Raw genomic sequence first — 144,179 nt, 5'->3', positions numbered from 1 at the left:
GGCAAAACCCAAATGGCAACAGCCAATCAGCCAAGTGGGGAAAATTCCTGCCGTGCCCCTGTCCCAACGACAGACGGCACATGACGGCATAGTAAGGTCAAGCACAAAGCCCTAAAAGTAGGGAGAGGTGGGCGGGTGTTCCGAATGCACACGCCGAAAGAGGAAGCTCTGGGTCATGTTCATGGGCATAAATAGGCACTCGAACCGTTTGGACTGTGTCCCATTGGCCTGATTGAACCCTGCATCAAGGGACCTACCAGGTGTTGTGGCTGACCAGTAGTACCCACCCACAACACAGGGTGTCAGTTTTCCAGGTCTCACCGCAATACGTACCCTCTTTAAGGGAGGACCCAATTTAGTCTTCAAGACATGTATGCTGATATCAGGGTCCATTAATCAGCCTGTCCCTTTGCAGCACAAAAGTTGGGTGCACACACATACCCTCAGATTGTTCAGCATTTGATAACTGGAGGCTAGCTCGGTGTGTGTGAACTAATTCCCTAGAGAAGTATTGCATTTGCAGTGACACCAGACACTTCCTCCTCCCAATACATTGTAAAACTCCATCATTCAGAGCTAACTTCTTATTGACTCCTCACGTGTGTGTTTTTCTCCTCCTGGTGCTCCCACTGTACACCAACACTGTGCAAAGGAGAGGAAAATATATTATTTTCCCTCTCTCCCATTGTTCTTCCATGTCTGTAGAAGATGATTAGGTTTCATGTAAAAATATATAAAGAACTTTTCATTAAAAAGGATAAGCAAGTTAAGTGGAACCAGATGGAAAATGATGCTTTTGGCCACGAATTGTCAGAGTTGCAAAGGATTTGGGCTTCTTTATAGTTTTAATCTTGCCTCTGCTGAGACCTCAACATATTTTGCTGCGGTTATGCAAGCTACCACAAATATTTGTATGAGCTTTTGGCTGTAGGTGTGAATAAGGCATTCGGCAATGAAATTATTTTTGATAGTGAAAGATATGTGGAGAACAAGGTTTTGTTTTTAAGCAGCTATGATGCCAAAGGCAGAAATGCACTAAATTTTTGAAGCCATAAGGAATGCATTACACACACCCAGTGGAATACTTGTGACATCAATGAATTAACACATTATTGAAGATGGCAGTTACTAGTTCAAGCTCAGGTAAACTCAGTGGCCTACCAGAACAGTCCAGTAAGTTGTGTGGAGGTACCTACTGGCATTCTGCTTACAAAGGGGCTCAGATCTTAAAAGAGGCCACCTGTGCACAAATCCTGTCTTCTTCTAGTATCCTGCCCTAAAGAATGTGTTTGTGTCGTGAGAATGGCTGTTTGTATCAAACTGTGGGAAGTTCAGTGTGAACCAGACCCATATACCATTGCCACCAGCATGGCCAGTGAAACCCAAACCATGCCAACTCTGTAGGGCTCACCAAGGAGTTTTCTTCATGCCTTAAGCTTTGTCTTGTTCTCGTTATCTTTCCAAGTCTGCATTCCACCTGGCTTAAAATGGTAGCATCCCTTACACAAAGCAAAACAAGTCCTAACCCAGGCATAGGCAAACTCGAACCTCCAGATGTTTTGGGACTACAACTCCCATCATCCCTAGCTAACAGGACCAGTGGTCAGGGAAGATGGGAATTGTAGTCTCAAAACTGCTGGAGGGCGGAGTTTGCCTATGCCTGTCCTAACCTTAGCTCACCCTCCCAATCTTTTCAAGACTAACCAGGAAGATCATCTGATATGGAGCTCCAATAAAATTTTACATTTAAAATTAGTTTTAAATCTGAATGCCAAATGGCATTATTTCTGCATGTCCACCAAGGTCTACAACTGTCTGCAAAATATGAAACTTGATCATTAGCTGTTTGATATGTGCAACATGCTTGAAATGAACCCATGTGCCAAGCATGCCAATATTCTATGCATATAACCTTTTGATGTTATTTCTTTAACATCTGGCTATGTGAGGCGATGACAAGCAGGTCTCTCAACAGACAAATCTGCCAATTGCTCGACCTCAGATGGAAAACCACTTTAATTAAAATACATTACGTGTATACTTCAAAAGAAGAACTTTCCTTAGCTGTTTGAAAGATCAAAAGGAGCTTGACTTATTTCAACAGGCCAGACCCACGGCAAAGCAGGTTGAAGGTTGCAGCTGCCTTGCAGGGGGTAACCCACAGACACCCAGAAAATGAATGAACGCTAAATAGACCTGCCTTTTAAACTGAACCAGCGTCTAATAACATATGGGGGGGGGGGAATTGGAGGAAAATAGCCTCAGGTGAGGATATTTGTACAATTGTTGTGAACTCTGTTGTATGAAATGGATTGACTTGTGTCTCTTGAACTGATTGGTGAATCCAAGAGATTTCTCACTTCTTCAAATGTTTTGATAAAGTTCTCAGTGGTATAACCCTAAAAGGATGGCGGTGCCTGAGAGCATCCCAGAGCCTTCCAGAACTGAACCATTGAGCCGGCCTCACCCTGAAAGCAAAGTGGGGCGTTAAAAGCTCTTTTCACCCTGGGAAAACCCAGGCAGACCTGAAGCAAAAACAGGTTTTAAGCTCTTTGCCCTACTCGGGACTCGACATTCTCAATTTCAACCAGCTCTCCTTCAACCACATATGTTGAAATAATGCAAGTCAAATGTGTGTAAAATGAGGGATTGTTCTACTGCTTCAGATACGTGGAGAACTGAACTTAAAATGGAAAAGACGGTTTTATTTTTTCCCCCAGCATTTGCTCAACTCATCGTATATACGTCTTGCACAGTATGGGTTTCCCTCTTCCACCCTGGGTGATTCAGAGACAAAAATCTTCAATCTATATCATATGTACCACAGCTGTGAAGCTTTTCCCAAATGCTTATCATGCTTTAGTTCTAAACGCACTGTTTTTCTTGTTTAAATACAAGCTTCTCCTGCTTTTTTCTTAGTACTTCTATTTGAATATATACAAACATAACTGATTGCACCATCTGGGTTCTCCCTGTCTAGCATTTTTTAAAAGCCACTGCATATGCATGCAGCATACGGTTCAAATTGCCCCGCTACTGACTTTATTTTATACACTTTTTTTTTGGTGCAGTCTTGTCTAAATGGAATAATGCAATAGGTTTTTTATTTCAGCATCTGTCTGCCTAACATGCTTCAATAAAGGTTTACAGACTCTTTGCAAAAGAAAGATCTATATAACTCCTGTTTTACTGCCTAGTATACATGCACTTTCTTTCCTGCCTCCCTTTGCCCTTCAAAATGCAGTAAGATCTTGGAAAGAGAGTGCAAAATTGAAACTAGAAGAAAGCATAACTCGGGCAGAACATGCAGGTGGGGCATAAGAGGTAGGTTCTGTTGAATTTATGCTCAGCCACAAAACTGCACGTATTTTCTAGGTATAAGGCAAAAAAGTGTGTATGAGGTAGCTTAATGGGAAGTTTAACTCACAATAGTAACGATAATGATAATTATATTATTTATACCCCGCCCATCTGGCTGGGTTGCCCCAGCTACTCTGGGTGGCTTCCAACACATATAAACACATAATAAAACATTAAATATTAAATATTTTTATTCAAGAATTTTTTCCATATAAACATAACATACATAAACATACAAAGACATAAACAAAACAAAAAACATGTACCATTTCATATCCTAATTTCTTATACCTTTCTTCCCCGACTTCCTCATGCCTCCCTTTTCTGTATTCCAAATTCTTATCAATTACTCAGCAAATCTTCCCTTATTTTAATTTAGATTTAAACTAATCTTCCTTATTCTCCTTGTCTTAACCATTGCTAATAGTAACCATTTACTTTCCAATCCAACATCATTCTAACTTTCGTTAACTTTGTGATATTTCTTTAAATAGTCCTTGAATTTTTTCCATTCTTCTTGCGCTGCTTCTCTTCCCTGGTTTCGGATTCTGCTCGTCATTTCTGCCAAGCCCATGTAGTCTATCACCTTCATCTGCCATTCTTCCAGTGTAGGTAGCTCTTGCGTCTTCCAGTACTTCGCAATGAGTATTCTAGCTGCTGTTGTAGCATACATAAAGAAAGTTATATCCGTCTTTAACACCCCTTGGCCGACAATACCCAAGAGAAAGGCCTCTGGTTTCTTGGAGAAAGTATATTTAAATACCTTTTAAAGTTCATTATAGATCATTTCCCAGAATGCCTTAATCTTCGGGCAAGTCCACCAAAGATGAAAAAATGTACCTTCAGTTTCTTTACATTTCCAACATTTATTATCAGGCAAATGGTAAATCTTTGCAAGCTTGACTGGGGTTATGTACCACCTATATATCATTTTCATAATATTTTCTCTTAAGGCATTACATGCCGTAAATTTCATCCCGGTGGTCCACAACTTTTCCCAATCAGCAAACAAAATATTATGACCAATGTCCTGAGCCCATTTAATCATGGCTGATTTAACCGTTTCATCTTGTGTATTCCATTTCAGCAGCAAATTGTACATTTTTGACAAATTCTTAGTACTGGGTTCTAACAGTTCTGTCTCCAATTTTGATTTTTCCACCTGGAAGCCAATTTTACTGTCTAGTTTAAACGCTTCATGCCTTCTTATAGCAACAGTCCTTAGCCGGTTCCTTTTCTCCGGCAGTCCGATCCCAGGTAAAAGAGCAGCGGTACTTAATTCGATTCTTTTAAATTGGCAGGGAAACACTTTAAAATCTTCTTTCCCCCCCTCCTGCCTTCGGGGAGGGAGTTCTTTGCTTTGGTGGTGGATTTCTTAATTCCCACAAATTTCCTCTCAAGCAGTTACAGCTAGAGTGCCTTTCGCTTTGATCTTGCTACAGAACGGAAAGCAGACTTCCTTTTTAGTGCTTGTCCGTCTCGGTGCCCAATTTCTTTATTTTTAGAGTCCAATTATATTTTAGCGGTCAATCCTACTCACGGATAGTTGTTCTTTTAATCCAATTTCACCGGAAGAAATCAGCGCTCTCCGCTAATGGCGACGCGGCTTCGCTTCGCAGGCTGGGTGAAGACGACTCTCAGCACCGCTCCAAAACCCCTCCGCTGCTCCGCAGCCTTTAAAAAGGCTATTTCGCAGCGGCGGGGGGGCGCAAAGGTGCCCGCCGAGTCTCCGGTTCACAGGCAACGCGCCTGTGATTTTTGAGGGTCCCCGCTTCGCCGTAGCTGACAGGACCCGAACCCACGAAGCAGATCTCTCCCGGAGCTCCGGGTGAGATCCGCCATTAAGCGCTGGCGCTAACCGGAAGTCCCCAAAACATTAAATATTAAAAACTCCCCTATATAAGGTTGCCTTCAGATGTCTTATAAAAGTTGTATAGTTTTTTACAGTGTTTTCTTCTGGGGGGGATACAGGGGTACACATACATTTTGTGAATCTATGTTTAGCCTCATGGAGGGGCAGTATTTTAATATGAATAAGAAAATGAGAGTACGCCTTAAAATTTTCTTAAAGAAAAAAGCACTGTTTTTTTTATCTCCTTGACATCTGGTGGGAGAGCGTTCCACAGGGTGGGTGCCACTACCGAGAAGGCCCTCTGCCTGGTTCCTTGTAACTTCACTTCTCATAGTGAAGGAATTGCCAGAAGGCCCTCAGGTCTGGACCTCAGTGTCCAGGCTGAACAGTGGGGGTGGAAATGCTCCTTCAGGTATACAGGGCTGAGGGAAGCCAGTTAACCCCTTTAGACAAAAATATTTGGCCTTGGTGCAAACCATGCATGGGTGATGTTAAGCAACCATCTCCCTTAAGCACCTCTCCCACATCCAGAGATTTGGCTGCTACAGCTGTGGCTGTGGAAAAGAAAGGCTTCAGAAGGCAAAGGGGATGTGCATTTCAAGCCAGCAAAAGGAACAGCAAAAAGTCAAGTCCCTGCCCAGCATCTCCCAAAGCCTAGTGTTAGGTTTAGCAAAGAAACAAGTTGGTTAGGATCTCTATCCATATTCATAGAGAAGGAAGGGCTGTAACTCAAAGGTAGAGCATCAGCCTTCCATGAAGAAACCCCCAGGTTCAATGCTCCATTCAGCTGTCCTGAGGGCGAGGCTTGCCAAACAGGGAAGCTTTCCACAACCAAATCCCTGAATCCCTGTATTCACCCCAGCAGAGCAGATGGGGCATTTTTCTACAGAGTCCATTAGAGATGCAGCTAGGGCATTCATATGTCTCTTTCTGCATGATGGCTCTAGAATGATTGTATTGCCTTATAGCGGAATGGTTGCAGTTCAGTTTTGATAAGAATGTGATCTTGTTATTTTTAATATCACGCATGAAAACAGTAATAATAATAATTTTATTATTTATACCTGGCCCATCTGGCTGGGTTTCCCCAGCCACTCTGGGCGGCTTCCAACAAAATACAGTAATGTATCAAACATTAAAAGCTTCCCTAAGCAGGGCTGCCATCAGATGTCTTCTAAAAGTCTGGTAGTTGTTCTCTTTGACATCTGGTGGGAGGGTGTTCCACAGGGCGGGCACCACTACCAAGAAGAGTCTCTGCCTGGTTCCCTGTAACTTCGCTTCTCGCAGTGAGGGAACCACCAGAAGGCCCTCGGTGCTGTACCTCAGTGTCCAGGCTGAATGATGGGGGTGGAGACACTCCATCAGATATACTGGACCGAGGCCATTTAGGGCTTTAAAGGTCAGCACCAACACTTTGAATTGTGCTCAGAAACAGTGCCATTAAATAGTGAAAAAATTGTGCATGAAAACAGTGCCATTAGCTTTCAAATAGTTTAGATTAAATGAGCAACAAAAACCTCCCTTTAGAACCAGGTTTTCATCAGTTTGACCTTGTCCTGAAAAACTGCCATTCTTGCAAAAATATATAAAAAAATAGATATGTCATTTTCTCCCCACTTGCACAACAGAAACACACTTGCAGGGAATATGTCTCAGGATGTGAGTCAGCAAGTAATGAATCGGCAAGTAATTAGTCCCTAAAGTGCACACAGATTTTCCCATGTCTTGAAAATGACATTCTAATCACTTTCAAAATGTGGAGCTCAAAATAAAAAGACGCCTTCCTCATTAAATATCTGGTGGAGAGCATTCCCTCAGCCTATGAGGTAAGAAAAATTAAAACATTTAGATAACTTATTGCAAAGTTTTGTTCGCTTTCTGCTAGAATTAAAATCAGTGCCAGCTGGTGGTTGCATTACACTAAGTTTCTCTCCGGCCCAATCTTGAAATGGAGAACGTTTCACCAGGGACTATTAGCCCTGGTAACAAACATTTGTTAACATCCGTGTGCTTGCTTCTGTCTTCCCTAGAAGGAGAAATCCTCTATAAAACCCAACACAAAAGCTTTTCAGATGAAAGTAGAACCCAGCATAATAGAATGTAATTTCTTTTTGTTAGAATGAAATGATTTGAAGCATAATAGTAGTATTTTGGCTTTGAAGCAACATTTGAGGGAGCACTTGGCAAACCTTTGGCCAAAGGTGCCAAAAAAGAGGACACACATCACCCAGAAACAGAGGGCATAGATTTGCATAAAATTTGTATATGCTGATTTATATGTATACATGAATATTTAGAAATCATTACTATAATTTAAATAGAAATACATATCACATAGCAAGTACTGTGGGACAAGACAGCAAGTATTGTGGAATACCCTCCCATACTGGGTTTTTGGTTAATTTTGTAATTCTGAAACCAAAATCCTGCAGTGTCTTTTTTTGAGGTGAAAATATTCTAAGTGAGGCCATGCAAGAGATTTCTATAACAGCATTAATATATTGTGACAGTTTTATTTTTGATTCCTCTCCTAATGTTCTCTCCAAATGGAATTCATGTACAGCTATCATGTACTGGATCAACTTTTCATCAAGGCATCCACTTCATTGCCAGTAAATCACTGCCAGTTCAGACTCCATAAAGTTTTATATATGCAAAGTTGGGGTTCTTTGCCCCCAAATGCACCACTTTACACTGGCTTGCATTGAACTGTACCTGCCATTTGAATTCCCATTCACCCAGTTTGGAGAGATCCTCTGGAAGCTCCTCAGAATTCCCTTTTGCCCCCATGCTCAGGAAGAGGACTCGCAAGACAAGAAATGGGATGATGGTTGCGTGTATATAAAAATTATCCAAATTATCCAAATCCAGGTAGTATGGGCAGCTGAAATGTTTAACTAACGATGTTAGGGAAGCATCCCTCTAGACCTCTGCACACATGATGCGGCCATCAGCCATGTCTTCCCAGCTAAAAATAGGGAGGAAATATTCTTTCCTTGCTAGACAGGCCTGAGGGACTTCATTGACACCTTTCTGAAAGTCTAAAAACAGAATGTCTGCTGGATCACCACTCTCAAAGAACATTAAAAAGGTTGGCTATACAAGACTTGTGGAAGCAAAGAGCTTCTGATAGAAGTTAGAATTGTAAAGTGAGAGTACATTGAAGAAACTAATATAAGAAAGATATTTAACCTCCCAACTTTTGCCTGACACTCCATTTTGATTCCCACTGCTAGCTGTGTTTTTCTCCCTACTATGCTTTTGACAGTAAGGAGAGCAATTTGACATGTTCACTTAGTCTTAGAGGCTGGATCTTAAAGCTCAGTTTCGCCCATGCTAACCTTCCACTGACATCTGCGTCAGGAGAACAATGGCCAGTGCTCCCTTATGGGCAGAATTACAAGTTTTTCCTTACATCTGAATCTCCGGCAGAGCCATTTGTCTTGCGCAAACCCCTCCATTTTGACACCCTTGCATTCGGGACTGGGCATGTGTCTGTTTAGAATTAGGCACAAAAGCTTCTTTTTGAAGCACACTCTCACTTCATTTTTCTAATGTTCTCTTTCAGAATTTCTAAAGCCTCAGGCTGCTCAGCCATTTTTAATCCACATGAATAAGGCATCACACAAGTATGCCTGCACACACACACACACACACACACACACACCCCTAGACTGTCTGCCCATATTAAACTTCTGCATGAATTTTGAAAGAAGTTGAGGCCTACCCACAGAGTAGTCTTTGAGTATGTAAAATATGGATTTCTCTTCAGGGAACAGTCCTACAAAAACACCACAGAGAAAATAATTCCACAAGAAATTTCATCTAATTTTGTCTCTGTGTTGTCCACTGAGGCTTTTGTTATGCAGAATACATTTTCCTGTAACCTTTTCTCGGGATCCAAATTTCATTTTCTTAACATGAAAAATTAATTCTTTGAACTCAATAAAATATGATTATATTATGAAGAACATTTCTGTTCTTGAATCCTGTGCATTAAAAACATTGCCAAACACTCACATATATTGAACATGACAGCAACCATTTAAAGCCATTAAAGTGTGACCCAAATATTAAAAACTTAATCACTGCTGTTTGCAAGCTTGTAGTTGCAATTACTATAGTCCTTTTTATGAAAGGATCAAAGGCAACTCATGGTGTGGAATAATAATAATTTGTGCCTTCACGTATTAAAACCCCACCCTCAAATATTTCTGTAAATGTTTATGGGGAAGGCCCATTCTAAGAAGGGGATCAATGAAGCTGATGGAAGCTTTAAACATCTATTATAATGATGACAACGTTCTTCAGTAACCATCCTCAAATCAAATCTAAGATGTAGTATAAAGTGCAGGCAGGTTCCCATGAGGCAAGACACAGGGATAACAGCAAGAACCTTTATTGAACCAACAGAACTTGACCACAGGGGCAAAGCAACTGCTTATATACATTTCTGAAGGCCTGGGCCACCATCACTCCCAATGTGATTGGCTGTCTAAACTTCCAAGCTGCGAATCATAACTCAGTGTTGAAGAGCCAATGACTGAGGCCCAAATCCTGAAATGTTCTGTGACTGGATATCATGTATCAAATCAGAACACAGGAGCTCAGAATCCTTAGTCCAGACTCAAGCTCAGGCAAACACAGACCACTGAACACATAACACAGTAGTCACACATTTTGGCTACAGCTTGTTTTATTGACAGTAATGGCTTTTTTTAGTTTAGATGTCTTTATTTTATATTGCTTACTAAATTCCCTTTCATTTCCACTACCTCTAGCTGGCATGAATGTGAGGCTTGGCAGTATGGACTCTAAGCTTTGCTGATCCTCATCACTGACAGCCCCAGTACCAGGACAGGCGCATTTCACCAGATTTATACCTGAAGCTGTCCCAAACAGCTCTTTTCCGTTTTTTCAGTTTCCCTCAGGATCTAACAGTCTCTGTTAAGCAACACCAAATATAGGCCATCCGCACTTAGTGAACATCTTTACCTTGTTTGGATGCTCAAATCTTCCACAAGTGAGGAACAGCAGAGATGAGGACACCAGATCCATCTTGGGTCTGATCTTACTATGTTCTTAGTCCTTTGGGGGAAAGCCATGACATACAAACTGGTTGAAAATGGCTTAATCTTGCAAATTTGGCTTATGCTGCCTAAGCAAAAGCTAACTTTATTGCTAGTGGTTTTAAAGACAGGAAATACCACTTCCACCTGAGTAAACATTATTTAGGTGCCTACTTGCATATTATTTCCTGTAACTCATCTCCCCCCCCCCGTCCCCCCCAAAATATTTGCAACAAGTTGAAAATTTCATTTTTCTCTTCCCACAAATATTCTGCCACATTGTCAGCTAAGCACTCTGAAAATCCCTGAAAGTAGGTCTCTGTTCATTTATTATCAATACAAAAGCAGAACAGAGAAGAAGACATAATTTGTTCACATTTAGAGTATTGATTACTTCCAAGTAGACACAAATAGAATTATGTAATTTTCCTATTCATATTCAGACCGTTTTTTGCATTTCTGGAGCCTGTGGTTTGATCTTTGGTCTGGGTTCAAGACTTATGATTCAGATAAGCTCCATGATTATCATTTTGAAGGTCCCCATAGGATCTTCACCACCCCAAGAGGACCTCTGAAGCGGACAGTTACCTCTTCTTCAGCAGCATCTGTAGGACCAGGGAACTTGAAATCTTTGGCCTAATTTTATGCAGCACCAAGTTCATGAAGTCCACAGAGATGGGTTGGCACACAAAGATAACTACTGAATCTTGCAAGTGCCACCCATTTTTGGCTCCAGATCTACTTGCTCTCAATTGTGGCTGTGTCAGTGATTGGCTGTGGCTCCCATTTTCTAAAAGTCAGTGGCCCATAGACAAGTTTGACTTGACTTAATCATCCAGGGGTCCTTTACCTTTACCTGACAGTGACACAGGAACTAAATTCCTGAATTGCTGGCATACAGGGAATCCCCTACTTGTCAATGGGTTCTGAGCACTGGTGTTTGGGTTTTTTAACCATGTGTGTGTAACCACAGATTAAGGGAAATGAATAACTACTGTAGTTATTTATATCAATTATTTAAACATAATTATATTTCATATCAAAATATGTTGAGATATGTTCTTTAATAGATGCATGCAACCAGCTTTCCAGTAAGCCTCTCCCTCTTGAACTTAAGCTTTATATCTTCTTTATTTTTTTGCTGCAGTGATCATTCAGGTGCAATTTGTTGCTGGAGAAAAGCTTGACCAAAACTCTTATTTTCAACTCTATCCATGTAAACACCAATATAATTGCATTGCAGAAAGCACTTTGGGAATTCAATCTGTTTGTAAGTGGAGTAAAAACAACAACAACAACAACAAACTTGTAAGGTGTAGGTGATTAGTGTGGAAATTGTAATTATAATGCAAATATATACATATATCTGAATCAAAACTCTGCACTGGGATATTTGGGGGATAATTTTGTTCTTGTCTTCTAGGCTTTGGTGGGGTTGACCCCAATCAGTTTCCGACTTATGCCTGTCCCCCCTTCACCCTCTTTTGAAATCTTAGTCTTGATGTGATTATTTCAGCAGTGCTGGAAGAACTGTATCTGGTACTTGCAACACATTTATAGAACAAATCTTTTCACCCCAAGGCTGTGTGCACATGGAGTTCTGTGTGCATGCTATGAACACCTGGATCGTAGCAATAGTCTTCAGAGTTTTTAAATCTTCTAATGTACTTGGCCAAAAAAAGAGAGACAAAAATACCGCAGAGTGGCAAGTTCTCTTGTAAATCTCTATCTATTCATGATGCCCATAAAATATAGATGAAAGTGACAATTGTGATTAACATAATTCGGAGATGGATAGCTTTACTCTGGGAATTGGCTATGGAGAGCTTTAGAGTGTTGCTTGTATGAAGTGTCGTTTAGAGGAGACACTCTAGAAGCAACTTCCATAACATTATTTGTTAACATCAATTGGCTACATACCCAGAAAAAACAGTTGTTAATTAATATAATCAAAGCAATTACTAATTTGAAGGAGGGGGATACAATTATCTTGGAAGTGAATTCAGGGGGGACAGGCATTCTATCAAGCACTAGCCTTGCATTAAAGGAGAGTTGGTAGACCTGAGTGTTGAGATTGACTTTGGAAGATGTTATCAGCAGAGCACGTGGAGCCTTCAGCAGTGCATTGTTGTGGGGAGGGGAATAAAGGTAAAGGTAAAGGGACCCCTGACCATTAGGTCCAGTCATGACTGACTCTGGGGTTGCAGCGCTCATCTCGCCTTATTGGCTGAGGGAGTCATGTGGCCAGCATGACTAAGCTGCTTCTGGGTCATGTGGCCAGCATGACTAAGCCGCTTCTGGTGAACCAGAGGAGTGCACGGAAACGCTGTTTACCTTCCCGCCAGAGCGGTACCTATTTATCTACTTTCACTTTGACGTGCTTTCAAACTGCTAGGTTGGCAGGAGCAGGGACTGAGCAACGGGAGCTCACCCCGTCGCGGGGATTCGAACCGCCGACCTTCTGATCAGCAAGTCCTAGGCTCTGTGGTTTAACCCACAGCGCCACCAACATCCCTTGGGGAGGGGAATAGTTCCAGCTAATATATTCAAGGGAAAACTACATGCTATGCTACTGAATAGAGAGGTGCTGTGCCACCTAGTTCTACTCCCAGTATTGGAAGCTTGCACCTCAGTCCACCTGATGTCCATATTTTTAGCACACACACCTGCAAAGTGTCACCAATGCATGAGGAATACATGATTCTGCAGGGGTCCCAATTATCTGGAGCAGGGCTGATGGTACAGGGCTCCTGACTCCCCACACATAGTTATTCCACCCTGTTGGGAGCCCTGCTAGCACAGAGCACCTACAGGTGAGTAGCTGCTCACAAACAGAAACACCTCTCAAGTTGTCTGTACTCAGTGGTTGGATGTCAGGGGAAAGGAGCACGTGTAGAGGAGCATCTGGATACAGCAACAGTGAATACAGTTATCTAAATCACACCCTTTGGTCCAGGCGAGGTGCAGCTTTACAGTGTGGCAAGAGCAAACTTGAAGAGGGGTATTCGACAGGCAAAACGGGATTATAGGCTGAGGATTGAGGATAATTTAAGGAGCAACAACACAAGACAGATGTGGCAGGGGATTCAGCACATTACCAACTACAAACCTAACCTTGGTGCTGTCGACGGTGACCCTTTGCTGGCGGAGGAGCTTAACCTCTTCTTTGCTCGCTTCGAGAAGGAGCCACCTGAGACGCCGGTATTACAGCCACCAGCCCTTAGGGGCCCCTCATTCACGGTAGAGGAGCATGAGGTGAGAAAGGTATTGAGGATGGTGAATCCGAGGAAGGCGGCTGGACCTGATGGCATCACTGGAAAGGTGTTGAAGGGCTGTGCGGATCAGCTGGCGAGGGTCTTTACTAAGATCTTCAACAAGTCCTTACACCAGTCTATTGTCCCACCCTGCCTGAAGTCGTCAACTATTGTCCCTCTGCCCAAAAAATCCACAATCAGTAGTTTGAACGACTACAGACCAGTTGCACTGACTCCAATCATCATGAAGTGTTTTGAGAAACTGGTGCGCCGTCATATTATTTCCTGTCTTCCATCAACTTTTGACAACTACCAGTTTGCATACAGGGCAAATAGATCCACAGAGGACGCTATCACCACCACTCTCCATGCTGCTCTGTCCCATCTGGAGCAGCCGGGGAGTTATGTGAGGCTGCTGTTTGTGGATTTTAGCTCAGCTTTTAACACTATTCTCCCCCATAGACTGGTGTCCAAGCTAGAGGCGATTGGACTCTCCAACTCCACCTGTCTCTGGGTTTTGGATTTTTTGTCAGAACGTTCTCAGAGGGTTAGAGTAGGGTCACATATGTCCACAGCCCTTAGCCTTAACACCGGCTCACCACAGGGTTGTGTGTTGAGTCCCCTGCTCTATGCTCTCTATACGTATGACTGTACAGCCATCTATTCCAGCAACAAAATCATCAAGTTTGCTGATGACACTACGGTGGTAGGGCTCATTTCAGGAGGGGATGAGTCCGCCTATCGGGACGAGGTGGAGCGGCTCTGTGTTTGGTGTGGAGAGAACAATCTGGCTCTTAATACGGCTAAGACCAAGGAATTAGTGGTGGATTACAGGAAAAAAAAGGCGGACATTCAGCCCTTGCATATCAATGGGGAACGGGTGGAGAGGGTGGCGGAATTCAGGTTTTTGGGAGTAACTATCGATCAGGGCATGACTTGGAGCGCAAATACCACTGCTCTGGTGAAGAAGGCCCAGCAGAGAATTTATTTCCTCAGACTTTTAAAGAAGAACAATCTGAGTGAGAGACTGCTGGTGTCCTTCTACCGAGGCTCCATAGAGAGCATTCTTACATACTGTATTTGTGCTTGGTTCTCCAGTTGCACAGCTAGGGAGAGGAAGGTGCTCCAGAAGGTCATAACCACAGCACAAAGGATTATTGGTCAACCTCTCCCATCCTTGGAAGAATTGTACGGTTCCCGTTGTCTTAGGAAAGCAAACAACATCCTGCAGGATTCATCTCACCCGGGATACAGTCTGTTTGCACTACTGCCGTCTGGCAGGAGATATAGAAACATCAAGTCAAGGACAAATAGACTGAAAAACAGTTTCTACCCGAGAGCTGTGGCCCTTTTGAATGCTGTAACTCGATAGTGTGACTTGGGAGATTGATGGGTGTGGGTGTGGGTGTGGCTGGAATGTGGTTTGTGGGTTGTTGTTGTTGTTTTGCTTTTGTTGTTTTTAAGGGATGGCATCCAATTTCGTTGCACTTGTGCAATGTTGCACGTGTGTAATGACAATAAAGAATCTATCTATCTATCTATCTATCTATCTATCTTAAACTGTCATGACAGCTCATTGTGCAGTCTGATATCTATCTTGGCTTCTCTTCTAACTGACTACCAAAAACATTTTGCAAAATCAGTTTTGGCCCTTCTGTACTTCCAAGCACTGGTGTTTTCAGGAGGCTCTGGTGCACAATACAGTCTGCTGTTCTCAGCGTCGCCATTCCTGTAAATTGTGAAGTAGTCCACATAAAATGTAATTGCTGGATTTCTTTCAAGCATCTTTCCATTTCTGTGTCTTGGCTCTGGAAAAACATTTACAGTGCTGAAACTCAAATCTATGCCTTTTGTTCTAGTCATACGATCCATTGTCTGAGCCCCATTCTTTCCTCTCAATACAGAAAGAGATAGAAGCAGAGTGGAGGTTGGGGAGAACCTCCTAGAGATTATTCAAGCAGTCATTTCAAGACATTTATCTCCAGATTCACTTTTTCCAAGGCTATATAGAAAAAGGAGTTCAATTAACGTCTGTCGCAAGCCTGTATTTAACCTAATGGGCTTTTATTTAAAAGAGACTGTAATTTCAATTTCCATTTGGAAAATGAATTGAGCAATGTTGTTTTATGTACATCTGGCCCGGCAGGGGTTATTTCGTATCTGAAAACCAACAAACACTTTCCTCCTTAGCATATGGTATGTTATTTAATAACAGAAGAAGAAAACAATGCAACAGTCCTCAAGGACAAAAAACTGCTGAAAATGGCTCTGTGCGCTCATGACTTTTTTGGAAAGGGCTGCAGGAACTTCAGCTCAATCCTATATGTCTGCCAATATATCAACATATATACCTAAATAGATATATTATCATTACCATTACTATTGTTATTTATTCAATTTCTATGCCCCTTTTTTCTAAAGATCCTAGGGCAGTGTACAACATTAAAAACATAAATTTCATAGTATAATAATAAATAAATAATAATAAAAGAATCACATTTAAAAATCTTAACAGCAGTCCCTCCAAACAGCAGCTTCAGGTAAATAAATGTTTGGCAAGGGGGTGGCAGAGAGAGAAAGAGTTACACTGAGGTTTTTGGGGCAGCTGATATTTGTATTCCCCCAAGAGAGGCTTAACCCCCAAAACAAACCACAGTAAGAAGATTCACTGTTGCATTATCAGTTGGGCCATAGTGGCTTGGGATCACATCCAAAAACCTTCATAATTCCATTGCTATTGTAGTCACACACAAGTATTAAGTGATACTTCCAGGATGAAAGAAAAAAAAGCTTGCCACAGTATCAAGATTCTCTCATCTTCTTGATCACAGTGTAAAATCAGCCACTCCAAATAAAAAGCAAACAAAGCAAAGCAGCTTCTTTTTGTAATAAATGAAACCATTATCTGTTTCTGGTGGTTTTTTATCTTTCTTTTTTAAAATAAAAGTCAATAGCTTTCATTTACTCTAGATGAATATATAATACAGCCTGAAATGGGAATTTCCTCCTATCATTTTCTGCCACTTTATATATCTAGCAATATTAGTCACACCGAAATGTACATCTGCGCACTGGTCACAAATTAAAGGATTTATCAACTTGAACACCAGTTTCAGTAGTTATGATGAACTATTGATTTTGAGCTTCCATATCATTCGACAAAAAGCAAGGACATTGTGTTCGTATTATAAGAAATAAACAGTTATATCTATGATCATTGTTGGGGGCCAAAGAGCTACTTTGGTGCAGTCCAGACTTTCCAGTGTGCACTCAATGGCTATTCCATTGCTTGCACCACACCATACCTTTAACTCCTTTTGAAACTCCCTGTTTTTCCTGTTTCATTGTCTGCTTTGGCAGGTGCCATTCAGGAGTGCAAGTCTAAAACTCTGCAATATGCAGAGCTAGCTGAGCAATTGCTGGCATCTGTCTGTCTTGGAAAACAGTAGAGGAGTGCACCTCTGGGGCTGAAGTGAAACTGTTGAAAGGTAACACAGCATGCTTTGACTGTGGAGACCGATACAGGAGAGACATGTTTCAATGCAGCTGGGGAATATGAAGACATTTGGTTGTGCTGCTGCAGGTAGCGCATAACTGCTTCCACCTGTGTTGTTTTTGCTGTGTTTACAGCACCAAAGTGGGCTTGGAGAGCAGTTCCTCCAACCCTCCCTGTCACCATCACTGTGCTCTGAACCTTGGCACTCCTTGATCACTCAGGGTTTGACATCACACAGGGAGCTTCTACACACACAGAGCAGACTCCTGCGTGTTATGACAAACAGAATGATGGTGGGGGCAGAAGGAGCTGTATGGCTTTGGGGGTGGAGTTAAAATAAATGCAGGCCCTGTGATCACACTTCCATGCTTACACTTCATGTGAGTAGCATCTCAAGAAAGCTTATGTAGAACAGGTTTGTGTGATTTGGTAACAATGTAGAACAACCACTCCTTCTTAAACTATTTGGTGCTGTTGCTCCAACATTGCACTTTTCCTCAAATGTGTTGACCCACACATTAATGACCCACACATTGCTTTTGAGCTGTGAATTTTGAAGCATGAACTGCGACCAGATCCTGCATAGCCTAGTCATGTCCATCCTCAAGGAGATCATGGCAACAAGTATGAATCTTAACCATTTTATCATCAAAATAATCCAGTCAGGTCATTTAGGATGAGTGAGTTTCATGTCCAAGTGCAGATACCAGAATCAAAGTCTTTTTGGTCCTAGTCTAACATACTTACCACTATGCCACATTCGCTCCCTACCTTAGTTTTTAGTTCACCTTTAATATGGCTCCTGAAAGGCATATTTGATTCTGGTACAATTCTTGATCACCTGTTGATCTTAAAAGGAGTAGATTTTACCTTCCTTAGCATCTGCATTGCTGGATCTTTTGGGGGGTCCTTGGCCGATAGCTTCCTAAGCTTTCTTCCGGTAAGAAATGGAGAACAATTTGCTCTTTAGCTTTGAGAATATATTACTGTAAACCTATTTATTTGATTTATTTGATTTCGTTTATGAATTGCTTCCCATAAAATATCTTGAAGTGATTTCACAGTAAAAACAATTCCATATGTGAAAAGAATTTCAAATCCAGAACACATAGTGACTGTTATAATTAAACATCTTGTTGAAAAAGGAAGGTCTTCCATAGTTGCTGAAATGGCAACAGAGACAGCTCCTGTCTGATATGTAACAGGAAGGAGTTTCAAAGTAGCACCACGCTAAAGGCCCGATTCCTATATTGTATAGAATGGACTCTTGCTGAGATTGTATCTGCAGGAGACCCTCTCTTGCAGTGCTGTGATCAGTTAGGTATATAATGGATGAGACAATATTTTAGGAATTCTGGTCACAAGCTGAATGTAGGCATTTAGAAACAAGGTTCAGGTCTTATAATGTAATATGCATTACAATCGTGAAAATAATGGCTGGCGTGTGGTAGGCACTATGCGGCTTCCATCTAGGAATCAGAAATCACCATCAGCACAGAGCAAGAAGCACTTCATTGCTATGAATTTCAACATACTGAGCTCTGAACAGCTGTGTGCCAGATTGTGGCCCAAAAGTGTAGTAGGCTGTCTTGCAGACTACCAGCCTTAACTAGCCAAAGAGGAATCTCACAAAACAAAATACTTGCTAGAAGAACTCAAGGTTATTTGACATCCAAGCCATAATGCATACATGAGCGACAGCCTCATTTTGACATCTCCATTGTGGTCAATCCTTAACTGACGAATAAAAGACACTAAACAAATAGGACCTGCAATGAAATGCTGGAAGGTGAAAAGTTGCTCTGTCCCATTCCATTCTTCTCTTCCCCAGTTTTCTATTTCCATACCTCAGCATAACATTTAGTGAGCTTCATGTGGTCAGTGAGCATGTTCAGTCCTCACTGGGCTGTTAGGGGGATTCCCCTCCTTTTGGGTTTCTTTCCAAAGATTGTTGCAGGTTCTGCAAACCTTGGGATTTTCCTTGATATACAGGGCCTGCCCTACCATTAGGTAGAATGGGGTAGCTGCCCCTAGGAGCAGATTTTGGGTACCATGTGAAAGCGCAGCAAATTATTATTTTAATTATTATTGTTGTATTTTTTTACTGGAAGGGAAGGAGGATAGCGCTTGTGAGGTTTTCTGTCTCAAATGTAAAATTAACCAGCCTTGGGTACTCTGCACCTTGATTTGGTGTGGGGAAACCATTTGCTTCAGGCCGCTACATGTCTTGGGCCAGCGCTGCTGATTCCTCCCTCTCTTTAATGTGGGTCATACCTTTTTGAATACATAAGCAGTGGAACTAACATTCTGAACTTTGGAATTGGAGAGGATGATAATAGACAATAGAATATTGGCAGGTGAATAGCAGAGGTGTAGGCCAGAACACATTAGGCAACAACTTTCTAGACTTCATGAACAAATAGCAAGTTATTCCCAGCAGTGAGCACTATTTGCCACAAAAGAATGAACTATAGGCTTATCGCTGGATACAGAGAAGCCAGATAAAATAAAATATTTATGTGGATCTCTCTGTTAGGGACCTCAATGGAACAAATCAATGCTATCATTCAGTGCTGCACCGGAAATGTGGAATTTGGGTTTCCTCCTATGGAATAAAGTCAATGGGTAATTTAATCAATCCAGAATATATCTTTTCCCATACCATTACATAAGGCCTGTGCATGTTAAATGTATTTAAAATACACACACAAGGAAAAAATTCAATTCCAAGAGAGGATAGGGCCATTCCCAATCTCTTCTATTCCCTTTCCACTTTTCACAAGGAATTAAAATTTAATGCAGGCAGCTATTACCCTGAATAATGTTTCTACAACCCATCTCTCCACATCATACTCTAAAATGCATACTAAATCTGGCCTCTTTAAACATCGGATGGCAATGGGGAACTCTCCCCCGCCCGCTGCCCCCGCAAAACAGTCTTAAAGTTCCCATATAAATTTGCGAGCTATCGTATGGTCACAGGGAGACATTCCGCTTTAATTTAGGCCACACAACTTACCGACTTGTAATTAAAGGACACCGAGGGAAAACAGGGGGGAGAACTGCAGCCTACGGTAATAGAAAACAGACAGTAAAGCTTATTTACAGAAGTGGCTTGGCAGATGGGGCAGAGCCACTGCTTTAGCTTCACAGGAGGTGGGTTCCTGTTGCTTAATGGGAGGGATGAAGTAGTAGGAAGGTCAATGTACTATGTACTACAAACCTAGCAGCAGGACCACCACACTGACTCTGCCAATTCATTTGCTATGTATCACTACCTTGCCCCTCTCTCATCTGGTAAGCAACCACAACCTGCCTGCTGGGAAGCTTCCACAGCAGTTCTTCCCCACCCACCAAGCCGCTTCTCCTTATTTGGTGTAGCAGGGGAAGGATGAATGGGGTGGCATCCTCTGCAAAGGGTGAGGACCAGCACAGCAGTCATGTATGAGGTTGGCATTTGGGTCAAAGCCATGAGAGATGGCTGTGGAAGAGATGTAAAGTGTCTCATTACACATACTAATGATTGTTAAGGGCCCAGGGTTGCCAAATCTTGTGCAACAGTGCACACATTCATGTGAACATGCATGCACCCAGTTATAGGGGGGAAAACTTGCCAGGAGGAATTTACAAGAATTTGGAAAGGGACTTCCATGAAATTCCAAGCTGGACATGAATGTTAATACATAACAAAGGACAAGGTTATGAGTTTTCATGGGTTATCCTGAGCCATGCAGGTTAAGATTCCTGCTATGGCATTAAACGTTATGTCACAAGTGATTCTCCATCAGTGTGGCGATCACACAGGGTCTCTGGATGTTTCACCATCTATTGATCCCTGTGCCACCACTTTATTTCTCACGGCCACCACCCAGGCCCTACCTGGGACAATACTGAGTCCAGTCAGGGTTAAATTGAAACATAAACTTTTGTTTATTTATTGCAGTTTAACAAGCGTGTGGTTTCATAAACAGTATCAGCCAATTACATTCATGGGGTGCCTATCCAGAGCTATAACTTTCACTACCTGCTCTCACTCACTAAACCACCTCTCAAATATTTACTTGTCTGCCTAGCCCCTAACTGTTCCTGACTCATCCTATTTCGCTACACTAACTCAACCTACCCACAAACTCTATCCCAATTCACTCCCACTCCAACCAACCACCCAACTCCTCACGAACACCACCCTTTGCCCCTCCCAGAGCTGGTTTTATAGTCCCTCTGACTCCACCCCCTGGGTTCTGATAGGGTAACCTGTTTAACTATTTCACCTCCAGCACTCTCATATGGTAACATCACAATCAGTCGTATTCTAGATCAATGAGGTGATTCTGACCTTGTAGGGTTGAATCCATTCATTTGTAAGGACCAACTACAGGTGTTGTCTTAAATAGGCATGGTGCTGAATTTGATTATGCAGATTTGATTATGCTTACACAACCAATTCCTGTTTGTGGCTGGCACTGATTGGAATCAGGGATGGCTTCGCCATAAAAAGAGGCATTTTAACTCTCTGTTCCCACAATAGCGCCTGCACTCACTGCTCAGAAGGGAGCCAAATCATACATATCGTCTCAGGGCATGTACAGAATTCCCGATGAACCGAGCTGCTTTGTAACAACACCCAAAAAGTGAAGCGGGGGATGTAACGAATACACTTGCAAATCTTTGTATAACATACAGCTAGCATCATGGAGTCTCAACTGGCTGCAGCAGGGATTACAAAGCCTTTGGGGCCTGTGGTCACATTTGCAAACTAGAGAGATTGCTGTGAGCACCAACACACCACAACCCATTGTATTTGCTATAACAGAATGCATAATTCAAGCTTAATTCCTGCAGGGTGGAGAAGACCCAGTGAGCCCTAGGGAAGGCTTCTGTCGGTGCCCATGTGCCCATGAGTGCCGTGTTGGTGAATCCTGGGCCACAACTACCTAATAATCATACACTTACTGGCAAAACTGGCTTTGCCTACGAGTGCTTTGTGAATTGCTGTTGGATTGTGATTGGAGTTGGTTTAGCTGCCACCATGAGAATGCCTGTCTGTCCACATGCTATTTAAGTATTTGGCTTGTATTAAGGGCTCTTTGATCCAGCAGGGGCGCTTCAAATGGAAGTGGTAGGGAGGCCAAGCTGTCCCTGTGGAGAAGATTCAAAAGGATGCTGTGGGCTGCAGAGGAAAGTAGTAATCAGGGAAAATCATTCTTTCTCCCTGCTCTCTTTCTTCATTCATGAAAGCCTCCACAGGATCAATGAATGGAAGGACACCATTGAATACAACTCCTTCCTTTTAGGCTTCACGTTACATGTGCTGGAATTTTGAAAACAACCCCCTGGTGTATAGTTAACTCAACGTAAAAAATACTATTAACATCATATATATGAGATGCAAATAAATGCCGAACATAAAATGTATGGCAAATTACAGTTTCAACATTTTAATGCCAGTGCTAATTGGTATTTAATGTGAGGAATAATAATGTTGCAATAATAACCTTACAATAGTATTTTCTTTTTCGTTATACTGCGTATGATTTTTTTAAAGGAGAAAAAGAGTCACATTTCACAACAGGAAGTTATTTTATAGGTTTTCAAAGCAAACCTTATTAAAAGACTGACTTCCTACAGGAAATGATGCACTTGATTGTTTCAGTGGATGTTGCAGGCAAAAGAAAAGACACCATCTTATCAGTAGATCACCTCCTATCTCTTCCATTTTTGGAACTCTGAACTATTACATGTGTGATCCTTATTTACATTCCCCCCCCCCCCATTCATGTATTTTAAAATACATTTTGGCAACGTTTTCTCCTGATTAAAATCAAATGGAGATCTCAAAACTCAGGGCCACAATGAAGGTATGACTTACACATGCAACTGAATGTGGTGATGCTTGTGTTTCAATAGCTTGTGTTTCTGCCGTTGAATACAGCAAACCATGTTTTAAAACCAAGGATTTAAAACATGTGGTGTGATTCAGCCCAAGTTAAGCATATACAGATTCAGTGGGGTATATTTAAGCATGTGAAGATTCACTCTCTTTCATATGTGCTTAAACGTGATTGGACAGAGACCCACAGTTTGTTTGTGAGGTGGAGGAAGGATGAGAGGTGCTGGAGCTTATGAAATGCACTGCCAAGTCTCATAATCCTGAAGATTTGCTGTGGTTTCAGGGCCTCCAATGTGCTGAGGACTCCCACCTTCCCTGAAAGTGAGACAACTCCATGCAAACTTCCCCTTGGGTGTACATGTTTAATATGTAAGGCTTATATTTAATAAACTATGCACTTATTATTTTGCCCTTTTGAGACAGCTGATGTTAATGTTTTGCAAAAACAGTGCACATAAATCTATGATGCCCTTGAATCATTCAGAAGCATTGTCAGTTGTGCTTCATTAACCTACCACATTAATTATGTTCCTATTTAGAAATGCTTGTGCACCTTTTGCAGCAGCTTTTGTAACAGCTGCATGAGAAATCAGTTTATTTGTCCTTGAGGAGTTAAAAATACATTCCTACCTAGACATTAGTAGTTCACAGTGGTAAGCTGTGTAAACAATGAATCTTCTTTTAAACAAAATGTTGTTTAAATGCAATGATGTCTTCAATTTGTTTCACTTTATCAACAGAATTGCAAAGCTCATGAAGAATGCATTTTGGCAGGGGAGCATTTTTTAAAAATGATATGACAAATGGAATGTACACTGTTTCTCCTTCATGATTAAATTAAGACTGCAATCCTAACTGTACCAAGACCTGTTTCCTTGGAAGCCACTGTTCATGCCAATTGTGAGCAGCTGATGAGCCAAGGTTGTCCTGTGATGACCAACACCTTTATTTATTTCTAATATTGTATACCCTGTCCTTTAGTGGCTAATTGGCATTACTAGGGCAGCCTACCAAAGAATTATTATTATATAATTGTTTCATATATATATGAAACAATATATATCCCTGATATATATATCCCTGATATATATATCCCTGATATATATATCAGGGACGGAGGTGGCGCTGTGGGTTAAACCACAGAGCCTAGGACTTGCTGATCAGAAGGTCGGCGGTTCGGATCCCCACAACAGGGTGAGCTCCCATTGCTCTGTCCCTGCTCCTGCCAACCTAGCAGTTTGAAAGCACATCATGTGCAAGTAGATAAATAGGTACCGCTCCGGCGGGAAGGTAAAAGGCATTTCCGTGTGCTGCTCTGGTTCGCCAGAAGTGGCTTAGTCATGCTGGCCACACGACCTGGAAGCTGTACGCCGGCTCCCTCAGCCTATAGAGCGAGATGAGCGCGCAACCCCAGAGTCGGGCACGACTGGACCTAATGGTCAGGGTTCCCTTTACCTTTATATATATATTGCAGGACAAATAGACTAAAATTACACAACACAGGATGAAAACTTCTGTCAATAAAAACTCACAGCAACTTAAAAGAGTTAGCAAATCCTAGGACCATACAAAGGTCTTAACCTGGCCCAAATATTAGAGGAAACTTGGCAAGGGGAGGGCATTCCAGAGAAGGGGCACGGCCACTGAAAAGGAAATCTCCATCATGGTTTAGAGCCATCTCAGCAGATGGATGGATTGATATGGGAGAAGACTGTTGAGAAAATACGTGGGTTGTGGAGGACTTCCAAGGTAAACACCAACACTTTGAATTGGGCCAAAAGTGAAGTAGTTTCAAAACAGGTGTGATGTGAATTCACTTCCTGTTCCCTATTAGCAGTTTAGCTAGCAGTGTAGCTGAGTTCTGAACTAGCTGGAGTTTTCTGATTGTCTTCAAAGGCAGCTCCACACAGAGTGCATTGCAGTCATCTAACCTGGAAGTTACCAGAAGATGGATAACTGCCATGTTGTAGTCCTGGGGAGGAACTGACAGGGCATGGTTGGGCAAGGCAGGTCGGTCAGCACCAAGGAGAGCTCCTATTAAGCAACTTCCTCCACAGTTCAAAGGTAGAGTCAACTCTTTATTTGCAAAAGCACGAGCTCCACAGTTTTGGATGAGCAGAGCAGCTCATTCCTCATGGTCTTCCTCCATGAAAATCAGTTACCAAGACTGAAAGTCCCCACCTACTCAGGGCTTTTTCAAAGCAATAAGATACTGGGGTCAGCATGCGGCCAACCTCTTTTTCACACTTTTCATGCTTCTTGTGGTTCTGGGAGACAACAGGGGAGGAAAGCTTGTCACAACAGGAGGGAGAGACACCTGTGACTCTTCACCAGCCCGACTCATCTCTGCCTCTTGACTTCCTTCCTGCTTCAGCTTCTGCCTCTGATTCTACACTGCTCTCTGCTACAGACTCTCCCAGCTTACTAAGTCCTGTTACCTCTTCAGCTTCCAACACCTCCTCTTCCCACTCTTCTCCCTCTTTTTCCTCTGACCACTCATTGTTGTCCCACCACCACTTCCTGGGCTCTGAGGCTACTTCCCTTGATGGTTCCTCAACTGGTTCCTCCTTCCATTCCACTGCATCCAGCCAGCCCATGACATCTTCTGACAACATCTGGGACCAGACTGGAGGTCTTAAAGAGACAGTCCTCTGGCCACTATATCATCTGTCCAGGAGCTCTGGCTGAGCATACTTGCTGTGTTGGTGCACCACCTGGTCTGTGCAGCATGAGACCCTTGGAGACAAATACTCTGGCAATTTGCTGGATTGGGGGCTGCAGATTCTGATCCAAGCTCATGGGTCTCTGTATCTTCATCCTGAAAGTCACTGGCATCTTTTGCTTGGTGGTGGAAGGTCCCTGGTTCACTGATGGTGCTCAGGCCTATTGGTCCCTCAGCCTCTTATTCTGTGTCCAGATCATCCTCTGGGGTAATGCCAATAAACTAGGAGTAGGCTATCTCTACCCAGGAACATTTACATTTTATATATCAGCTTTAAAGTACTCTGCATGTATTCACTCCTAGTTGGATAATTAAGGGTCGTCTTCACCACTGTTTAAATTAAATAGCCTTTGTGGTTACTGTAGAATAAAATACAATCTTTCAGTGACATTTGATAATCCATCTTTCCCATTGCCACATGCTTACGCATACTTTGGTATAATTTCTATCTTCCTGCACACCACAGGCTAAATTATTACTTTGCTTCCCCCCACAAATTATGCACAATGCTTGTTCTTTTCAGAGCCAGTCATATGTAAAATTGATTTTTCACCGTTCATGATTGACATATGTAAAATAATGTATTCTTTTCTTCAAACAGGTCAATGTGGCTGCATAAAAGCTATGATTTATTTAAAATGTATGTACTTTGGTGTTATTGTACTGCTAAAATTGCATTGACAGTCAAATTATATGTAAGCACTGCTTCAGTCCATCATTCCTTGGTTACCGTAGATTTGCTGATGCGGCATCAAAACCCCATTTGCAATCGTATTTCCCACTTTTTAATTACTCAAGGAGATGAGAGCACAGTGATTCATTTGATATTAACTGAGCTCTCCTAAAAGTATGGTAAGCTCTGCCTACCTAACACAATTGAAAATTCATTTGCATTGGGCACTATCTCCATTTCTTTTTAATGCAATATTAATGAAAATAATTGTTTTGCTTTGGGTGTATCTGAAAATTGTGAGTAAAGTTATTCCCCTGCTCCCTCTTCTCCCCCAAATATGAAGAGAATATGAAACTAAGCCCTTCATTTGCCATTAAAACCTCCTTTTAATATTCACAACAGGCAGAAAGCCCTTGATGGATTGGGATGAGGTTTCTGAATTGTTGGAGAAAGCTGGCTGTCAGAATGCTAATGAATTCTCATTTGAATGCAGAGTGTTGGGACAGAGACCACAGAACTCGGCACTCTTGGTTCGTGAAAATGGATATGATAGGAGTGATTTATGCCGATTCCTTGTTGAAATGCCTAAAGATCTGCTTTGTAGGATGTGAGAACCCTCTGGAACAGTTTGGGAAGGGTACAAGGGTAATTGTTGTTGTTGTTTAGTCGTTTAGTCGTGTCCGACTCTTCGTGACCCCATGGACCAGAGCACGCCAGGCACTTCTGTCCTCCACTGCCTCATTGGGGGTTGGGTTAATACCACACCTCTTCCATTCCATTTCCAAAACCCCACTCTAGATATAAGTTTCTTTCCCAAACAGAAGGGCCTGTTCTGCAAATGGGAGGATAGCTCTACATGACCCAACCCAGTGCTCAAAGTATTATGTTTGCCGTGCACCAAAGCTCTGCAGCAAAATGTAGAATGGATGGCTGTTGCAGCTAGCATCTCATGGAGCTGCTTCACCATATGTGCAAGAACATTGCTTGATTTCTCACTATTCAGTGACGTTAAAAGTTTGTGACTGGCAGTTGAATATATGAATTTAACCAATCAAAAAGCATTGCAGTTTAGCTGATGTAAGGCAATACAGTCGTACCTTGGTTCTGGAACGCCTTGCGACTTGAACGTTTTGGCTCCTGAATGCTGCAAACCTGGAAGTGAGTGTTCTGGTTTGCAAACATTTTTTGGAAGCCAGATGTCTGATGTGATTTCAGTGGCTTCTGATTGGCTGCATGAAGCTCCTGCAGCCAATCAGAAGTCACGCCTTGGTTTTCAAACGTTTTTGGGAGTCGAACGGACTTCCAGAACGGATTCTGTTCGAGAACCAAGGTACAACTGTATGAGGATTCAATCTGTGTTATTAGCTCACTTCCCAAGCACAGATGAAGTCATCATATGGTAAACATACATGTGTGTAGCAATGGACAAAGTTGTCAATTTTTGTTTCTTTCAGTTTCTCTCTCTCTTTTTAACTAGTTCAGTTCTGTATTTGCTTGAGCCCCATTTTAATTCCTGGATTAAATTCCTAGAATAGCCAGGCTAGCTTCCTGGTGAAGTAATGGCCTTCTAAGCATAGGACATTAAGGTAGCAAAGGAAGGCGTTCTGTGCCACACAGAAAATGTGTGGGGACCACTCCCTTAACTCACTGGTAGTTAGCAAGACAAAGGCCAGCGTGGAGAGTTGAAAAGTTATGTGAACTAGAAGGTGGCAGGCTGCAGGAGGGACAGCTGGGAGACAGAGCCATGCCTGATTTCTGTTGGAATCCAAGGTTGTGACTATTGGAGAAGCGAGTCCCTCTTGGGTTGTGTTATGTATTAAGATTAAGTTGCAGTTCTCACTCAGGGCCACCAGTATGTAAATGAAGGATTGAAAACTGTCGCTCCTGATTGGTTAGCTAGTTGTGAGTTGTTACTGTTTCAAGTTACTTAGTATTATATAAAGCAGCCAGCTAGGCTGCAGTCAGTCTGATTCCAGGAGCAGTTCTAACTGCTGCAATAAAGAGCTGTGTCCTTCATCCATCTCTTCCACTATTCAACAGGTTGTTAATGCTGTGAACCCCTCCATCATAGGCTCAGGTTGTATATATGTGTAAATAAACCATATACCATAAAGACATCACAGTCTCACTGTCCCTCGTTCAGAAGGAAACCAAACCCTGGGTAAGCAGATAGAACCCCTGGAATCTTGCACCACTTGGAGACTGGTGTGTGTGTGTGTGTGTGTGTGTGTGTGTGTGTGTGTTTAAGAGTCTTCATGAAAAGCCATCACCATTTCAGTGTCTGCATGTGGTTTTACCTAATATACACATTTTTGCAGAGCAACTTCCCCTAATATAATGTATTTTTATATCCAGTTTTCACCAGTATATGCATTTATAGGCAAACATTTCCCAAGTATATGCATTTTTGTACACATTACTTGGATGGAGAATGGCACTGCAAAATTTTCAAGGAACGGTTGTGTTTCAGTTCAGATATTGTTTCAGAAAGCAAAAATTAGGTATTTTCATCTCTAAGTGTGAACCTTTGAATGCAAACTGAAATAATTTTCTCCCCCACCTCTACATTCACCTGTGGTGAATTCCTGGGTTTTGACATTCTTAAGTACTATTTTTTTAAAAGCTAATAAATTACAATGAACAATATGTTCCTGTAAAAACAAACAGCAGTTTGGAGAAGAACCAATATTGCCTGCGCTAATTCCAACAATGCAATCTTTAACTTGAAGTCCCTTGTTTAGTTTTGTTTTGTAGTTTTAATTTTGATTTGCTGTCAGGCTGCCATGCTGTTGCAATGAGAACCAGTCAAAACAAATGAAGAGGAAATTAACAATGGATCTTGACAGGAACCCAAAGTCTAAAAAATTGTGCTTCAGAAGGCAAATGCTTCTCAACTTCCCCCACCTTCCATGAGCCATTTTAACAGGTGGGTGGAGCTTCTCACCTATCAATTACATGACATCACAATGAGGCCAGGTGACTCAAAGTATACTCTGTGTGTGTGTGTGTGTGTGTGTGTGTGTGTGTGTGTGTGTGTGTGGCTGTGGATCTAGAGGCAGAGGGAAGGAAGATAGTGGTCCCTGCTGTTGCTTCATTTCTGAGACCGGCTTGGGAGAAGTTCAATGGGATCTCTACAACCAACATTTCCTGAGAGCAATTCTTTTTCAATTTACCTCATCAGATTGTTGATTTGTTTGTCTTAATGCTAGGACCAGCTCTACCATTGACTTTATTACTACTGGTACTATGATTAAATACCTGCCCTTCACCCTAGGGTCCCAGTGAAGGCTACAACAATTAAAACACAGTATTAACATTAAAAGACATTATATAATATTAAAAACAGTTAAAAACAACTTAAAATTACAGAAATAAAGTGGGCCCTGCAAATATACATCTCAAGTATCAAAAGCCGGGGTAAAAAGGTGCGTCTTCAGTATTCACTGCAAATTGTATAATGAAAGAGTTGAAGGCACCACTGTGGGAAGAATGTTCCACAACTTAGGGCTGCCGCAGAGAATGCCCTCTCTTGGGCTACCAGATGGTGGGGATCCCATCTTGCCCTTCATTTCGGGCAACAAAACGCCTTGAGCCAGTCTTCCCTAATGCAGAATTCTTCTCTTTCCATTTGGTGCAAACCAATTTTGCTGGCATAGTTAATATCCAAGTGTGAACTCTTGAGGCAGCTTTCTGGCAGAGCACAGCAATGTGCTACCTGCAGGGCAGAGCTTTCATACTTATTCTGAGGACAACCTGCCTCCAGGGCAGGCTGCGCTTCTGGGGTCATTCCAAACATTTGGGTGACGCAATACAGAGAGCTCTCTCCAGTGCTGCCTCGAGGGCAAAATTCCTAGTGTTGCTGTGATTTAACTTATGCTTTAGAACTGAGCAAGGAATCTTTCATCCTGTTAACAACTGAAGGACTGACACCTGGGAAAGTTGGGTTTCCCATGCAGCTGAGTTATTAATTATCCTCTGTTGTCTCTTTCTTTCCTGGTAATTATATCAAAGCAGATGTTTTATAGATTTAATATGGCACAGCACTGTTATAAATTTACTCGGTGCACAGGATGTCTTGAAACAGGCAACAGTCAGAGTGAAATTAATATTTACTGCTGTGGAGTATTCCATCTTTAGAGGGGGAGAAATGGACAATGGAGAAAAGTCTGTTTGATGGAGGAAGATGTTTGATTAATATCGTCCAGTGTCTGCACCGCAGCACAGCAGCCACTCCAGCTTCTAGCAGGATGGTGCAAGTTTCTGAGGCATTTTCCTTCCCTGGCTAACAGATATTCAGCAGACCTTGTAGGAAACCGGCTTGTAAAAGAGCACGCCACAGAATTGAACCACCTGCTCTCAGTTGGGAGTTGAGGAAAGAAGATACAATATCTTCCTCCTCCTCCCCACTGTATACCTAATCCATTTTTTTTTTAAAAAAAAAACCTAATTAAACATTAGCCCCACTCCTGAACTACTTAAGGACTGGATCTGGATGGTGGTGGGTGGCTCCCAGGTTGGGTCAACCTGATATGGGACCCCTGGATTGGAGCCATGAGGTGGATGGGGAGGGTGTGCCCATCTTTACACTCCTTCCTGTTCAGAAAAATCCAATGCTCAGCTTCTTCAGCTTCTTCATTGAGAATGCTGTGGTCTAAACCACTGAGCCTAGGGCTTGCCGATCAGAAGGTCAGAGGTTCGAATCCCAGTGATGGAGTGAGCTCCCGTTGCTCGGTCCCAGCTCCTGCCAACTTGGCAGTTCAAAAGCATGTCAAAGTGCAAGTAGATAAATAGGTACCGCTCCGGCGGGAAGGTAAACAGCGTTTCTGTGTGCTGCTCTGGTTTCGCCAGAAGCAGCTTAATCATGCTGGCCATATGACCCAGAAAAACTTTCTGCGGACAAACGCCGGCTCCCTTGGCCTGTAAAGCGAGAAGAGCGTACAACCCTAGAGTTGTCCGCAACTGGACCTAACGGTCAGGGGTCCCTTTACCTTTACCTTTACAGTTCAGTGCAGTTCACCACACAGGGAAGCCACACACAGACCACAGCAACCTCTGTAAGGTTCTGTGAAAAGTGTGTCAATATGCACATGTGTGGATGTTAGTTCAACTCTTTCAAAAACCCAATCCAGTGTAGATCTTCCCATAAGATGGCTGAAAAATTCATCCTAGAAAAACAAGAATAGAAAACAAGACTGTACCAGAGCAGAAGATTTTGCACTTGAGTTTTGGCATCTTTTCTTTACTATAGGGAAGCTTGTTTTAAGTTAACAACAGATCGATAGGTTTCTTTATTCTTTCTCCATTTATCTCAGCCAAACGTCGACAGTGCCAATACATCACCTATAAATCTTTCTTCCACTTCCTCATCAATACTTTTAAATTGGTGATTTCTACACCAGACTGCTAATTCATTACTCTTTGCTGTTTCCTATCACAGTCAATTATTTCATCAAACATGGTTTACTTAGATGAGCACTAGTACAGCTATATAGCTGTGACAGTGAGGATAGAGTTTTACCATTGTAAAGCCTGAGAATTCTGATATTTTCAAAACCACAGCTTAGGGGAGTTGGAGGCCAACGATGGGGGCCACAGGTACCTCCACCCCTTCTGTGCCTGTTTAGCCATAAATATGCGGGTTCCCGTTTTCTTTCCCTTTCTGGCATGCATAGGGATGTAAAAAGACATTGTTTTCCATTTCACTCTACATTCACTATATGCAGCAATGTTCCTGTTCTGCTGCAGTTCGTCTTCTGACAAAAACAATGTTTTATTCACCCTGCAGTCCACTGTGGTGCAACTGCATAACTTATGTAATTAATTACATAAATTACATTGTCATTACATTATGCCACTCAGTTTATTTCAATGCAAAGGGGAAATGGTAAAAATGGGGGGGGGGGAGAGAGATTAATCAATTATGAAAGCAACAACAGTGAATATTGATTGTATATGGTTTGTTTTGGACATGAGAAGAATAGACAAAGGTCAATGTATTCCACTCTCATTTCTGTTCTCATTGGAATTCTCTAGAATTCCTACTTGTGTACCATCACGGCATGATGATGTAAATACTAACCCTGATGTCTGCCTGTCCTAAGTTTGTGTCTTTCTGCATTCTCCATCTAACAATCTTGCTCTCCTCCTTGTTAGACATGGACTAAGGAGGTCTGTGAGCTCAGTTTTGTGAAACAGATACATACTTCATTCTCATAGTGTTTGATCCATCTGTAAAAGAGGAAGAGGAGCACATTTGGAAGTAGAGATAAAAAAGTAGCACTAAGAAAAATCTATATCACCTTAGATCAATTTTAAACAAGCTCCAGGAAGATAGTTTGACCTGAAGATTTATATACAGTATAAGAGGGGAGAAATGTGAATGATGGTGAGTAATTATAGCCCTGTTAGAAGTACTTTTTTTAAAAAAAGGAATCTCCATAAATTTTAAATACCAAGCCTGCAATGAAAGTGAAAATGGTTTTTAAGCGCCGACTATAAAAATAAACCTGTCAAAATAATAGTCTTCTACTCATCCAGTTGCTACGGTTCCTTGATGTAGCAGGGTTGGAAATAATTTTCTAACTTAAAAAGCTGTTAATGGAAATGAAGTGTTTTATCACAGCCATGTTGTTAAATATGGTATTTAGAATATCAGGCAAAACAAATTAATGAGTCCACCAGGCAGTTTTTATGCAGCAAACAGTAGAGAAAAAACACCCTCTCTACAGGACATCTACCTACTAAAACACTGTTATTACATATTTATTTTGAGACCCATTGAAATGAATGGGCATGACAAATTTAAGTTTATTCTGAGAAAAACTTACTTGGACTTTTTAAAGTCCCAGCAGATCCTAGCAAACAAATATAAACATTCCATCCATCAGATTCCTGAAGGCATATAACTCTTTCACCCACCACCATTACAGTTCTCTCCAGGTAAAGTTCCGCTCACTTTAGGAACCCTATATTAGTAGCAATAATGGTTATCCTAAATGACTCTTCCTTGAAGAAAATGGTATTAATAATGGGCAGAGCAATGGGCAGCTCATGTCCAGTGACTGGGGAGGAGATCCACCGGTGGAGCAAACACCACCTTCATTGCCCTGTTTTTCACTGTGGACAAGGCAGGAGGTGGGGTAAACAAATGTCTTCAACCCTCCCGTGGTAGCCACTGGAAGGGAATTAAATACATCCAACCCAGACTAGCATGGATTATGCCAGTTCCTGGGGTGTGTGAGAGAAAACAAAGGAACTTAGGGTGTGATCAGCATGTTCCTGGTCTGCCTGTTTCTCATGCTCCACTGGCAGAAGATTGCTAGTAGAAGGTAAGGTAAAGGTAAAGGACCCCTGGACAGTTAAGTCCAGTCAAAGATTGACTCTGAGGTTGAGGTCCTCATCTCACTTTCAGGCTGAGGGAGCCGGCGTTTGTCCACAGACAGCTTTCCGGGTCATGTGGCCATGACTAAATCACTTCTGGTGCAACACAACACCTTGACGGAAACCAGAGTGCATGGAAATGCCATTTACCGTCCCGTCACAGCAGTACCTATTCATCTACTCACACTGGCGTGCTTTTGAACTGCTAGGTTGGCAGGAACTGGGATAGAACAGCTCACCCCATCGCTGGGATTCGAACTGCCAACCTTCTGATCAGCAAGCCCAAGAGGCTCAGTGGTTTAGACCACAGCGCCACCCGCTAGTAGAACACCTACCCCAGCAGAACTTTCTGTGGGCAGGCTGAAGAACTTTGATGGAGCAACTGTTGTCCTACCAGCAGAACAACACCACTACCTGAGGCCCCTCGCTGGCTTTGGCCTGCTCTGCATGAGAGATACTTTCAATATTAATTAATTTACTAGTGGGGAACCTCAGGCCCAGGGGCTTCATGCACTCCTTCACACCCCTCAATTTGGCCATGGTACTCTACCTAGAAGGGACGCAGGTGGCACTGTGGGTTAAACCACAGAGCCTAGGACTTGCCGATCAGAAGGTCGGCGGTTCAAATCCCTGTGACGGGGTGAGCTCCTGTTGCTCGGTCCCAGCTCCTGCCAACCTAGCAGTTCGAAAGCACATCAAAGTGCAAGTAGATAAATAGGTACCACTCTGGCAGGAAGGTAAATTGCATTTCCGTGCACTGCTCTGGTTTGCGAGAAGCGGCTTAGTCATGCTGGCCACATGACCCAGAAGCGGTACGCCGGCTCCCTTGGCCAATAAAGCGAGATGAGCGCCGCAACCCCAGAGTAGGTCACAACTGGACCTAATGGTCAGGGGTCCCTTTACCTTTACCTTACTCTACCTAGGCCACATTGCATCTCCCCATAGGACATGCCTCATCAGCTCTGATACACATTCCCCTGGTGAGTTTTTGCCTGGCTCAAATGTATCTGTGAACTGCAATAATATCTCTTGTATGACTGGGTGGGGAGTTGTGTGTGTGTGTCTGTGAGCGCTCGCACAGAAGTCTCTGGCTTTTGAGTGTAGGAAATGGAGCATACGGTAGAAAGGGCAAGAATCGCATCCCTTCCTGTGCCTACTTTTACCTCTGACATTGCCTACCACTTGCATGGGTGGAATGAAGCCCCCAGGTCAAAAAAGTTGCCCACCCCTGAATTAAATAACAGAATATTAATTAAATCAAACAACGGAATGCGTGTTTTTAATTTTAAAAAAGCAAAAAAAAAAAGAAATGTAATGAATGAACATATATCATTTTCATCAGTAATTTGTTTTTCAGCCAGTTTTTTTTCAAATTCCAACATTTCATCCTTTTTATTGGTTTGCATTCCCCCCCCCCCCTTTAGTGTTTGCTATTGAAATTTGTTCAGCTCTGGCAAGGAACAGTATTTTTGCAATTATTCTTTTTACATCTCAGAACTGACCTCAGTTCAGTTACCTTTCACTGTCAACAGTCACCTTATTTTTCTAGGTAGTGGAACTAGAAATCAAGTGCACCTCTAAGAGGCACTGTATGCTTTGTTGTGTGAAAATACATTTTGGTTCTGCACCAGCAGACGTACTACTTGTCAGTCTGAAATATATCTTCAAAATAGGTCAGGCATCATTATCTTCAAGATGGACAGATATCAGTATGTACATATTAATTTATGAATGCCACTAAGTGGCTGAGAGGGCTGTCTGACACAGAGGCCTGCAACAAGAACAGTGTGTCTTGGTTAAGGAAAATTCCCCATCCCAGCTAATGGCTCACCACTCACTATTCCACCATGCAGCACAAAATCGCCAGATAAAAACCTGCAAGCCAAAGGCCTATATTGCCAAGCAGACTTCTACAAAAATAACAAACCCATATTGACACAAGAAATACAAAACAAACTAGGGGACACCCAAATACCCTGGCTAACACACCACCAACTGCACACCACAACTAAACAATCCAGTAGTAAAATCAACAGCCACCTTTGAAAACCTTTTCCTAACAACAATGGGACACGGCAAGGGGATGGTATCCACAATATGCAAAACACTGCTCCAAAGCCCCACAACCCACCTTGACACAATCAAAAAACAATGGGAAGATGGCATAGGCTATGAAATTAACTCCACCCAATGGACTAGAATGTTGTCTAAACCTCCCTTTAATTCCATATCAGCAAAAAGAAAAGAACTCACTCTGAAACTCACTTACAGATGCTACCTAACACCACAGTGCTGATACGCCCAGGAACCTCACCAAAATGCTGGACAGGCTGCACCTCCACAGGTACATACCTCCACATGTGGTGGGAATACCCCAAAACGCAACTCTTCTGGACAACAGTCATACAAGAAATAAGCAAAATAACTAAACAGGTACTAGAAGTCACCCCAGAACTGGCCCTACTGATCACAATGGCCACTCACACTATAAAGAGCTCATAACCCACCTACTCTCAGCAGCCAGAAACATCATAGCCAGACACTGGGGGCACCTGTCAGGAATAAACATGGAACACTGGTATCAATTAGTATGGGAAACTTCCTTGCTAGAAAAGCTAACCAATAGACTGAAACTGACATGGGGACAAATAGAAGAGGATGCCTTCACTCCAGTATGGCTCCCCTTTATCACATACACAGCCCAACAAGACAACAACACGGCCCACTGACAGCATATGATTCAATATGGCTAACTTAACCCAACAATCCCCCACTCACAAATGCATAAACAAATCCCACTGCAGCCAACCAAAGACAATCAACCACACCCTAGGCCATCCAACCTCTCTCACCACCAAGGAAACATAACAAGTGAATAGAAAGAGAACCTACCCAAGTGATGGTGACACAAAAACCCTACACATACACTAAGTAAAAGAACATAAGCTTTACAACCCCCTCTGCCACACCCACCCTCTTTTCTTCCCAACCCTCTTCTACATTTAACACCAATGTCTCACAACAAATGTAACTGATCTGTAGAAAACACAACCTGAAGTAAAGAAGGAAAATCTTTAATAAAAAAAATTATTATTATTATTTTTAATGAAAATTCAGAAAGACACCACTTGTTCTTAGAGGAAGGGAAATGCCAGTTGCAATTATTTTTAATATGAATTTTCTGCTTAAGTGAAATGGTCAGGAAGATTATTTGATGTCTAGAGTTCTTAACCAAATCATAACCAGAAATGTGTGTTTTATTAATTTTAAATTTATTTTTGTTCTATTAAAACCCATTTAAAAAGATCACCACTTTAGATCATCCTCAGCCCCATGATCTTTTCTAATGGGTTTTTATGGAACAGAATTACAGTACAGTGGTATCTCAGGTTGAGAACTTCGTTCTGGAGGTCCGTTCTTAACCTGAAACTGTTCTTAACCAGAGGTACCACTTTAGCTAATGGGGCTTCCTGCTGTTGCCGCTGCACAATTTCTGTTCTCATCCTGAAGCAAAGTTCTTAACCCGAGGTACTATTTCTGGGTTAGCGGAGTCTGTAACCTGAAGCGTCTGTAACCCGAGGTACCACTGTAAGTAAAAAAATAAATAAATTAAGACAACACAGTGAGGCTAAAATATGGAGAAAAGTGGGGAGAACCATGTATGCCACCTTAAGCTCTTTGTAATCACACAAATGTAATAAATAAACAACAACAGCAAAGAAGCAGGCCACGATGAGTTCGGAGAGGCTTGTTCTCTCTTGCATAGGGTGTTCACCCATCAAGAAAGCACACTGGCAAGTGAATCAGTCCTAATGAACTTAATAGGACTTGCTTCCGAGTACGTAAGCATGTATAGGATCAGGCAGTGTGGCACATTTCAGAGAAAAGGGGTCCCATCTTTCCAAGCGTTTCTGCTGCAGCTGCTGCTACCACCTTGAGCAGCCTGTTTAACAATAGCTCCACACCAGACAGCTTAGCAGAGATGTCGACACCCTCCCTTTTACACCTGGCTAAAACAGTCTGATGGATTCTCTGTGAAAGAGGAAAGCAAAGTGAACAGGCGAGCAAATAGGTATAGCCACATGTTTCCTGTTACCTGAGGGACTTGCTTGCTAGACTATGAATCTCTGGCAAGCCGCTTACTCAGCTCTTCAGGGAGATGACATGGGTTTTCAGAATAAGTAACACCAGTTGTTCAATTACAGAATCCCAGGGAAAGAGAGAGAAAGAGAGAGAAAGAATAACATTTGATAGCTTGAAGCCTCACAAGCCTACTGAAATGAACCCATTGCTTATTGCCCTCCAGGGTTACCTTCTTTCAGAATCACCTTTTATGAATTATGGCAAAAATCAGATATGCCTCTCAGTCATCATGCATGAACAAGAATGTCACTTTCTGCAATTTACACACCTTCGTCCGCCTTCTTCAAATAACTGACAACACCATAAACTCACATTCAACAAGATTTATGCCCCAGCCATCCTTTTTGAACATTCTTCACTGCAATTAAGGCAGCCAAGCTGAAGTCACCTGATGTACCAATGCGGTTTAATGACGGCGTAAGATAAACCATTCCAACAGCCCAAATATTTTGTACATGGTATAGAGTCTGCACAGCCAGGTCAGAAGACTCTGTTGCCCAGCAGTTTGGTTCCTGCTTGGAGTATAATTTGTGGTTTAATCATATGAGGCCCTAGTGAGATTTTATCCAGGATGAGTGAGGCCCCATCCTGTAAACCACATTCCAGTTCCAAGTACAAAAGAATGAAAGGATGGGTTACATGAATGTGGCCTCATCCGCACTGCGCATCTAAAGCTCTATTGTACCACTTTGAACAGTCAAGGCTTTTCCCTAAGAATCCTGGCATGTTAAGAAGATATGTTAAGGGTGCTGGGGGGTGTCAGGAGACCCTTATTTACCTCACAGAGTTAAATTCCTAAAGTTTATGGAAAGAAGGATTGACTGTTAAGCCGCTCTGGGAATTGCAGCTCTGTGAAGGAATCAACAATGTTTCATCGACCATTGGAAGAACACAATTCAGTCTTCTGTAATTAATGATTGTATGCAGAGTTGGCCCAAGGGTGTGGCACCCCAGATAGCACCCCCACAGGCGCTCCTCCTGCCCTGTTTCCACCACCAGGTGTGGAGAAGCACCACCGCCATCACCATCGATTTAGGGAAAGATTGTGTCCATTTTGTTTGAAATCTCACCGCAAATCAGCACAATCTAGCCTGAAATCAGGGACACAGGTGGCACTGTGGGTTAAACCACAGAGCATAGGGCTTGCTGATTAGAAGGTCGACAGTTCGAATCCCTGCAACGGGGTGAGCTCCCATTGCTCAGTCCCTGCTCCTGCCAACCTAGCAGTTTGAAAGCACCTCAAAGTGCAAGTAGATAAATAGGTAACGGTCCGGCGGGAAGGTAAATGGCGTTTCCGTGCGCTGCTCTGGTTCTCCAGAAGCGGCTTAGTTATGCTGGCCACATGACCCGGAAGCTGTATGCCGGCTCCCTTGGCCAATAAAGCGAGATGAGCGCCTCAACCCCAGAGTCGGTCACGACTGGACCTAATGGTCAGGGGTCCCCTTTACCTTTACCTTAGCCTGAAATCAGCTCTGATGGTAATGCCTTCTCCACCAGTGGGAGATGTGGCATGACACATGGCAGTCGCAAAGCAGGTGGCAGTGGAAGGAGTAGGTAGATGTTGGTGGCAGCCAAGCAGAGCAGCACTTTCTGTTTCACCACAATCAGCAAAACAGCATGTGCCATGCCTGGTTGTGTGTCTGATTTGTTTTGGACAAATAATGTTCTTTCTAAAAAAAAATTGGTTACGTATGACCCTCTGCCTGCATTCTGAAATGGCACAGTCCTTCTGTGACTGTACCACATGCTATTTCTGCCTGGCTTAATGATTCCTAGAATCCTGGTTTGAAATCACATTTGATGTTGGACGTTTAAAACCTGTCCTTTTATTTCCACAAATATTTCTGCCTTCCTACCTGCTGGCATCAAGAGCCAGGATACTCATCAACAAATGTGGGCATGCTGTTTTCAAATATGAAGCTGAATCTCCATTACACACCTCTAGATGAAGAACCTGAATCTGCATTACACATGTGGATAATGTACTGTTATACAAAGTTCACTTAACCGTGCATCAGCCTGTCCCTCCAATCATCTCATTTCTTTTCTCTGCCAATACATCTGGCAATAATACTCTCAAGCCTTCTTACTGTTGGGATTTTTATTTGCAACAGCAGCTATGTAGTATTCCTGCTGGAAGGGGGGGGGGGCGGCAGGAATCATGGATATTTGCAGCATCCATAAGGACAAGTGCTGCATATTTCTCTCAAGAAACAAAAACTTGGATTTGATTTGCAACTCTGAAAAGAGCCCTTTGTTCACACGATATCCCTTTCCCCATTTCAGATTAGCTATTATATGTTCCCCTTGGTATTTTATTCCAAAGGAACCTTGCATATTATAAGCACTCAGGGGAAGAGAAGCACACTTGAAACAGTTCTCTTTCCCACTACTCCGAGGATACCAATAAACACTTTTACAGTTATTTTGTAATGTTTACTAATGGTTCAAGGCTGACAGATTTTTTTAAAAAAACCTTTCTGTGATGCTGCTGTTTATGCAGTTGCTAGCATATGCAGGAGGCTAGCATATGAAACAGCAATTATTGTTCCTTTTTCCTGCCAACAAAGAAACACATATATCCCAGACTAGATTTCCAATATGCCTTAAGTGCTTCCCAAATTTCTTCTAAGCGGTGGCGGGTGCAGGGGGGTATGCTCCCCCCCCCAAAGGTGTTGTCTTAAGGGTGTGTGTTGAATTGACCAGCCTGCAGCCAGGTAAATAACTTTGCCATGCTGGCACATTCTATTTCCCAATGTCAATCCCTCTTAGCAACACACAACAGAGACAAAGCTACTCCCAACTGCAAAGTTCAAGAAGCTTTCAATAATATTCAGTTCATTAATTAGCAGAGTCATTAGAAGTGTTTGAGTAAGCATCTCGCTAGAAGTTTCAGGTAGGGCATTTGATTGGCAAACAAGTCCTGCAAACAGCTTCTGTCTGAAATATACATGTGGCTTTCCTGGCTTAATGTGCAACCAGCACTGGCCCACTGCAGTTAAGAAATGAGGGATTTTAAGGGCTATTAAACCCTCTGCAAATTGATCAGCATAAAGCTATTCAGCACAGGTGTTCTTGCAATTAGGCTACGTTGGAGAAAAACACTGTGCAATGATCCTATGCCTCTGCTCTTCCTCTTGTTTGTAGAGAAGCACAATCTATCCACAGCGAATCAGGCCCAACCTTCACTTGCATTCAAGCTTAGAACATTGTTACTTATGCCTTATAAACTCATAGTGCTCTTTGTTACAGCTTCCAAGGACATAGCTGTGCAGCTAGTTCATGACAGGCACAAATCCCAACCAAATGCAAACCCACCCCACCCCCAGCCCAATGCAAAAGGGGTTTGGAATGCCACATTTGTATGACCATCCAATAGCATAAATTATTTCGATTGCATTGCCCAGAAAAATTAATATTAAATATTAAAAATGCAATGCAGAACAATTAAAAAATCATGAATATTTGTTCTTTCTGGGAAAAAGTAACAGAACAACTAATTGCATGGATGTACAATAGAACCCAAAAGTTGCTAAAAAGTCCTGATTAAAAAAGGTTTTATCTGGTGCTGAAAAGACCATAAGGTAAGCATTTCTACAGAAGCCGTTCTATAACTAGGGTGCTGCCACCACCGAGAAGGCCCCACTCCAAAGGTTACACACCTTAGGGGCACTTGGGATAGGGCTTCTGATAAGGATATTAAGTACCCGGTAGGTATATATGGGAAAATACAATTGTTCAAGAAATATGGTCACATGCTGTTAAGGGCTTTAAATGTTAAAGTGATTGTTTTGCTGGTCAGGGTTTACCTGCCCACCCCCATGTTTTATTCAAGTTGGCACTACAGTTGGGGGCCGATCCAGATGATGGGAAAATCTGACTCCTTACACCAATAATAATGCAGCAGTAATAATTATTAGCCACATTTTAAAAAGTTGTCCTTAAATTAGGGCTAGGATTATGCAAACAGAAAAAGGGTTGATTCTCAGTAGCTGCAATCACCCTAGGGTTGCCATATTCCCAAAAGTGAAAATCTGGACAGAGGTGTTGAACTTGCCATATGTCTGGGTTTTCCCAGACATTTTGCGGATTCAGCAAAAATCCGCTGAGCCACCATTTCTCTGAGCAATTCCCGAATGTGTGGCAGCCCTAGGTTTCCCTCTTTCCTTTCTCCTTTATACAGTGGTACCTCAGGTTAAGTACTTAATTCGTTCCGGAGGTCTATTCTTAACCTGAAACTGTTCTTAACCTGAAGCACTACTTTAGCTAATGGGGCCTCCCGCTGCCACTGCGCCACTGCCACATGATTTCTGTTCTCATCCTGAAGCAAAGTTCTTAACCTGAGGTACTATTTCTAGGTTAGTGGAGTCTGTAACCTGAAGCGTATGTAACCTGAAGCGTATGTAACCCGAGGTACCACTGTAAGCAAATAACTACCATTCACTAAAGTAAAGAACAACACAGTTCTGCAATTTGGGATGCTGTTGCAAAAGGGGGTGGATGCATAGCTGTCAACTTTTCCCTTTTCTTGCGAGGAATCCTATTCGGAATAAGGGAATTTCCCTTTAAAAAAGGGAAATGTTGACAGCTATGGGTGAATGCTTCTCTCTGCCAGTGACATCCAGTAGCCCAGCACTTCTTGAACATGTTTCTGCAATGGGATTACCCCTACACCCCCCAGGGATCCTTGCACTACAGTATGTGTTCATTCTCCAATATGCTCCATCCGTGCTGTAGTGGCATGCCTTTAAATAGTCAAAGGATAATTGCAAGAAAGTCTGCAGATGTTCGGAGCAATCCTGAATGTATTTACTCAGCTATAAGTCCCACTGAGTTCAACGGGATTTACTCCCCTCTTGTGGCTAGGATTGCTGCCTCAGGCATGCAACTGGATCTCGCGTATTTTCGCCCAATATGAAAATCTAAATTGTTTAGCAAAGAAGAAATCAAGGGGAAAATTGTTTTACGCAGCTTAAGGGCAGTTAAACAGCGAGATATAAATCACCCTGGAGTAAGATTATGAGCATTGATAGTGATATAGGAAGCAATCTGCAGTTCTGCACCTGGTCTCTGGTCTCCGTTTCGCAAACATCAGAAAGTAGGAACATGTGGTTTCCTGCAAAATACCTGCAAAAGGGAGCCCACTCGTTTAGCGTTTCATTTCTCAAATACTTTGCCGAGATCTGATGACTCACATTATTTATTATCCCACAGTAACAGACCTTCATAAAATAGTCTCATAAAAGCTTTGTGTGGCAGCACACAAAACGTTTAATATATGTAGTTCGTATCTTTAAGTTTTTTTTAGTGTCTTTTTATTCTAACAGAGTTTTGTTTATTATGAGATGATGGGGTAAGGGGAGGGGGTGGGAGAAAGGAATAGAAAAGCTTTTAAAAATATATATGCTCTCTCCAATTATGGGGTGTCTGGGGAGTAAAAAAGAAGTATCACTGAATATATGAGGATAAAGAAAAGCATCTAAAAATGAAACTCAGTGACGTCAAATGGTTCTTTTGCTCAGCTTCCCACCTGAGTGACCCATTCTCAGTGCAAAACCATTGTGATACAGGGCAGAAGGTTGCTTAAGGCAGTGTTTTCCAACCCAGGTTCTCCATATGTTGTTGGACTACAGCAGGGATGAAGAACTTGTGGCCCTCCAGATGTTGCTGGACTACAGCTCCCATCATCCCTCACTATTGCTCATGCTGGCTGTGGTTGATGGACTCAGAGGCAGACAATAGCCCTGGACTACAAGTTCCATAAAGGGACGCGGGTGGCGCTGTGGGTTAAACCACAGAGCCTAGGACTTGCCGATCAGAAGGTCGGCAGTTCGAATCCTCGCGACGGGGTGAGCTCCCATTGCTCAGTCCCTGCTCCTGCCAACCTAGCAGTTCGAAAGCACGTCAAACTGCAAGTAGATAAATAGGTACCGCTCCGGCGGGAAGGTAAACGGCATTTCCGTGCACTGCTCTGGTTCGCCAGAAGCACCTTAGTCATGCTGGCCACATGACCCGGAAGCTGTGCGCCGGCTCCCTCAGCCAATAAAGCAAGATGAGCACCGCAACCCCAGAGTTGGTCACGACTGGGGTCCCTTTACCTTTACCTTTTACAAGTTTCATCTCCCTGACCATTGTAATGCCTATCTGTGAAGGATATGCATACAGGCAGTGACTGTTTTAGGCATGTCCAATATGTGTGCAACTACGTATATGCACATCGAGCCAATCCCATAAGCAAACGTTTAAATTTGCTGTAAATCAGGGTTCTTGGAGATTGTGGGGTGCAGCATCCTTCCTTACCTTGAAAGGCAACTGAAGGGGTCAGAGCCAGGACCGGCAAAGGGAGTAGTCACAAAAACATCACTAAAAGGGGTAGAACAAAACAGGGCAGGGATGGAACATTTGCAGGCTTTCTCAGTGGTGTTTCAATGGTGCTTGCAGGCTTTTCCAATGGTGTTTCAAATATACCTAATATACTTAAACCCATTTAAATTGGGAGTTCCCTATGCTGAAGGATCTGCCAATTCTCTGGATCAACTTTTCAGGGCACAACATGATTCGCAGATTCACATTCGCTCACAGGAACTTTGGTTCCATCCAAGTCACAGTCTCTGCTGCCATGATGGTTAATAACAACTGATAGGCTTATCTTCCCCACTCAATGTTGTAGATAACCCCAGCGCATAGCGGGTGTCAGGTATGCTAACCAGTTGTAGAAAGCAGCTTCATTCTGCTTCCTATTCTGGAGACAGATAAAACGAGTTTTCAAAGGAAAGTATAAAGTACCAATTCAGAAGTCAATGATCATTTTTATTCTTCTTAGAAGGGAATTGCAATTACATGCCATTTGGCTTCATTCGGCACATCAGCGCAAACTGAACACATTGTTGGACTTAATTCCACAGCTCATCGTGATTGGAATGCCCAAAGTTCATATATTATATTGGCATGGAGAGAGCAAAGCAAGACAAAATTGTGTGTTTATTTATATTTTTCAAAGCAGAAGAGCCTTATCATCAAATGAATACCAAACTGTATTCCATAATACTCCATTCACTAACAGTGCAATTTGTTGCTCCCTTTTGCACACCCACAATGTGCATCTACTTCAGCTAAAACCCTCTTTGTTAGTCACATGCAGAACTCAAGCATGTTGAAAGGGGGCTTGGGGCCACTTGTTTAGCCCCACCCTCAAAGCCCCACTGCTCTTCCAGCCCCCACCTATGCAGTCATTGTGTTCAAGATAAGTCTTCCACCCATGCAATTTGACTTCCCTTCCTCTCCACTCCTCACACACTTCCGAAACATTTTCCAAACCCTTTGGAGCAAATTTTGACAGCGTGTATGTGTGTGTGTGTCTGGAGGGGTGCTTCAAGGGAGAAGAGAGGTAAGTTCCATTGTGCACACAGAGGCCTGTTGGGTGGAGCAGCAACACTGGATACAACCCATGTCTTCAGAGGACAGCTTCCTCTAGGCTGAAGGCTCCCCACATGAGTTGGAACCCTGGATGATTAGGCTACTAAGCCTCATCACACAAGAGATTCCCTTCTGCAGTTATTATCTTGAGCATGGTGATGGCAAAGGTGGAGGAAGGAAGACAAAGGTGACTGGAGCAGAGCTAAATGCATATTATCCTAGAGCCCTATTTCCATGCAGTTGACCTCTACCTGTGAGCATTGGATGAAGAGGGCTTCAGTTGAGCTCTATATGTTATACAGTATATATGTGTATAAGGGACATGGGTGGCGCTGTGGTCTAAACCACTGAGCCTCTTGGCCTTGCTGATCAGGTCGACTCTTTGAATCCCCGCGATGGGGTGAGCTCCCATTGCTCTGTCCCAGCTCCTGCCAACCTAGCAGTTCGAAAGGACACCATTGCAAGTAGATAAAGGGATACCGCTGTGGTGGGAAGGTAAACAGCGTTTCCATGTGCTCTGGTTTCCATCACAGTGTTCTGTTGCACCAGAAGCGGTTTAGTCATGACCCAGAAAGCTGTCTGTGGACAAACACTGGCTCCCTTGGCCTGAAAGCGAGATGAGGGCTGCAACCCCATAGTCGCCTTTGACTGGACTTAACTGTCCAGGGGTCCTTTACCTTTTTTAACCTATATATGTGTTTAAAGGAGCAACGAATATGACTGTTAGAGTGGAGCAGTGTGGAATACAGTTAGACCTGACATGGCCACACTTGGCCCTCCAGCTCTTTTGGGACTACAACTCCCATCATCCCTAGCTAACAGGACCAGTGATCAGGGATGATGGGAATTGTAGTCCCAAAAGAGCTGGAGGGCCAAGTTTGGCCATGCCTGAGTTAGACATTCATTTGCTGGAAGGTGTTAAGGCTCTTCTGCACTGACAAATGCTAAGCAAGTAATGGCCGCTTACCCAGTCTGGGGTTGGCGGCGGTTGCAGCCCATCGCGTTGGGTGTCATGACCCCAGGAACAATATGCTACTAGTGGCCAGCCATAGAAAGATCCCAGGATCGGCAGGGATGACTGCTGGGAGTTCTCACCAAAACCTCAATTTGAATTCGGGGCCAATACAGCTAGCCCTGGGGTGGAGTGGGGTGTGAGAGTGGACCGGAGAGCAGCAGTCTGATCCGTTCTCACCCCATAAAAAGATTCCCACACCTACCTTGGAATACAGTTAGACGTTCATTCGCTGGAAAGTGATATGGCACTTCTGCACTGTCAAATGTTTAGCAAGTAATGAGTGAAGGCAGCTTAAGCATCCGCCTATTCAGCACAGGTGAAAGCTGAGATATTTCTCAGTCTGATCAAAGTGGATGTAGGGAAGGTCTATGGGGCAGAACCCTGCTCAGCACAATATAGGCCTCCAAATAATAATATTTATTATGAAAGAAGTGAAGCAATACATATTGCCAGTGCTTTTTTTCTGGGGGTACGCAGGGGTATGTATACCCCTAAACATTTTGTGAATCTTCGTAGTTTTGTCCATTTACTGTATTTATTTATTTGAACTATTAAATGGTTATTTTCTTGAGTCAAAATGAGAGTACCCCTAAACATTTTTTTAAGAACAAAAGAACTGCTTACAGCCATCTCTGGGAAGAGGGTTGGACTAAGGATAGATAAATCCATCAGTTTTGATCTCTGTCAGTTTCTTATTTTTCCAGTCATAAATTGAACTCTCCGTGTCTCTGCAGCAATTTATAATTTTAAGGGGAATTCCTCATTAAAATCCATCAGCATTTTAGGGTGAATTTATCTTAACCCATTTTTGTCTGCAGTTTTTACTAATATACACATTTTTGCATGCAATTCTCCTTAATAGAATGCATTTAATATATTCAGTTTACTAATACAGACAATTTTAAGCAAACAAACCCCTGGTATAAGCATTTTAATACATATTGTTTGGAAAAATGTATCACAAAAATTAGAGAAGTGTGAATTTTGAAGGATAGATCTATTTTGGTTCATGTCTAAGGCGCGAATTGGCGCAAATTGTGTCATTTCTCATTAAAATGCAAACAGAATTGAAATCCCCCACCCCTGGCTTCAGCATGGATACGATTAAGCCCAGAGTTTAAAATTACTTAACTGCATCACAAAGTGGATGCAAACAGCCACCTGAGAACTGAGAGAGTGTATATGGAAGACGCAGCCAAGCAGAGTTCATTGTTTCTACATTTGGCTCAAGTCCTTAACAGTCACCTGCAGAAGTGTCGTACAAATCAATTATAATAGGGTAGTAACTTAATGGAACATTTTTATCTGTCTTCCTTTGGAAGAGCTCTGATGTGACAGTCAATAAATACCGTAATGATTGTGGCTTATTAGGTGAATGAAAATTCCAGGCTCCGTGAGCAAAGTTCAGTGTTCTGAATCTTCCATTAAGAAAACGTAAGAGAGCTGTTTGAATTGATATCACCACACCTCTAAGAAATGAGCACAGCTCCCTCCAATTACACTCCGCTGCAAAACAAATAAATAAACGTAATCCATATTAGGGCAAAAGAATAAATATAATCCATATTAGGGCAATACCTTTATTAGGCTCACTGAAACTCTAAAATCCGCAAGTTTAACAAAGCAGAAAGCCGGAGCTCTTCAGGCAACATAGTAGATAGATTCGCTTCTTGCAAAGCCCATGGACAAAGAAAAACATAGAAATCTAGGAATTACATTTGGCAAAACTGCATGCAAAAATGGACACATTCGGCTTAATTTTCATATGAAAATGTGTATGTTAGGTGAAACGCACATTAAAATGCTGGCAATTTTTCAGAAGGTCTTTTTTTTTTTAAGAACAAAAAGAATTGCAAACTGATCCAAAAACATGGAGAAATTTATTTAAGAGTTGAAATATGAAAAACTGACAGAATTTAGAGCTTACAAATTTATTCATTCCCTATTGTTGCAGACATTATTCTCAACATAAGGATGGCAATGGAGAGGTCAGAAGGTGGGACACAACTTTGGGGAAGGAGCAAAATGCATGACACTGCTTTTCACATGCACCAGGTTCTGCCCTACTCTGGGAGGAGAGCTGATGTATGCATGTGACATCACATGTGTGGTGTGCATGTGACGTCACATCGTGGAAGGAGGCCTGATGGGGCCTGTCATGGCTTTGGGAAGGCTCAACGAGGACTGCCTGGCAGCAGAATATTGACGGGGCCAGGCCCTGTCCTTGAAAAGATTGGGGGGCCTCACTCCTGACCCCTCTAGATGGTCGCCCTGTTGCTTTCAACACATGCTTGCCATCTACACATGACTAATCTATGAAAAGGACTTGAGTAAGATGTCAGTGCCTTATACAATTAGCTGAGGGTAAGTCAAACTGAACACCATGTGACTTACTGTGGAAAAGACTCTGATGTTGGGAAAGTTGGAGGGCACAAGGAGAAGGGGACGACAGAGGACGAGATGGTTGGACAGTGTTCTCGAAGCTACCACCATGAGTTTGACCAAACTGCGGGAGGCAGTGGAAGACAGGAGTGCCTGGCGTGCTCTGGTCCATGGGGTCACGAAGAGTCAGACACAACTAAACGACTAAACAGCAACAACAGACATGCATGTGATTGTGCTATCAGTGAGCAAACAAGTGAATCATCTGCCCATACATGAAATAAGCAAATATTTCTCGTCCTCTCTCTCTTTCTTTCTGTAGTATCCAAGTCAACTTCACATAAACATCAGACTGTTCCATCTGTAGTTTCTCTCCACCACTATTGCATTTTAATGTTTAGAGTCCTGTGACCTTTGATATTTTTTTTAATGTCAAATAGTTCTCAGATAATTCATCCACCTACCGTTTGTTATTCATAACATGTTCCTCTGTTGCTTCTGAAGAAAACAAAGAAAAAATTGTTACGGCGCGGAAGTAATCATTTCAGACTTCTCTTATTAATAGAAAACATACCTTAAGAGACCCTTGAATGGAACCTGTCTGAGAAACTGATAGCTCTAGAAAACACCCTGATTTGGGCAGCACAGAGTGCAGATTACCAAAGGTGACCTACAAAGAGTATTTCTTTTTCAGAGAGAGAGAGAGAGAGAGAGAAGAAACCCATTAAAGTGCCTGTTTTTCTGAAGGCTGAATTATCATGGCCATCAAAGACTGTGTTTTCACAAGAGTATAGCAGGACAACAACTAGGATTTGAGAGTTTTCACAGTTCCCAAATCAAAGCCCCAGGGAACACTCACATGGGACTTTGCCTGAGCTTTAACTTAGATTTCAGGCCTTGATCAAAGAAGCTCAAAGATTGCTCCCAAAGGCCACATTTCCCCTGAGCTGAGCCCAGTGGAGCTAGCTAAGGGACTGTTTCTTAAAAAGTAACCATTGGAGACTTGTCTGAGTTGTATTCAGTAACCAGCACATAGATAAAAAGCAGAGGAACATTTTCCCTTTTCATACAAATTCAAACCCAAGCCACAGTCACCAAAACTGCCTTCCTCGGCCACTGCGATATAATTCCCAAAAAGCTCAGTGAGAAAAATTAAAGGGCTGTCACACACTGAAGAGCCAAGACTTCCTGCTGACCTAGCACCACCACCTACACATCAAGGCCAGTGAACATATTTTGATTTTTGAGAAAGTGCTGTGATCACCAGTCACAAAATGGCTGCTGTGGCATATCACATAGTACAAAATGGGTGCCACATCCCAAGCAGTAGAAAAACAGACAAGGACAGAAAATCATACCCTCCAACATCTCTCTGATGAAAATAGGGCCATCCTATTCAATAATAATAATAATAATAATAATAATAATAATAATAATAATAATATTTATACCTTGCCCAACAGACTGGGTTCCCCCCCAACCACTCTAGGCAGCGTCCAACTTATATAAAAACATTAAAGATTAAAAAAACTTCCCTATACAGGGCGCCTTCAGATGTCTTCTAAACATTGTATAGTTGCTTACCTCCTTGGCTCGGGGGTTGCGTAACCCTCCAACATTTCTCTGATTAAAATAGGGACGTCCTCACAAAAAGCCAGACTTTCCAGGATGAAATCAGAAACCAGGATGGCTTCTGTAAATCCAGGACTGTCCCTGGAAAATAGGGACACTTGGAGGATCTAGAAATTGTGCAGCCATCAGCAATACCATCAATGAGGAAAAGGCACCTACATCAGCCACTTGCTCTCAGATAGCAATCTTTGGCCCACCTGCCCTGTTCAGAATGGATGGGAGGATAGATCACTAATCCGAGCATGAAATGTGGGCATATGTTCAAAGTAGGAGAGACCCAGCCAGTACAAACAGGAACTGAGCAGAAAGAGCAAACAGACTCTTGTTTGATGCAGATTTTTGGGGAGATATTTATTTACTGAGATCTTTCATGAGCACTATAGAAAGCGTTGGCAGGCATATTGATGCCCGAACATTTAAGGAGCATCGATTTTGGTTAAACACCAGGAAAAATTTGTTGATGTTCAACAAGCTGAGCAACAATGGAACCAATTTCCTGGAGGGGTAGTGGTATTCAGACAGAGGCCAGATAGACATCCATTAGGAATGGTTAAGCTCTGGTTTCCTCCATCCAGCAGAATAGACTAGCTGAACTACAACCCCCTCTATCATTGTGTAAAGTGAATGCATCTCTGAAAGGAAGCACAAATAATGATCCAAAACCTTTGCTATAAAACAAGTGTGGAATGGGGGAGGCATGGTGCTTGGTTCAGTATATGTCCATGGATTGTGAGCTGGGCAAATTCTTGCTGTGAATCATCACCACATTGTACAATTTCTTATTAATGCCTCTTTGGTGGGGCAGAGTCAAAAGTCATCGTGGGAATCTAATTAGGACTTACAGATTGAGCAATGCAATGGTCTTTGTCAGTTCAAAACTAGTTGGTCCATGGCTGGTACCTTACAAAATGGCAGCTCTCCCTTATGCATCCTTCAATGTGTTGGAGAGGCTGCTGCATCGTTGGTACTGATTCTTTGGGGTTTGGCAAATTGCTCTCCTTAAAAAGATATCTCATAAACTAAAAGTTTCCATAGATCAGGGCTGAGTTTTTGTTTTTTTGCTATTTGTTATTTCTTACTTGAATGTTGAGGCACATGGTCCCTCAGTGTCACCAGTATATGCAATTGTCTGGTTCATTTAAGACTTTTATATAACCTTTATTCTCAATAATTATGAAGCTCACAGGTGGAGAATATTTTTATTTCTATGTATCATTGTTATTTGTAAAGGGATTCTTTGTATGAGTCAATATTTTATTATGCCTTTGGAGATGTGGTGTACATTTGTACTTTTCTCCTTTCGGGCTGTGATGCTTTATGGTTCACATTTTTTATCCATTGTTTTCTTTCTTTTTGTTACATTTGCACTTCTTAACAAAATCAATAAAATATTAAATTGGGGGGGGGGGTGAATCATCACCATGCCGAAATTCAGTAGCATATTGAATCTCCTGTTTTCCCAGGAGCTTCTCCTCATTAATTCCCTGTCCTTGCCTTACAACAAAAAGTGATAGTTCTTAAAAGGATGGCAGTCAACTTGTCTGTCATGATTTTGCTCACAATATTTGCCATGAGGAAAAAGTTAGAATGAGTCACTCACTCGTGTGGCAGGTGGAAAACGTGGAAAAGACTGGTTTGGGGGAGGGGAATCAGAATGAAAGCAATTGGACCCCAGTCAAGCTAGCTAAGATATATCACCTGTCTGATAACAAATGTTGGAAATGTAAGGAGGCAGAAGGGACATTTTTTCATCTCTGGTGGACCTGCCCAAAAGTGAAGGCCTTCTGGGAAATGATTTACAATGAACTGAAAAAGGTATTTAAGTATACCTTTCCCAAGAAACCAGAGGCCTTCCTGCTGGGCATGGTAGACCAGAAAGTGTCAAAGAAAGATAGAACTTTGTTTATGTATGCTACCACAGCAGCAAGAATACTCATCGCAAAGAATTGGAAGACACAAGATTTACCCACGTTGGAGGAATGGCAGACGCAGTTGATGGACTATATGGAACTAGCTGAAATGACCGGCAGAATCCGAGATTTGGATGAAGAATCAGTCGAGGCGGATTGGAAAAAATTTAAAGACTATTTGCAAAAATACTATAAGCTGTATGAACTTTAAGACAGTGCATGTTTTTGGAAAGGTTACGCTTTAGCAAATATGATTAAGCAAATGGTAAAATTAATGACAAATGAGAAAAGAAGTCAATGTGAATCAAACATTTTATGTTTATTTTAAAAGGTAACAAAGTTAAGATACAATATACTGAATATGGGTACATAATAATGGAAAGTTCCAACAAGGTTTGAAATAAGGTAACAAATTGCTGATATTGCTACTACAAAGAACGCAGATCTGGAAGGTGTGGGGAAGTCCAATGGTTTTCTTTTTTGTTAAAAAAATCAAAAATTGTTTCTTGTATTTGGGTTTTTCTGTATTGTATTGAATTGTCAAAATTATGAAAAGAAACGTAATAAAAATTATTTAAAAAAAAAAACAGAATGAAAGCAATTGGGGGAAGAAGCAGGTACTGAAAACAAGCAATTTCACAGTACTGGAAAACAGTTGAATTGTTGCATTTTTGGCACTAAAAAGAAAATGTATCTGAAGTGTTCATCGCTAACTGCTTTGCAGGCACCTTACTAAACAAGATCTAAAATGGGCTCTTGCATAGAATGAATGCAAAATAGGGCAAGTACAAAGAAGCCTCTCTTGTCTTCTAATGCATCTGCTGGTTTGGAGTTGCTCCTGGATCCATCTTTGTCACTGGAGACTCAGATAGCTTCAGTGGCTAGGAGTGCCTTTTACCAATCATGGCTGGTATAGCCAGTGCTTTTTTCTGGAGGGGGTGCAGGGGTACGCATACCACTAAACATTTTGTAAATCTAATGGGAAAAGAAACTATATATTTTTTATTTTAAAAAATAGTTTCTTCTCTAGCATGGTGAATCGTCAGTTCCATTGCTACACCCGATGCGGCCTCATTTCCTGTCACAGTGTTTCCTGAGTCTCAGACGGAAGCGAGCATTTAATGTGTGAAGCAGTGTGGACTGTGGATGTGTGGTGTTTTACTGATAAAAGTTTGGCCTCATTGAGGGGCAGTATTTCCATATGAGCAATGTATGTTCTTTGTACTTTTCTCCATTTACTGTATTCCCAATTTGAACTATAAAATGGTAATTTTCTTGAGTCAAATGAGAGTAACCCTAAATGTTTTGGTTTTTTAGAAAGAAAAGCACTGGGTATACCAACTATGGCCATTCTTGGACAGGGATAGTTTGACACTCATGCATTGGTAACCTCAAGACTTGATTACTGCAATGTGCTCTGTGTGCGGCTACCTTCGGGCCTAGTCCACAAGCTCCAGCTGGTGCAAAACACTGCAACTAGACTGTTGATGGGGCGGGGGAATTATCACCAGCACATAAATCTGGTGCTCAAATGTTTACACTGGCTGCCCATACACTGCTGGGCCAGGGTTTAAGGTTCTTGAATTAATTTATTGCATTATTTTACAAGGCCCTTATCAACTTGGGTATGTTTAGGAATGCAACCTTACAATACACTGTATTCATGTTTATTAAGAAGTAAGTCCAACCAGGACAGTCCCAGGTAAATATGTATAGGATTGCAGATTTAGGCTTACCTGGAAGTAAGTCTCTTTGAAGTCTGTGGGGTTTATTTCTGAGTATAGACTTGCATTCAGTCATCCAAACAAACCCCCATTAGCAGTCTAATCCTTTGCTTGTTTATTCAGAAGTAAGCTCTACAAACTTCAATGAGACTTACATGCAAGTAAATGGGCACGGGATTGCCTTGAGAGCTGCATTTTGCTTCTCTAAAACACAAAATTACTATTCATTATCCATTTTCTGACAAAGAGTCGAGAACTTCCTATGAGCAGGTGGGCCATGCAAACAGCAGCTCCACCCACTGTTACGAAAAAGGAGCAATGCTGCTGAGTGCTCCAGATGGCTGGAAAGCCAAACAGGATGTTGATGTTTTGGGACTGTACCGTGGGAACAAGGGACAGTCTATTCTGTGCACTGAGCACCGGATGTTAGCTCAGAGTGCCACATGACCCTGTACTGGAAGTACATGGGAGGAGTTATTCTCTCTCTGCTGTTGATGAAAAGAGAGTGCAGACACGTTTTCTCTGCACTGCTGGAAAGACAGAAATAAAGGCATGTAAATACATTTCTGTCTGTCTCTCTCCCCTCCCTGGGGATGGCAGGGGGAGTGGTTGTGTTCTTCTCACGTTTGAGAAGGATCGGCCGATAGAGATCTGGCCTTGTCTTGCCGGGAGCCGAGACAGGGGAGATCAACAAGGAACTCAAGCCGGGCACCTGGAGAGTGGCCAATTCCTCTGACTAAGGCTTGATTCCGACACCCACAGTACACAGCCTAAAGGTTCCCCAAAGAAAACATGAACCAAACATGTCAGGATTCCTTTCTGACTTGTTGATTCATGCTCTGCTCATGAACTGTTGTGGTTTTGACCCCCCCACTCCCCCATCAGTCCAGTAACATGCCCATATCCTGCTCCCCAGGTAGAATGCTTTGGAGGTGGGCAGATCAAATATTTCTAAGGTAAATCAGAGTATCTCTTTGAATTGCTGACAACTTTAAATAGGGTTGAAGAAGAAGAAGAAGAAGAAGAAGAAGAAGAAGAAGAAGAAGAAGAAGAAGGCTTGAGAAGACTGTATCAGAAAGTAATCTGAAATGCTACCATGGAGAAGGTTGTCTTGTAAAATTTACAGCGCTGTTGATTCTATAAACTGAAGCAAACCTTTCTGCATACCGAGCAGGTCCCAGATGCATTTACATTGAAAATGAACAGGAAGCCAACAAATGGAAAAGCTGTTATGAACAGCGGCTTTACCCAAAATAAAAACAAAAACAACTGCGTAGAATTGAATCCTCTGCCTAAGATTGGAGATGCTGAACTCAGCATTTCAGGAGGATGGAGTTTTGTCTTTCTTTTGAAACATTAAAAACTAATTTGGTTCTTGCTTTTACTGCAGTAAGACATTGCCAAGGTGGGCCAGAAATTAGTCTTATTAACTATGGACCCTGAAATTTACCTGATATTACATCCATGGACACTGGTCCATTAAATGGGACCCTGCCCTGCTGACCACATTCTGCCCTCATCTTGCCCCAATCTGCCTGCCTTCTTACCTGACACTGACTCCGAACGTTGTTCGTCTCCCTGCCTTCTGCCCTACCAATTCCAGGGGAACCAGCCACCATTGAATGGCATGAAAATAAAGAAGTCTTAGGTGGAATCTACACAAATATAAAAACCATTTTGAAAATGCTTTTTTAAAAGGGTTTTAAAAAATACATTGAATTTTCCATAAGGTTCACCACACCATCTAGTGTCATGTTGTATATTGCACTTAAAACATACTTAAAACATTTTATTTGCAGCTGTATAGCTGAATCCTTACTGAAACAGGAGCACAGGTGTAAAACAGAACCTCTACAAAGGCCACACTGAAGCTAAGGAGAAGTAAGCTATCATTTGCTGCCTGCCTATTTGTAACTTGCTGCGTAACCATCATGCACATACTCTTATCTTTTTGTTTCCTGTGTCTAAAAACAACAACCCCTTTTTCTACTTCCTGGTTTGCAAAGTTCTTTACTGGGCATGAGGGTAAAGGTTTAACACACATTGTAAATAGAAGAATGTCCTGACTCCATGGAAAACACTACATTCCTCTCAGTCGTGTATGTTGGATTCCTACACATGATGAAGAAATGCATGTGAGTTCAGACATACAGTACAAGTCTGCCCACTCTACTAGGGGAAAATATACATTAAAATGATTATATATTACTGAAAATAACATTAAATGCATCATATGAGGGGACGTTATTTGCAAAAAAAAATATGTATGTGTTAGGCAGAAATGCATACAAATGTGTATTTTCAAAGAAATGTGCACTAAAATTCTAACGATTTTTTATGATGACTTAAAAACAATGAATTGATGCCGAAACTGGACTGGATATTGGAATCATGAGAAACTGAGTGAAACTATTAGCTACAAATTATCAGCTCCAACCATCCTTGTCCTCTAAATTCAGCCTCAATATAGGATCAAAAAGAACAAAATTTGCCTCCTTCAGATTATAAGAGGATAAAATTTGCACTGAAGCATCATGCTTACATTGTTGACTTCCTTGTGTTTCCTTGATCCTGGAGGAGTTGCATAATCTGGTCCCCATAGCAAGGCCAGATGTTTTATAATGCAGTTTACAGCTGGTCTCCACTCTACATGAATTCTGAGGAGCAAATGTGACAATCGCAGCTTTCTTGGACTGACTCCAAAAGCTTTCTATATTCACTGACCTCCTTTTTACAATGTAGAAAAGACTAGGGGTCTATGAAAATTGCAATTTTTAAATAGAGAAAGAACTGGAGGTAATGCTTCTTATTAGCTGAATACTAAAACTGCAATTGCTAGATGCATTTATTAGGGAGTAAATCCCTTTGAGCAGAGTCGGACTTACTTTAGAGTAAACATGTGTATAATAGCTTGATTTGCTGCTGTTTAGGAAATAAATTTCCAGAAACAAATAAAAGATTGTGCGCCCTGGTGACCAATGACTAGTGTGGGCTGTGCAGGATTGTAGAGGACCCTCAGGAGTGGCCATGTTGATAGCTCTCCTCATCTCACCATCCAATAGTAAGGTCAGGGCCTGGACAGCATCGCCAGTTCTATCCAGTGGGAAACCCCCCAGATCATTCAGGAACCTATCTAGTTCCATTAGTCTCCAGAGTTGGACTATCAGCTCTGAAGTCACCAATGACATCAAAGGAGACTGTACAGACTTCATACTTCCTTATAAGGTGTGTTAGGCCCTTGATGAGCAAAGGAGTCTTATTGAGTGTTTGTATGTGGGGTGAAGACAGAATCCATGGTGAAGCACATGCTACATCCAAACCCTTCCAGTTAGCAGCAGCCAGGGAGCAGCTTTCCCTATTTGTCCTCCCCCCTTCCATTTCCCTCTCCCCCTTCCCCACTTTCCCCACAGACCATAACAGGAGGGAATTAACTATCCAGGGCTGACACAGTTTTTAGGAACATGTTGGGAGAATGAGAGGACCAAGGTAAATAACTGAACTTCTCTGACACACCACCAGAATACACTGTTTTTGGCCTCCAATTCTGGCAGAACATCACAGTTGAGACACATCTGTGAAGCTTCCTGCAGATGTGCCCGGGAGACTCCAGTGGCCCATGTCCTGTCCAGTTACTGGGCTTCCCTCACTGCCAATGGAGTGGCACTCACACTGATTTTTATTTTATTATTCCAGCCAGCCAAATGGCAGCTGCAGAATTACATCCTTGGCGCAATTTTCCATAGACTGTTTTGCTGATGCGAACGAAAGGTGTTTGAGAAATTCATATGCAAAGTGATGCGTGTCTGTTTTGACAGAACGGCGAGTGAGGTTCAGACATATCTGCATAAAAAGCTTATTTAAATATTCTAAAAATGAGCGCCTGAACTAAACAAACACTGTGCTTTCCTAATAAATGCTTTGTCAAGTGTATCATCATCAACTTCAACTTGACCACTAATGACTCATAACTCTTATTAGACATATTTTAAACTGCCGGTGATAACTTGGCCATAAATGTAAACATGATATATTACCCTTTCCCAACATTATCAATTAGCTACAAATCTTTGCCCCAATAATTTTAAACGTAGTATCTGAAGTCAATTATCTCCAGGGCTTCCTGTTGATTGTCTTGTTACTGGATCAATATTAATAAAAGACTTTCATATAAAATATTAAAATATTTTGGTCCTTTCTTTCTGCCTGATAACTGGCCTCCAAGTCAACACACAGTAAGTGAAAATTAATACATAATAAACAGAATACAGTGATGAAAGGGAAACAGTGATATTTCAGAAAGTTTTTCTCTCTATTGTGTGTAATTTTGTCTAACGCATACATTTTCCCCCAAAGATTTTCCTCATATATAATGCATTTCTGCATGCTATTTTTACTAATGTGGACATTTTAACACACACTGAATCCTAACACAAGCATTTTATTCATTTTGTTTGGTTGGAGAAATGTGTTGCAAAATTCAGAGTACTGCCAATTTTAAGGGAGAGTTGTGTTTTGGCTTACATACACATATTAATATATATGAATATTTATGAACACTTTCCCCTGATAAATACATTTATAGATTATACATTAGAGGATGGCATTGCAAAATTTAGAACAGTGAGAGTTTCAAAGGTAATTGTGTTTCGGTGTTCATGTTGTTTCAAGAAGTGTGAATTAGGTGTATTCTCATTAAAATGCAACCGGAATTAAATTTCTCCTTAGCTGTGTGGGACATTCAGGAAATGTGAAGGCCAGTAGCTAACTAAGCTCCAATCCACATACAATTCCAGGAGTTGCAGAACAAGTCAGTTCATATTGGAATTCACAAACACCAGATTCCTCAAGCATCTTTACATATAAAAAAAGTCCACTCACAGATTTTTTATGTTATGCTGGTGCTGCTGTAGCTATTCCAACTGAGTAGAGTTCAGTGATGCTGGAAAACACACTCTGGAGATCACCTAACAAAGTTAGCTGTGTGTTCAGGCCAGAGTTACTCTGTTTGCTAAAGGATCAGTGTACATCACCAATTTGAGCCTATAAAAATCCAATTTCATACTAAAGAGTGTACCATGCTAGGAAAAACACCATTTCATTTCCTCCTGCATAAACCAACATGGACTAAGGATTACTATTTCAATCTCATTTAGAGTTAGATAACAACTCAACCCATACACACAGCTCAGAATGATCTGCAATTTGGATCGTAAATTTACAAATGTCAGTTCTGTGAATTAGACTTGAAGGGAAATGTTGAGAAGAGAAGTGCAGAAGCTGCATGTAAAACACACAAGACAATTTGTACAGGAAAGAGGATGATTGCTTCTCTGATACTGTTAAAAACACACAGAGAGAAAAAGACAAGCTAGAAATGGTAAGGTGAAATGGATTAAAATGCTCCAGTGATTTTTGTTAACCTATTAATTCCTAGACTTAAAAATTCAGGATGATTCATTGCAACATCATTATCAAGGAAATCATCATCATAATATAATTCAATTTTTATCCCACCCAAAGGAAACAAGGGAAGGAGAGACCAAAACGTTAAAGCAAAATATCAGTCTTCTTCCTGCTGTTCCACTTATACTTTTGAAACTATTATGCAGCACCAAGTGGAGAAATTGTTTTGCTAAATTATGTAATAGATAGCAAAATGGTTAATTAACTATTTTCTGATTTCTACTCCCTATGTCACTGGAATAATGTTACTCTTGTATGCCTACTACAAAAGGGATCTCAAATTCCAGTGGTGCGCTGTGTGGTGCCAGAATTTGGTGTCCCTACTTCTCTTACACCATTCTAAATCATAGTTGTGGCATCCCCTGTGGCACCCGCGAGGCCCTGCACCCACTGTGACCGAACAATTTGGGTTCCCATGAAGAGGGAGCAATTCAACTCACACTTCCTGAAACAACGCTGAGAGCAAAACACAAATTTCCTTCAAAAATTGCACTTCTCTGAATTTTGTGAGGCACTTATCTAAACAAAAAATGTGTAGGTGGGGAAGTGTATATATCAAGGAAAATGTGTATAAGAATGCATTTAAGAGTGGACATTGCAAATGAAAAGCACCTTATATATGGGGAAATGGCAAAAATTTAGAAAGTGCAATACAATGTTGGTGAATCTTTGTGAATAATGAAATTGCTGTTGAAATGGGGTGAACCAAATTCAGGATAGGAGAAATGAGTAACTGAAAGAAACTGATATGGATTGATTTACCCTAGCATTGGGTCCTTCCTGATCTTTCTACAACATACAAAATGGATACTGTATAGAATACATTAAGACAGTGAGAGTTGGCTGGTGACCTGTTGATAGCACCTATGAAGCCTCTACCCCTTCCTCCACAAAGTGAAAGTTCACCCCAAAGACTTGTCCACCACAATATGTAGGACATGGCCTTGTCTCTACAAGCCAACATCCCTTGCCCCATCGCAGGTTTAAGGAATGACACTTAAGCAGGGAGCAGATCTGGGGTTATTATTTTAGTTTTGCTCATCAGAAACACTTTTAATGATTTATCCTATCAGCAACTAAAAACAATTAGTCACTTAACCTGCAAAAATGGCCATTAATTGATCTCCATTTGCATACTCAGGTACTGATCATGACTGCATTTCCTTGCTGTTTTAACTAGTTATTTTGTGTGTGTTTTTATATCCTTCGTTGTTCTTCCTTTGTTGTTCCCGCTTGTAGTACACCTCAGACCCTGAAGACGCTACTATCAATAATACAACTGAGCTGCCATCAATTCCTCTTTCTGCATCAGTTTGCTTGGTAACACATTCCATTATTCTTAATAAACAAGAAGATAATGGACTGCGAGCAGTGCTAATTTTAGACCCACCCACCTCTGCCATCAGCTAACTCAAAGTGCATTAGAGTTAAAATAACAACATCAAGTGCATTGTGTGTCAATGCCAGTAAGGGGTGTTGTAGTCGTATGATACTGTAAGAAACATTCTGGTTAGAGGAGGTGTAAAGTAATGGAAACCTTTAAAATTACCGCAAAACATGAGCTCTTTATGGCTCCTAATTGAGCCCCTCTAATGAAACACAAGAAAAAGAGTATGTTTGTTTTTGTTTTGACTACAGAGAATATCTCATACTAGAATGCCTGAGCATCTTCATTCTTCCAGCTGAATTCAAGCACTGGCCAAGTTCCAGATTTAACAGCCCGTCAAAATAATATGGCAACAGATATAAACCATTCAATGGGCTTGTGCAGCTTGCTCTCCCTGCCAGCATTTAGACTTTGATTTACAAACATAATACCCTTCACTCAAAAGAGGTAGGCATAAAAGAGCCTCTGTATACATTTAATCTGCTTAGCCTTATCGAACACATGACGGTACCAGAAGAAGAAGAAGAAAAAGAAAGCACACCTCTTTTAAATATCCCCTGAAGAAAGAGCACTGGTGCCATTTCCTGAAAAAGGATGCTTCCCTTTTGCTCTTCAGATACTTCTCCTTTGTGCTGCTGTGCCTCTGCCAAGAATGTGTGGCTAGAGATTTTGCTGTGACGATGACAATCAAGGAAGGGCACAAATAGTATCCAGGGAACAAGGTATACACTGCAAAATGTCCATTGTGGAAAAAAAATCCTTTGAGGGGAGCGGGGAGATATTTTTGGAGTTCTTAGATGGTCATTTGTCAATCAACGGCAAAGCAGGAACCCAAAAGCTCTAAGCATGCTCTCATCAGCCAAACTTGTACAAAAGTCCATGGGATAAACACAATTGTAATGATTTCGGTCTTTTGTCATCTGAGAGGTTTCCAGCTGATTATTTTTAGTACGGTGGCAAGAGGAAGAAAGTTGCTAATTGCATTTTGCCTGCATTGGCCAAAACCAATTCATCAGTCTATCTCGATAGCAGACAAATGAAAGGAACTGTGCCCATGAGACCACCATTGTTTCCATCTTCTCTTACATGTGTCCATTAGAAATGAAAGGTTGGGGTTCTAGTGGGATAACCTTACTGAAGTCTGTTTCAAGTGTGATAGAAAACAAGATACAGAAGCAGATGTTGGAAGTTGGATCCTCCTAACTGAGGGTCCATGTTGTGCACAGCCCCGGGACACCCCCAACCGGCCATGCCACTGGCTCTTAGCCAATTGCTGTGGTGGGGTGATCTGGGCTTTAGTACTTAAATGGCAGCGCGGTGTGGGGAACCCCTCTTGCTTTGGACTGCCGAACACCCACCCACCCACCCTCCCTGTTGTTAGGATTGTGTCTGGCCTTGCTTTGGACTTTGGTTGATTGCCTGTTTTGGAAGGGTGGCCAGGTAAGAACTTTTCCCAATGTGGCAGATTGGCAGTGGCCACTTGGTTTTTGCCTACCTCTTAGCAATTGTCATAACTTTGTAAGGTTTGGCGGTTAGGCATTGGTTTAGGGTAATGTGGGGAGGGGAGGCCATCACCTGCTCCTCCATTTGATAGGGTATTCCGTTAAAGGAATCCGGGGGTCTGGATCTTGTCTGAAGCCTGGGGAGGGGTTAGGGCCATGCCAGGACCCCCGGGAACCCCAGGGATGAGCACCTGTCAATAGCCATTGTTGGAGCTCCCTCTGCTGGTAGTTTACCCTTTGCAGGCTTCCTGCTGGGTGGGCAGGAGCCAGTTATAGTCATTAGATACCTCCTAAGCCAATATCAGTCACACTTGTATATTCAATAAAGTTGTGGCCTAAGTTTGCCCATTAACCTTTAAATTAAATTCTGTGTCCATTGTGTCTTTATTCCATGGGGACAGGTTTTGGGGCTTGACGCGCAAATAGCTTTATATTTACAATACTACCAATTATTGCCCAGTCCCTCAATGTCATGGGAATTCCTCTTTGGTTTTTTTTCTATTAACTCTCATTAGCATGTCCCACATGCCATACTAGGCCAACAGGAAAACTTGGGTACAGCATTTTGGTGGAGGACAGAGCAACTCAGCACTAGGGTGTCTCTGATCCAACGTAAGAATGTGATCTGACAAATGTGAAACCCTAACCTGAATCACCCCAATTTGCCTCATAATTTGGGAAGCACATGCTACCCACAACCCCCTCCTAATTTTCAGCCTGCTCTTCAGCTGAAAAGGCTCCAAGAATAGCTTGCAGATCATTAATAGCAAGATAATCCTTCCCTTTGGCTGACAATCTAAGAGACACAACACAAAATAAAAAAAGTGATAGGGTGGGGTGATACCAGAACTTAAAGTTGCTGCATTCTTAAATGGACCAGTTGGGAAGGAAACAGTTTCAGGAGCCAAGGATCTGATTTCTAAGCCAAATGGCTAGAGTGGTTCTTCTCTGCTCAATGTGATGGAATTGTTACTGTGTCAGTTGGGGGAGATGAAGAGATAAAGAGTCAAAGGCAGCTGATTTGCCAGCAGAGCTCTTGGAGTGGCCTTATTTCCTTTCTTCTGGAAATGTTTTCTTCTTCCCAGTGAAATCTATGGATACTGCCTTAACAGGTATCAATATGTATCTCACTTTGGTGCCTTCTCTTTCTTTTCCTCACACAACTCATGTTCATGGGTTTCACAGAGAAGGACTCCTATAGACCACAACCCTTGTAACTAACCATCTCACCCCCTGTGAGATCCTACACAATCCTTCAACTCCTTGTTCTCTGATATTCCACCTACTGAAATACATGCATTAATACTCTCTCCCAGTTTATGCAATGTGCAGTCACAACACACAGTACCTACCAATTACAACAAACCTCCAATTATTTAATATTATGATTAACTCTGTTGCTTCTGTTCAGCCATCAGAAATATTTTCATGCATGCCGTGGGATGCCTGCACAGGGAATATAGTTGTAGTGAGTCACAAAGTCGGACAATGTATTATTATTCCATAAAACAAACTCGGGACCTTATGAATTATATGCCTTTATATAATTGCATCTTGAGATTCTAATGACAACATAAAGCACTCAAACTCTGCCCTTATGGTTTATGAAGCTAGCAGAACACCTTCGTAGAAATTGAACCTCATAATTCACAATTGTCTATTATACAAATGAATAATGGCAAAAAGTGCTTAAACAAGAGAACCAGAAAATAAGTAAGCAGTTGCTCATTCTTTTGTTGCCTGGGGAATATAAGAAATACGCTAACATAATCCCAGTTCATCTCATTAGTTTCCTGCCTCCAAAATTGTCACTGCTCAATGATAGCTGAGCCAAATTCTCTATGACAGGAGATACAAATACAAAACCTGGGATGTCTGCACCTAAAACCTATTTTACATAGTGATTTTTACCTGGTTATGTGGTGAAGATACTATCAACTGGTTGTTGTTGGTTTTTTTACATAGAAGCTTTACTTGTCATTTGGAATTGAATTTTAAATGATTGATTTGATTTGATTTATTATATTTCTTTGACACTTTTCATTCAAACTAATCTCAAAGTGGCTTACAAACAATAAATGACAATAACATATTAAAACACTAGAACATGACAGATACAACATAACTCATATGAAAGAATTAACAAATCAACAACAATGCAATTGCAATCAATAAAACACTACTAAGAAAACAACACCTAAAAATAAGCTAACCATCACAATGGCAGTAAAGTAATATTATATTATTAGCAAATCAATATGGCATTTATAATTATAAAACAATATTAACAACATTAATAAAATAGTAACTAAAAAAACTTAAGTTATGCCCACACTATCCACACCCCTATGACTCAAAAACTTCCACTATTCAGTCCACATTGTCCTTAGAGGTGGGGCTAGCCAACATGACCCTGAAATCCCCCCCCACCATGTTTATAATGTGTGTGTGGCGGGGGTGTTGCGTGAAACCTCATGATAACCATTCAGAAATACTGCATATTCATTATGACTGACCAAATACTTAATGTATGTGTCAACAGGCTACTCCTATTCAAGTCACTGGATGAAATGCTTGACTAAGAAAGATTTTGAAACTGTTTTGTGCCATTTTTGGGGGGTGTTGGATTTGGGGGGTGTTGCACTGATAACTAAGAAGTAAGGACAGTTGGGTAACCTTTCAGTCCTATTCCATCCCTAACTGAAACATTGTCTGCTGAAAGTCTTCTGAGCTTTCAACTGGGCACTAAACCACCCCAGCCATTTGTTACACTGTGGTTTGAAAGCTGCTTAATGAGGATTTGGTGTTCCTTCTTCATCCACCTTTAATCGGCTTTCTCCCGTTCTACAGCTATCTATTGCTTAATCTCCAGACAGGAACTACCAGCTGGCAAATGGCAGATGATGTCTGAGTCTGAGCAGTTTTAGTGAGGACTTTGGTGGATGTTTATAGGGCTTAAGCTAATTGGAAATAAGATTTACAATGTTTCTTTTAAGCAACACTATTCTAGATTTGGAGGAGGGAATCACAGAAGACCTTGCGAAAACTGTAATCTAATTTGTCCACAAGTGCAACTCTTCAGCGTATACACAAAATTGTCACTGTTAATCCAGGTAAAAGAGCACAGTTGATCCTTTGACTTTGGCTCAACACAGTAATGTACTGCAAGAGCCTCTCTCATAACCAATCGAAATTACAGCAATATATCAAGGTCATTCTTGAGCTTCTCCGGATATTGAAATTCATACACAGATTATTATTTTGCTATAATGATATTGTCCTTGACTTTTCTAGGAGGAAAAAAATATATTTCCATTTGTGCATTTCCTAAGGAAATCTAAAGGCCTCGATCATAAATCTTACTCGTGCTATCAGTAGCCTCTCAGTAAGGATTTTTTTCTTTTTACAGGCAAAGCTGCAGGTTTATTGAGAATCTAATTATTTGCTCCCAGTAATGTAAATCACTGAAGTCAATAGCTCTGTATTTTTGCACAGGGGTTTCAGGAAGGAACTGCAAGCTTTGCAGAAAACTCTTGGGGCAAACAGCACAATTTGAGTGGTGCAGGGTTGCCACCAGAATAGCATCCTCATGTTGAGTTGTCCCTGATGATATGCTAAGATCATTCATCCCATGTTGTTATTGCAATGTGCATTACTCCCTCCCTCACCCCGTTAATGATATTGTCTGCTGGGACAGATGTCTAACATGAAGGCATTGCAACATAGGGTATGGATCCTACACATTATAGTGGAAAGTAGGAGAAATTAACAATGGGATGTAATTTTTTGATGGCAGCCCATGTTGCACATTGCCTATCATTAATGGCAACTTTCTGATTTCAATCCTGGCTCCAGAAAGAGATCACAGGGAGATGAATGGGGTCTTGATTTCTTGCTACTGCCTTGCCCTGCTCTGCCTTCTTACCAATACTGTGAGGTTCCAGCCTAGAAGATGATGTTTGGTGAGTCTCTAGTTGATGAATAACTCAGTTTACTGTTCTCTCCCCACAGTTAGCTGCCCATTCCGTACACCAGCTTTAAATAAACTAAGATGCTGGGAGGGCAGATCCATCTTGAAATTTATTTATAAGGGAGAGGCTACATAAGAATACTAGGCTTTGTGGAGAAATTGAAATGCAAAAAAGAGTGGTAGATTGCATGAGGGGAGGCTGAGGAGCAGAGAAAGGGAACTTGTGCCTCTCTGAACACTGGTGGACTACAGCTCCCATCAGCCCCAGCCAGAGTGGTCAGTGGCCAGGGATGATAGGAGTTGGAGTCTAGCAAGACCTGGAGGCTTCCTAGACCCAGTATAAGGAGATGGGAACAGAAAACTAAAGCAAATGAAATGACGGTGAGTGGATCAGGATGAATGGAGTGCAGAAAGTAGTAAAGTTTGACTTTCCCCAGAATGGGATGTCCCAGTTTCATCACTCTAGGACATCCCATGGGAGAAAAGGCAGCAACTTTGGGGGCTATCATTTCCCCCAAGAATGTCCTGGAATGGCACAACACCCAGGGCATTCCAAGAATAGAAAATGGCAGCCACCAGGAGAGGTCCCCAAAATTCATTTTCCTTGTCACTGCAAGTGGGGTGTGTGTGAAAAATAAAGAAAATCAAAGAACCATGACAAATGTGAGGAACAAAACAAATGCAATCATAACAAATGAATAATGAAATGAATTCAATTTTCACAAACAGATCATAAAAACCAACAATTAAAGTGAAGGAAATAGGAGGCAGATCTTGAAAGTTAATGGGGAAAGTAAGAGGAAAGCAGTGTAGTAGAGAACTGGGGAAATGATAGCTGAATTCAAAAGAGACTTTACAAAATTACCAAAGAGTGGAGAAAGTAGTAAGCCTATTGCCACAGCAGGGCCTCCTTCTCCTAAGATTCTGCAGATCTTTCTGTGTATTAGTAAGTCTAAAGTTTTTATAGCACAGAGACATTATGTTATTTTATCACTCTAGTTCTTTTATCTCACATTGAAAGATTCCCCTACCCCCCCCCCAATAAGATAGTAGAAAACATTAAGTCTTTTAATATGATCTGACACGTCTTTTTCTTGAAAAAAGTCAGCTGGCCAGCCTAAATCCATAGTAGCTCAATCGAATAGTGTGTCATTACCATCTGTTTCTTTCCCTTGCTTTTGCAATTTCAAATGGGTATTGATTCATGTCTAGGAAGAAAAAGTGACATGGACAGATGAAAAGTAACAGAATGTAATTTTATTAATATTAAAGGTACGAGTTGACACCATCCTCAAATAATCAGACGTTGACTGGCTTCTAGGCAGGATTGAATGGATGCAGGCCATCAGCAAAAGGAAGAACATTTTTCCTGCACTTGCAGTCACGATTCATCCCCACTTCTCTGTCCCAAAACAATAACAAGAGCACATTAAGGTCAAAGGAAGAAGAGGAAGCCTCAGTTTGTTTTGAACACAATCTAAACGGAGGGCAAGGTAAAAATTGCAATATTTTTTTTATTGTGCTCAGCAGTGACATCGGAGGCAAAAAGAGAAAAAATCTTAAGAGCTCTGTTGGATCAGACCAGTACAGTGGTACCTCGGGTTACAAACACTTCAGGTTACAAACACTTTGGGTTACAAACCCCGCTAACCTGGAAGTAGTACCTCGGGTTGAGAACTTTGCCCCAGGATGAGAACGGAAATCGCGCGGCGGTGGTGTGGCAGCAGTGGGAGGCCCCATTAGCGAAAGCGAGCCTCAGGTTAAGAACAGTTTCGGGTTAAGAACGGACCTCCGGAACGAATTAATTTCGTAACCCGAGGTACCACTGTAGTGGTCCATCTAGTCTAGTATTCTGTTTCCAACCGTGGACAGCCATGTCTCCTATAAGTTCAGAAGCTGAACATGGGAGTGATGGCGTCACCCTGCTTGACCTCAACATTTGATATTCAGAGATCTACTGCCCCCAAATTCACAGCTGCTGTCTAGCCATCAATTGCACCCTCTCTTCATTTTCAGCAGTCTGCAGTGATTTCACAGTCACCTGTTGAGTGAAGTGAGAGGAACTGATCATTCCAGTGCATGTGCAGAGTGTCAGTTGAACCAAGCTCCTCGATAACAGGCATGCTGTGAGATCACACCCTGATTCATTTAGTTTGGAGAACACTCAGGGTGGGGCCATCTCAGTAGTGGCCCCTTAATGGCACTTCCTCCCAAGAGATGTGTGGTTGGCATCTTCAGTTGCAGTACTTTAAAAATATTGTTTCAAATTGCTTCTGATGTGCTTTATTGGCCACCTCTATGGCTGTGGATTTGGAAAATGGGTTAAATTATATTTTAACCCATAGCTCTATTTCTCTCCCCCCCCCCCCCACATACACACTTTTAATTTTGAAGTTTTATCATAAAATTGCATGGCTTTTATCTTATGCTCCTGTTTGGTTTGCCCCGTTGGCTTGACAGTGGTGTATAAATATTGAAATAGACAAAATAAATAAGCAAACATAGACTTCAGTCAATCCTGTGGTTTTGAAGCGCCTGGTCATTAAACATTTTAAATCGGGAGCCTAGAGCACAGCCCCCACGGAGCATTTTTAATTACAAAGCTGGGTAAGCATGGTTTGGTGATAATGGCTACATTGCAGCTGCAAATAGGAATGTCTAACCTTGATACTTTATATTAATTACCTCTTTGAGAAGCTGAGGTGGTCCAGTGGGGCATCTTGTGAAATCTTCATTGTTAAATGATGTGGTGTTCTTTCTTCTTCCAATCAATTTAAGTCTCAGCAAATTGCTAAACTGCCTATCTTCTTCATTCCTGGGGCTTGGGAGTGGTGGGCAGAGAACAATGCTAATTTGCAACCCGGGTTAATTTCCTTAGAATTTATTGTTGGTTAACACAGGTAGCAATTGGCAGTATATTTCCCCGATCAAATGAAGTGAGCAATCTCAATGCTGCATTCTGGACATAATAATAATAATAATAATAATAATAATAATAATAATAATAATAATAATTTGCATACTGCCCTATACCCATAGGTCTCAGGATGGCTCACAACACAAAGTTACAATATAAAAGTACAAAATAAAAATACTAATATATACAAACTTATACAAAATACACTCCCCAACAAAAGCCTCTAAGCATTTCCCTAGCCCACAATTACAAATAATAAAAAAAAAATCCAAATTAACACATAACATTTAAATTCTACTGAGCTGCCAGGTCACATGACTGAGCTGAAAGAGGGTTGTAAAAGGTGTATGTGTTTCCTTGCCATATCCTGCCCCTACCATACACCCAGGAATTTACTTCAGCATTGCCTGCCATGTTGGGGGTCTTCCCTTGGACCTGGAGGACTCTACATTTTCTTGTTGGACTGGCCAATAATAGTTCCAACTGCACTCACTGGCTTAAAAAACTAAATGGTGGGAGGAGGATGGATCTTCTCTCACAAAGCCATTGCTTTGAAGCATGCCTGAACATTTTGCTTCCTAACTTTCACTCTACAAGACACATCAACAGAACAGACCAAAGCTCAGAGTCTCTGTCTGCTGGTGGACATGGGCCCAGTACATTATACCTCCTGTGCCCTCCTTTCAGCAACCCTGGAAGGATAAAAAAGTAAGCCCCGCAGGGGTTGATGGTGTTACTTTCAAGTAATTACAGAGAGGGTTGCTGTTGTTGTTAAACAGGATAATGTTCTGGAAAGGAAGAGGAAGTAATTCCTTTCTTACTTAAGAGTGCCAGGCATATTTGGACTTCCGGTCAGCGCCAGCAACTGTAATGGCGGATTTCCTCCGATCTCCGGAGGAAATCTGCTTCGTGGAGCCAGGGTTCTACCGCTATGGCGAAGCGGGGACCCGAAAAAAATCACAGGCGGGGAAGCCTGTGAACTGAAGGCTCGGCGGGCTCCATTTGCGTCCCCCCCCCCCCCGCTGCAAAGGAGCCTTTTTAAAGGCTCCGGAACATACCGGGGGTGAGCGGCGCGGAGCTGAGAGCTGTCTACCCGTCTCCGCGAAGTGAAGCCGCATGCCATGGTTGGAGAGCGCTGACTTCTTCCTTTGAAATTTGGACTAAAAGTAACAACCCGTGAGTATTATGGAAATTGGATATTAAAAATCACCTTTTTTGATTCGGCACGAGTGGGGAAGGCGCAAAGAGGAAGTCCGTCTCCCCCTTTTGTAAACATCTTAAAGCAAGGACTAGATAACTAAGGTTGAAAAGAACATCTTCTTCGTGGGAAGTCAAAAGTAACTAATTTCACGTTTTGGCAGTATAAGTGAATGTGCTGGAGGATAAGAATTAATTCTGAAAGTGGATTGTTACCCCTCCCCCAGGACCCGGGAGCGATCCGCGAGGGAGCCTGTTGGAGAGATTTAAAAGGCTTTGACAGCTGTCAAATTAGCTGTCAAAGCTGAGAGGGGAAAAAAAGAGAGAGAACTTTGTTTCTATTGCCTCGGCTGGTCATATTTGTTACATTTAGGTAACAAATTGTCGAAAATCAAGGAAAATAAAGGACTTTTGGATTTACAACTGGAAGGAATACTAAGTAACCAGTACTCCCCTAGAGGGGGCTCTGGGACATTACAGAATGGCTGTAAGTGGAAAAATACAGACGGCACTTGAGAAGATCTTTCGTAGCCTGGGAAAACTTCATGAACAAAGCATTATTTTGTCTAAAAATGTCATAATATTGAATGAAAAAGCAAACAAACCTGTGGAAATTGGAAGGGACTTGACTCAAGTCTCTGTACCAGAACAAAAAGATTGTGCCCTTGAACTAAAAACTCTTGCAGCTGAACAAGAAAAGGAATTTGAGAAATTTGAAGAAGCTACATATGACAACTTAGAGGGAAAGGAAGGAGGAGCTATAATGCAGCAGAGGATTGAAGAAAGAAGCAAATAACAAGATCTGGATTACAATTATAAATATGGAGACCTGGCAGGCCAGAGGCCTGTAAAGATGGACTTAAAGGGAAAGACAAATTTTACCAAAGTGGAAGCAGGAGTTTCTGGGACATTTGGACTTAAAAGAAGTAAAAAACAAGATTTGGATTACAATTTTAAATATGGTGGCCTGGCAGGAAGAAGTATGGACCTTATGGGGACAGAGCTTCTCCGAGATCTGGCGTTTAACACAAAGGACTATCAAAAAAACCGGCAGAGAGGAAAGGAGAGAGACTTAAGGGCCTCGGATGTGAGATCACCAGGCTGATACCAGATGGACTGATGGACAATGGTTGGAGATTGAAACCGGGAAAAGCGGGGAGTGGGGTTTTGGCTATCCAAAGGCGGTATAAATATATTCTTTTTTTTTCTTTCTTGTAAATAATCTGTTTTGCTATTTTAGATTAAAATGGGGAAATCGTGAAATGGAATTGGGGTTGACTTTAGAAAAAGGTATTAAGAATAAGATTTGATGTATTAAGATTGAGATTTATGTTAAAATTGGTTAAACAAAAAGGATTTAAATATAATAAGGTAAAATTTGGGGACAGGAACTTGTTGAACTAAAAATTGAATTGGAATACAAGAAGAGGAGATGTGGGGAAGTCAAGGAAAAATGTTATTGAAAGGTATATGTTTGTTTTGGGTTTTTTTCTTTTTTTGTGTGTGTTTTGTTTTTTCTTAAACTTTTTGAAAACTTCAATAAATATTTTATAAAAAAAAAAAAGAGTGCCAGGCATATTTATAGCAGAAAATAAGGGAAGGAAGAAACTCTGATGGGACAGGGCCACATAAAATTAGCTCATTAGGTAGGTACATTGCCTACCTCTCACTTGGGAACACAGGTCATGTATTGATTTATTGTTAAACGTAAGTGTGCCATCATTACATCCTACATTATTTTCCCTTAGGGAAGGGCTGCAATGTACAATGGTAGAATACACCATGCAAAAGGTCTCAGGTTTAGTCATTAGCACCTGCATGCAAGGCTGGGAAGGGCTAAAAGGTTTCCATCTGAAATTCCAGAGAGCCACTGCCAATCAGTTGAGCAAATGCTGATCTGGATAAACCAATGCTCTGATTTGGTATAAGAAAATTTCCTGTGTTTTGTTCCCCCATGTCAGGCTTCGGAGAATGGCTTCCTCTCTCTCCCTCCCAGCCGAGCAGCAGCAGAACAAAACAATTAGAGTCCCTTACCAGTTAAAGTGTTTAATGATCACAGCAAAAGAACAACGCAGCCATTCTCAGAGCGAAGGTGCTCCCAATTAAGTTTTCCTCCTCCTCCCGAGTCATCGTCACTTCCCCTTCTTGTAACCTGATCTCGCAAACACTAAGCCTTCTGCATAGCAACCTTATCAGGTCTCCTTGGCTTGGGAGAGATAGGCTGGACACTCTCAAGCGAAGGGGAGTCCATTATCTCTCTCTCTCTTCCAGTTCTGCTTCTTCTAGCTTTTCCCCACTCAGCTCTGCTCAGCTGTTGTTTTCTGAACTGTGTCCCTCTGCAAACCAGTTCTCTAAATCTATGCTGCTCCACTGTTCCTGAGCAGCTTCAGGCTCCTGGTCAGGAGCAGGGGGATGGGGAGGTTCCCACCATCCTTCTTCAGAGCTGTAATTCTCAGTCTGGTCTCTGACACCCCACCCTCAGTGTGGAGAATGGTATAATTTGAGGGATGGAGGAGGAATTGTTCCAGTCCATCTCTGAAAGTGCACCAACACCCAATTTACAGATTGGAACAATGCTATCAATCAGTTTGCACACACCCACCCTGAATTTTGCAATGCATTTTTGGTTAAAAATGTGAACAATGCTTATTTGGGCGGGGGGTGTACAAAATGTGCAGAATTTAAAAGTGGTGTGTGTGTGTGTGTGTGTGTGTGTGTGTGTGTTATCTCTGCAAAACAAACTTAACACTTCTTTCACAAAAAAGAGGTTGATCCATCTGTTCTAGATAAAAATTAATAAGTAAGGGATGCTGACATACATATTTTTTTAATTGTAACAGCATTAGAAGAAACTAACACATGAATTGCAGTCACTTCACAACAAACTAACTGCATGACTATCTTATCACTTCACATCAAAATAAATAATAACTTGCTATAGATTTTAAATTTGTTCAGTCTATTACTGTTGTTATTATTTCTCAGTTGCATTTACATAGCTTGTTACATTCCATTTAGCACAAAAAAAGAACTTGTGGGGTTTTAGCAATTACCATGTTTTCATACTTCATTTACAACTCAAAGCCAACTTGCAATGAGTCCGTCTCACATAGATGGGTGCCTTGTACGTTGTTGGTTGTGGGTTTTTTAAAATTAAATACTCAGTCTTCAATAATAGAGAATAACTTCATCCTCTTCTAGTATGATATTTCATTTCTGCTGGGAAAACATCTTGCCAATGCATTTAGTTCTCGTTACAGAAAGATGCACATGAAATTATCTACACTGTACATTCTACAGCTTGAATATTTAAAAAATCTTAATGGTGTATATCTGCATATACCTTAAACCAATTACCTGGGTCATTATAATCATGCATTACTATATATACCTTCATGTCAATGATGCTGAATGTTTGAGTTAAGTCCAAAATGGAATTTGACTGGATACTGTTTCCAAAAATAATTTCACCACAATAGGGAGTGATAGGAGGCCAGGATTTAATCATCCTAATGGCAAAAAGGATGCAGGGTTCACTACTTCCTGTGCTGGATTTAATTCAGTTTCACCCCACCCAAAATGAGAGTAGAATAGAATTTTCAAGATAAGAGCCACCTTCTTCAGAAACCGGCATCCTTTCTGATTAATGGAATGGAAGAGCAAACACAAGTCTTACTTGCTGTTCTTCCCTCTCCTCCCATCCAGACCTCCCATCCAGACCACTCCTCCCATCTTGATGAACAGAGGTGCATCTTGCAGTATGTTCAAAATCACCCATAGAGAGGCCCAGTTCTTTCTGTTCTATAAAGGTCTTGGTAAAATTGAAGCCAGATGTTTCAGGCAGACTGCGCTTCGTAAGGGCAAAAAGGGAGGCATTTCGGGGGGGGGTGTTCCCTTTTTGTACCTTCACCAAAATACTGTTGATATGGCAAATGAGACTTTGTGGCAAATTGAATATGGCCTGATGGAGTTTCATGGCTGTCACTGGTGCGCAGCCATAAAGCCACCACAAGGGAATAAGTTAGCCACCCTTGAACTTTAGTCCTCATTAACAGAATTTTTAAAAGGAGAAACGGGATCCTCTTGGTCCTTCTGTTTTGATGATGGGAGGAGAGTAAAACACACATTTCCCCTCCCTGAAAGCAGTCCTAAGAACTGGTCAGTGAAATGGGCTCAAACACTTGCTGCATCTCTATAGGAAGAGTATATGGATGGGTCATCTCATTCAGAATGGGAGGGGTGCTCAAAAGGGGAATTGGGGCTATTCAGGTACAAGTTCAGTGACTCCTTAGTTGAGCTGTTCTTCCCCACTCCTCACAAGCTGCAGAAATACAGGCTGTTTTGGCAGTACTGGCAAAGGAATCCCAGCATTACCCCAGCAGTTTACACCAATTCTGAATGCATGGAATGAGCAACAGCGGGGTGTCTACCGGCATGGAAAGCTAGAGGAATGGTTACAGTTTACAGTGGAACTTTTGCTCTGAGTCTAGAAATTAGGGACAAGCTGGTGACAATAACACGGTGTGTAAGGTAGGGTACAGATGAAGATATACCAACTTTTTCTGTGAAGTAAAGGAAGGAGGATTTGGAAATTGCCGCTTACCCAGCTCCGGAGGTGGGAGGTGGTTGTGGCCCACTGAGGTTTCCCCCCTTTCCCCAGGGGCAAAAAGCCTCCACATTATGGTCAGCTGTTGGGTCCTCCTCAGCCACAGAGGATGGCAGGATAGTCTGCCAAGAGCATAATTTGAATTTCTCAATCATGGAAATCCCAAGGGGAGAATCCTTGGCAGCAGACCTGAGTCCAGACGTCTTCACTCGGGTCTGCCATTTGTAAATAAAGCCTGGTTGTGATCTAAACTCACAGCACATTTGGCTAAAGAGCAACCCACCTCCATCACACCAACCTCAAGGAAGTGTGTTCTCAGGGTAGACCCCAGTAGAGGGGTCTAAATGGATGTCTCTGTCCAGAAGACAAGTGTGGGGTAGACAGGCCATAGAGCTTCCAGCAGCAGCTGGGGATGAGCCACCTTAGATGATCTGCATTTTGGCGTGGTCCATATCCCAGGCATGACCCTGTTCAAACTTCAAACTTCCTCTGGAAGTGCCTGAGCAAAGCCTACCTACATGAGTAAAGTTGTGGCCAATTTTCAATCCCAGAGGGTTGTCCTGTTGAGTTTGTTCCACCCGCAATTGCTTTTGGCTTCACCCACACGGAATGGAGGTGTTGCAAGTGGGTCTTCAACTAACTTTAATCCAATATACACACACCCAAATGCTTTAACTTCTCCAGAGACATAACTTCCCCCCTATCCTTATTCATCTTAATTTAAGCCAGGCTTTTGAAATGTTCACAAAGATTGCATCAGGCAATGACAGCGTCTCGAAAGAACAACTCATGCTAATTAGCACCCTCAGCTCTTGTTATACAAGTCAGTGTGACAAGGTTTAATTAAGTCTAATTATTTCTGAAAAAATATTGATGTATATTAATTCCACGATGAAGCTAACTGTTTCCTAACAGGGAATTAGAGAGTGTAGTATTAATTTAACTCGGTGCAGTCACTCATGACACTTGATTTCCCCTGCCCACTTTATTAGCACAAGCTTTAAACACCAGTTTGTAAATGGGAATGAAGAAATGCTCCAAAAGAAGAAGTTTTTGCAAAGTTGAGAGTGACAGGAGATCAGTAGCAGAAACCCGGATCATTGATCTTCTTTGACAGACTGGGGCATGGGTACGCTAAACAAAGCTGTTTTAGGCATGTGTGGTCTGGACTATGCCACTTTAGACTATACCACATGGGGAAATCACATGATTGCATAGTCCTCATACAGACTTCTTTAACATAACAGACACAAAACAAAAGGAATTGGAAGAGGAAATTCAGGTACCATTTTTTAAAGTTACATAAAACAGAGAAAGATAATTGGTCTCATAATGACTAGCTGGAATGACCACTGAAGGCCATGATTCTGGGATACAGGTTGATCCAAGCTGAGCTGGTGGAATTGGCTTTGCTGTCTGCTCACTCACAGGAACACAGAAAGCTGCATTATATAGCAAAGCTAGTTCAATACTGCCTGCACTGACTGACAATGAATTTCCAGTTTTATAGTCCAGGGTCTCTCACAGACATCAGGGCTTGAACCTGGGACACTTTGCATGCAAAGTATGTGTTCTGCCAGTAATCTACAGCCCTTCCTTTATTCATAGCAACTGTGATATTTTGAAATTCCCTCCATAAAAAATCTTGAGAAAGATTGTTATGGGTAGTGTTCAGAGGATGCTGTAAAATCTTCCTACTGAGAAAGTAGGAAATGGTTTCGGATCCGAGGACAGAAATTTGCTTTCTATTGCTGTAACACAATGACAGCCAACATGATGCCCTCCAGATATTTTGGATTGCAACTCCCATCATCCCCTGCTATTGACCATGCTTTTGAAGATGATGGGGGCCAAAGTCAAAAACTGAACTAGACGGGCCTTTGACCTGATTCAGGCTCTTCTTATGTTTCCTATGTCCTTTGTATGGCTACCCATCTTAGATACCAGAAAATACTCCAACTGACCACAGGTTTGCATGTTTCTCTTTTGCTGGGAGCAAAGCTGTCATTTCATTGGCTCTGAACTCCCAAGCACTTTGTCTTTTAATTAAACTAGAATGCTGCTGAGGAATATTTTCTGAGCAGACAGTATATCTTCCCAGCTACAACAGTTGCCTTAAAGCTTTTTCATTTGCTGTTTTTAACATGATATGACACCGAGAGGGTAGAAGGATGCGTTTTGACGTGGGGAAGAGAATATGTCTACTTTGCTTCTGGGTTGTTGCTATCAGCTGTGCATGTGGATTCCCAGACTTCTGGTATGAAATAAAGTATGCCACCACTGCCAGTCAAAATGCTCTTTCAATGAGCCATGCATGCAGCTTAGGCAAGAGTTGCTATGCTATGGGCACCTTCAGCAGACAGCTGGGCTTCGGAAATGTGACAATGACACAGCAGTAGTATTTGATTCATTAGTCTTCCAGCTTGTTAGTGTTATAAAGATAATGAGAAGCAGAGGAAGATAATTATGGTACATAAAAGGATAATCTAAATTCATCTCCAGTGCATAACCTTTCATTTGCAGATATTGCACAGTTACCCTTGGGGCCTCAAGATCCAGTGTTCTTGCCTCACAAGAGAGGCAGATTTAAGCCCTGTCCAGAATAGCAATTTTTAAAATAATAATAATAGTAGTGGTATATCAATTTGTTATGCAGACATTTTCACTCTATTGCTTTAGAGGCATCTCATTTGCCTAGCTCTAGATACTCTACATTTTTGCATGTAGGAAACAAAATTATGTCTCTAAATTGCTATATCCATTGCTTGGACACTAAGGCCACATTCACACCATACATTTAAAGCATTATAGTATCACTAAACAATCCTGGCTTCCACCAAATAATTTTGGGACCTGTGGTTTGTTAGTGGCGCTAAGAATTGTTTGATGTTCCATATTCCCGTCACAGAGCTACAATTCCCAGAATAGTTTAACAATCAACTGCTGTTCACAGGGAACTCTAGAAATTGTAGGTTTGTGAGGGATATCATAGTCTCTGCGCCCTTAACAAACTTAAAGAAATCTTTCTTTAAAATAGATTATTTAATTAACAGTTAAGTGCTTATTCAGTGAAGCATGCTGGCCTTGTTACTGTCCATAAAATGTCACAGAACAAAGTATATGCCATTAGTTTTCAATTGGAAATATAGATCAGAAGGTTTTAATTAGGAAAAAAACACATTACTGAAATGTTGGTGCCCAGAAATGTGTTTTTTCCTCAATCAATTATTTAATTAGCAATATAGCACTCTTTCCTTCCACTGATATGGTGCAAATATTCATTTTTTCCCCTAAAACATACCTATCATCTATCATCTATCTATCTATCTATCGATCGATCGATCGATCTCTATCTATCTATCTATCTATCTATCTATCGATCTATCGATCTATCGATCTATCGTGATAAAATGGCAGCCATCAGAAAGTTTGCTTTTTATTTATTTTAATACATTGGCATTCTGCCTTTCTTCCATTATGGAACTCAAGGTGGGCTAGAAAGGGGTTCCTAGGTGGTCTCACATCCAGGTGGAAACCAGACCCAGATCTGTATAGCTTTAGCAACAAAGCTGCATCAGCATTTCCCGGACAGTACCTACCAAGTTGCAATAGGCTCTTCTGTCTAATACATCACTGCACAAAAGCAGGGCTAAGAATGAGTCACACCTGTGGAAATTATACTTCTCTTCCATTTCTCCCCTCCCAAATGTTGGATTTGGTATGGTCTGAGAAAAGATGGAAGAATCACCAGGAAAACACTAGAGGACCATGGCCTGATGAAGACATTGTGTGGATGCCCCATAAAAAGTGAATGAGCAAAGTGTGGCAGTTGTGTACTAAGCACCTAGTGTGAAGAAGTGAAGGCTCAGTGAAGGAGTGAAGTGGAGGATGTTTTGAACTTGAACTCAATTTTATTATTTTGGTCACAGACCAATTCCAGCCCACATACAATATCAAGGAAGTAATAAAACACGATAGGGGTACATTTGAATTTGCAATTAGGTATAACAGGGACAATGCAGATATAGCAACAGTTAATATATATATATATAAATTAAAACTTAGTCGATGTTTTGAACGGAAAGAGAAGCTGTGCTAAGATGAAGGGGACCTGGAAAAAGACAAGTTGAGCTGAATTTTCTTTGGCTGTTTATGTATGTCTTTGGTTCCATTTATGAATCACTTCCCCTAAATATCTCAAAGCTATTTCAAAGCAAAAACATCAACAATAATGATGGTTCTAAACAAGCCCGTAGATACAGTTAAAAACAATGCCATATGTATAAGCAATTACACATCCAATATGGATACAGGCTGAGATGAAGATCTCCATTTAAAAGGCTTGGTGGAAAGGAGAGGTCTTCCTTAGGCACCCAAAAGACAATAAAGATGGCGCTGGTCTGATGTGTGATGGGCGGCAACTCCAAAGGGTAGGTGCCACCACACTAATAGGGTTGCCATATTTCACGTTGAGCGTGAAACCACCCTTCACATTAATGGCCTGATTCCTATATTATATGGAATGGAGCTCCTCCTGATAAGATAGATGGTATCTGCAGGAGGCTTTCTCCTGTTAAGTGATTAGGTGAGATGATCTTTTAGGTATCCAGGTCCCAAGTTATATAAAAGGTCTTCTACACCAGAACCAACACCTTGGACTTTCCTCAGTAGCTAAATGGTAGCCACTGCAATTCGTACAGTACTGTAGTGGCATAACATGGTGGCAAAATAGACTGCCCCAGTGAGCACTTGAACAACCGCATCCTGGACTGGGTCAACCTCAAAGGCAGCCCCACATAAACTGCATTGCAACAATCCAACCTGGAGGTTACTGGCTCTATAGAGAGGAAGAGCAGTTCAGAGGACAGTCCGTGTTCCTGCCATTCCACCGCAAGCTTCTCAATGTGTGTGCAAGAAACCAGGACAGCGGAATCCAGAGCAACTGAGCAGAAATCAGTCTGAAGGCATTTCAGCACTGTGACCCACGGCGTGTTATTTCACTTGACCTGCTGCAGTATGTAGCAATTTTCCCAGCAGTGCCATCTCTCAGTGCTCTGCCTGCTTCTTTAATCTGTCTTTTCCCTCCTCTCCCCTCTCCATCGCTCTCAGGGGGAAGTTATTGCCAGAGTCAGTTGACAGCAGAGATTCTGCCGTCATTTGCAGCGAAGAACTTGGAAATGATGTATGTTGCTTCCACTCGTGATATTTCTGCAGTTAACGGAAGAAACTATTAGCATTTAAATGGAGATGTTGTTAAATTCTGTCACACAGAAAATAATGAGAACTATTAGAGGGGAAATATGCAAAATTTGTATTTTATCAAGAGTTGCTCCAGAAAAAGCCAGCTCCATCTTTCATACTGAAAACCAAGTTAAATGAAATTGATTTTCATACTTTTTTTTCTGCATTGCAGAAATGAAATAGTGTTGCTTTTTGAGAACTTTATTACACATTTCAAAATTTGCAGTTTGCTTCTTTTTAAAGCAAGATTACTTTTTCTGTGGCATCACCTTTCTGCTATTCCAGCAGAACACCATTAGCTGTTCCAATGAATTAAGTTTGGGACATTGCTGGGCAATAACAGCTAACCTGACAGTTGTGTGGTATTAAGTCCTGTGTTCCCAGTTATGGCTTGGTGATTGATCCGGCTTAAATAACTTGTGAACCATCTAGCCAGATGGGGCCCAAAAGTTTTCACTGGAGCCTTCCAAATGCTTAAATGCTTAAAGTCAGGAAGTAAAACCAGAGGCCATTCATGTTTTGGACTCATCTACTCACCATGGGTGCAGCCAAGATTTATTTCAGTGGGGGCACTGCTAAAACAATCTTTACTAGGCTATGAGTGATCACCAAACAAGAAGAAGAAGAAGAAGAAGAAGAAGAAGAAGAAGAAGAAGAAGAAGAGGTGACAGCCAAGATTTATTTTATGGGGTGGGGGGTAGACTTTATGTTGGGGGCAGAACTGAGTTATCTGTGATGCGATTGGTCAGCTAGTTAAGCATTTTTATTTATTTACTTGATTTAGGGAGGCAGCTGTCTCCCCTGCACCCCTGGCTAAGCCCATGCTACTCACAGGTGCAGTTAGTGGTCAATCTAAGCAGGGACTGTTTCTATGACCTCCAGAGGGGCAAGGCTGATGTATGAATAGTTCCCTTACAGTAGGAAATTTGAAACTCAAAGTAGCACACACACTCATTTTAATGTATATAATTATAAATTAATTATAAATTATATAAATATCAGAAACTTTGGGTAGCTTTTTAGTGACTCTAGTCCACATGTTTTAGGAACTAACCTGTCACTGAATACTTTGGGAAATATGGCATTGCTAGACTTAATTTAGTCTTGTCCTTGAAATCTGATTTCTCATTTATCCAACTCATTCTGAGATGCATCCCTATGGTTTTGGCATGTGCAAAATTTGCTATATTTAGGTTGCAGAGCACATGACTGCACAGTTTTGGAAGTCCCAAACTGCATCTATAAGTAATTGATAACTGGATTGAAGACCTTCTAAATTTTGCTCATTAGGAAACTCATTATGTACCACGGAGGAATTCAACTGAAATTTGGAAACAATCTCGAGAAAAACTCTATCTCTAAACATCAGTCTGGTTTTCTTCTGAGCCATGCACAAAAGGGTGCTTTATGCTTGTTCTTCATTCTTCTACTTGACTGCAGTGTATTTATTATCTCCTCATTTTGTTTAAAAAAGAACTTTAAGAATTGTTTTCAGTTGGTGGTGTTGACTGGATAAAGGGGTTTGGGACAGTCTGTCCTAGCTCAAGAAATATCAAAACTGTTTTGCCTCCTCTTCTTCTACTTGCCAAGCTAAAACACAGATTTAAAAACTGAGAAGACCAGAGTATATGAGCATTCTAAAAGACCTTTCTAATAGAAAATACTTATTTAGGTAAAGGTAAAGGGACCCCTGACCATTAGGTCCAGTCGTGACTGACTCTGGGGTTGTGGCGCTCATCTCGCTTTATTGGCCGGGGGAGCCAGCGTACAGATTCCAGGGCATGTGGCCAGCATGACTAAGCCGCTTCTGGCAAACCAGAGCAGCGCACGGAAACTCCGTTTACCTTCCCGCTGGAGCGTTACCTATTTATCTACATGCACTTTGACGTGCTTTCGAACTGCTAGGTTGGCAGGAGCAGGGATCGAGCAGCGGGAGCTCTCCCCATCACGGGAATTTGAACCGCCGACCTCCTGATCGGCAAGTCCTAGGCTCTGTGGTTTAACCCACAGCGCCACCCGCGTCCCTCAAATACTTCTTTACCTGACACCAAATACTTCTCAAATACTTCTTTACCTGACACCAAAAAGCCCACACAGTATCCTGCAAACCTCTAAGGACATCAGAACATAAGACGGATCTGCTACAACAGGCCAATGGCCCATCTCATCTAGCATCCTGTTCTCACAGTGACCAACCAGAGACCTTTGTGAAGCCTGTGGGCTGGAGCGCTTTGTCCACCTCTGGGAAATCACTGGAATATGACCTCTCAAAATAACATTCAACCACATATATTATTTTGATTGATCTCCATCTGACGTGCATTGCTGCTGTTGGAAACTTCCACTGGAAATTACCGGTATAATGAATTGAAAAAAATGTTTAAAATAACTTTTGTAAAAACAAACAAACCCAGAAGCCTTTTATTAGGAATTGTACGTACCGACATTCCAAAGGAACAGAAAAGACTTTTCATGTATGTGACAACAGCAATGTGGATGCTACTAGCTCAGAGATGGAAAGAAGACAAAGTCCCTACCAGAGAGGAGTGGCAAACCAAGCTGTTGGACTATGCCGAAATGACAAAACTGACCGGAAGGCTCAGGAACCAAGAAGACCAATGATGGCTGAGGAGGAGGAGCTATTTTGGCAGCAGAATCTTGTTGCCAATTGGTCTGGAAAAAGTCAACAAGACTGCCTGGTCTGTTCTGGACAACCTTTGAGATCAGGATTATAGGCAGTATTTAGCGGAATAAGTTCATGAGCAGAGCAACTTCCACTTCTGCAATGGGACTTTCCTTCCTCTCTTGCAACCCTGCACTGTCCCCGAATCTGGGTTTGGGGGAACCAGTACAAAGCACAGATCCACATGGATCCTCAGGATTTTTGCATTGGGCTACCCCAAACTCACTGTCCAATGACATATCATGTCTGTGGCCACAGCATGAACCACAAAAATCATACATCCACTGTTTCATTCAGAATATTCCCCCCCTTTTTTTTCCTCCTCTAAAAACTAGGTGCATCTTATGGTCAGGTGCGTCCTATGGAGCGAAAGATATGGTGTATGTTTGGGCTTTTTTCTGATTTTTTTATTATTATTACTAAAAGATAAATAAAACAATAGTAGCAGTAACAGCATCCGTCCAGATTCCTAAAACATTAAACACGGGACTGACTATTACAGAGGTTTCACACTGCCCCTGTAAAGACGGCAAGCAAATTTTTATTAGTCGCATTTGATTTTTCTGCGGTGGAAGAGGAAATGAAAACTGCTGTAGTCTAGATAAAATTGTGCTCCTTTGCTGTCTCCTGAGAAGGCCGTTTTAATGCGTTTTCCATGTTTCCCTCTTGAAGTTGACATTCAATATTCAGCATTTTTCCTTCTTCCCTGTAGAGCCAGACCTCACTTCCTCCACCGCTTGCAGCAGTACACACAACTGAAAGCTATACACACATTTGACACTGATTTTGTGTGCAATATCAAATCCATGTTCAATTAGTCAAAATCATAATTGAGGATTTCTTTCTTGTCAAAACAGAAAAATTGAAAGAAAGCTGAGCTGGCATTGTGTGAAGAGGAATGGAACAGAATATGCCCCACAGAAAGGCTTAGATGAAGGGCTTTTGACACTGAATAGCCAAGAATAAAATCTCTGGACTAAAGGTGAAGATCAAAGATTTCTTCCTTCAATATGTTACGTGCCAAATAAAAGGTAAAGACAGGTCTGAAATACGAGTCAGAGTCCAAGAGAAAAAAGCCAGGATCTGGCAGGCCTCTGGGATGTCTCAAGGTTTCAAAAACTAGTCAATTACAGATTTTTGTGGTATTTTGCAAAAAAAGAGAGAAAAGTACTATATGTATAGAGACTATTTTAGTAGCACATCCCAGTGTGAGTTCTGCAGTCTCCACAGAAAGAGAAATCACACACACACACACACACACACACACACACACACACGGAAATGCAAAACCCAACCTACAAAGGTAGACTTAGCACAAAATCAGATACACAAATATGTAATTGCCACTAAAATGTATAAAAAATAAAATTCAACTTTAATCTTCCAAAAAAGGTATGAATATACATTAAAGATACGAATTAAAAGTCTAAAATACAATGATTATGACCTCAGCAATATAGAATGATGCCTTAACATCAAGCTAATGTGAGAGACAATGATAAATTAACGCTAAAGTCTAAGACCACATTCAAACTATGCATTTATAGTGACACGATACTACTTCAGACAGTTGTGGCTTCCCCCAAATAATTCTGGGGGCTGTGCTTTGTCAGGGGTGTTGAAAGTTCTTAGTACAGTTGTACCTTGGTTGATGAATGCCTTAGCAGTTTTAGCTCCCAAACACCGCAAACCCGGAAGCTCCTGCGTCAATCGGAAGCCAGGCCTTGGAAGCTGAACATTTTGGAAGTCGAACGGACTTCTGTAACGGATTCCGTTCGGCTCCCAAGGTACAACTGTATCTCTCACCTGTCAGTTACCATCCACCTTGTTGTACGTTAGCTTTACGAAGTGGGACAACTGGGATGGGGCAGAGTTGATCCTATTATTGATAACTTCAACAAGAGTGACACCACACCTAGCTGTCACTTGGAGATCACATAGATGCTGGCTGGGAGCTTACTGTGGTCCTAAGCACCCAGGAAATTGTTATATGTAGTCTCTCTCTCTCTCTCTCTCTCTCTCTCTCTCTCTCACACACACACACACACACACACACACACAGTGTCATTTATTTACAGATGTCTCATTACAGTATAATTTTATTCATACGAAATCCCTTTAAGGGCCTGGCTTGATGAAACAAGCCTCACAACTACACCACAGACCTAGGTAAGGACTTGCTCCTTGTGCTCACCTTGTTTGCACCTGTTAAACAGTTGCCTGACTCCAGCTATAAATACGAAGCTTCTCTTCAACAGCTCGTTCAAGCAGCTGAAATCTTATTTGCTACATGATTGAGCAGATAGTCATTATGATCACAGAGCAGCCATTATTGAATGCATGTACAATAATATTGAAGAAGGGGGCAATCCTTCATTCTACCCAAAGAACCATGAAAAAGGGAACCACTTAGGATTGTTATCAATAAAGCAAGTGCCCAGCACTCTGGCATCATTCACTGCCTGATCCTGGATATATGTATTAGAACACCTGCTGCAGTAATGTTGTCACAGTTCAACATATTGTGATAGTGTGCTGCCACAGCAGGTGATAGACTTGATTTCAATTCAGAGATGAGGAACCTGCAGCCCTTCAGATGTTCTTGGACAACAACTTCCACCTTGTTGTTTAGTCGTTTAGTCGTGTCCGACTCTTCGTGACCCCATGGACCAGAGCACGCCAGGCCCTCCTGTCTTCCACTGCCTCCCGCAGTTTGGTCAGACCCATGTCTGTAGCTTCGAGAACACTGTCCAACCATCTCGTCCTCTGTCGTCCCCTTCTCCTTGTGCCCTCCATCTTTCCCAACATCAGGGTCTTTTCCAGGGAGTCTTCTCTTCTCATGACGTGGCCAAAGTATTGGAGCCTCAGCTTCACAATCTGTCCTTCCAGTGAGCACTCAGGGCTGATTTCCTTCAGAATGGATACGTTTGATCTTCTTGCAGTCCATGGGACTCTCAAAGAAGAAGGCTGATAAAGAAGGCTGATCACCGAAGAACTTCCACCTATAAAGCCCTAAATGGCTTAAGTCCAAGCTACCTGAAAGACTGTATTCCCTCATACAAATCAGCAGCCTAGGTTTTGAAATCTCCAGGGGAGGCCATTTTCTTGGCCCCGCCACCCTCATGGGCAAGCTTGGTGGGGATGCAGGAGAGGGCCTTCTCAGTGGCTGCTCCCAGACTTTGGAATGCCCTCCTTAGAGAAGCCAGACTGGCTTCCTCCTTGCTGTCCTTCTGCTGGCAAGTGAAGATGTTCTTGTTCCGCAGGGCTTTTGAAAATTGACCGCTTTTAATTAAAGGGCTGATGCTGGGTTGTTTATTTTGAAATTACTGGTGTCTTTTAAACATATGTGGTATATGTGCATAGTTTTAATTTTATACAGCGGTACCTCTGGTTACAGACGCGTCAGGTTACAGACTCCCCTAACCCAGAAATAGTACCTCAGGTTAAGAACTTTGCTTCAGGATGAGAAAAGAAATTGTGCGGCAGCAGTGGGAGGCCCCATTAGCTAAAGTGGTACCTCAGGTTAAGAACAGTTTCAGGTTAAGAACGGACCTCCGGAACGAATTAAGTTCTTAACCCGAGGTACCACTGTACTATCAATGTTTATTGTATTTTAATTATTTTTCTATGTTTTTAGCAGTTCTTTTTTTTTTATCTGTAAGTCATCCTGAGTCCCATCAAGGGAAAAAGTGGAGTATAAATAAATATTTAATAATAATAATAATAATAATCCCTAATCATTAGTTAAGCTGCCTGGGTCTAACGACACCTGGAGAGGCACTGTTTCCCAGTGTGCATTTTAAGTAATTATTTGCTGCCCCTGTAGATTTTGGGATTAGCCTGTTGGTCAAGTATCCTTACTCATTCCTTTTAGGATGAAAAATATATGGTTAAACTGAGAGCAAAGATCAGTCCATCTGTGGAACGCTCACCATGTCATGTGTGCATGCACCCTGCATCTTTGACAATAATGCTTTTGAAGACTATTTAGAAACTATGATGAGGGCAATATGCAGCCACCTTGTGGGCAGGCTCAAGGTGAGCTGATCATATAACACCCATCCTGGCACAGCTGCACTTGCTCAATGTTATTCTCCAAAGGCTTCCTCAGCACAGCTACCTTTGCTCCTTTAAAGGAGGAGCCTAGGAACTGAACCTCTGATTTTGTGGAGGCAAAGCATGGGCTTGACCACAGAGCTCTGGGTTCTTCCTGTTTTGTTTTGTTGTGTTTCATTGTTGTTAGCAAAGTCAGTTAAATAACACAGATTGAGTCCAGAGGGAAAGCCCAAATAACTCTTTTCTGGGCAAACAGAAACAATGTATAACTAGAAATGAAAGGAACAGAGAGGTTTTGCCTTTCTTACTTCATGCCTTGTACATAGGTGGGATACATGCAATGACACATACAGAGGAAAAACTCTCCCAGAACATCACAGCCAATCAGGGCCTATGCTACTTCAGCAAACATCCTGCCACTCTGTCTGGTTGCTAAGCAACCCCTCCACTACCATCCCCATGTTACAATTCCCGCTCCGTGATTGCAGTCATGGGATTGTTGTATATGTGTTGACTCCACAGAGTGGGAAATGACGGAGACAGGTGGGCAAATCCCCCGGGCTGGATGGACTGACTTCTAAATATTATAAAGTTTTGAAGGAAGGACTGATACAGCCTTTGAAGGAAGTCTGTAATGAGATTATGGAGGGGAAAAGGGCACCTGATACGTGGAGTGAGGCCTATATCACACTTATACCAAAGACAGAGACTGAAAAGACCCAACTTAAAAACTACCGACCCATCTCGTTATTGAATGTGGATTATAAAATCTTTGCTGATATTTTAGCAAAGAGGCTGAAAAGAGTTTTGATGGAGGAGATTCATGGGGACCAAGCGGGCTTTCTCCCGAAAAGGCATTTGTCGGACAATGTAAGGAATATAATTGACATTTTGGAAAAGTTGGAAGTGAATATAAATACCAAGGCGGTTTAGATTTTTGTGGATGCCGAGAAAGCCTTTGATAACATTTCTTGGAGTTTTATGTTGAAGAACCTCCGGGGGATGGGGGTAGGCCAAGGGTTTGAGAATGGTATAGGTGCAATATACTCTGAACAGAAAGCGAAACTAATTGTAAATAATGTGGTTACAGAAGAGTTCAAGATTGAAAAAGGGACACGTCAGGGGTGCCCTATCTCCCCACTACTTTTTATATCGGTCCTGGAGGTTTTGCTTAATATGATTAGGAGGGACCAGTTGGTTAAAGGGATTCAGGTCGGAGCTAAACAATATAAACTGAGAGCATTTGCAGATGATTTAGTACTTACATTGCAAGAGCCAGAAGCTAGCACGAAAAGAGTTTTGGAAACAATTCAAGAGTTTGGTCAAATGGCAGGATTTAAATTGAATAAGTCTAAGACAAAGGTTTTGGAGAAAAATTTGACACAGATAGAAAAAGAAAGGTTTCAGAACGAGACAGGGTTGACTGTGGTTAAAAAAGTGAAATATTTGGGTATAAATATGACAGCTAAAAATGTGAATTTGTTTAAAGATAATTATGAAAAAACTTGGAGAGAAGTGAAAAAAGATTTGGAGATTTGGTCCAACTTAAAGCTTTCCTTGTTAGGCCGAATTGCAGTTATAAAAATGAATGTATTGCCAAGAATGTTGTTTTTGTTCCAAGCATTGCAAATAATTGATAAAATGGATTGTTTCAAGAAGTGGCAAAAAGACATATCTAAATTTGTCTGGCAGGGCAAAAAGCCCAGAATTAAATTTAAGATATTAACGGATTCAAAGGAAAGAGGGGGGTTTGCCCTGCCAGACTTTAAATTGTACTATGAAGCGGCAGCTTTCTGCTGGCTGAAAGAATGGCTGCTTCTTGAAAACACAGACATTTTGGATTTGGAAGGTTTTAACAATATTTTTGGGTGGCATGCATATTTGTGGTATGACAAGGTTAAAGCACATAAAAGTTTTAAAAATCATATTGTCAGAAAAGCACTATTAAATGTCTGGGTTAGATATAAAGACTTGCTGGAAAATAAAACTCCAAGGTGACTGTCGCCAATGGAAGCTAAGGCAGTTAAAAAGTTAAATATGGAGTCCAAGTGGCCAAGATACTGGGAAATTTTGGAAAAGGAAGGGGACAAACTGAGATTGCAGAGTTTTGAGAAATTAAAAGGGAAGGTGAGAGACTGGTTGCATTATCATCAAATAAATGAAGCGTTTAAACTGGACAGTAAAATTGGCTTCCAGGTGGAAAAATCAAAATTGGAGACAGAACTGTTAGAACCCAGTACTAAGAATTTGTCAAAAATGTACAATTTGCTGCTGAAATGGAATACACAAGATGAAACGGTTAAATCGGCCATGATTAAATGGGCTCAGGACATTGGTCATAATATTTTGTTTGCTGATTGGGAAAAGTTGTGGACCACCGGGATGAAATTTACGGCATGTAATGCCTTAAGAGAAAATATTATGAAAATGATATACAGGTGGTACATAACCCCAGTCAAGCTTGCAAAGATTTACCATTTGCCTGATAATAAATGTTGGAAATGTAAAGAAACTGAAGGTACATTTTTTCATCTTTGGTGGACTTGCCCGAAGATTAAGGCATTCTGGGAAATGATCTATAATGAACTTAAAAAGGTATTTAAATATACTTTCCCCAAGAAACCAGAGGCCTTTCTCTTGGGTATTGTCGGCCAAGGGGTGTTAAAGACGGATATAACTTTCTTTATGTATGCTACAACAGCAGCTAGAATACTCATTGCGAAGTACTGGAAGACGCAAGAGCTACCCACACTGGAAGAATGGCAGATGAAGGTGATAGACTACATGGGCTTGGCAGAAATGACGAGCAGAATCCGAAACCAGGGAAGAGAAGCAGCGCAAGAAGAATGGAAAAAATTTAAAGACTATTTAAAGAAATATTACAAAATTAATGAAAGTTAGAATGATGTTGGACTGGAAAGTAAATGGTTACTATTAGCTATGGTTAAGACAAGGAGAATAAGGAAGACTAGTCTAAATTTAAATTAAAATAAGGGAAGATTTGCTGAACAATCGATAAGAATTTGGAATACAGAAAAGGGAGGCATGAGGAAGTCGGGGAAGAAAGGTATAAGAAATTAGGATATGAAATGATACATGTTTTTTGTTCTGTTTTTGTCTTTGTATGTTTATGTATGTTGTGTTTATATGGAAAAAATAAAAATATTATTAAAAAAAAAGGAAATGACGGAGACAGGATGCTTGTGTTACTGTGTTCCATGAAGTGGGACCATTGTCCTTTGTTTTTCCTCTTTGCTGTCAGATGCTAGAGAGCGAGGGAGCCATGTTGCAGTGCTCCGTGTGTGTTTATATGTAAATAAAGTAGATTAGCCAAAATGCTGAGTTGCTGAGGTCTGTCACGCAAGCTACGAAGACTCTGCAGATCCCTAAGTGTGCCAGTGTCTGTTGGCATCGGTCGTTGTGCTGTTCAGGCTGAAGAAAGCTTTTGAAGCTCCCGAAGGATCGACCAGGAGGGAGGGAACATGCCAGTTGGACATGTGTCTCTCCCAGTGTCCTACCTGAGTGTAGGACAAGCTCCTGACACCCTGTCCTCTTGGTTAGCTAGCTTACTGATAACAGAATTAACCTGGAATGCTCTCTTCTGTCACACTTTGAACAGCTGCAACCTCACAGCTAAGCACTATCCCCATGCAAGGCAACATGAGGTTTCAGTCAAGAAACTCTTAGATAGGAATGCTAACGGCATCTGAGATAAACCTGGACGTTGGACTTGTGATGGATCTAGAAAATTTCCTTCGTTAACACAGAATGTGTTGCCTTATACTACATACTTAACATTTTTAGTGCATCATATATTCTGCTCAGAAGCTTAGTCTCAATGGAGAGCACTTAGGAGGCAATCTAAATAGTTTTTTTAGTGGCACCATATCTCTTGATTAGATGAAAATACTTAGTGACATCTCAGCTTTTTTAATATCCATACACTTCCACTTGAAGTTCAACTTTACTGCCTGAATATCAATATAGATTCATCTTCCAGCATGTATATTATGGATATAATATTATACCATTAACATTTAGCATCAACTGCCTGGCAATTGAAGGCATTGATTTTGCCAGCTGTACAACCTTCTATTCTGAAAGCTACTAGCATGCAGTAAGTTAGGGTGGAAATGTCTCATAGCTGCGTTTTCCGTATGGATTTGTTACATATGGCATGCCAGAAATTCCTGAGCAAAATTCTGATGTAGAGATTTATAGTCAATAAAATCTCAACAAACTGCTTGCGCTATCCTACCATAAAGAAATATGAGAAAGCAAGTCACTTTAAGGGAAAAAAAGTTTGACAGCCATTCCTATCCTTTCAAATATCAGCTTTATGAAAACAATATTTTAAGAAGAGCCCTTTTGGATCAGATCAAAGGTCCATGTAGTTCAGCATCCTGTTCTCACAGTGGTCAGAAGGCCCTGAAAAGCCTGCAGCAGGACATAAGCGTAACAGCACCCTTGTGTTCCTCTGCAATTGGTATTCCACCTCTGATACAAAAGGCAGACAGTGCACAGTCATCCTGACTAGCAGCCGCTGATAAACTTACTTCTATCTACCATATTTTTTGCTCTATAAGACTCACTTTTTCTGTCCCAAAAAGTAAGGGGAAATGTGTGTGTGTCTTATGGAGCGAATACAGGCTGCACAGCTATCCCAGAAGCCAAAACAGCAAGAGGGATTGCTGTGCAGTGATCCCTCTTGCTGTTCTGGCTTCTGAGATTCAGCATATTATTTTTTCTTGTTTTCCTCCTCCAAAAACTGGGTGCATCTTATGGTCCGGTGCGTCTTATAGAGCGAAAAATACGGTAAATTTGTTGAATCTCCTTTTAAGACTGTTCAGGTTGGTGGCCATCAGTACACCAAATTCCATAGTTTAACCATGTGCTGAGTGGATTCTTTTTTCTGCCCTAACTCACTAATATTCAGTTTCTCTGGATAACCCTGGGTTCTAGTTTTATGAGAGAGGGCCACTTTCTCTGCATCGTGCATAATCTTATGCAGTTCTGTCATTTCTCCACCCTTACTCACCTTTAGTCCAAACTAAAATAGCCCCAGCAGATGTAATCTTTCCTCATAGTGGAGTTGTTCCACCACCTTGACCATTTTAGTTACCCTTTCCAGGTTTACAGTATCCTTTTTTGAAAGGTAGGGTGGTCAGAACTTTACACAGTAGTTCAAGTTCGGCAGAAATGACCACAAAGAACCATCTTGAATGGCCCTGTGAAGGGAACAGGAAGTTCTAAGGGAATAAAATGGTGTGGCAAGTACGAAAATCTGAGCAGGCTGAGTCCTGCCTTTTAAACTATCTGGGTGGACCTGAATGAAGCCAGGTCCACCATCATGTCCATACCCCTTTCTCACTCCCATTGGCCCATTCAAAAGGGCTTTCATGACTTACCAGATGACCTCCAGGGGAGACTCCCATGTTCCCCAATGGTCATGTCATGACACATTGGCCTGAGACCAGGCCATTGCCATGCCAGGCTGTAAATTGTGCTTCTTTGGAATCCCAGGTAAGTGGCCTTTTCCTCCATACAGGGCAAAAACTAATTGTCAACTTGAATAATTATGGTACAGTTAATTTAATTGGCAACATCTTGAGCATCTTGCACATCAAGATGCCAAGTTTTTATTCCTGACAAATCCAGTAATGGTATTCAAAAGCCTTTTGTTTCTTTGGGAAACAGCTGCAACAGAAAACACGGAGCAGAACAACAGGGATGTGTTTGTGTCCCCCCCCCCCGGTCAATGATCTATTGGTTTCATTGGCACAAATTAATGGTTTAGCACAGGGGTCAGCAAACTTTTTCAGCAGGGGGCTGGTCCACTGTCCCTCAGACCTTGTGGGGGGCTGGACTATATTTTTTGGGGGGGATGAATGAATTCCTATGCCCCACAAATAACCCAGAGATGCGTTTTAAATAAAAGCACACATTCTACTCACGTAAAAACACGTTGATTCCCGGACCGTCCACGGGCCGGATTTAGAAGGCGATTGGGCCAGATCCAGCCTCCGGGCCTTAGTTTAGCACCATGGGTGCCTGGGGGTGATATTAAAATTATGGCTTGCTCACAATCACCTCAGTGGTATAAAACACACGTTTACAGGAATGTGAACCTGAGAGAAAGATTAACTTATTGAGTGACCCACAAAATACTGAATCAAAATTGTTATAAAAGCAGGCTCTCTCATGCTATTGCTTGTACCTGTTCAAAGAACTGGGGCTTGGCTCTGATTGCAATCAAGCCTTATTATACCTCTGTGTCCAATAATTTTCATGAATGTTTCACAACTCAAATGCAACACTTAACATGAATGTGTGCAAATGGATAGATTAAACCAGTTCAAAAGCCTATCAGCTCAAAGAGCAATGTACGTTGCAACTTAAATTTTGACAGTTTATCAGAAACAACATCTAAATTGCAAAAGTACAAACTGCTCTCAGTTGCAGCTTTATGTCAGCTTAAAAAAAATGTGGGATTCGAGAGTGACAGCATGAATGTGCAAAATGTTACAAGGTGCTGTCCAACATCAGTCATAAAAATTGATACACAGATGGACTTCAATGAAGTCTAAATCGTACTTACTGAAATTAGCAACATTCAAATGTTAGAAAATAATTGTACCCACAAAACTGGATAAGTTGCTAAAACTAAAGGGCGAAGTCATTTGCGAGCTATTGGAGATAATATTGAGAATCACACTGGGGAATGACCGCCCCCCACATCAAATGGTGTGGTCGCACGCAGCCCCCCGGATCCCAGTGCGGCTCCTGGTAGTTCGGGCTGGCTTCATCCTCCCCAGGCTCGATACCTGGAGGTCTCCACCTACCTCAGCCAATCACCCAATCCCACCTGGGGAGGCGTTGCCAGGGGATCGGCCAGGTAAGGGGAGGGACCACCCTGCTCACACAACAGAAGGTGAATCCTACCTGCGAAGCGTCAGTCGGCTCCAGAGCTTCTCCCACCCTGCCCTCCCTCAGTTAAGTCTTCTTTTGCAGGTTAACCTCTTCTCCACAGGTACACAGGCACTGCTACGTCAGGGTCGCTGTTGAAGGGCCAGGAAGGAATTTTACTGTATTGTCAGGTTTTGCCTTTCCTCTAGCAAAATGTCACAACTTTGGCAGTTTCAGGCCTTGGGCGGAATCCTTTAGTCTATCTTCCTAAATGGGGGGTGGGCGTGAAGCGGTGACCCCCCTTGCAGTGGTGATCCCAAGGTTCCCCATTAAAGGGGTCTTGAGGGGAGGCATTGGCCATACGCCGAGAGGTTGTATTGCTCTGCCCTCCAACGACAGAGAAACGGGAGGCGGGCTCTCTGCTTGAACATATGTTCTCCAGAGCCAGCCCAATCCCCACACATTCTGGATAACCCTGATGTCTCCCAGATCCCTGGCTAGGAACTGGGAAGGATAAACGCCCAATGCCCGAGCCAAGGTCTCCCTACATCTGAAATTTAATAAAGTTGTGGCCAATTTTAATCCCATAGCACATTGTCTTGAGTCATTATTCTGCTCCTGGGTTGCCTGGGGTTGGGGGGACTCTGCCTATCCACGCAAAAAACAGAGGCATATGGATGAAATACCCACTCCCTAAAATTCTGCATATCATATGCTTTATATAATTGGAATGTAGAGGCAATATAATATTTGAGGCACCACCCTCAAGAACAGCTTCAGGAGTCAGCATTTGTCAAGGCGACATCCATCGACTTTGTCTAAGGACCCCCTAGAACTTCAAATCAACACTTAATGACCAGCCCTGATTAATATAATGAAAGCATCCTAATCAAGGAATGCCAAATCATTATCCCCACATTTTTCACAAACACAGCATATGAATTAACACAAGAATTAGGGAAACAGCAAAGCATTTGTTTTCCCCTTTCTTACCTCCACCCAACTTTTTATTTCTTTGATCTGCCTCAAAAACACTTGGTAAAAAAGATGGTCCAATTGCTCATTTATTGTATTTCTCCATGAATTTAAAATACAATGATTTAAATCATTTTTTCACCTTTCATTTCCCCCTTTAAAAAAACCAAAAACCACCCCAGTCTGGCCCGAGATTAGTCATTCATGTATCATTTGCATAAATGCAAGAGCATGTGCATAATTCTCCTGTTCACACTGATGGGATTTAACTTTGGCTGGATTACACCATTATAACTTGTGATTTTTATAGTCAATCAGCTGTGACTAATATTATATATGCTACCAAACATTTCTTCCGGTTGTAATGCTTGACCATTTATCATTTTCTAATTTAAATTTCTAAAAAAAATGAGAAACATTAAAGGGATGAATTTGTGTTTCAGGTTGTTTACCAAGAGATAGATGCTGATTCCTAGTCCCACCTATTAAGTTTTGACACATAAAGTGGCTTCTGAAAATAGCAGCAGTATACAAACAGCACCGTGAAATGGTTAGGATGTCAGGCTAGGACTGGCAAGACCAGATTCAAATCCCAACTCAGTCACGTAGGTCGTCGGATGACCTTGAGATGAGATGAAGATAAAAATGAGCGGGTGAACCAGCGACACTGCCTTGAGCTCTTGGAGAAACGTTGGGATGTACACCGAATACATAAATAAAATGGAAGTATTTTTTAAAGAAAAGTATAAATATCAATGACTACCCCAAAACATTTTTCCCATTTAAAATGGATGCATTTTAAAGAAAAGTACAAATATCAATGACTACTGCAAAACATCTCCCCCCCCCCCATCTAATTCAGCCAAAAGCTCAATTCTGGAAACAGCATAATACCAAGCCATAAAAGTAAAACATCTTCTTGATGTTTCTGTACAGCTATCAGCAAGGGCTGGTTTGTTATAAGTCTTCTCTTTGGGAATTAAGAGGCTTCCTAAGACACAATTCCTAAGGCCACAATTCTTTTAAAAATGTAAATTCTAAAACCTTGTTTGGCTTCCTCTGGCAAGGCAAAAGTTGAGGAAGGACTGCTCCCCTCCTTGTTTTCCTCTTTCACTTTGTAGGGGTTTTCCCCCTTTAAATTTACCCTCACTTTGACCCCAATAAGGGGGGAAATAATTATGCCAATTCCAGGGCTGGGTACACCTCCATCCACTGCCAATTCCAGGGATGTATTGAGGGAATGAAATCCATGAGGATATCTGCCTCCAACGCTCTTCCGGGAGCACTTCCATTCTGCCCTTAAAACCATCAGAATATTGACAGCACAGACCGCCGTGGAACATTCTGCAGCTTCTAGGAAAGATGCCTCCATAGGTGGACCTCCTGTTCCATCTGCAAATCTCCCTATCTGCCCATGTAAGGGGAATTTGAATCTTATTTATTTATATTTTTCATTTATGAATCACTTCCCTTGTGGCATCCCAAAGTGATTTACAATGCAATAAAAACTTATCAAGTACAACTGCATGTATAAAAACAGTGAAAACATGTGTGTGTATAAAAACACCTGATGAGAAGAGAAGACTCCCTCGAAAAGACCCTGATGTTGGGAAAGATGGAGGGCACAGAAGGGGACAACAGAGGACGAGATGGTTGGACAGTGTTCTCGAAGCTACAAACATGAGTTTGACCAGACTGCGGGAGGCAGTGGAAGACAGGAGTGCCTGGCATGCTTTGGTCCATGGGGCCATGAAGAGTCGGACACGACTGAACGACTAAACAACAACAACAACAGAACAGTTTCAGGTTAAGAACAGTTTCAGGTTAAGAACGAACCTCCAGAACAAATTAAGTTCTTAACCCGAGGTACCACTGAATATGTATATATGTACAAAAATGACACAGTGCAAATGAAATCCTGCAAAAATATGAGCTGCAGTTCACCTGTCAGCTTTTCAGATTGAGGGGTGAATGCATTTTTTAAACCCCAGGGGCCAGTTTTGAAATCATGGCTTTCCTGAAGGCAACTGGGTCTGCAGCATGATCTGTATGATCCCAACTTAGGCCATTCTCTATACTATATAATAATAATTTATTACTTATACCCCGCCCATCTGGCTGGATTTCTCCAGCCACTCTGGGCAGCTTCCAACAGGAGATTAAAAATACATTAAATACTGACTGGCAGCAGTTTGCAAGGGTTTCAAGAGGCCAGGAATACAGCCTCTGACCTTTTGCATACAAAGGTTGCAGCCCTTCCGTTTGTCCATAGTAACCCATTATTTTAAAATACCTCCTAAAAGAATCCCACAGGAGATTGTTGTGAGAGGTGTGGGCTGTAAAATCCTCCTACTGAGATAGGCTTGCAGTGATTTTATATAACTGTAGATTCTATAAAAATCTTTATATAAATTTCTCTGAGAGTAACATGCTGGTGAAGTGGACCCTAGCATAGCTGTCAAGTGTCCCTTATTTGAAGGGACAGTCCCTTATTCCAGCGCCATGTCCCGCTGCTGTCCCTTATTGTTGGATGTCCCTTAAATGTCCCTTAAATGATGTCCCTTAAATTTCAAAGGAAGCAGCTCCTCTCCCTCCCTCCCTGCCGGCCAGGGAGGAGGGAGGCTCCAACTGTGTTGCTTGGCTGTGTTGCTCACCCAATAAGAAGTCTAAGAATGACTGGGGGGTGGAGCTTGCATGCCTTGTGTGTGGCTAGTTAATGCAAGCTGGGGGGGGGGGTTGAATGCTGGACGCCATTTTGTTGCACGTGCTGCTGCAAACTTTGCAGTGCAAAGCCAGGCTGGGGAGCCATCTTAAGTTGAGGCTGCATAGGCCTTGTGGTGCATGTGATTCAGATTCTATTCAGTTGAACCTCTGGTTACAAAGTTGGTTGGACAGTGTTCTCGAAGCTACCAGCATGAGTTTGACCAGACTGCAGGAGGACAGGAAGACTGGAGTGCCTGGAACAGGTGAGGCTGCAGGTCCCTTATTTTGGCTGCTGGTCCCTTATTTTCAAGGCTGCTGGTCCCTTATTTTCAAATCCGTAAGTTGACAGCTATGAACCCTAGTGGTTAGCAAGATGCATTCTCTGCTCACCAGCAGATGTCCCGCCTTTTCCAAATGTTGACTAATACCCACACATCGATCTCAGGAACCACTACACCAAACTGGGCAACGATATCTTCAGAGGCATCCAAATCAGTGCAGTTTGGAACGATTCAGTCCACCATCTGGATTCAAAACGGCATTACACACCATCCAAAAACATGCCCAAGCTTGCTTTTGGGATCCATTGGATGACAGTATCTCCAGAGCCATCCAAATCGTTGTAGTCTGGAAGGTTTTGGTCCCCCATCTTGATTCAAAATAGCCTCCAGCAGCATCCAAACATAGATAAAAACTGACTCCTCCACCTGGGGAACTGTCATGCCAAATTGGGTGACAATATCTCAAGAGGTGTAAAAACCCACGAAGTACAGACAAGGCTATGGAGAACAGAAAAAGAGAAAGATGCTGGAATGTAGTTGCTGGAACAAATCTTGGGTTGGGGAAACAGGGTAAAATATGTTTTTTTAAATGTACATTTCTAATTTTGGTTCCTCTTTTTTGTTTTTGTTAGGTTGGTGTTTGTTAAATTTTTAGTTGGAGTTAGCAGTTACTTTAAATTAGGTATAACTGCAAGCTGTTTACTATTACTACTACTACTACTGTTGTTGTTGGTGGTGGTGGTTTCTATTGATTTATTGGTTTGTTTGTTGCTTGTTTAGGATATTTTGTTTTTTAAATGTGTGATGGTTTGTTGTGTTTTTATTTATGTTGTAAGCTGCCCAGAGCGGCTGGGGAAATCCAGCCAGATGGGCAGGATATAAATTTTATTTTTATTATTATACTAATAATGCAGTCCAAAATTATTGATTTATTACTGTATTCTGTTAATTGTTATTAGCCTTCTTGGTGGGGGGGACACAACTATTTATTTATATATTTTATATTTTGAAAGTCAAATAAATACTTCTGTTAACATAACCTGGCAGGGCTACATTTTGTCTGTATTGTCTTGAGGATCAGGTAATAATGTGGCAGGTTAATCCCTCTAAAACACTCCTTTCCTCTTCAGAACCATGTATTTGTATATTACAGCCTTGTTAAAGTGATCGTTTCAAATAAATGAAAACATTGTGCATACTTGTTTAATTTAGGATCTGTGTATAGGGGAACGTAAATTTAGAACAAATCTTTCTAGGACAAGTGACATATTTATCTGTCAAATCATGCGCTGGGTTTCTTAACCATAAGCACTTGTCTTCAAAGAAAAAGTGTCTCTTTTCCAGTCCCATTGCCCTGGCATAATTTAAAAAAGGAAGTAGCGATCGCTGTAGTATACTGCTGGATGAAAGAACTCAAGGGCTTTCCGAAAGATATATTTTCCACTAGATAGGAACCCAACAACAGACAACTGTGAAGAGGTGATCCGATGACATTATTCAATGGAATTGAGTCAGAGCACCTATTCAGGCATGAAAAAGAGACGTGTGTTCGAACGTACCTGTTCTGTCGTAGGGCTATCAAAGAAAATATGAGGCTGTTGACAATGCATGCTGCTTTAAAGCCTTCGGTAATGAAAGCCTGAGCTCCTTTATACTGTTTTTATAAGCAACGTCTGTAGAACAGAGCATGAGAGGGAGTCATAAAGTACAGCTGGTTGCACAGGCAGTTTGAATGGGCACAGAATCATATACTCGCAAGGCTGGGATGGAACTGAAGCAATCTGTACTGGAGGGATTGCTTTCAACAGGATATAGTTTAGGGTTGCCATATGGAAAGCGTCCAGGTGGAAAGTGCTGAAATATCTGGGAAAATGCGAACATATGGCAACCCATGTCAGTTCAATATAATAATAATAATAATAATAATAATAATAATAATAATAATAATAATAATAATTTATTTATACCCCGCCCATCTGGCTGGGCCTCCCCAGCCACTCTGGGCGGCTTCCATAGAAACCAAAAATACAGTAAAATATCACACGTTAAAAACTTCCCTGAACAGGGCTGCCTTAAGATGTCTTCTGAATGTCAGGTAGTTGTTTATCGCTTTGACATCTGCTGGAAGGGTGTTCCACAGGGCGGGTGCCACTACCGAGAAGGCCCTCTGCCTGGTTCCCTATAGCTTTGCTTCTCGCAATGAGGGAACCGCCAGAAGGCCCTTGGCGCTGGACCTCAGTGTCCGGGCAGAATGATGGGGGTGGAGACGCTCCTTCAGGTATATTGGACCGAGGCCGTTTAGGGCTTTAAAGGTCAGCACCAACACTTTGAATTGTGCTCGGAAACGTACTGGGAGCCAATGTTAGATTTTGTGTCTGGATTTTCACTTTTTGAAATATGGCGACCCATATATGTCTACACACAGAGAGAGAATGTTTTTCTGGGGGGACGCAGGGGTACGCATACCCCTAAACATTTTGTGAATCTAAGTTTGGCCTCATTGAGGGGCAGTATTTCAATATGAGTAGGAAAAATGCACTGCATACACACACACACACAGAGAGAGAGAGAGAGAGAGAAAGAGAGAGAGAGGAATGCACATCCCCCCAAAATTACATAGACTGTCCATTATGTAGGCAGGACATGTGCTTATATTTTTAACTGTGTTCCACGAATAAGTAGATGTGAGTGGCAGATGGGCTTGCATGGAGTCTCTGATCAGGTATATTTCAAAGAAGACTGTGTTGTTGGATGATATGCACATGTGTTTCTCCAAAGGTGGTGTATGCTATCTCCAGTTTCTAGAAATAGTTGTCTTTTTTATTATTTTAAAAACCCCGCTGCTTGGCTAATCACTTTTTAATCACTTTTTAGCTGATCAGAAGGTTTTTAATTCCTCAATCAAATTCATAATTGGGTAGACATAGCAGCCCTAATTTTAAATACCAGATTGAATCTCCTCTGTAAATTCACAAAGGAAAACAAACAAATGCATATTGCCCCAGATAAGTGGAAAGCCCACAAAGTGCTAATAAATTAACTGGCTGCTTTTGATGACATCTCCAGGATTTCTGAAATGCTGACTTCAAAAGATATATAATATCCCTGAATGTCATATGGGAGCTCTTTTTAGATTTATGTACTATAAAGCGTCTGTCAGCTTATAACTCACGGGAAGAATGCTAATTCTGGCAGAGGAGACTATTTGCTGGGTTGTGTGGCTGTAAAATGCTGTTACATTCAAGTATAAAGTAGGGATGTGGGTGAAACCCTTTTTGTTGTTGTTTTGGTATTTTCATTTTTAAACCATTTGTTTTTGTTAGATTTTCAGGGAAATTATTTTTTCCCCCTCTCTGTTCATAGACATCACATTTGTTTTGCTAGTTATATTCATTGCTGGTTTGTTGCTGCACCCATTTCCAACACGACTTATGACTGTGACAGCAGCCGACCCAATTTCAGAAAACGCTTTTGGTGATTGCCAATTTATTTACCCACAATGCCCTGCACATTTTGTCATTATGGGGCCTTGGGACAAAATGGCAGCCATCAGAAAAGAAAAAAAAATCGGGTACCCACAAGCAGAATGAAGAATTAATACTGCTGATTATGATTAACATTATGAAGTTATGACTCACCTTTAACCTAAATCTCAACAATTTATAAGTATACAATGAAAAACAATAAAAACAGGTTCAGAAACAATACACTGAAAATAACTGTGCAGGTATAAAAATAGCACAAGTCAGCATGCAAGGGAGAGACCTAATAAATAAAGAAATTTCAAGCTAGAAAAGCTTGTTAAAACAAAAATCATATTTAGTAACTTCTAGACACTACAATAATGCTGGTCTATCATGTCTCATACCAGTAGTCATGTATGGAAGTGAGAACTGGACCATAAAGAAGGCTGATCACCAGAGAATTGATGCTTTTGAATTATGGTGCTGGAGGAGACTCTTGAGTCCCATGGACTGCAAGAAGATCAAACCTCTCCATTCTTAAGGAAATCAGCCTTGAGTGCTCACTGAAAGGACAGATCCTGAAGCTGAGGCTCCAATCTTTGGCCACATCATGAGAAGAGAAGACTCCCTGGAAAAGACCCTGGTGTTGGGAGAGATTGAGGGCACAAGGAGAAGGGGGCAACAGAGTATGAGATGGTTGGACAGTGTTCTCGAAGCTACTAACATGAGTTTGACCAAACTGCGGGAGGCAGTGGAAGACAGGAGTGCCTGGCATGCTCTGGTCCATGGGGTCATGAAGAGTCTGACATGACTAAACAACTAAATAACAACAAATCATGTTTCAACAGGGGTGGCATTCCACAAAATAGCAGCACTCACATTGAAAGCCCTGTTCTGAGTTACTATGTGTTGGACTTTTGATATTTTAGAGATTTTTAGGAGAGGATCTCCTCCAGAATGCAGTGAACTACTGGGTATATGAGAAGTAAGATGGTCTCTCATGTCACCAGGTCCCAATCTATATAAGCCCTTATTTGTTAGCATCAGAACTTTCAACATCATCTGGTCGCAAACTGGCAGCCAATGCATATCTGGATGCAGACAAGTGTTATGTATTCTGGCAAAAGTTTATCCCCACAAGCAGCCTGTTTGGAGGAGAAGGGTCAGAAAGAATCCATTCGTTGCCAAGTCCCAAATTCAATGGGACTCATTCCCAGGTAATTGGGGTAAGGATTGCAGCCTTAGTACAATCCAAACCTCTGATCATCCTTAGAACACAATCCAATCTGCTGGAATAGTGCATGGAAACTCCTTTTAAAATACTATGCAAGTGCATATTTAATCCTGACGTACACATTTCTTAACACGTTTCATTCTAAAATAAGCAATCTTTCTGCATACTGGATTTTAATTTTTATTTTAAATCTGTATCACAAAATTTAGAGAAGTGCAAAATCAGAAGCATGGTTATGTTCCAATCTGTATATTAGTTCAGGAACCATGAATTAGTTTGGTTTGCTAAAATGTCAGGGCCAGACAAAATTCTCCTCTGTCCCTATATGAAAACAAGTCTTACTGAATGCTGCCAAATTTAAGCATGCATAGGGCTGGACTGTTAATGAGGAAAAATTGTTTGATGCTGTTTAACTGTGACTATTATGCTATACAGCATTCATTTAACTGCAGTCAGTGTTCATAACATAATATTTCTTAGTCACCAAGGGTATTGTTTACAAAGGGTTATTTGTAAAAGGAATGTTGTAATTTGTTACTCGTTGAATAGATTCATTAGAGTCCAATGCATTTTTCTTTTGGGTTCCCCCCCCCATCACTGAATAATCATGCTGCTGTTCTCATCCGTAACATTATTGATCTCCAATATGGGTGTTTTCTGTTCACTTCTTGGCCAACTCAACTTCTGTTTCTGCCATTACCTGCTGATTGCTTTATCTATAATTAAAGTCAATTTTTTTTAAAAAAAAAAATCTCCTTAATGTACTGAACTGTTGTGTATCATTAACTAGTAGTGGTAGTCGTAAAACCGCTTCAGTAATTTGAAGATCTTGGGACATGAGATCTGAAGTCAGCCCTCAAAATATTTGCTTTAAGACTACATAAGCATAGCAGAAGGTATCTGAAATACATAAAGCGTGAAATATGAACACAATTTCGTTTTGAAGCATGATGACTCCATCCGACCCAGCACTCCATTTACGCTACCCCATTAAATCAATATCATGTGTTGTTGTTTTCAAGCACTGGTGACAAAATGAAGGATGAGATGCTGACTCAGTATGTGTGGTCCTCAGCTGGAACAAACGCAGCAATTGTAAAAAGATTCTTCTTGAATGCCTTTCACCAATGGCCCAATGAAAACTTGCAGCAACCCCAGGCAATCACCTCAGCAGTTATGAAGGCCCCTCGGGGACTGTGGTTGGGCAGAACCATGCCAAGGTGTCATTTCTTGAAACTAGTGCCTTTGCACAAGAACTTTAAATTCATTTGCTGTTATTTTAAGCTTATTTGCATGACTACAGCAGCTCTTTCACATACGCGTTAGACTTGCTGACTCTTCTGTAGTAGAAGGGCAGCATGGATGGGGCAGTGTCGTTGACCTGGTTTCTCAATGCCTCACATTGCTGCCAATTACGAAGAGGGAAAGGAGGAGGGCTCTTTGGTGTGCAAGCAGCATTGGGAGTGTTGGATTGGCTCTGCCATGATGCCAACGCAGCACTGAGCTCCACACTGCCTTGCCCCCAGTAACTGGCAGAGACACACAGCATTGGGAAGGTAGGTAAGCAATGTCACTACTGTCTAACAGGCTTAATATGGAGAGCATAAATTTCAGTTGAACATTATGAATAAATGTATTTTAAAAAACAACCAAGTGTTTAAAGGGGAGAGACACAGACATATAGTGTATAAAAGAAAGTTCTTATAAAGCAAAAAAATGAGTTGATAAATGTTATCATTGAATTTATTGTTCAAAAATGAAATAAATAAAAGCTATTGTTTTAAGAATCTGTTTGTTTTTGACTTGCTGTTCTATAGTACGTGAATTTGGTCCTTTAAAAAAAAAACAACGTTCTGAAACTAATGGTGCTGTCTTTTGTTTCCAAGCCTTCACAATATTTTTATTTATTTATTTTTTTGCAGCCAAACATTACAAGAAACCTTTTCATGGTAATTGATAAAGGAATCAGTCGTCAAGAGGAACAGTGAACTCTATCACCTTGGAAGCCTTCAAACTGGGCATGCTCTGGAATTCCTGCATCGACCGGGAAGTTGGACATGTAGACCTACAAAACTCCTCCTAATCTTATGATTCTATGAAATTGCAGTAGACATACATTCAGGAGCAGAGCCAGACTTTAAGCTCAGCTCTGTCTGTCTTCCCCTCTCTGCACAGTCCACAGGCACTTGTATGTGGACTACTTAAATTGTAAACTGCACTCCGTAAACGAAGTAAAAGCAAAAGGTTTTCTTTGCCCAGAATTTCTAATCTTCTTAACAGTATAATCCTATAAATCAGAAGTAATGCCCATTGAGTTCAATGGGACTTAGTCCCAGGGAACTGCATATAGCACTGCATGTTGTTTAAAGTATATCCCACTATTTTCCTTCAGAGGAACCGAATGTGGGCTTCATGAAATGGTTATACTAAGTGACAGGCAAGCGTAGAGGACAGAATGTTGGTCATAGATTGGGAAGACTTGGATCTTAAACCTTGGCCAACCTTGGGTATGTGAAGCTTGGAAAAGGTTGGATAGAACTAGTTTTTGTAATGTGTATGTCTGAAAAATTTCCACCTCCTTTCTCAGCATGAATATAGGCTATGTTCAACAACTGGTATACTCAAAGTAAAGTATGAATGTGTGTGTCAATTAATTTCAATAGACCTACCCTGAATATGACTTGGTTGGATACCAACCTCTGTGCCCTGCTAGTGTAAGCACTTATTTAACAATATAGCCTTAACCCTGCCTCCTTTCATAGAATATCAGGATTTAAAGTAGTTACAGTAATGTTGTACTATGGCAAATGATGTCTATAACAATAGGCAATATACCTATGCACAACTGAGAAAATAGATGTATAGAAAGCCATTCCTTTTCTTTTTTGTTAAGTGTGTGCATTATACAAACAGCAGGTATCCTATTGAAAATTTCCTCTATAATTATTCACACCGCCTTTTATATAAAAGAAGGCAATGAGTAAAGGTGTTGATGCCTTAAAGAAAATGGCAAGATTGTGGGAAACATCTTATGAAAATGCTAATGCCACCTAATACAGTGGTACCTCGGGTTACATACGCTTCAGGTTACATACACTTCAGGTTAGACTCCGCTAACCCATAAATATTACCTCAGGTTAAGAACTTTGCTTCAGGATGAGAACAGAAATCGTGCAGCGGTGGTGCAACAGCAGTAGGAGGCCCCATTAGCTAAAGTGGTGTGTCAAGTTAAGAACAGTTTCAGGTTAAGAACAGACCTCCAGAACGAATTAAGTTCTTAACCCGAGGTACCACTGTAAATGCCAAACATGATTTTTCTATGAATGGCGAATAGCAGGCTTTTGTGAGTTCTTCTTGCGTAACTTGTTGTGGTGTTTCGGTAGGTTTGTGTTGCTAACAACATACCCTTTTAAAATGTTGGTTTGGCTTTGCCAAAAGTTGAAAATATAATGAGTGCCCTTAGTTGGTTCGGGTTCCCTCATTTTCAATCGTTAGCAAACGAAATGATCTCAAGACAAAGTTGCCAACTTATCTTCTTCTTTGGCAATCACTTGTAGCCGAGTAAGATTGTCTTCCCTAAACATGGTCTTAACAGTGTGTCCATAAGTGACTGTGGAGGCCAATTCTGGATCCACACGTCCTTCCACAGTGGGGACATTGGTTTCCGGGTGGGAGTTGATCACGGTGTGGATTTGCCAAGCATGCCTTCCTCTTAGCATGTTTCTCCCTTGCGCCCTGAGTTCGAGTGTCTTCAAAGCCCATGACACCTTTTGTAAAGGCTGTTCTCCAATTGGAGCACTCACAGGCAAGTTTTTCCCAATTCTTAGTGTTTATACTACATTTTTTAAGATTTGCCTTGAGACAGTCTTTAAACCTCTTTTGTTGACCACCAGTATTACGCTTTCCATTTTTAAGTTAGGAATAGATTAGTTGCTTTGGAAGACGATAATCAGGCATCCGCACAACATGACCAGCCCAATGAAGTTGATGTTGAAGAAGGCCCCCATTGACCAGAGATAATGTCATCTCCTCTACTCAACAGTGCTTCCCCAGCTGGGATGGGAATGGTTGAAGTTCTAAATTTGTGCTCCTGGACCACTTTCCTCTGTTACATCTAACTGCATTCATAGTGACAGACAAGAAAGGAAGAGTCCTTGCTTACCTTGCCTTCCCTGAAGAAATATTTACGTCTGAAGCCACATGACAATATACATGAATTGACCAACACTATCTGATAGGAAGGAACTCTGAATTATCTATGGCGAAGGCTTTTCCCAGCCTCACTACTTAATATCCTTTCAAGAGAAGATGCTGACAATGAAACCATGTTTGTTGGCACAACATGGTTTCTACCACTGAGCTCTGACCTCTCTCAATAACACTCTCCTGCCAAGCACTTAAAAGTGGCTAAGCAAACTCCTCCCCTTTCAAAGGTGTCTATCTTCCACCAGGTCCGTGTCAATGTATTACACATTTCTTTTAGGCTACCCACTTCATTGTGATAGCATTGTCCGCATTTAGGTTTACAACAAGAGGAGGCAAACCTTCCCAGACAAAACAACAGACAGCTTGTGAGGCAAAGCCCTCGAGCTTTGAGGTGCTTGTTTGCCTGAAGGGTGAACATAGTTCACTGCAGCTCAGCAAAAGTTCCATTGTGTTAATAAATGTACAGCATGTAGCTGACAAAATGAAAAATGGAAACTCGGTTATAATACCCTAAAGGATCTCCGGGACATGTTCAACTGGTGGGACTTCAATTTGTATCTTTAATAGGACATTAAACTGGTTGAACATCAAACCCGTTTCACAGAGGTATGGAATGCAAAGGCAGTCTTGAGGGGAGAACTGAATTTGAAATGTAGTTACAACGAAAGTGCAATTTTTCACTTTATTTGTTTGCGCTTTTCTTTTTTATGAATTTGGGAATACCGATGTTCCTAAAGAAACCCCACATATACTGTCACAGAACATTAAATACATCTCCGTAGTGCAGAAATCATAATAAAAGCTGCTTCAGTTATTCTGCATCTAATTAATTACCTTGTCCAGGTCTACAGTTGCCCTGTATTTTAATGCATGTAGCATATCAGATTATATACCCTTTTTGATTCCATGTACAGTGGTACCTCGGGTTACAGATGTTTCAGGTTACAGACGCTTCTGGTTACAGACTCCACTAACCCAGAAATAGTACCTCGGGTTAAGAACTTTGCTTCAGGATGAGAACAGAAATAGTGCAGCAGCAGCGCAGTGGCAGCAGGAGGCACCATTAGCTAAAGTGGTACCTCAGGTTAAGAAGAGTTTCAGGTTAAGAACAGATCTCCTGAACAAATTAAGTTCTTAACCCAAGGTACCACTGTAAAGGAATCAGGAAGAAAGCTAAAAGGATGCCTATTTCAGTTTCTCATTTTTCTAAATTTAATTTCAGCTTTCCACATTTCCACATCAGCTTATAGGTTTGTTTGTTTGATTGATTGATTGATTGATTGATTTTTTAAAAACCTCTTCATTAAAATTCATTGCATATTAGTGTATATTACCCATAATATACACATTTTTTATATTCCAGTACAGTGGTACCTCAGGTTACATACACTTCAGGTTACAGATGCTTCAGGTTACAGACTCCACTAACCCAGAAATAGTACCTCGGGTTAAGAACTTTGCTTCAGGATGAGAACAGAAATCGTGCTCTGGCGGCAGCAGCGGGAGGCCCCATTAGCTAAAGTGGTGCTTCAGGTTAAGAACAGTTTCAGGTTAAGAACCAACCTCTGGAACGAATTAAGTACTTAACCTGAGGTACCACTGTATTGCCCTATATACACGTTTTTGCAGAGCATATTTTCCTCAATTATTTATATTTTCCATAATATAATGTATTTTTGTATGTTATTTTCACTAAAGTGTGCATTTTATACACATGTCACTTTAGTTGTATGCATTTTTGTGCACGTTGCTTGGCTGGCGAACTGCACTACAAAATTCAGATAAATGAGAACCTTGAAGAGTGACTATGTCTCAGTTCGCATAGTGTTTCGGACAGCGGTAGATTTGCTTTCAAATGCAGACATAATTGAATTCTCCCCCATCTCTAACCAAGCGACAGGCATCTGAGCAGGCTAGGATTCTGGTGAAGCGTGAAAAGGAAGCCATTGTGATCTATGAATACTCACCAAAGATCTGTAAGCAACCTCTTCCTGCTTCCCTTTGATGGGGTTGCTGAGATGATGGAAACAGCGAGCTGAGAAGCTCAAGTGACTTGAATTTTGAGGCCAGGCAAGGCTGAAGAGCTATTCCTGGCAGCGTGATGGATAGGCAGAGGGATAATCTTGGCTAACTCTTCTTCCCAGGCTCATTCATGCTTTCTTAAGTTTCCTTGCTTTCCAGTCCATCAGTGTCATAGCTTTCAGAGTCTGACAGGCTGAGATCATTTGGGACGCTCTCGGGGTTAACGCACCAGGTACTTACAGCTGGAAGCACAGCTGGAGCCACAGTTGCCACTGATTTGCATTAACATCTGACAGCGGGAAGTATTGATGCATGTGATGTTCCTTAGGTATGTTTAATCCCTGCCAATTCTCACTCCTGTTTCTACACAAATGAATAATACTCCTGTTCTCTCAAATAACCTCCGACCATACTTCCTGCTGACCACACAAGAACCTGGAAAAGGTTGTATTATTAGCATTCAAGGGCTGAACTGTGATATGGGACAAAGAGCAGTGTGCAAAATAATTTCTTTGCTGAATCCAAAAGGGGAAGAATGTGCAAATTCTGGCTTTGGTCATACATGAACATTGGTCAACTGCCCCCGGGTAGGTGGTTATTAAGAACAAACATGGAGAAACACTTTTCCTCCAGATGTGGTTCTAAGCCAATGGCCATGCTGACTGGGACTGATGAAATTTGGAGCTGGACAACATCTGGAAAATCACAAATTCCCCATCCTTGATGTAGAGCAGCCTTTCTCAACCTGTGGGTCCCCAGATGTTGTTGAACTACAACACCCATCACCCCTATCTAGGAAAGCCAGAGCTCAGGGATGATGGGAGTTGTAGTCCAACAACATCTGGGGACCCACAGGTTGAGAACTGCTGATGTAGAGACTAATGGCAATGTGAACTGGGCCTTATTCTGGACCCTCCCAGCAACTATTCCAGGAATTCTAGTAGCTGGAAGAATTCTGTGTTGCTCCAGTTGCAGAAATTGCTGCCAGCTATTGATGGTTGTATCTATCCATTGCCATATTAATATTTAGAAACCAAGTTAGGAACCCTGATCACCAAATATAATCTCAACAATACAAAGAGAAATTGGTGGTTCATCAGACTTTATATCAGAGATCAGGAGCCTCTGGCCTTCCAGGGCTCTCTATGTGACTATCTCCATCTGATGCACATTCCCATCCACAGGTCACACATCATCTACTCATAATGCAGACCTCACCAGGCCTGGTCTACACCCTCTTCAATGGTTTTGCTTTTCTGTGTCTGGAATTAGCCCACAGCACAAAGGTAAGAGCCAAATCCATTGCTCTGCCCACCAGTAGCATGAGAACCCCAGAAAGTTGCCCACAAGGGAGTGCAGTCCTCAGGCTGAAAGAAGTTTCTTAGATAAATCAGAAAAGACCTCACTTTAAGATTATACTCAGATCACAAATTTGAGACCAACGACGACAGCAAAATCAATACTGTTACAAAGAAGCTGTGTGCTGTTCTTTGTTCAAGCTGGCAGCCAAAAATAAATCAGTGTATAACATGCAGAATTCCCAAAGGTAATAATGGATGTTGCCTTTGAAAACACCACAAATGAAAACACCCTCTTCTGGCGCAACAACAGGCTGAAGAGGAATTGCCCAGGACCTCGTTTCCACATGTTGGAAAATGAGGTGGAAAGGTGAACTGTACCGTTTCTGGCTCCAAGTGGAGCAGGTGAATGTCTAGCTTTTAAGAGGGATCTAATTGTAACCTAGGGGAACATTTACAGTGTGATTCAATACAGGCTATTCCTTGGGTTCTAAATGTGGAGTCCATTGGCATCAATTTCCCCTCCCTTTGATGCCAACCAAGGCCTCATGACTCTCTGTAGCTAGATTGATCCATCCATATTGTCCACAAGATGAGCATGGAATGAATAAGACCAAACTTCCTGGGATGGATGGAGATATCAGAAGATGTAAGCACTAGATGTAGGAGAATGTATTGAAATTTGAAACCATTATAGATTTTTTTCTAATTGCATTTCCAAATGAACACACAAACCTATCACCATCTAAATTATCATTTGCTTAAGGCTATATTCCTTACTCTGGATGAGGTCGGCTTGCATAGGATATAACTTTCTAGGTTTTGTAGAACAGAGGATTTCTGCTTCAGTACTAACATAAATCCTTGCCTGGGGGCTGGGTAAATTTTCAGCTGGCAGCAGTTATTTTTCCAAGCAAAGGTTTGCTTTTAAAAGCTGCCCACACCCCTCCTTCAGCTGCAGAGGAATGTCTAGCAGTAGTGAGAGCTATGATGAGACAAAGACTCTTAGTAGCACATATGATACGCTATTGACACAGGTGTGAAAAAAGACACCCCTGAACCTACAAGAAGCAGCCAGTCATGTATGAGAAAAGTGAGGAAAAGAAGAAGATAGAATAAGACATGGTCTCTGTTCCTCTTTCACAATGCCAGCTTTCACAACGAGAGCATAGAAATGGATTAGGAAAGTTCTCAAATTCGACATTTTGTTCCTGTTCTTTCCCATTGGCACATTAATCTTTGAATTAGAAACAACTTTGTGGCAAAATTGCACATTTAAATGCCTATTTTTAAAACTCAGGGCGATATGCAGAAGGCAGTGCAATGATTCATGCTATCATAATGGGACACCCCCCTCTCCTTCCCCCATGTGGCTTTTCACATATCTGCCCCAGTGGGTCAGAAGAACCACAGGACATTGTTCAGAAGGAAGAGAGGAGGGATAGTTCTACCAGTCTAACACAAATGCTTTCCCTGATGGAACAATCTCCTTTGCACTACTTTGAATACAAGCCATATTTCACCCCCCCTCGAAAAACACATTTCTGAATGTGTTCTGATATGTTTTTTGACTCAACTGTGTTGCCACTTTGTAAGGAGTGTGAAATTTGCTACATTCTGATCCACAAATTAATATGGGGAATAAGGATCCAGTCAGTCTGCACTCACAAACCTCAAATTCTTCAAGCATCCTTAATTCCCTGCTAGCTTCAGGAATGAGGTGACTGGATTCCCAAATTGCGGGACTTATCTGAGCAGAGAAAGCTACCAAGATGGAGAGAATGGAATCAAAATAGATCTTTTGCATGTAAAATATAGGGGGAAAACTACGGATGGAAATGTTTCACTAATATTTCTATGACCTTTACCAATGTTCTTTTAACTTCATTGATATGATTTTTTGCAAAAAGTTCCTTCAGGGTTATGTGAGAATTTAATCGTCCAATGCATAAGATGGTTCTAGTAGTTGTCTCTTCGCTGAATATTCATCCCCTCTGATAATTGCTTAGAGAAATGGATTCTCAGTCTTCTACATTCCCAGAAGCTTCTGAAAAATACTTTCATGGAACACTTAACATCTCTGAACAGTGAACTTCAGATTTACACATGAATGTACACTCATGAGTTACATCACATGTTAAAAGAAAAGCTGCTTGTGGAATGTACCACCTCAGATTGCTGTGGGTGATGATGCTGAGGAAACCTATAACAAAATACTTATGTGTACAGAAAACCAGATGATTAGGAGAAGGGTGCATGAGCAGTCTTATGGTCCAGCTACTTTACAGGGGGGATAGTTTCATGGGGGGACCATTTAACCTAGGGTTGCACAACACATCTGGCCAAATCCTGCATAACAAGCTAAATTGGGCTGATTTGGATCAGCCCAGGATTTGGCCAGATTGCATTGAGGCAACCAAGATCAGTCAACCTAGCCCAAGAGCAATCTAGGGCCGCCATGGAACATGCTGGCAAAACAGTACCCAGCAAGACCGAACTGTCTACTCATCAGGGGATGAGCAGAAGGTTCAGTCCTGCTTTCTGCAGGGTGCTGCTTTTCCAGGGCATTTGGAGCAGTTTTGCTTTCTAATATCTCCATATGCCTTTTCCACCCCATTACCTACCTGGCAGTCGTGGATGGTGTCCATTAGGACTGGTTTGGGGAAGGCAGAGAGGTCAGCAGGAGATGGAGGCAGGCCCAAATAAAGGCAGAATCAAAACCAATGATGCTCAGAGCCAACTGTTTCTACTTTTGAACCCACCCCTTTCCCTGCTCTACTTGTACCTGCTGAAATTTCTCTCTTATATCCCCTATTTAAAGGCTAAGATTCTTCATTCCTTTGTGTGTGGTAACCCAATGTAGTATTTAAAATGCAATTACATCTTAATTGTTATGAGCCAAAGCTAAACATGCACGTTTTCAAGAAATATATCCACATTTTAAAATTTTAACTTCCTACCCTCCAAAAAAACAGGATGCAATTCCAGCAGCTATAGGCTCCTTTTCTCTGAGCAGAAGCAGCAGTCATAAAGGATGACTCTTTAAACAATCCCCTTGTACACTTAACTGCCCATTAGACATAATAATGGGTGAGTTAATTCACCCTAATTGAACACCAACTGGCCATTAATGTGTTGTTGACAGCAAACAAGAAAGTATTAATTTAATGTATTGCCTGGTGTCAAATATCTGAAATTGCTAACATGAAAAGCAAGACTCTGCCTCTTAGTATTAATATTTATAGAATAACCCAAAGGGTGAAAGGAATGCATTAAGGTAACAGACTCCCCCCCCCCCGCCCATCTTAGCTCTACCACATGGCAGATTCAGCTAGTCAGATATTCAGGCTAACGCAAAGCATTGTAACTTATGGGCTTGGTGAGTACAGAAATACTCACAGAGAGATGTAATTGGAAGATGCCATAATGAATGTGTTTGCATAATAATAATTTTACTATTTGTACCCCACACATCTTACAGAGTTGCCCCAGCCACTCTGGGCAGCTTTCAATATATATAAAAACATAATAAAACATTAAAAAACTTCCCTATACAGAGCTGCCTTCAGATTGTTCAGAGGTCAGATAACTCCATAACCTCCAAAATTTTTCCCATGAAAATAGAGACATCCTAATGAAAAGTGGGACATTCCGGGATCAAATCAGAAACTGGGACGGCTTCTGTATATCTGGGACTGTCCCTGGAAAATAGGAGCACTTGGAGGGTCTGCATTATAATAGTCATATAAGCAGTGTGTGTGTTGTGTGTGTGTTGTGTTGTGTTGTGTTGTGTTGTGTTGTGTGTGTGTGTGTGTGTGTGTGTGTTGTGGACTGACTTATTCACTCCAGGAATGTAATGAATAGTGTCTGATCTTTTTCCAAGACAATTCCCCTGCTCTCAAACAGTATACCCTTCAGCCCATTTGGGGTTCTCAAGGGAGGCAAATAACAGGAACACAGGAAGCTTCGTGAGGTTAGTGTTCACCTCACACTTGCAACCACAACATTCTCCTCTCTCTCTCTTCAGAGATGACAAAAAGAATTCTCACTCTGAAGCAGGCAAGAATCCTGTTTGACATGTGTTCCTACTTCCAAGGCTTCCTTACATGGTCTCTAGTCTTGCACATTGCCCACTGATGTGAATCATCTCCGAATTGGCAGGAGCATGCCACTTTCAATCTGCTTTGAGAGGCCTGTTAAACTGTGTGTGGGAGGGCTATTGATTTTTTTGGGGGGTATGGTATTTTTTGTGGTTTTATATTGTAAACCGCCCTGTGATCTTCAGATGAAGGGCGGTATAGAAATTTTAATTCATAATCATAATATTAATAAATAAAGCTCATCCCAAAGAACAGGCAAATATCAAAGTCCTTAAAATACTTCTCTGGTTGAATTTTAGTTAGGTATTCACTTACACTTTCAGTGTTCTTTCTTTTTTCTTTTTAAATCATTTTTATTGATTTTCCAATAAAAAACATCCAATTAATATATCCAATCATAATACTCCAATTAAAATAAAAAACTAAAATAAAAAAACCTTCACCTCATCTTCCTTTTTCTTTTTCTTTTTTTCTATTTTTCTTTTTTCTTTTCTTTTATCTTTCCTATAGTTGCTTATGTTCTGTGTCATGTACTTCGATATTTTTTATAGTTTTTTTAGTCCCCCCCCCCCATTACTATCAAGGAATTTTCCTTTGTAATTTTGGTTGTCTATATTTATATGTACCTGTTTAAAGCAAAATAAAAGTTTAAAAAATAATAAAATAAAAATAAAATAAAAAACCAAATTATAGTCCAAATTATAATTATTAATTTTTCGGGGCTCCCCATAGTCTGGATCTCTGAAGCATATCTCCACATCTCAGTCCTGCCTCTCCTCGTTGTTTCCACATTTTCCACCTCTCGATTTTGACGCTTTATAATTCCCATCCCTGAGTCCACGATTCTCAATCATGTCAGCACTTTCAGTGTTCTTATTGTGGCTGGAGTGCTCTTGCTGCTGCCCCCCCCAAAAAAAACTAGTTTAACAAGTAGTTTCAGTGCAAACCACTTTGTGCTAATGGGACAAGTGCATTGAAAGACACACTCTCACTCCCAATCAGCTGATTGGCACTGGGGGTGCACTTTTAAAGGAGGTTGCTAAAACTGCATATCAGCTGATGGGCAATTGTAATGTTCTGCTTCCAACTATAATAGGCACTGATCTCCTGATGTGATTATAAGTTCAGGAAGGGTCCTGATTCTGGATTCCAGTTCCAAAGAAAGCACTGAGAGCACATACAATGGTTCTAGAATCAGCTGAAGGTTCTGCTTAGCTCTGGATCACAAACAGGCTATCAAAGGATTCATAGGATTCCACTGTCTTCCATGCTGGCCTGTGGGCTTCGTATTTGTGATTCCTTTTTAATTAGAATGTTTACTATTTATTTTTCAAACAATCAAAGGCTTTCAACAAAGACCTGAACAAAGTGAAGTACTTTCATTGTAAACACATTTGACATATGCTTATATAGCCAAGACTACAAAGCTAGATATAGAGAGAGATGCTGGACTGCTGGGAGGGGAGCAAAGTGCTAACAAAGACATTTCAGTAATGAACAGTCCCCATTCATGAGGTTTTTAGGACTCTTGGGTTTCTACTGCACTGCACATGAATAGGTAGTTGTGTGGACTTCCAAAAGGTGTAATTCCTTTATTCATTGGGTCTCCATTAAGTTCAATCATACATACTAACAAGCCTAATAAAATTCGACTAGTGAAGGCAGGAAGAGTGGAGATATGAAGAGATGCAAAAGTAATCTGTCTTCAAATATCAATTAAGTTTAATGTTTTGAATAAATGGACAATCTCAAAAAGATTAGCTTGACTTAAAGTGCCCATTTAAATGTTTCAGTTCTGTGATCCGAAGGCTTGACGAATGAAATTATAACCATTGGCCTGAGTTTGCAGATGTAATGTTTGCATTGATTCTTCCCCCTCCCCATGCTTGCCTACTGAATGTTGTAATGGAAAGAGCTATTAAACTTTATTAATTCACAGCTTCCCTCCTCCTTATATTTCACCAATTGTCTTTTCTGAATGAAGAATTGCGACTGAAAATGATACGGCGTCAGCATCTATTTTCCCAGCTATGGATCTTGTCAACTGGATCACGCGTTTATTATTATCCATCTATGTTTGTCTCCCAGTCTGTCTTTTCAAGAAGAAATTACAGTATATTTTTGAACGACTTGTAGCAATCTTTAACCACTGAACCCTTTAATTCCTTACATTGCTGGCATGTGAAGCTAGGGGGAAGGCTTTGAATGGGGAAGCAGAATTAAAATGGTAAATGGCCGAGCCTTTCCATATTTGATATGCTGCCAGTTTTGTAGTGGAAAGAGAGAGTGTGTCTAACAGACCCATGTTTATGGATACTGAAGATATCCAATTTATACTTGCAGATATAGAATTCACCAAAGGACCCTGGTGGGCTGAAAAACCAGTTTACAGAATTGACTGCACAGTAACATCTGCTATAATGATGTTCATTCGGTCTGGTTGACCAGATGGCTCTTAACATCTCAGATTTTCCTCATCCGTTTCTCAGCGTTCACCCCTCCTCCCACCTTCTCCTCATCTCCCTTCTATCGATTGCCCTTCCGCTCAGTCCTGACTTCTTGAAATGTTGATTCTGTGCATATGGAATATGTTGCCAGGCGCACTTATCTTTTTCACATCAGTGAGCTCGGAAGAGGTTGCTTAGCCTGCCTTCTCATCTCGGTGTAAGATTTCTTTATACAAGGGTTTTATCTGAGCCTGCTACTGAGCCCATCAATATATTCCCTGTGTGTGCTTCATATATATTGAAGTCAAACTGTGAGTACACAAGTAATGCAGATCCGATCCTTCTACCCCAAAATGCATTGACACAGTGAGTTTGCATATGCTATTTTCACAGAATACTGTAATCCTAGAGTTGGAAGAGGCCATTGAGGCCATTTGCTCCAGCCCCCCCCCCAGTGGCGTAGCGTGGGGGGTGCAGGGGGGGCCGGCCGCACCGGGCGCAACATCTGGGGCTTAGGGTTAGGGGGCGCAAATCCACGGGTTAGGGGGTGCAAATTACTTGCCTTGCCCCGGGTGCTGACAACCCACGCCACGCCACTGCCCCCCCCCCCGCTCAGCGCAGGCTCTACAACACAGAATACTCTATAGCATCCCTGACAAATAGGCACTGAGCCTCTGTCTAAATATGTCCAGCCAAGGAGAATCCCCAGTGCCCATGAGAGTTTGTTTCGCTGTCAAAAAACTCTTACAATTATTAAGTATCTCCTAATTATCTCCGCCAATATTTGCTTCACTGCAATTTCCACACATTTGTTTCAGTCTGTTCTCTGAAGCAACAATGAACAAGTCATATAATCATAGAATTGTAGACTTGGAAGAAACCCCAAGGGTAATTTAGTCCACCCCCTGCAATGCAGGAATCGCAGCTAAAGAATCCCTCTGTTTTAAAACCTCCTTCTGAAGAAGAGTCTGTTTCATCATCTGCATGACAGTCCTTCAGATACTGAAGACTACTATAATCTCTCCCCTTAATTTTCTCTTTCCCAGGCTAAACATACCTCGTTCTTACAACCACTCCTTGCTGTGCTTGCTTTCTCCAGATCCCTCCCCATCCCGGTCACCCATTTCTGATCACACTCCATTTTCAACAGTGATCAACAGTTTCCTGGAAGTATTCACTTCACCCACACCCCATTGAAAACTGAGCAGAACTGCGCTTGAGATGCAAAATCAGTTTATAACATTTTGAAGATCCACAGAACTATGAGCAGCATGAAGAGAGGGTGTCGTCCCCCCAATTTTTGATAGAAACAGAACCCAGGGTCAGTCAAGGAAACCTATTTGGCATAACTTCCATAAGGTAGGTTCCACAACTGTTAAAGCTCTACTCTATACTCCTTACTGTTCTCTCATTTTTTTTTCTGTTTCTTTATTGTACATCATTATCATCATCATCTGCTAAATGCACATAAAGGATATAGCATGGATCTGTTATTGTACATATAATAAACTGATGGGGAAGGAAATACACAGATTTTTCTTTCCCACCTACCCCTGCTCTGCCTTACATCTGCGGACTCATAAAACACCACAAAAAGCGATCTCAATTCTTTGTGCACAAATATACACTTCTACACTGATAAAACACCATACAGAAAGAAAACAGTGTGCCAAATCACTTTTTATATGCAGTGTTCTATTACTTCATACAAGTGTGCATTCTTATCAGAAAACAAGAACAATGCTGGTTTCACTCATGAATACGATCATATCAAGATGGCTTTTTTGCATCTTTTATCAATGTGCATGTATGCTATGTATTGGGATGAAAAGAAACCAATGAATTGAAGGAATAAATAGCATGTGGCAAACTATGCATGCTCAGCAACAGATTCTTCCTTCCCTAACCCAGAGTGTTTGCTCTGTGCAGAAAATACACACACACACACACGTTTCCAATGCTTCAATTCCACTTCAGACGCGGGTCATAATAATTTGGAGCTCTAAAATCTAGGGGGGAATTTAGATGAGCAGAATTTTGGACACATTTCTATTCACTGGGGAATGCGGAAGAAGGGTTTCTCCAACTGATCTGAGAGAACAGGGATCTACATACAGGAGAAAATGAGCCCAAAGGGATATCATTGAACTTACCTGTGCATGTATTCTGAGGGCAGCTGTTTCTCTGGAGAAACTAAATGAATAGGCCACCTATAGTTCCACTAAACAGAAGGTGGCTTCTGAAAGATAGCTAGGTAAGCTTCAGAGTGCTATCACTAGCTTGGTTATTTAAAAAGTCTGGTATTACTAGCAAGCCAGGGAGCAGTATGCAACCAGCCAATTAGCAAAATATCACAATAAGCGCAAATGTCATGAAAGTATTTGAATCATTTCAGCAAATAATCTTAAACCTCCTAATACCACATAGCAATCTTGCTGATATATAAGATAGCATGGAAGGGGGAGTGTTCCCTTTTTCAGCAGTTGTTACAGATGCGGAGAGAGATTTTTGGAAAACGTAAAGCGCAGTCGGGAAGATTTTTGCTATTAGGTAGATAAAAGAAATTTCAAACCAATTGAATGAGTTTGCCATTTCAAAAATTACCTATGTGGCAGGACTGCCACAGGACTCCTCAGAAGCAGGATGTCAGTAGCAGGCAAGCTTTGATCTGCCTCTGTGTACTTGTGAGCTTAAAAGAGGGTAACTTCCTGGCAATGTCAGCATTGTTCAGGAGATTACTGCTATCTGCCCCCTTCTGCTTGATGGAATTTGGACAAGGCGGGATATCGCCTAGCTAAGCTTGGCAGCACTTTGATCTGTACGTGATTTCAGGATTGAGGTACTGGAGATCACACATCACTGAAGGTCACAACAACCACGCTGGCAACCCTTTTCGCTTATCCTCTGCATGTGGATGCTGCTGGTGCGTTATTTGGTAGTGAGATGGTACTCTGCAGATAATGAAAAGCATCATTTATTATTTGCAGCATCTGTCTTGGGAGAAAATGGAGGTGTGCATCTTGGGGGGAGCGTTGAAGTCAAACTGTTGGAAGGTTACAGGACATGCTGTGGCTGTAGAGACTGATATGGGAGAGAGAGGTTTGGTTGCAGCTGGGGCAGATGAAATAATAATAATACCGTATTTTTCGCCCTATAGGACACACTTTTTCCCCTCCAAAAATGAAGGGGAAATCTGTGTGCATCCTATGGGGCGAATACAGGCTTTTGCTGCAGCTTGGAGAGCGAGAGGGGTCGGTGCGCACTGACCCCTCTTGCTCTCCAGGCTTCAGGAAGCTATCAGCAAGCCTGGGGAGCCCGCGGGAGTTCCCACAGGGCTCCCCATGCTGCGGATAGCAGCCTGCCGCCCGGCACACAGGGCGCCCTTAAGCAGAGCGCGCCGGGCAGACATCGGCCAGCCCCACAAGCTTGGGGGACAGCTGGGAGGCGCAGCGCCGCCATACCACTGTTCCCCGACCTGGTTTTGGGGGGAAATAAAGGGGGGGAAATTTCCTTTATTTCGCCCCCAAAAAACTAGGTGCGTCCTATGGGACGGAGCGTCCTATGGGACGAAAAATACGGTAATTTATTATTTAAACCCTGCCTATCTGGCTGAGTTTTCCCAGCCACTCTGGGCGGCTCCCAATCAGGTGTTAAAAACAGTACAGCATTAAATATTAAAAACTTCCCTGAACAGAGCTGCCTTCAGATGTCTTTTAAAGATAGGATAGCTGCTTATTTCCTTCACATCTGCAGGGAGGGTGTTCCACAGGGTGGGCGCCACTACCGAGAAGGCCCTCTGTCTGGTTCCCTGTAACCTCACTTCTCGCAATAAGGGAAACGCCAGAAGGCCCTCGGCGCTGGATCTCAGTGTCCAGGCTGAACCATGGGGGTGGAGACGCTCCTTCAGGTATACAGGACTGAGGCCGTTTAGGGCTTTAAAGGTCAGCACCAACACTTTGAATTGTGCTCGGAAACGTATGGAACCATAACTCGGTGGTAGAGCATGTGTTTTCAACTAAGAAGGTCCTAGAGTCAACCCCAGGGATTGAATTTCATGGCCCTCTGGATGTTTCTGGACTATTACTCCTTAACCATTGGCCAACGTTGGCTCGAGCTGACAGAAGCTGGAGTCCAACAACATCTGGAGGACCACAGGTTCTCCAGCCCTGAATTAAATGGATCAGGTAGCAAGAAACCATGATGAAAGCCAGAGCACATGGAGACACTGTTTACTTTCCCGCCACAGCAGTACCTATTTATCTATTTGCACTGGTGTGCTTTCAAACTGCTAGGTTGCCAGGAAGTGGGACAAAGCAATGGGAGCTCATCCCGTTGTGAGGATTTGAACCACTAACCTTTGGATCGGCAAGCCCAAGAGGCTCAGTGGTTTAGACCACAGTGCCACCCGCATATCTGCCTCAGAATTATGCATAGTTTGAATGTAGCCTACTGTACACAGGCAAACTGGATCTCTTGCTCTGCTCACATTTCTACCACTGGCCCTGCCTATCACTGATACACGGTCCCCAAGAGGTTGCCGATGAAGAAATGTGGCCTTCTGGATGAAAAAGATTCCCCACTCATATCCTAGCTGCTCAAACCATTTCATGTACACGATGTCAGCCCCATGAGTTAGGACAGCACTTATCCCCATATTAAATAATGGAGACTAAGAGATTGCATCTTCCCAAAGGTACCTAGTGGAGCCATGGTGAAGATGAGACCTGGACCATGTGCACCTTACCTCAGCACTCATTTATTTAACCACTATTCTATACACCACAATTTCTTCTTCCTTCTCATCCCTTCTTTGACAGAAGGTTGGTCTGTCACTCAGTTCCCACTTCACTTAAGTGCTGGACATCTCTACACAAGGATGAATCTGATTCCTGCTGTCTAGCCCTGATTTACTATGTGTTTTTCCTGCGTTGGCTGATGTTCTGATGAGATTCTAGCTACGTCTCCCATAGAAACCTGTCTCCTGAGCACAGCAGCAGGTCTACTCATTCAAGGATGCCTGGAGGGTTAATCTGCCTATGCGTTGTTTAATGCGCTCCCCACCAAAGTTTCCAGAGATCATAGCATATTTGGGTCTCAGCATGGAGCCACGAGGCCTGCTGACTGTCAGTTCCTCTAATGGTGCACATCTACTGTTTCAAACTCCATCTGTGCCCTTCCCATAATAAACCCATAATTCATACGTTCCCTGTTTTGTAAGCAAGTATGTGATGTTTGTCTTATAAATCTGCTCCAGCCACCACAGACCACGGATGGGGGAGAAAGTCAATTCGGTTCACACTGAAAGATGCAAGTATCATACCCTCCAATATTTCTCCAGTGAAAATAGGGACATCCTAAGGGAAAAGTGGTACATTCTGGGATCAAATCAGAAACTGGGACGGCTTCTGTAAATCTGGGACTTTCCCTGGAAAATAGGGACACTTGGAGGGTCTGCATTATAATAGTCATATAAGGAGTGTGTGTGTGTGTGTTGTGGACTGTCTTATTCACTCCAGGAATGTAATGTAATGTAATGAATGTAATGAATGTAATGAAGAGTGTCTGGTCTTTTTCCAAGACAGTTCCCTTGCTCTCAAATAGTATATCCTTCAGCCCATTTGGGGTTTTCACAGGAGGTAATAGGAATAATAGGAACACAGGAAGCTTCGGGAGGTTAGTGTTCTTGTTTCTAAGAGAAACTTGCCATTCCATCTCTCCTTCTATGTGGCCTTGCCTCCTGTGCAGACATAAGGCTCCACTCAGCTGTTCACTGCATGGCTGCGAAAGGACACTGCTGTCGCCACTGCTGCAGGGGGAAATGTATTTAACTGCAAATTATAGGCCTGTTAATGAAACGGGATGATTTCAGCTGAAATAAACTGGTAAAAGGCAATTCGCGGAAAAATGTCCCTCTGGGAGCATCTTTAGAGCTGAGTGCCAGACCGCAAAGAACACGCGGCTTGCATTAGGGCCATGCAAGAGATCTGGTAGCACTTTGATTAGAGCAGGAAGACACTGGGCACACAGCTGCTCCCACACTCATTTCATAGGACGGAACACTGTTGGGTTCAACAGGCCTTATTTTCACATAAGTGTCTGAGGACTGCAGCCTTAGCATCACTGCAACCTTGGACAGACCTAGTGGCAGCTCCTGCTGCCAGTTTGTTTTAGCAGTACCAGCTGCACAACTGGCAGAATTGCGAGGATTTCCACATCATTGCATCTCCATGCTGGAAAAAGCTTTACCTGCTGAATTTCTAGGCAAAATCACAAATCTCCCTTACACCAGATCGGTCCATCTAGTCCAGGTGTTGGGAACCTTTGGTCCTCCAGATGTTTCTGGACTACAACTCCCATCAGCACCATGCAAGCACAGCCAGTGGGCAGGGGTGGTGGGAGCTGTCGTTGAGGAACACTGGGAGAGTCAAAGGTTTCTACCTCAAAATGGTCTAAATTGACTGGCAGCAGCTCTCCAGAGTTTCAGACAGGGATCTCTCCCTGCCCTAACTGGGGCTGCCTTTGCTTGGAAGTGTGTGTGTTGCCACTAAGCTGTAGTCATACAGAGGGTTTTTGGTTTTTTGTTTAGCAGGAACTCAGAGGAACTGAGTTCCCTTACCTTTAAAAAATTTAATTATTATTATTTTTTGTTGGTTGGGGGCTGGAATGAATATACATCCAATGCCTTAGCAAAAAAAATCCACCTATATCTGTAATCAATAAAGTTGTGGCCATTTCTATTCCAGAACAGTGTATGCTAATACTACTACTACTACTACTACTACTACTACTACTACTAATGTATTATTGATGCCCCACCCATCTGGCTGGGTTTCCCCAGTTACTCTGGGCATCTCCCATCATCATCATCATCATCATCATGTGATAAAACATTAAAAACTTCCCTAAACAGGGCTGCCTTCGGATGTCTTCTAAAAGTCAGATAGTTGTTTTTTTCCTTGACATCTGATGGGAGGGCGTTCCACAGGGTGGGCGCCACTACTGAGAAGGCCCTGCAACCTCACTTCTCGCAGTGAGGGAACCACCAGAAGGCCCTCGGTGCTGGACCTCAGTGTCTGGGCTGAACGATGGGGATGGAGACGCTCCTTCAGGTATACTGGGCTGAGGCTTGAGTTTATTAATCAAATCTTACATTTTGCCACTGCCGGGGGGGGGGACGGTGGCACTGCTATTGGGCCCGCAGTAAACAAACAAACAAACAAACTTTGTAGTGAGTTCCCCCACCCTTTTTTCCAGAAAAGAACACTGATCATACAAACTGTTAAAAGTTCAGCCCCTGCCCTCTAAAAAAAAAAAAATGGTGCAGCCCTAGCTACAGGAGAGATGGGGAATGCTTTTCAGCCCAGAGGTCAGTTTCTTCATAGGGTACCTTTCAGCGGCTTCTTGTTGGTGTTGGGTGGAGCTAGAGGCATAAGCACCGTATTTTTCACTCCATAAGACACACCTTTTTCCTCTTAAATCTAAGGGGAAATGTCTGTGCGTCTTATGGAGTGAATGTGGTCCCTGGGACTGGGAGGAGGGAACCCGGGCTTCCCCCGCCAGCCCCACAAGCTTGGGGAGCAGCGGGAAGGCTGCTTCTTTTGCTGAAGCCTTTCCTTTTGCCTCTCCTTTCGCTGAAGCCACAAGAGTCCTGTTCTCCTGGCTTCAGCAAAAGGAACCCGAAGCCTCTGGAGCTCAGCGGGGACTCCTGCTGCGCTCCGGAGGCTTTGGGTTGCCTTCACTGAAGGCATAGGCAATGTGGGAGAGGGAGAGCTGCGCAGCAGCCCTTCAGAGAAGCGGGAGGAGAAAGGGAAGGGGCTCCATTTCTCCTGCCGCTTTGCTGAAGGGATGCTGCACAGAGAGGGGGAGAATTTTTTTTCTTGTTCTCCCCCTCTAAAATAAGGTGCGTCCTGTGGTCGGGTGAGTCCTATAGAGCGAAAAATACGGTAGACAGAGCAATGGATGTGAATCTTGTCTTCATACAGTATATTGCATGCCACTTATGCAAAAGTTTGAGATTTCTATACACACGCACACTCTCACAACCCCAACCCTCCTCTCTCCATCTAGACAAGCAAGAGGTGTTATGGCAAAGGAGGCTTGGAAGCAGTACCAGTGATAGTGTGGCCTGGTGAGAAGGGTTGACCTAGGGACACTCCTGAGGACTGGATAAAGGGACCAGAAGGGCTGCATTTGGCCTGTGGTTCACCACTTCTGATACAGAACTTCCAGCTTAAAAACAAAACAAAAACAAACTGGCTCTGCTTCTTTAGCAGCAGTTTGACACAGAGGCATTTCCTTGCCTATTCTTTCCTCTGTCATTCGTCACCATGCCAGGAAAAGCCTCATGTGCTCATTTGCTCCAGACCAGGCTTCTTAGGCACAGAACTGGGGGCAGCTGGGGGGAATAAATCGCAATTCTGGTTAATGCCCACTCTCCTCTCACTTGCTTTGTTTCAGGACTGGTGTCTGTAACTGCATGGTTTGGGGATGTTTGACTGCTTTTGCAGGATCCATTAATATCTGAACCATCTTGTTCCCTGTGGGCGTTCCATTAGCTGAAGCCTGTAAAAAAAAGCATCGTTTCTCCCATGACAGCGTTCAGAGGAGCTCTCCTGGGCAGAACTCGATGAGCCAGGGATCATCAGGATTTAGCTTCAGAAACTCTTTTCAGTATCAGGGCTCAGGATCCAAAGAAACAATTCATTGAAAATAGTTATCCCAAATGGGGGGGGGGGGGAATAGTTGCTCTGGGCCTTCCCAAGAAGTAGAAAAAATGAGGCATGGGTGATTTGTGCTTCCTGTTCTGAGCTTCTGAGTCTCATCAATGGCAAGGAGAGGACCACATTCTCCGAGGTGCTGACAGGACTTTCTCAGTGGCAATTACCTTTTGTGGGCTGCACTCCCTGGTGAGCTAAGCTGTCATTAAGGACCTTCTGGAGGAAACATTCCTGTACACCCAGGCATTTGATGGCTGAAAGTTATAGTTCCCAGCAACCTTGAAATTATTAGCTGTGAGGAAATCAAAGAAATAAGAGAATTATAGAGTTGGAAGGGACCCTGAGGGTGATAGTCCAACCCCATGCAATGCAGTTTTCCCATGTGGGGATTGAACCTTCAACCTTGGTGTTATCAGAACCATGCTCTAACCCACTGAGCTATCTAAGAGAGAGGATATTGTGATGGTTTTTAAATGTTTAGAATTTTTATTTTATTTTAATTGGGCTCCTTGGGAGGAAGACTAGGATAAAGCGTGTTCTCCTTCATGGAGAGCACGTGTTGCGGTGGGGGCCTCCAGGACACTCCAAAGTTGGGGGCGGGCTAATTGATCGTTGGCCACTGATGCGATTGGGGCTTCCCTTGTTGTTGGGAAGAAGTTAATGTTGCCATTTGTTGATTGACAGCCAGAAATACTAAAACTCCTTGCACAAGGCTAGGGCTTCCTCTTTTCGCCCGTGCATCGGATTGCCCGTCCCTCCCTCCCTAGAATAGGGTTGTTCACTTTGACCTTGCTATGCCTGTCATGGGGTCGTCTGCTTTGGAGCGGGGGCCTGGTAGGAATTTTGTCCATCTGGCTGATTGGCTGGGGCCATTTGGTTTTTGCCTACTGCGTAGCAAATCGTCACAACTTGTAAGGTTGCGGTTAGGCATTGGTTTATGGTTTGGTTGGTTGAGGGGCATGGATTGGCTGTGCCTGCCCCTCTAATGCTGCTGCTGCAAGGGATTCCGTTAAAGGAATTGGGGGCTAACTATTGCTTGTCCACTCTGTAAAGGGGGCTCGGGCCATAGCAATGAGCTCCTTGTTGCATTTGGGGCGAGGGCAGGTTCCCTGCTCCGCGTTACCCCCAAGTGTATTCCCCTATTCTGACTTTCGCATCGTGCGGAATGTCAGTCTGTCCCCCATGGTGGGGGCAGATAGTCGCAACCAATGCCTAAGCAACCACTCACAAATTTGTATTTTAATAAAGTTGTGGCCAAAATTATGCCAAAAATCTTAAACAAAAAAATTTGTGTGATGTGTGAGTTATTGGGGTGGACCTGGGGACCTCGACACGCAAAATCTATTAAATGATGATGATGAGGAATAAAGGCAGGGCAAAGGAAGGGTTCAGCTCCCCTCACCCATGTGCAACTTCTGTTGTTATAATTTCGCCCGCACTGCTAGGCTCGAGATTTCAACATCGCTGGTGCACCCTTCAAGGACTATCAATAGACACCTGGTCTAATTGCTTGTGGCCAATCACATTCGCTGAAAAGTGAGTCTGTCAAATTAAGCAGCTGAGGGGCTTGTGGAGCCCAATTCGTTTTGATGCAGTTTGGCACACGTTTATTCCATACGTGCAAAGGGAAAAACCCATGGCATACTGCTGAGGGATTTGTTGGGGTAATAGACAATGGCCAATCCTGTTCTTGCGACTGTAATACGTTTTAACTGTTTTTAATTCTGAATTTTAGAATATTGTAATTTGCCCGGGGACCTGTTGGCGAAGGGTGTGTAAAGAAGTAAAAGAAGGACAACAACCTATTTCATATTTGTTTATTGTATATCTCTGTGAAGGGGAGACAGATTTTTGTGGTCTCAAGCCAGATCTCAGTTCTACTCCTAGTTATAATTCTGTATCTATGTAAGTTTCAATAAAGTTTTATATATATATATATATATATATAACTTTATATATATATATATCCCGCTTTATAATATATATTTTATAATCCAGCCCACACTAGAGTATAAGGTTGGTACATGAATAAGATACATGAATTCTCAGAGAGTGGTTTGTCCATAATTCAAACTCTTAAATGTATTCCATGTCTTTGCTGAAACAAGCACTGGAGATTAGGGTCCTGTTTCCCCTCACAAAGCATTGGCATCACAAAGTACCAAGAGAAACCTCTGCATATTTTAAAACTAAAGACTATAATCCAAAGCTTCCTTTATCCTCACTGGCATTTTGAGCCATAGAAACTCACATGTTTCATAAAGCCCAGAGATCCTTCCTGAAGGTATGACTATTTTGAATTTTGAAGGGGAGAAAAATCAATATTTAGGAGGGGCTATCAGTTCATGCAACTGAATTCCTGTCCCGGCAATCATGAATGATCACTGCCACCTATAGGCAAGGACCGGAGTGACATGGAATCCAGCATGAAAGCGAGGATAAGCAGAAACAAGAATTTACATTACATATTTTTCTTGTTTGAGCAACAGATCACACACACAAAGCTGTTCCTAGCAGAGCAGCCTGGAATAGTCAGATGTGTCTAACCAATCATAGCATTTCCTCTCTACCTTGTCTCTGGTTCATGTAGGATGAACACAGTATATTTTATTCAGCTGCACTCAGATTACTAAATGTCATGCTGGATAAACCTAAAATGTATTGCTGTCCACTCTTCACGTCAAGCAGTTTAATTTTGGATGGTTGCTCTCTGGCTTGATTCATAGTAGAAATTTGCTTGTGGGGTGTCCCTCCCTCTCTTTTATGAAAACTTGCTGTGTATGCTGGCCTCAAGTTGGACGATTCATTCATACAGGTGTAGACCACCAGAACTGATGAACCCTTAACATTTCCAGATGCCTTTTCCAAATGAAGAGTTGCCCCTGCAGATGATCCCTATAAAAATATAATATATGAATGTGCTGTGTGCCTACTTGTCTTCTATTCCAATCCATAATGTCTGGAATCAGATGCCGAGTCCTTCTGAAAAACGCATTCACATCTGTAAAGTATGCACAAATTACATTTGCATGCAGCTGTAAACACAACAATAGTTGCAGATGTGAGCCTACATCTGAAAAGGTAACATGTGCAGGAATGGTTCATTCTAGCATTGTCCAACATTGTACTATCCTCCCTGACTATTAGCCATTCTGGCTGAGGCTACCATGGCTGAGGCTCATGGGTACTGGAGCCCAGCATCAGCCAGAAGGCCACAGGTTCCATATCACTGAGCTAAATAGTTGCAGTTTGTAGGTATTGTCTAGATCAGACTCACAATATCTACTTGGTTTTTGTACTGTAACCCCAAGATCCACTAACCAGAGCCAGGTGCAAAAGATATACCATATTTTTCCATCTATAAGATGCCCCCATGTATAAGACGCCCCCTATTTGGGGGACTCCGATTTAAGAAAATGGGGGGAGATGGCCCCCTTGTATCAGAAGCCCCCCAAATTTTGGACATTTTTTTAAAGGAAAAAAACTAGTCTTATACACGGAAAAATACGGTACACTTAGAACCAAAGAATTCTGAGCCTAGGAATGTGCTTTGGTACCAAAATTGAACTGAGCTTACAGTCCTTGCACACAAAACTCCACTCCAGATTACCCCACACGTTCAGTGATATAATGGGGGGGGCGGAGTGCAGCATCTTGCTAGGATATAATGTGGATATGTTCTATGTGCTAGGATATAATGAGGCCTAAGACAATGAGACAGTCTCCTACAGCAAATATTCTGAACTATAAACACACTTTCTGCTGCTCTGTGCCATTCTATAGATTCCTTTTCTCAATTTCTTCCTACTGACCAGAAAAATAGTGGATATTCAAGCAGTAGAAACTATGGTCCTACAGCTGATGCGATGGTGAATCTTTATTAAGTATTGACATCTGCAACTATTCTCAGTAATCATTAAATCTGCAGTCGCTTCAGCGCTTCACCATTGATTCTTTGTCTTTGTATCAGAGCCACACTTTCTCCAAGTGCAGTTTATCCAGAATTGGAGCACTGAAGGAAATGGAGGTAGAGCTGAACCCTTAATGTTTGATATATACCAACACCAGACTTTTGAGATCTTACCGTATTCTTGTGCTCCATTCAAAATCATGGTTGTGGCGGCCTCTACAGTGCCCCTCTGCTCAATAATGTTCCTGTCTGAGTAGACATGCATAGAATTGTACTGTTCTCCCAGGTACGTGGGTACAGGACAGCAGCCCAATTCATGGAGTCACAATTATATGCTTCCTTAATGGAGCCACAATTACTGTTCAGAAACCTGTAGATTTATGTGGGATGGTATTCTACAACTACAAATGTGTGGTTTTTGCTTCTGGGATGTGGGGGAACTGAATAGTCACCACATCCCTATGGATAAAATAGGCAAACAAAACAACAAACTTGGATACATTGCAGATTTTCATAGATGGGGTGAAAGCACATGTTTTGGTATCTATAATCTAATCAGTTTGCTTTGTTTAATGAATATATTTTCTCAATTTGGAGAGCTTAAACTTCACAGATTATTTTATATCCTCCCATCTATCGCCAGAACTATAGTTAAAAGCCTTGTACTTCATAAGTGGATGAAATTGATTTGAAAAGGCAATTTCCTAAAGCTCTGCAGAGCTGATGTAAATCAATTATTAGAACTGAATGAAGCTCACACAGCACTCTGCTATCTCAGAGTGTGAGGAAATTCGTCATTTAAAATCAGCAGAGCTCACTTTTGAACTATGGCCTCAACTTTTAGACAGTTGTAGAAGGCTGGCCACTCATTCGGGAAAGGGTGAGAAGAAATATGTTTTTAGAAAGCCATTTGAAATAAATAATGGGAAGGCTTTATTTGTACGCCTCCTTCAGGCAACTCCTTCAAGCAAGCTGGTGCCAAACATATTTGCTCTATCATTTGCACCACATCATCAAGGTTGAGGGGTGTGTCTCTTGTCATCTGGGCAGCACAGGACCTCCACACACATTGCCCAGGCTTGTCCTCTGGGGAGGTCACTTCTGTGCTGCTAATGCAGTGGTTTGGCTTCACCCCTGGAGGCACACTCCATTGTCTCTTGGGACAGACAGATGCCAAGAATATGCTTGCTATTCTTATGTGGATATATAACAGATTCTGAATCTTCATGAAATGGGCACTGAGCACCTGTGACATCTTATTACAGTGGTACCTCTGGATATGTACTTAATTCATTACGGAGGTCCGTTCTTAACCTGAAACTGTTCTTAACCTGAAGCACCACTTTAGCTAATGGGGCCTCCTGCTACCGCCGCACTGCCGGAGCACGATTTCTGTTCTCATCCTGAAGCAAAGTTCTTAACCCGAGGTACTATTTCTGGGTTAGCAGAGTCTGTAACCTGAAGCATATGTAACCTGAAGTGTATGTAACCCAAGGTACCACTGTATAAGCAATGGTCTGCTTTGTTTATCACACCACATAACAGTATGATCCATTGGAGACAGTGGGTGAACAAATAACCATGCAGAAAATCCCAGCAATAAGAGTCACCTCTGATTTATTTTAACTCCCGTAAGTATCAGCATTCTTCTTATAGCTCCTGTAATAAGCCAAATGTTTCACCCACTCCTCAAAGCTGCCTGCCTGTCTTTTTCTTTTTTAGTATATAAACAGATGTTAAACAAATTTTAAGATGCTGAAATTACAAGATTACAGATTGATCTCAAGCAACAGATTATATTTGGTATTTTTTTAAAAAAAATGCACCTCTTTTTGCCTTTGGGCTTTCATCTGCACATCTGTACTTTTCTAAGCAGTTCAGAGAGCTAAAAGCTTTAGCCACATTCATCTATCACAATTATCACACATATGGTTGAACATTTTCAGTGTCACTTTAAAAAAGAACAACAAAAACCCACCCTGTATTAACATACCATTTGCAGCATAGTTCCATAGCTATGGATGGGGAAGAAATCCAATTCAGTTCACATTTATAGGCAAACTTAATTCACACTTCTGGAAGTAATGTTACACAAACTGGAACACAATTATCCTTCAACGCTTGCATTTCTTCAAATGCTGCCATGCAGTTCTCCAGTTAGGTAATATACACAAAATATGCAGTATGCATAGAAATGCCTATATCAGAAAACAAACAATCAAAAATGTATTGCAATAGGGTGTCAGGGACTGGGAAGAGGAGGAGGAGTAGTGGTGGTAGAGGAGGAAGAGAAAGACAGTATAGATTTACAACGGAGGTTTGAGGGAAATCACAGCTCAGAGGCAGATGAGGGGGAAAGTTTGGAAATCTTGAGCCAGAACAACATGGGGCTGACACGCTGTCATTAGAAAGCATTCCAGACCCTCCATCTCCCAGAATCTGGTAATCCTTAAAAGTAGGAAAGCAAAGAGCTTGAAGACAGAGGGCACTTAGCAGCACCCACAGAGGAGATGATGATGACGACGAATGAGGAAGCGGGAGAAAAGAGGGGTAGAGATTCACTCAGGACAACGCCACTATCCAAGGGACTGGGTTCTACAGCCTCTCTCTGTAAAGTTTGAAATAAAAAAGGAGTGTAATAAACTTTTCCTTGTCTTTATGCTTTTCAGGACACCAGCTGGGAGCTGCTGACAGCATCCTGACATAGGGGAAATAGCATAGCAAACAAACAAACAAACAAAATTAGGCAAAACAGTGTACACCAAAAATGTGCATATTGGGAGAAATTTTCACTAAACTGCTGGTGAACTTCCATGACAACTTTTTCTTTTTAATTGCAAACTGATGTGGAAATGTGATGAACCGAAAAGACTGGAAAAATGAGAAACTGAGAGAAGCCAAAATTGTCAGACCTCAGCATGACCCGCACTCTCTCTGTACGTACACTTTCTCTAGATATATAATTATTAGGCATTTTATAACACTCTTCAGCTTAAAAAAAGGATCCGCAAATGGCTCCTCAATATCGACTAAGAGAAATGGATGGCCTGACATCATCACACAAGGCAACGTTGTGCAACCTCTGGCTCCATGTGGACTACAACTTCCATCAGCCCCAGCCAGTTTAGCCATTGGTTAGGAAAGTTGGCATCACAGGATCAGAGAAGAACCCTGATCCAAGGAGCTTCCCTTCTCCATCTCCTATTCAGTAGCTGCCTGTTTGCAAATGGCAGGGAAACATTGGGATTGATGTCCTTATGGCCCATGCAGTGGCTCCCCATCTGTGGAATGCTCTCCCCAGGGAAGATCGCCTGGCGCCTTCATTATATACCTTTAGGCACCAGGCAAAAACGTTCCTTTTGAACCAGACCTTTGGTTGACCTGATCAACATCACATCCCCTTTTAAAATGTGGCTCTTTTTTGGGGGGGTGTTATTGGGTTATTGTTCTTATTTTGATTTTATATATTGTGACCTTTTCTGCAAACCTCCCTGAGACCTCTGGGTATAGGGCGATAAATAAATTCAATACAGATAGATAGATGATAGATAGATAGATAGATGATAGATAGATAATAAAATGTTTTCCGCACTGGACGTCACCAAGGAGGTGCATAGGAGATATGGGATGCCAGACATGGATTCCCCTACTGTCTCCTAAACAAAAGTGATTAATGTTATTACTGTCCAGAACTTTGTTGGTGTGATAATATTATGCTATACGCAACAGTTGATCTGCAAAACCCATTTAGCACCACTGAACTGTCAAATAATGTTTGCAATCATAGGGTGATAACCACGGTCATGTTAATTAAATTTTATTATCTGGGCCAAACATGATGGTCACTGTTTATACCAACCCAGCGCTTAATAACGATGATCAGGTTTGCAAAGAACATCTTGCCAATGCAACTGTTTACAAGAATAGCTAAGAACCAGAAGCAAAATGCTCCCTTGGGTCTTTTAAATTCCAACTGTTCTTTAACAGTAAGATATAGAGGATGAAATCTAAATTAATTGTGACATCGTCTGTCTCTGCCATGAGAAATAATGGCCACCTCCTTCACAATGAATCCACAAGATCAATGCAAGACAAGTATTTCACTTAAGTTAGCGCAAATCATGCAGCCTCAACCAAAGTCCAAGGACTGAAATGGGAAACCAGTTCATTGTTCCTGCAAATGCGATCACATGTGCAGAAATAAACATGATTTATATGCAATCAAAAGGTTTCCAGATATTTAAAAATAGTACTGTTGGAATGAAAAAGACGACAAATGCATAGGATGCAAAGGGAACTATAATGAATTGTTCTGTGCCAAAATTCAATTTTTAATTTAACATCCGAAACCTTCCTTTTATGTATCTTAAAAGTTTTGGTCCCCGCACCCCCTTTGGACTGAAACTCCACTGCCAGCATTGTGCTCAGAGGGTGCAATCCACCAAGCATTACTCCTGCAAAATTCACTTTTCACTCCAATGGGGTTTGCGCATGTACAGTGCTTCATAGACTGTTTAATGGATTAATCATAATTCAGAAAGCTGAACTACAAAAAGGCCAAAAAGGGAAAAAAATTAAGAACAAAGCAGGATGTCCACGGAGCATTTGAGGATCCTCATATGCATTCTAATCTTAAGCATGTTTTCTTAGAAGTATCACTGAGATCAATAGGAATGATTTTTTAGGATTGTAGTCAATTGAGTGCAAAATGGGAAGTGCTGGGAAGCAAACTTGGATTTATTTTGGGAAATGAAACAATAAAAGGGGGGAATTGTGGTCATCAAGCAGAAATAAGAAACAGAAATGCAGAAAACAGCTGTATGTGACCGAGTTTACCTGATATGGCAGAGTCACTCTGCAGGCTGCTTGCTTTTACTTACTGAAAAGGAGAGGGGAAGGGCTGAGGAAGCAGTGCAAACACACTGGCGGATCAAATCTGCCACTCCTGCTGGTGCATTTGCACCACACTGACCTTCCTCCCTACTCCTCTTGGGGAGCAACAGCAATTTCCCAAGGAGAAGCTTGCTCAGTAGTGCCACGTCACCCATCAGATTGCTTCTGTTAAGAGTGCTGCTGGGGCAAACAAACAATATGCCTTTGCATGTTTTTAAAACAAAAGCATGCAGCGTTTCTAAGCCCCAAACACCCCATCACTTTTGATATAGGCAATTGGGTTGCATGTGTCAACATTGTTCAGCTTAACATTTGAGAAAAGTGGCGATCATTTCATAATGTATAGTCACAATTAGAAAGCCACTGACTATCCCTTTAGGAGAGCATCCAAGACCATTACAAAAGCTCTGAACTGAAAAGCATTCACAATGTTTTCCAGGGAATATCCACTGGTATAACAGGCCACATTTGTTTGAATTTGTGTGAGTCAGTGGGAAAATTCTGCTCCATCGCTGAATTGATTGCTTTTGAATATGGAAAAAATAGGATATCATTACATAGTATGATATCTGGTCCTGCTGTCAGGCTTCCCATAGGCATCTGGTTGGACACTGTGATAGCAGGATGTTGGAATAGATGGGCCTTTGCCCGATTCAGCAAAGCTCTTCTTAAATTATTGTGTTCTTCACAGACATATCCAGAAATCAGTCTGTCTCTGCATGCCTAACCAATGTTTAATGTTTTTATACACACACATTTCTTCTGTGCAATTTTTTTGAAACAAATACAAGAACCATTAAAGCATATCCAGCAGTACATATAATGGTGTTTGTTTTATCCATTGACTCTAGACATAAACTTACACTTCAGCATAACCTCTCTGCTTTGAATATTGAGTGGTTGGTGTAACAAGGTCTTGATTTGGGGCATTAACATAGTTAAAGAAAGGGGTCCACATTTCTCGGAAGGTGTATTTATTCGTTATGCCTTTAATTGCTCTCCTATGTCTGGTAAGATGCTCAGACATTGCTGTATCCCAGATATTATTTTCCCATAGGTTCAGGAGTATTTCAGTCTGGTTCTTCCATTGCTGAGCTATTGTTAATTGTGCTGTGGTCACTAGGAAACCTACTAGTTTTCTGTGGTGCAAGATGGAGCCTAAGTCCACATTTGTAGTACAGTGGTACCTCGGGTTACAAACTTAACTCATTCTGGAGGTCCACTCTTAACCTGAAACCGTTCTTAACCTAAGGTGCATATTTGCTAATGGGGCCTCCCGCTGCTGCGTGCCACCACCACACAATTTCCGTTCTCATCCTGGGGCAAAGTTTGCAACCCGGAGCAACTACTTCTGGGTTTGCAGAGTTTGTAACCTGAAGTGTTTGTAACCCAAAGTGTTTGTAACTCAAGGTACCACTGTAACAAAAAAAATAATGGGGTAAGGTAGGAGTCAGAGAAAGTTAGCTACAAAATAAACTGCACAGTGTTTTTTGGGTTCCTCATCTACTTGTGCAACTTATTGAAGCTGGGTTAAATATTCACACATACACTGTTATGAGGCTATTCAGTCCACACACAAATGGACAATATATTCAGTTACTTTTCCAATATGATTTGAGGGAAGGCAAATACATGTTATTCAGGTGCTTTTCTTTCTCCTTCCTTTTTCATCAGTGAAAAAGCCTTGACACTTGGTTGTTCTCAGCATCCTGGCTGATCTCTTAGGGCACAATATCTCTAAGACAGAGAGGGGTGCCGACTTGGGCCCTAGATTATGGGTGCCCAGCATGTGTGTTGTGACATCATGACATCACATTGTGATGTGACATCATGCCATCACACGCCCTGTGGCTTCGGAATGTGACTTCCAGTGGTCCTGGAAGTCAGTTCTTGAGACCTCCCGGAGACTTCAGACAGCATCTCCAATGTATTGTGAGGCATCGGACATGACTTTTGGTGTTTTGCGAGGCACCAGAATTTGCATCACCCTGCGGTGTGGATGCTGAGCACCCACAATAATTTTTTTGTGGGGGCCCCAGAGCCCCCTATAGTTGGTGCCCCTGCATGAGAATGTCATGGCATCCACTCACCTATCTCCAGAACTTATGAAAATTGCTGAGATGAATGCTTCAGCCCAGTACCACAACTAGCATGGGTGCAATATCAGAAAGCATTTCTGAGTGCTGCTGTTCAGAATTCATAGGAATCAACTGACATTCAGCTAAGAGTCAGCCATTATGTTCTCTATCGTTAAAAAAAAGAATTACAATATAATCCACTAATGTACCGGACATTTTTAGCTTTGTAATATAGAGTATATTCTATTCTTCAGCAATTTACTCATTAGGGCCATTTAAAGAAAATTACATGAAAGTTGCTTTTTCCTTTTGTAAATCTGAACAATCTGTACAATTGTAAATTGGACATCAGTGGCTAAAAGCTGTGTTCCATCTCTTCTGAATAAGTGCTTAGTTTTCCAAGACTTCATCCAGCCATAAGTTAGAACTGTTAGATCTGGGCAGAGGAAGTAAGTCTGTGCACCATAAGAAGTAATGTCTCTATCATATTTAGGGGGCTTTTTAATTTTCATTTCTTAAATTTCTGTCCCACTTTTCAGCACCTGGGTGGGGACTGTGTGAGGGCAGTGTTGATCTCCAGACACCTACAATGATGTGTTCATCAGGACAGAGATGAGGCAAGGTGAGAAGGTCAAGGAGTGCCAGGCTGATGCTCAGACTCCCATCTCCTGCTTCCTGCAGTGAGCCACTGGAAACTGCTGCTGTCAGTGTATTTCTGTGACATCCCTTGTGTGTTTCTGTGGCATCCTTGGTTGTTCTGGCCCTTCCCCTTGGCTGCTTGGCCAAGGCATCTTCCCTTCCCTGGGTGAGCCTTAAGTCCTTTTCCCTCAATGCCTGTGTCATCTCTCTGCAAACATTCTGCCCAGGGAGCTACAGTACATGACTGTTCTGTTGCATATCTTCTCCTTTCTCCCTTTGTTGTGTTCATAAAACAGTGTCCACAGACAACTTTCCAGGTCATGTGGCCAGCATGACTAAACCGCTTCTGGTACAATGGAACACCGTGATGGAAACCAGAGCACACGGAAATGCCATTTACCTTCCCGCCACAGCGGTACCTATTTATCTACTTGCACTGGCATGCTTTTGAACTGCTAGGTTGGCAGGAGCTGGGACAGAGCAACGGGAGCTCACCCCGTCACAGGGATTCAAACCGCCAACCTTCTGATCGGCAAGCCCAAGAAGTTCAGTGCTTTAGACCACAGCACCACCTGTGTCCCTTCAAAGTGCACAGGAGGATTTGAAACCCTGCCTGCTGGGATGCTTGGAGATTAGCAGTAAAAGGACCATTGCTGTTTGTGGCCACCAAAGCTGAAAGAGTCAAGGTGATGTGTATGGAGATGCATGGGGTGGGTGGAGAGGAAGGATCACTTTGATATCAGTGGTTCCTTTTGTATGTGGATGGCAGATGAATGCAATTACTGTCACAGTCCCTGACTGGTGCATGCTGGGGTGGTAGGGCATGTCTCTCATTTTTCTGCTGTTTTTGAGTTTCCCTCTCTCTCCCTCCCAGACTAATATAACAATTATTTTTTTTTTTTAAATAATATTTATTGAAGTTTCCAAAATACAGAAAGAGAAGAAAAGAAATTATGAAGATACATTCAGAACCTTATTTTCAAACATCCACTTTCTGGGACTCCCCCCTTCCCCCACCCCTACCGTATTCCCCTTTCATATTGTTGTTTCCACAAGTTCTGTTTCTGATTTAAAGCACAATTTATATGCCCCATTGTTCAAATTTAAATTTATACAAACCTTATGCAACACCCTTGATAAAAAAAAAACAAAAGATCTCTCCCCGTAGCCCGCCCCCTTTTCTTTCCACAATGTCCCCCTTTTTTCCCATTAAAGTAAAAGCACACAGAATAAAAGTATAAAAAAATAAGAAATATATTAGAAAAAAAAAAACCAATTCAGAAAATAGTTGCAAGCCTTTGGATTCTAATTCTCCCTCCCCTTCCCCGGTTTAATTTCCCTTATCCTCCAATCTATGTTTCCAGCCTGGAAGTCTTAAGTCCATCAATCCCATTTTTCCCCCAACTCCTTGCAGAATTATTTCCCATTTTTAGGATTACTTTTTAAAAATTAATTCCTAAATCTTTAAAAATGTCAAATTATAAAATTCCCCCCATTGTTCTTTCAAGGTTATAGTCCAGCTTCCTCTTGTTCCGCTGCTAAAACTTTCTTATTCAGAAGTTTAGTAACTCTACATGGGTTGTTGTTATTCAGGAACAAAAACTTGCGTTCAGTCCCTTCCTTCTTCAGTAAAGTATTCTGTTGTCTCCTTTTAGTCTAAACACCCTGTAGACGAGATTCAGTTTCAGTTTTGCAGCTTTCCCAGGAGATAACCAGTTCTGTGAAATTCCGAAGTGTTGTATTTTTCCCGGCTTACGCCCATCTTTGTAATGTCCCGAAGCTCCTCTAGGGGGGTTGTTGTGACTTTGTTTCCAAAAATCCGATTGTTCTCCGTATTTTCGCCATTTTGTATTCGAGTCTTAACAAATTATATCAAGTTGTAACAAATTTGACCAGCCAGGTCCTTGTAATAAAATCCTCTTTAAAATTCCGACTTTGACAGCTACTTTAACAGCTGTCAAAATCACCGGCTCTTTTCACCAGGCTCACTCCTCAATCGCCCCGGTTCCCAGGGAGGGGGGTGCATTTTCCTTCTCCTTCAATTCTTCCTCCAGCACAATTCTTGTACTTTCCCATCATGGAATTCTTGATTTTAGCAAAGATACCGTTCTTTTTGGGCCTTGGCTTCCCAATCCTTGTTTTAAAATGTCTACAATAGGGAGGGGGACTGACTTCCTTTTTAGATCCCCCCCCGCTCGTCTCAAATCCAAAAAATTTTTCTTCTTTTAAACCCGATTTCCAATTTACTCACGGGTTGTTGTTAAAAGTCCAAATTCTCAATGGAAGAAGTCAGCGCTCTCCGCCGGATGGCATGCGGCTTCGCTCGGCAGGGATGGCAGAGGACTCAAAGCACCACGCTTCTCCCCGGCACCCGATCCGTAGCCTTTAAAAAGGCTCCTTCACGAGTCGGGAGGGCGCTAACGGTGCTAGCCGAGTCTCCAAGTCCACGGCCCCCGTGGCCGTGGTTTCTAAGGGTCCCCGCATCGCCGGTGCGGTAAAACCCAGCCCCTGCCGAGCCGGCTCCCTCCGGAGCTCGGAGGGAGTCCGCCATTCGGCGATGGCGCCAACCCGGAAGTGCAGACTAATATAACAATTAAAACCGTGGCCATTCCACCAGTGTAGGGTGATGGATCTCTGGTTCCAACATAATATAGGATTCCTATGCCCATTTGCTTATTATGCATTCCTGTATTTGTTCTATAATGCCATGTGTATTTCATGTAAGTCTTTCCTCTGAGTTTGGTCTTTTATCAACTTTCAGGTTGGGTAATATTGGGTGATATTGTAACCTGTTGTGGAGAAGGAAAATCTGATGTCTTACTGTACCATTATTATTATTATTATTATTATTATTATTATTATTATTATACAGTATCATTATTAGTGGAATAAATGTCTGCTGTTGACACTGACCTCCAGAATTATTTTTTCAACAACATCTCCCTCCTGCCTTAATACATTTCTCCTTTCCCTATAGAAGTTCTGTTTTCTACTTCACTGACTTCTTGCTTCTTTCTGCTTCAAATTTTTTTATCCCTTTAATCTCTTGTGCAGTCTTTCCCTCATCCTTAACTTCTGAGTTTCTCATTACTTCTTGTGCCAACCCAGAGGGAAGACGTATAGTTGAAGGAAGTGCTTAGCCAGATTCATATTTACTTATGGGATCTTTGGCTTCCTCGTGTTTGTCACTTTTTAGTAGGTTGGGGTAAAAAGCACCAACTCCAATTAGGTAAGAGATTATTTAGGAGAACAAGACTCATTCTAGAGGGTATTGTTAGGTCCCAGGACCAGCAAAGGGCGCACTGTAGAACATCATTCTCACTTTGTGGGATAAACTCTGAAAGATTTAAGGTTTGCATGCTTCATCTTTTCTTTTAGCTAAAAAGAACCAGCACTTTGGGAGCGAAGACGGAGTAATTGGGCTTGCTTAGAATGGGGCTGTGCTTTTGATACTAGCTGCTGCCATCATCATGTGTTGCCCACAGTCATTTGAAGGAGAACCTTACTGCAAGAGCTTCTGCTCAGATGTAGGGCCTCAGAGTCATGAGGACCTTTCTACAACCAGGTGCCCAATCACACAGAGACACTACCTTCAGGCATGAGCTCCCATGTTGGGGTTTCTTTCCAAACAATCATGGGCACCATACAGTTGAGGAAGGAGATATGACATTAAGAACCTCTTCAAATAAATGCAAATATGTCCTATGTGCAAGAAAAGTCTGAATAAGGTTATGGTTTCGTCCTTAGTCGAGGAGCATGACCTGAAGCACTGGTGAACCTGTGGCCCTCTATATGTTTTTGGACTACAACACCCATATCCCTTACCATTGACCAAGCTGTCTATCTGGAGGGCTGACCTCCCTGCAGTTCCCTCTTCTCCCTATAGCTAGAACACAATCCTCATGTTACCAGTTCAGGACCCACCACTGACTGAAGTTCTCACACTCTTCCCTTCCATCTTTTCAGGTGTCAGCTGAGAGCAAAGCCAACATGATTTCAAGTGATTAGTTGTGCATTTGTTTCGTATGCCATTAAGGTACCTTTGCATTCACACCACAGCATCTTTTATAAAGAGAACCAGTACACTTCAGTACATTATGTAACTACATTGTCTCCTGGCAGTATGTGCTGGTAATAAAGATTTTCTGATCATTGCTTGATATATGCCTGTTTCTTACAATTACGTATGGATAAGTTCACAGTCAGTAAATGAGCTAATGCAGATGTCACAGTGGATTAACTTTACCTGTGACACGACTCTCCTTGTAAATCCTTTGTGTGATCAAGGCAATGACTTTGTGCCATAACATCACTTACCCTGTCATTGTTATATTGCTCTTGCTTTTACTGTAATGGCTGTGAGCTTATGTAGCAGGAAAATGAATCTTTCAGTCCCAGCACGGCGAATGTAATAATCAACAGCGAAAAAAACCCATTATTCCAGTAGAAAAGCACTGTGGTTTTGGATCATGCCTCTTTTATTTTAAGTCTTCCTAAAGCATAGGGTGGGTCTCAAATACCTTTATTTCATTGCTCTGAAATAGTAAAAAAAAATTGTTATTTACAAACTGTTATTCATTCATAAACATATTTTTCTTATCTATAACAAAAACCCTCTCTGCAGGCCACAAGCCTCATCAGCCCCTCTTTGAATCCTCCCTGAGTATTTTGCTTGTCTGTAATGTATCCATGCACTCTGCCAATATGACTTTGCTTGTCTGGATGGAGGATTGAGAGGGGTGTGTGTAAAAACTAATCTACTGTTCAAAGGAAAAATTCAGATTTGTTTCCCCATCCATTTTTTCTTCTGGCCCTGTCCACCAGCATATGACCCCCTGGAAGGTTGCTCATGGGGTAAAAAACAATCTTCATCCCTGTCCTAGAAGGAAGAAAAGACGCCAGAAGATGGTAACTTTCTCTAGGAAATCTATCAATCCAAGGATAACAAGAATTCAAACGCAGCTCTCCATGATGTGCAACACACAGATTCATAAAAGTCATTCACCCTCTAGATCAGATTTCCCCAACTTGGTGCCCTCCAGGAGTATCTGACTACCTGGTCCTTGATCTGGCTATGTTGGCTGGTCCAAAACATCCAGAAGACTCCAGGTTGAGTACAGCTTCCCCAGCTAGACTTCTAACATCTCTTAACAGTCAAAGGATCACTTTGCAAAACGTGCCCATCCTGCCCCAGTTACACTTGGCTTTACTTCTCTAATGCATTCATTTAAATTCAATAGCTAATATCACCTTCCTCAAATATGTATTTCTGAAGCTGCAGTCAGAGAGAAGTGGTGTCTTAGCATTGGTCCCATGCACTGCATGGTGCCTTAGTGTTCATGTGCATACATTCACTGCGTGCATGTCAGATACAAGATTGTATCTATTAACCACTTGCCCTGGAGATAAGATAAACCCACAGACGAAAAAAATTAACTGGGCATCCCCAAAAACCAAACAGAGGGACAAAACAGGAACAGATTCCAGGAAATATGGACTGTTGGAACTTTCTGGTTGAATCTAGTGCTTCATGGAGGGGAAAGTGATTTTTGAAGAGGGGAAAAGTTCTTTCCTGCAAATCCATCTCCAGTCCCTTCTGGAGCAGATTTTCAGAAGCCTGTAGAGGGGAGTTTGCAAAAATTGCCTTCATGCCGCTTCCATTCACAGAAGCTTCTGCTGTATTAAAGACTATCCCATGACAAGGACAGCAGTGCCGTCAACCCTGTGGGATCTTACTTGGCTAGGCCTGTTCAACTTGTGATACACCAGCAGCCCACTGTGAACGCAGTAAGCCTGTTGTTGCTACCTACCTGGGATTTCAAGAACAGGCGGGATTGTCAAGCATGCAGCAGGCTGTAGCTCTTGACTAGTGAGAAGTTTTCAGCTTGGTGCCTCACAAGGTGTCCAGGCCTGCACTAGGTCTCAATCTTGAGTCAAACCTTGAAATAAAAAGAACACCGACTTCCTGTTAGATTTGTGTTGTGCATTTTACAAAGTTTGGCTTGTTCAGACCCAGCCTTCTGCTGAGCCATTTCCTACAGTAATTCTGCAGCAATGTTCTGATTAATATTGCCAGTGGCATTATAATGAATGTTTAGGAAGAAGTGCTGTCTGCTGAGTGAAATTGTCTTTGGGTGAAAACTCATCCCGTCTGTAAACAATTAACCTTACATCTTACAAAATAAATGCTTGGATTTCATTATCGTTACTAGTTATTTCCAGATTCTACTCTCATGGAAATGCATTAAATTGTGGTTTGTGCTGCTTCAGAGAGCCTATAATACTTGAAATGAAGCTTCTGAAATCACCAAACTTAATGAAACACTGTAAATTATGTATATGTAAAACAGAATTATGCACTGCCGCATTGGAAGTTTGATGGCATAAGCTAAGCAGCTGGTTGGGTCTCACAGAATATTGTCTTTATGACTTTACAGGTCTTTGGCAGTCCTTGGTTTAAATCTTTGGGGTGCACTGGTTAAAATCTTTGGACACAACAGCTGCATCTGGACAGCTGTGCTAAAGGAGTCAGGAGTGTGCAGAGGCTAGGCTTGCTCACATTATGAGCACACCTAACTTCTACACACACACACCCTTCCTCCAGTAAGACCATGAGGAAGAGTTTGGAAGCTGCTGCTTCCAACTTTTATTAACCACTGTTTGTTGTGCCATTTCAACCTGACAAACTGTGATTAATCTTAACTTTGGCTTCTCTGATACACAATAATTTCAAATCATATTTTATGAAATTGGTTTCTTTCATCAGTCAAAATCAACCACAGTTTACGGTTTGGATGTTACACTAAATTGTGACTTACTAAAATCAAAAGCACATGCTTCTAATCTCCTCATGGACACATCAGAGGGGAAGGGGAAGCCATGAATAGACCAGGCTAATTCCTGTCACAATCAAGCATAATGTAATGTAACATCTGAATGCAGCTCATGAAAGTTTGGATCCAGGCCACTGACTATGATGCATTCACGTGGTGTGACCTCAGCAGCCCCAAGGAGCCATCTCAAATAGGGTTTGGCAGCTGACATTTAATTAGGAATTAGCGGAATGCAAAATAAAATTACAAGAGTAATTAGCTGAAGCTATATCCAGAGTTGTCCTGTTGTTTTTACTTACATTAACTTCCAAAGACAGGTGATAATGGAGGATTATGGCCTCAGCGCTTTGACTAGATCACAGTGACTATTCAAGATGTTATTTGAATGAAGGTTCTGTTATGCAAAAAAAAAAAGGAACAGTGCCACTTTAAACCAGCAGAATCCAGTCCTTGGTATGTGCCAATCAATCCAGGCAAGAGAACCCTTGGTTTGATTCATGCTCACATTCTCCAAACACCAGTTGTCAGTGACC

The sequence above is a fragment of the Podarcis filfolensis genome, assembly GCF_964270895.1.
Source record: "Podarcis filfolensis genome assembly, chromosome: 9".
In the NCBI taxonomy this organism is placed as follows: Eukaryota; Metazoa; Chordata; class Lepidosauria; order Squamata; family Lacertidae; genus Podarcis; species Podarcis filfolensis.
Note: the sequence above shows the minus strand (reverse complement) of the source record.